Source organism: Hyperoodon ampullatus (genome assembly GCF_949752795.1).
Source record: "Hyperoodon ampullatus genome assembly, chromosome: 2".
In the NCBI taxonomy this organism is placed as follows: domain Eukaryota; kingdom Metazoa; phylum Chordata; class Mammalia; order Artiodactyla; family Ziphiidae; genus Hyperoodon; species Hyperoodon ampullatus.
In genome coordinates this window covers 27,340,771-27,484,270 of record NC_136915.1, presented here as the reverse complement: position 1 = coordinate 27,484,270, position 143,500 = coordinate 27,340,771, and the positions used below count along the sequence as shown (strand labels likewise).

Below are 143,500 nucleotides of genomic sequence, written 5' to 3'. Positions count from 1 at the left end.
TGTGTGTGAGGGGGGATGTTTCTATCACCAGTGCAGAGGAAAAACTGGCTAATGTGCCAGTGATATCAGTAGAATTTCCTTTATGAGTCTAAAGTCCTTTCATCTAAATCAAGGAAGAATGTGGTTACACATGCAAAGTACCAGGAACCAATTTGATTTTTGCAAGTGAAGTGCAAATTGCACTTTCATGTTGCTCTTGATGTCTTTTATCACACAACAACAAACTCTTGCTGTTTGCCAGGCACTCTGCTATGTCTTGGGGATGCAAAGATGAATAAGATAATTAGTCCTTGTCCTCAAAGAAGTAGTGGGAGAGACAGAAATAAAATTGCCAGTAAAAGTGATAACAGCATAATAGATGTGTACATAAAGAAGCACAGAGGAGGGAACAATTAGCTGTCTGAGAGGATCCAGGAAGGCTTTCCAGAGAAAAGTGTGTTTAAGGTCTTGAAGGATGAATAGGAGTTTGCCTTGCAGAGAATATTGGGAAGAACAGGAAGGGCAACCAAAGCAGAGGAAACTGTGAATACAGACACTTAAGGAGCATGGCATCTCTAGGCAATGGCTTTATAGTGCAGCCATGGCCTTTTTCCTTTCTCGATAAAATAACCTAGAATTTCTAATTCCCACCACATTTTCCAGTGAAAATGCGGCTGTAGCTCCAAGGTAGAGGGGTGGAAAACTGGGCATAGGTGTGGCGCTAGAGGCATCATCCCAGGAGGGCAAGTCTAAACCATACAATAAGGGAGTAATATGGGTCATACCCAGGGAACCATGCTGAATGTCAAATCTGTGAGGTCAAATTTGTGAGACCTTGGGAAATGAGTAATCAGATCAGAAGCTGGAAGGATCTGGACTGTGATATGGGTCAGGACAAGCACTCTGGGACTGAGACCATGAATCATGCAGAGATGATAGAACTTGCTGTTAGTGGTGCCAGCCCTGGAGAACGGGATTGGATCTGACAGCTTAAAGCAACTGCAGAAAAGGACAGCACCATCTCTTCAATAGAATATTTCCAGTACTTCCTTCTTTCTGTTCTCTTTCCCTCCTTACTATTATCGTCTTTTGATCCAGTTTCCACTCATGATTCACTTTTACTAGGCTTCTTTTACTGAGGTCTTAGCTACCAGAGCAAAGAAAATCCTGTTCTGCTGCCTTAGCCTCCACTTCTAGAACTATAAATAGTCCATTTTACCTCATAAGCCATCAATTTAGCCAGCCTATTTTTACTTCCTGACCATTTGGAAACAGAGCAAGGATGGGCCCAGAGGTGGTAAAGTAGACCTCATCCCCAAAACTCACCTAATGTTTGATTCATATAACAGCCTTTTAGCTTTGCTTAAACCAAAATTTATTTTTAGAATGTATCATGGTGAATTTTTGGCAAATACCCCATCTTGAACTCAATTACAGATCAAGCGTCATAAAGAACGTGACACTGGGGGGATATGCCTAATGTGGTCTGCTGAGATTGACAATTCCTAAGTGCTGGAGAATCACGGGTGCTATTTAAGCAGTCTTCTCAATCAGCGTGTTTACTGAGCACCTGCTTGTGTGTAAATACTGTGCTGTATTTGTGCTTTGGAAGAGATAGGAAAATGAGAGAGGTAGTGTAGTCTGGGGATTATTCTCAGCTAAACAAGGATTCAGATCCCAGTTCTATCAGTTACTTGCTGTGTGACTTGGACATGTTATTTGACTTTGTTTCTTCATCTGTAATAATGCCACCTACTTCATATACTTGTGAGGATTCAACATAAAGCAATTCTTCTGTAAATTTTCAAAGTGCTAAACATATGATATTATAGGAGTTGAAAAAAAAGAAAGGTCATTGTGGACTATGATTATCAAGGAAGGCTTTTTTCAGAGACATGGTGGATTTTGTTATATAGAGAAGGAAAGTGGGAGGGGTTTCTAGATGGGAAAAAAAATGTTCATAAAACACAGGACCGGAATATGGAAGAACGTTTTCAGGGGTCAGATGATAAAACTGACCAATGTGGCAAGATCAGAAGGTTTCACTAAAGAAGTTGTAAGATTGGAAGGGTTACTTGAAGCCAGATTTTAACAGGCATTAATGCTGAACTAAGGAGTTAGGACTTTATCCCGTATGATGGAAAGTCTGAAGATGTTTGGTTAGGGAAATGTGTGCTTATAAAAGTATTTTATGAAGATTCTCAACAACAATGTGGAGAATAAACTTTAGTAGGGATAGAAAGAGAACTGTACAACCAATTAGGATGTTATTTAAATAGTTTAGATATGAGGGGGATAAGGGGTTGAATTCGGGTGATGGCAGTGAAAATAGAGATAGGTTCAATGAGTATTTTAAAGAAACATGAAAGGACTCTGACTGATAGATATGGAGGACAAGAAATAAGGAAGAATCAAATATAGCCTTGAACATAGGTGACAAGATCAACAGAAATAGGACAGACAGAAAGAAAAGCCAGTTCGGGAGAGAAGAGGAAAAGCCAAGTGCTAGATCTCTTGAGGTGATACTGGAATTTATAAGCAGATGGATCCCCAAAATATTTGGAACTGGTGGGGGGGCCTAGTGTTCAAAAGAGAGAAGTCAGGGAGTCTTATACGTAGGTGATAATTGAAGCCATGAGATTAGCTTAGCTCCCACTTGGTTGTTAGCGGTATAACAGCATAGAAATAGAGGTGTAGAGGACCAAGGCTGGAAAGTGGAGATTGCCCACATGCAGGGAGGTAGGAAGAAGAAATGGGGTCAGTATGGTGGAAAATAAGGAATATCAGAGAAGCGGAAGAACCATCTAATTTATTCACCCAACGAATGCATTCTCTTCACGATCATTTATTTATATACCTGATAGATGCAAGACCTATTAGACACGCTCTTAGCCATGAGGGTATAGTATCGCAGAAGTGAAGCAAAGAGGGGGTTTCGAGCTGGAGGGATTGGTCCGCAGTATGAAATGTTACAGAAAAAACTGGGAAATGTCCATTATATCCCAACAGGGATCATTGGTGACTTTTTGAAAATAATAGCTTCAATTCCATGGGGGATGGCCATAGGGATATTAAATGCCAGATTAAAGAGGTTGGGGGCATGAGATGTGGGCAAGAAATGGAGACAGCATGTAGATCACCCTTTGTATGTTTGGCAGTAAAAGGAAAAGAGAGAAATAAGAAAGAGGTTAGAGAAGGCGGAACAGTCAAGCAAAAGATTTGCTGTTCCCTATCTGCTTCATTAATTTAGTTGCCCCAAAATATCATTCTCATTCTTTCATATCCTTGATAGCAGTTCAGCAATTCATTTCTTAAACTTACTGCTTTGAGATTTACCGGCACATTTCATTTAACAATAATAAGATAGCTACCATTTATGAAGTGCTTACTGTGTGTTAAGCACTTTGTATACATTCTTTTCATTATCCTATTTAATCCTCACAGTACCGGATTACAGCCATACAACCTCTTGGAAGCATGGAGCAGCTAAATAAACTGCCTATGATTGCATAATTTTTAAAATAAATTTATTTTATTTATTTATTTTTGGCTGCATTGGGTCTTCGTTGTTGCACACGGGCTTCCTCTAGTTGCAGCGAGCGGGGACTACTCGTCATTGTGGTGCGGGGGCTACTCTTCATTGTGGTGCGTGGGCTTCCCATTGCGGTGACTTCTCTTGTTGCAGAGCTTGGGCTCTAGGCGCGTGGGCTTCAGTAGTTGTGGCACACGGGCTTCAGTAGTTGTGGCTCGCGGGCTCTAGGGCACAGGCTCAGTAGTTGTGGCACATGGGCTTAGTTGCTCCACGTCATGTGGGATCTTCCCAGACTAGGGATCAAACCTGTGTCCCCTGCATTGACAGGCAGATTCTTAACCACTGCACCACCAGGGAAGTCCCTGCTCACATAATTAATGAGGGGCAAAGATGGAATTTGGACCCAGCTCTGACTCTCAAGCTCAATGAAAGGACCATACTATACTGTCCCTGAAGGCAGGGCCAACTTCATGGGTATGTGACCTGTGTAGTCTCCCAGGGCCCTGCATTTATAAGGGCTCCACACGCAGTTTAATGCTCTGTTGTTGCTGTCTTGAAATTCTTAATAATTTTTTAACAAGGGGACCTGCTGTTTCATTTTGCACTGGGCCCCACAAATTATGGAACCAGTTCTACCCGAAGGTATCAGTATTCCCTCCTAAAGCTGGGAAAACATTTTGTGCTGTGTAATTCCTTTTGGTTGCATAACCTAAAGTCCTTGCTGTGTCATAGTACATGATCACATTTTCCCATCTTCTCATTTTGGACTCCTGGTATAAAGGGCAAAAGGGGGATATTTGGAATTTCAAGTATAGAGCCAGGATGAAAAGAATAGAGAAAAATAGGCAAGGAATTATTTACCCAGAATGGCTTCTGGAAACTCACCCATCATATCGTGAGAGAATTACTGGATAGAGTTACTGTCCTGATTGTGTTGTTACTCCCAATTTAAATAAGAAATGGTTAATTTCTATTTCTTGGGTAGTCAGATGTTCCCAATTGGTAGGAAGCTAGGAAGACCATTTCTCAACCTACTGAAACAGAAATTGGGGTTGAACAGGTATAGTACAAATTGCCCTGATCTGATGCCTTTTTAGCCAGACTGGTGCCCATACCAAGGACTGTCCAGCAGGTTTGAACCATGTGGCCCTGTTCACCACATTTGCCTTGAATGTTCATGTCCCACTCTTCCCTTTTTTGCCCATTCTATTCCTTCATCTACCTGTATGGATCATGAAAACGAGAAGCACTTAATTCTCGATATTGTCTCTCACTTTTGCTTTATAATCACTACTTGGAACTGACAACAAACTAAGTTTTTCTGGTTTTCACGGTTATTGCTCTCTCAAAAATAGCATTTACTCATCCCCAGGCTCCTCCCACTCCGGGTCTCTCTCAGTAATCATTTGACCAGGTGCTGACCAAGTCCTGACACCACTTGATACTAGCTGAACACATGACCAAGTCCTAACCCCAGCCAACCTAGATTCCTTTGCAAAGGTTATCAGGCAAGACTGAGTTTGTGTTGCCATCACCAACGTCATTGGCATCCCAGAATAAGAGTGCTTACTCTCACTTTCTGCCCCCATCACGGATCAGGTGAGCCTAAGGATATGTGAGATTTAAAATATGAAGAGGGCTTCCCTGGTGGCGCAGTGGTTGAGCGTCCACCTGCTGATGCATGGGACACGGGTTCGTGCCCCGGTCCGGGAAGATCCCACATGCTGCGGAGCGGCTGGGCCCGTGAGCCATGGCCGCTGGGCCTGCGCGTCCGGAGCCTGTGCTCCGCAACGGGAGAGGCCACAACAGTGAGAGGCCCGTGTACCGCAAAAAATAAATAAATAAAATAAAATAAAATAAAAATATGAAGAGATTTAGAGTATGCCCTATGGTGTACATCATGAAAGCATCTAAACAGCCAGGTGTTCTCTGTGGTCTCCTATTTGTGCTGCTGGCAGAGCCTCCATAAGGCACTGTAGTAGTTATTGCTATGGAACAACTTATCAAATTTATCAGCTTAAAACAACAAACTTCTGTGTCTTTTAAGATTCAAGTATTATGGGGCTTCCCTGGTGGCCCAGGGGTTGAGAGTCCGCCTGTCAATGCAGGGGACACGGGTTTGAGCTCTGGCCTGGGAAGATCCCACATGCTGCGGAGCAGCTAAGCCCGTGCACCACAACTACTGAGCCTGTGCTCTAGAGCCTGTGAGCCACAACTACTGAGCCCAAGTGCCACAACTACTGAAGCCCACGCACCTAGAGCCTCTGCTCTGCAACAAGAGAAGCCACCACGATGAGAAGCCCGCACACCGCAACGAAGACCCAATACAGCCAAAAATAAAAAGATAAATAAATTTAAAAAGAAAAGATTCAAGTGTTACATCTCAGAAGCATTTCCCAACTTACTTTTAATGAATTAGTATCCTTCCTCTCTGATCTTCCACTACACTTTAACATCTCATTATAGCACTTACCACATTGTTGTAATTGCTAAGGACTCTGTCTTTTCCTATCCATAGCTTCAATTCCTAAAACTGTTCCTTGAACATAGCAGATACTCAATAAATGGTTGTTGAATATACTTAAGGATGGCTTGTACATTTATATACTTTTTACTCTATTCTTTAGAAAATATACATATACTGTGAAGTAGCTGGCTTTGTGCCCTACGATAAATACAGCCTTCATCTCCCTATCTAGAAGCTTATGTATCATGGTTGTTGAAGGTGTAAAGAAAACATCATAGAAGTCAAAGACTTCTTGACTTGCCAGCTTACCTTCTCCAAGGAGGACTTCTTGAGCTTGTTTCTGTCTGTAAGTCCCTGCCCCACCCATACTCTGAAACCAGTTCTGGCCCTTGTAGGAAATTATATAATGAGCCCCTAGCCCAAAGATACTTGATTCAATAACAAAGCCAACATTGGTTCACTAGCTAAATACCTTTATGTAAGCAGGATCTGGGTCTGACTTATCCACTGCTATATTCCCAGCACCAAGCACTATTAGATGCTTAATAAATACTTGGCAAATGAATTAATGACGCTCCATTCTCGATATTCATATCCCATTCCTTTACCCAGGTCCTGAGCTCTGATCACCCAGAATCTTAGGCCTGAGTTCATTATTTCACAGGGCCCAGACTTTCTGTGTTGGTCCTTGACTCATCTCTTCCTGCACCTTATCACAGCTGATCTTGCTTAACTCAGAACTAAGTAAGGTACCTCTTCCTCTCTTGATCTTCCTAACTAATAATATTGGCCAGATGCCCTTTAGCAGAATCTTCTTTTCCTTACCTATAGCCAGAAATATCCAGCATACATATTTGATGTGTTTTAAAATTTTTGAACTGAAGAGAATTACATTCAGTTTTGGCCAAAAGCCAAGTTCCAAGATTTTGTAAGTCTGTTCAACTGATTAACTTGTAAGCTTCAGCAATTCAATGCAAATTAGTTTTTATACCAACCAGCGAATCAAGGGAGGGGAGGGAATTAAGTGAATGTGTAAATATGGTTACCAGGGAAACTTTTCCTGACAGAAGAGGGAACCTCACAGGAATTTGTACAGGCCCAAGAAACCAATGCAACCTGACCTTTCTGTGTTCTCTTTCTGATGGGGGAAGAGAAGGACATAGAAACCATGGGTACAGATAAAGGTGGCTTTAGGCTTTTCTAGAGACTTGAGGAGTTAAGTTCTCCCTCTTGAAGCGGGACTGAATATTTTCTCTAGGGGAAAGATGACTATTATAAGGCAACCGTTCCTTCTGAGGAAACATTTGGAAATGCAGAGCTTCTCTGAAGCTGTCTGTGAAATAGTTTTCATTCATTCAACAAATATTTATCCAGCAGGGAATATGCTTATAAGAGTTGGAGAACAATATGAAGATATTGTACTGCACCTAGTGGATGTTCCTTACATTTTGTCTAAATTAATTTTTTGAGTGGAGGGTGGTATGGACTTAAATATTTAATGATTTTTAAAGAATAAATTTCTATAGAAAAAGCATAAACACAATTGTATCTTCTGCTGCATCTCTATTCCCAGATGATCACTCCTGAGAAAAACCTAACTCGTTGATCCATAAAGACACACCCCAAGGTGGGTGTCATCTAGTGACTGTGTCCTCTAAATTGTAGGTGTCGTACAGTGAAGGACAGATCCATCTCCACAAATCCACATCCTTGATGGCTCAGATCACAAGAGAACCTTCTGATTTTAGCTAAAAATGGTGGGTGGTTTAGGGTCTATTCTTGGCCATAAAATGCATTTGGATTGAAATGTGCAGCACTGTCCCATACCCGAGGCCTACTGTTCAGTGTCTCCTTTTATACTTGAATGTAGTGGAGTTTTGTACTGTACACAGTGCCTTTCACTGGGCTGCAGAGAAGCAGTAGAGGGTCATGGTTAACAGCACAGACAGGAGAGCCCACCCTGCCTCTACCCCTCATTAGCTGTGATCTTCACGGCCCTCTTCAAATCTTCACCCTTTGTGCTCCATCTTCTTGTGTATATGGAGATAATAATAGTACCTGCCTGGAAGGATTGTAGAATTAAACAGGTTAATACATGTGAGGTGCATAGTAAGTACCTTTTACTATTTCCTGTGACCTCCTGGATATAGGGTCGATTGCATTTCAAGGAGGAGACTGTTGAGATACAGAGAGGTATGATAACTTCCCTAAAGTGGTACACTAAGTTTGGGCTCAGGTTATTTTCATCCTTAATTTAGCACTGAAAATTCCCATTCTACTTAGTAAGAGACAGAGAAAATGAGAATTAGAGTATGAGAGAGGAACTTGGCTTTTGGAGCATTTTGAAATAGGGGTTACTTCACAGAAGATGGTGACACTAAAGTGTATGAAGATGAAATTGCTTTCTCAAAGGCACAATGAGTGTGAGAAATGGTTGGGAATAATATAAGGTAGGGAATATCATACTGGGTCAGGCCTGTAGTATATCCAGCCTCAAAATCTGTCTCTGATCATGGTAACAAGGGACAGTTAGAGGGGAGTATTGTAGCTGCCATCAAGATAAAACCTTCTAATTATAGGGATGGACCTACCCATCCCTAAGTGTCTTTTAGTATCCTGCCATGTCTTGTTCACCCAAGTATTTAAGCTTTATTTCTACTTTTGGTCTTCAAAATCTGTTCATTTTTTCCACACACATTTTTAAAGCTTCTGTACCCACATACTAATAGCTAGGGATATGAAGAAGACTCGAACCCAATCCTGGCAGCCCAGAGGTTTATGAGGGAAGACAGACATGGAAATATCGATTATGGTATTCTACTTAGTGCCATAACGGAAGTATAGACAAGCTGTTTTGAAAGCTTAGAGGGGGGATCACTTAGCTCTGCTTAAAAGTGTCACCTTCTGGAGAAAGATACATTTGAGATGAGGAGTCCCTCAGGCAGACAGCACCTCAGGAGGGGCAGCATGTGCAAAGGTGGGGCGTGTGTGTGAAAGCATAGGACACATGGGGGATTCCAGTAACCCCACATGACGGGAGCATGACGTATGACTCGGGCAGGGGCAGAAACAGGCTGAAAAGTAGGTCAGCGTCAAACACAGAAGGCTGGTTTCCAGGCTAAGGAATTTGGACTTCGTGTCAGAGGCCATGGGGAGCTGTTGAAGCATTTCAGGAGAAACGTGATCAGATTCTTTTCAGAGGCTCACATCCCCAGTATGGAGGCTGGTTTGGACAGGAGTGAGACAGGAGAGAGAACCCTGGGATGAGAAGGGAACCTCTAGCTCAGCCTCTCCTCTGCTGCCAGTATTTTTACGATTGCATATGTACATTTACATTTGTTCCTTCAACCCAGATTTATTGATGACATGCAGGGTACTGGGCTAACTGCTAGGGTGTAAGATCAACAACCATCCGTATCTTGGAATTGCTTGCAGTGTTTTCTTTGTCCTGAACCAAAGCCTTCTTGAGTTTTGAGCTTTCCTGGTCTATCTTCTACTTCATCTCAGTCCCAGTGCTGGTGTCTGGGGTGTAAAGAGGAGTTGGTCTGTGTTTATCTTGTCCGTGCTCTTCATCATTTACTGTTCCCATCATACCTCCTTCCTCTCAATCCTCTCATCTCTCCAGAGCGCAAAATTCCAATCATTTAATGAATTCCTGTAGAAAATGAATCTATTACATCCCTTTTTTAGACTTTGCTATTTAAATTCTTAACTTTCTCTTGTTTCCCCCAAACCTCAAGTGCTGTATGTTAGCACTCTTGGCCACACATTAAACTCTTTGGGCCCTACTTCCTGTCCTTTACTGGCTTATAAAATCCTTACTTTCTTCATTCTTCTTTTCTTGTTTCCTCAAAGATGTACATACCAGAATTGCAGATTGCATTATTGACTTTGCTTTTTCTTTGTGGTGTTAGGGCCATGAGATCACAGTCCCAAAAGAGAAAACTCCTCTACCCATGAAAATTAATAAATTGAAGATGAGACGATATTTCTATTTGTAATAAAATAGAAGATAGAGTTTTATGAGAAATAGTAGTATTTATTACATAATAATAAATTATGATTATAATTTACTGAGTACTTATTACATATGCTAATTTCCATGCTAGGACATTATGTAAGTTCTTATTTAATCCTCACAGCAACTGTAGGAGGCACGTACTCTTATTACTCCCATTTTACAGGTGAAGAAACTGGCTCCAAGGGGTGAAATGATTCCTCCACCGTCATATCACTAATACAGAATAGAGGCAGGTCTCGAACTCAGGCCTGTCTGATTCCAGAAGTGAAGTTCTTCACTACTGTGTAGTGCAGGGTAAACATTCAGGGTCTGAGAGGGGGTACCCACAGTCATTAAGAGTGAGCCAATTATTTCCAACCTTCCTTTAGTCATAACTGTCATCATCAAATCTAGTTTCTCCCAATTTTCTTGATTTTTAATAGTCATTTTAATAAGCTATTTTCTTTGGATCACAAAACGGCACAATAAGTTTCTAGTAACATCCCCCCCCTGCAAAAAGTCTGTAATGTTTATCATAATTTTAAAGGTTTGAGTTTGCATGTTATGTTATAGAGGTGTTATAGTTCACTGTGGATGCTATGCTGACAGTTTTGGGACCTACCTCCAGGTGGATAGATTGTGCCTTGGAATATATTTGCATATCCTAACAGGTTTGTTGTAGAGAGAACTAAATGTCCTTTCTAAAAAAATTTTTTTTAATTTTTATTGTAGTATAGTTGATTAACAATGTTGTTTAAAATGTTGTTTATGGGCTTCCCTGGTGGCGCAGTGGTTGAGAGTCCGCCTGCCGATGCAGGGGACACGGGTTTGTGCCCCAGTCTGAGAAGATCCCACATGCCGCGGAGCGGCTGGGCCCATGGGCCATGGCCGCTGAGCCTGCGCGTCCGGAGCCTGTGCTCCGCAACCGGAGAGGCCACAACAGTGAGAGGCCCGCGTACCGCCAAAAAAAAAAAATGTTCTTTATGTTGTATTTCCACACAAGATCAATCTACCCCTGGTGATGAGTATAGCAGGCTGAATGATGGCTACCCAAAGATAATTAGGTCCTAATCCCTGGAACCTATAAACAATACTTGTAAGGAAAAAGGGTCTTTGCAAGTGTGATTAAGTTAATGATCTTGACATGGATGGATTATTCTAGATATCTGAATGGTCCCTAAATGCAATCACACATGTCCTTATAAGAGAGAAGCAGAGGGAGAGTTGACACACACAGGAGATAACATAACCACAGAAGCAGAGATTAGAGTGATGCGACCGCAAGCAAAGGAAAGCTGGCAGTCACTAGAAAGTGGAAGCGTCCAGGAATGGATTCTCCCTGAGAATTTCCAGTGGTGTGGCCTTGCCAACCCCTTGATTTTATCCCAGTAAAACTGATATTGAACTTATGGCTTCCAGGACTATGAGACAATAAATTTCTGTTGTTTAAAGCCACAGAGTGGTAATTTGTTATGCCAGCCACAGGGAATTAATATAAGGGGAATAGTTACCTCTTGTACTGCTTAGTTCATTTTGAGGGCAAATATCATGACTTAATAAAGGTGACAACCAACTAATATAATGTGCATGATAATAATTTCAGGAAAAACTTGTGTAGTGCTTACTATGTGTGAGGCACTATTATAAGCATTTAAATGTATTTACTCATTCAGTCTTCATAACAACCACATGAGGGGGTTTCTGTCATTATCTCCATTTATAAATGGGAGCTTTGAAGCACAGAAAAGTTAGGTAACTTGACCAAAGTTATATAACTAGTAAGCAGTGGGTCTAGGACCTGAACTCAGGCAGTCTAGCTCCAAAAGTCCACTTTGCACTTGGGAGGCATTCAACAAAGGACACTGGGACAATGTCTAAAGCCTTTTCAAGCCTCTGGCCACTTTCTCTCCATGTTTTCTGCTGTGTTCACTGCATTTGTCTTCCTCCGTGTGTTGTGTTGTTTGTCTTCCTCCATGTCCTTTATCTTTAATTTCTTTTCTTTTTTAAAAATTATCCCTGTGTGCTTTTAGTATTAGAGTACTTGAGGTCTCCTAAAAGAGTAGGTAAGAGTTTCCTTTTTCTATTTTCTGGAAGAGTTTATATAGAATTGATATTATTTCTTTCTTGAATCTTTAGTAGAATTCACCAATAAAACCATCTGGGCCTGGAGTTTGCTTTGTGGAAAGGTTTAACCAAGGATTCAGGCTCTTTGCTAAATAAAGGGCTGTTTAGGTTATCTATTTTTTCTTGAGTGAGCTCTAATAGCTTGTGTCTTTCAAGTTATTTGTCCATTTCTCCTAAGTTGTTTACTTTATTGTCACAAAGTTGTTCATAATATTACCTTATTATCCTTTTAATGTCCGCAGAATCTCTTTCATTCCTATTATTGATAATGTGCCTTCTCTGTTTTATTTTTCTCGTCAGTCTGACTAGAGGTTTAGCCATTTTATTGATCTTTTCAAAGAACAAGCTTTTCATTTTGTTGATTTTTTTCTCTATAGTTTTTCTGCTTTCTATTTCATTGATTTCCACTCTAGTTAAGGTAGAAGCTGAAATTAATAATTTGAGATCTTTTTTCTTTTCTAATATAAATATTTAATGCTCTAAAATTTCCTCCAAGTAATGCTTCAGCTATATCTTATAAATTTTGATATGAAATGTTTTTCATTTCATTTGGTTTAAAATATTTTCTAATTTCCCTTGTGATTTCTCCTTTGACCCATGGATTACTTTGAAATGTGTTGTTTTGTTTCCAAATAATAAGATTTTCTCAATAGCTTTCTATTATTGATTTCAAATATAATTCTGTTATGCTCAGGCAATATACTTTGTGTGATTTTGATTCTTTGAGATTTATTGAGACTTATTTTATTGTCCAGAATGTGTATTCTGTTGTCATTGGGTGGAGTATTCTATCTATCTAAATTAGGCTAGTAGTGTTGTTCAAGACTTCTGTATCTTTATTAATTTTTCTGACTACTTGTTTTACCAAGTACTAGGACAGGAGAATTGAAATTTCTAAAACTGTAAATTTTTCTTTTCCTCTTTTTAGTTCTATCAGTTTTAGCAGTATGTGTTTTGAAATTCTGACGCTGAGTGTATACACATTTAGGATCGTAGGTCCTCTTGATGAAATCACTTTAAAATAATCTTCTTTTTCCCTGGTAATATTCTTTGTTCTGAAGTCTACATTGCCCAATATTGATTTGGTCACTGCAGCTTTCCTATGGTTTTTGTTTACATGATATATCTTTTCCACCCTTTTACTTTTAACCTATATATATATGTGTGTGTGTGTATGTGTGTGTGTGTGTGTGTAAATATATATATATGTCTTTTTTTTTAATTGTGGTATAGTTGTTTTACAATGTTGTGTTAGTTTCTACTGTACAGTGGAGTACCGTGTGCTATACAGCAGATTCTCATTAGTTATCTATTTCATACATATTAGTTAGTATATGTATGTCAATCCTAATCTCCCAACTCATCCAACCCCCTCCTTTCCCCGCTTGGTGCCCATGCATTTGTTCTCTATGTCTGTGTCTCTATTTCTGCCTTGCAAACGGGTTCATCTGTACCATTTTTCTAGATTCCACATTTATGCGTTAATATACGATATTTGTTTTTCTGACGTACTTCACTCTGTATGACAGTCTCTAGGTCCGTCCACATCTCTACAAATGACCCAATTTTGTTCCTTTTTATGGCTGAGTAATATTCCATTGTATATATGTACCACAGCTTCTTTATCCATTCGTCTGTCAAATGGCCATCATCAAAAAATCTACAAACAATAAATGCTGGAGAGAGTGTGGAGAAAAGAGGACCCTCTTGCACTGTTGGTGGGAATGTAAATTGATACAGCCACTATGGAGAACAGTATGGAGGTTCCTTAAAAAACTAAAAATAGAATTACCATATGACCCAGCAATCCCACTACTGGGCACATACCCAGAGAAAAACATAACTCAGAAAGACACAAGCGCCCCAGTGTTCATTGCAGCACTATTTACAATAGCCAGGTCATGGAAGCAACCTATATCTCTTTATTTTTAAAGTGGGTTTCCTTTAGAAAGCATTTAGTTGGGTCTTCCTTTCTAATCCAGTATGAAAATTTCTGCCTTTTAATTGGGATGTTTAAACAATTTACATTTATTATAATTATTGATATGTGTGGGTTTAAATTGACCATCTTGCTGTTTGTTTTCTATTTATCCCATCTCTTCTTTGTTCCTTTTTTCTCTTTTTTGTCCAAGTTTGGATTATTCACATTTCTTATTTATGACTTCATTGTATCTTTATGATTGGTTTATTGCCTATGTCTTTGTTTTATCTTTTTTTAGTAGTTGCTTTCATGTTTATGATATACATCTTTAACTGATCCTTGTTTATCCTCAAATAATATTATATCACTTTATGTATAGGGTAGAACTTTAAAACTATATACTTCCATTTCTCCCCTCCTGTCCTTTACACTATTATCATATATTTTATTTAATATGTTATTTTTGTGTTAAATAATCAGTTAACTTTTCAAAATAAGAAAACATGACTTTTTTATTTATCCACTTATTTATTGTTTGGACACCCTTCTTTTTTCCTTTGTGTTTCCATCTTTTATCAATTTCCTTTAGCCGAAAGAACTTCTTTTAGTATATTTGGTAGTGCAGGTATGCCAGAATTAATTCTTTCAGTGTTTTTCTGTTTTAGAAGTTCTATTTTACCTTCATTTTGAGAGAGATTTTTGCTGAGTAAAGAATTCTCAGTTGACGGGTTTTTTTCCTCTAGGGCTTTAAAGATGTCTATTCATTGCCCACTGGCTTGAATAATTTATGATAAGAAATATGCTGTAATTCTTATCTTTGGTCCTCTGTAATGTATCTTTTTTCTCTGGCTGCTTTTAAGATTTTCTTTTTATCATTTTGGCAATTTGATTATGATGTTCCTTGGAATTGTTTTCTTCATATTTATTCTGCTTGGATTTGAGCTCCTTGGATCTGTGGGTTTATAATTTTCATCAAATTTGGAAAAATTGTAGCCATTATTTCTTCAAATTTTTTTTCTGTCCCCTTCCTCCCCAGATCTCTTTTCTTTCAAAAACTCCAAATCCATGAATGTTATATTGCTTGATATTGTTCCACAGACCACTGATGCTTTGTTCATTTTTATTCTGCCTAATGTCTATCTCTGTTTCATTTTGGATAGTTTCTAATATGGTGTCTTTAAGTTTACTGATCTTTTCTTCTGAAGTTCCTATTCTATTGTTAATCTAATTCAGTGTATTTGTAATTTTGGATGTTATAGTTTAGTCTCCAGATGTTTTTTTTTTACATTTCCTTTCTCTTGTCCTCATGTTTGTTTTCCTCTACTTTGTGTGGAACATATTTATGAAAGGTGTTTTAATATCCCTGTCTGCTAGTTCTTCCATCCTTGTCATTTCTGGGTATGTTTTTATTTATATTGTTTTCTCCTGGTTAATGAGTTTCTTTTCCTGCCTGGTAATTTTTTATTGGATACTGGACATTGTTAATTTTATATTCTTGGTTGCTATATTTTGCTTTGGAACATAGTTAAGTTACCTGGAATCAGCTGGATCCTTTCAGGGATTGCTTTTAAGCTTTGTTATGGTGGGTCCAAAGCAGTCTTTATTCTAGGACTAATATAGCTCCCACTGCTATGACAATACCCTTCTGAAGATTCTATCTAATTCCTTAAATATTACAAGGTCTTTCTACTCTGACTGATGTGAACACAAACTATTCCCAGCCCTGTGTGAACTCTGGGAATTGTTCTCCTAACTCCTTTATAGTAGTGTTGAGTAGTTTCCTCTCATGTGTGTGAAAATCTGTACTCGGCCAAAGAGTCCAAGGAGGCCTGTCTATAAATAGAACTGTGGAGTGTGTGCCTCTCTCTCTCTTTCTCCTTCTGTCTGTTCAACACCCTTCTCTGTGGTTCTCTGTTTCACAAATTCTAGCCATTTTGACCTCCTGGATCTCTCATCTCAGTCTCTTCAGCCCAGTGAGACCACTGAGCTCTGTTTGGGTTCCCTGTTCCTGCGATGCATCCTGGAAACTCCTCCAGGCAATAAGCTGACACAATCTCAGGGCTCACTTTGTTTCTTTTTTCTTAGATCACAGGCCTGTATCGTCTGTCAACCAGTGTCTGAAAGACATTGCTTTATGTATTTTGTCCAGTTTTTTAGTTTTTTGAGGCAGGAGGGTCCCTGTTTCTCCAGTTTTTAAGTGAAAGTCTCTAACATCTTTTCTAGGGACTTTACATATTGATTGTAGGTTCCTTTCTTTAAAGAAACTCTGTCACTTCAGACATGGTTTTTGGATAGTTAAAAAGCAGATCTGTATTTAAAGTAACAAAGTCATACATCTAGATAAATCAAAATAGTGTTTAGGGGATTTAGAGACTAATTCATTATTATTAGAATGACAGGGAGTCAAAAAGGAATTTCCAAATAGGGCTGAGGCTGCCCAGATGGTGATTTACTGAGGTTCCGTGGTTGTACAGAGCTGTAACCAGCTCAGTCTTGGCTTTAATAAGCCCTTTAACTGCCCTACTATCTGTTTAAATTCCTTCTTTATCGATGGTCTTCAGTGTTTAAATGTTCAGTTTCATGCCTCATCCCAATATTCAAACAAGGAGTAAAACAGTCGGAACCATTGAGGTAAAGATCAAAACTACAGTGAGAAGGTCAGACAAAGAAAACGCTAATAGTGTTTAAACTGTGGAACCCTCCACCAACTGCTGACCCAGAATTAATATTTTTCTCGAAGTCCTTGCTGGCCACACTGAAAATAAGTGAAGCCAATTACAATAGTCTATCCTTGGGCCAGGTTATGGGCAATAAATCAAGCTCAACTATTAACCTTTCGTGTGTGTGTGTGTGTGTGTTTGTGTGTGTGTGTGTGTGTGAGAGAGAGAGAGAGAGAGAGAGAGAGCACGCTAGCAAGCATGGCGGCAGGGGTGGGGGTAATACATGTGCAAGTATACATGCTCACATATTTATTTAGCATCTTACATGTGCCAGTCATCTCATTTAATCTTCACAATAACCCTATAAATTTGGGTTTTAGGTATTACATATTAGGTATTCAGTGAAAAAGCTGAGATCCAGAGATACCAAATGACTTATTCAAGTTTTTCCACCACACCATGCTACCTCTCACAATGCCATACTGTATTCCCCTCGGTAGCACCATAATTCTGTTGTCAATAGGCCATAAACACAGCCTTGGGCCATTCATGTTGCAATCATGTACTCTGGGCCACAAGAGGCATTGTAAGACAGAGTTGGATGGATAATCAGTATCTTTCATTAGAAAAAGTATTTAAAGTTCATAATTTACGTAGAGTAGAACAAAACAACAATAAGGCAATAAGGACAGTATATTATTTCCCATTTGGCCAATTTAACCGAAAAAGCGTGATACATTCGTAATACCACACCACCTGTCACTCAGAGACAAACCTTTTAGTTTGAGGCTGTAGTCACTATTAGCAAAGCCTAACAGTGTTTGCAACTCTGTCTCTTAAACTTATGATCTTCATAAAGAGCCTTCATATTTGAGATTGCTATCATGGAGTGGTTTTTCTGTGGTTGTTTTCCAGCTACACCAAGCTCATATAATTTTATCTGCTTTGCTGGCAGTTTCCTTGATTTAGCTCATGATGAAGCTACCTCAGTCTCCTGCTGTAGTTTTCTCTGCCTATGCCCTCTCCAGTGTTGGTAGACTGGCTGTATTTCAAGACTTCAGTATTTGATAGTAGGTTCAATAAATACTTGTAATTTAGCAATGCTAGTTATCCTATTATTCATGCTATTTCTGGTACAACTTTGATTATAACTACTTAAAACTCCATATGTAAAGTCCCTGATGATAACCCAAGCTTCTTCTTTAAAGACATAAATGCTACCAGTCTTTAGTTTGTCTTGTGGATATCGGTGCCTTACTTTTGAAGTCTACACCAGTTTTTAAAATTCTGTTTTTGAATTTGTCAGTGAACATGCAGTCCTTCACATACAAGAATGATGGTCCTGATGGTCTTTCAAGTTTTGTTTTCTACTATTAGAGATAAGCTGCTCTGAACTTGAGCATGTGCAACTTATCTGGGTAGGGGCTGGGTAGGGTACATATATCTGAGCTGTATTAGCGAGGTTCTTTCCAGTGTGAAATGCACTAGCCTGTATAAGGATTAGATCTACAGCTGTGATTTTGTTAGACAATCAACATTCATGCTTTTTATAGAGAGAGTGAGGACTAGGATTCACATCTTATTTTTTTCTACCCCTTCACGAAAATTTAGGGTGAAGCTACTGGTAATCGAATAGAAGAAGAGACATGATGTTAGTGTTTGGGTATCTGTGTATAGTAACACCTTGATTATTAAGTGACCATATAAGTAATAGTTTAGAGGAACGCTCCAGGGCCAGACTACCTGGGTTTGAATTCTGGCTCCTTTATTACTATTTGAGTCACTTTGGTCAAGTTACTTTACCTCTTTCTGTCATTGTATCCTGTGACTTTGATAAATTCACTTTAATTCTAATAGGGTTTTTTTGGTAGATTCCTTAGGACTTTCTACAAATACAATCATGTTGTCTTCGAATAAATACAATATTACTTCTTCCTTTCCAACCTCTATGCCTTTTTTCCTGATTTATCTAGAACCTCCAGTATAATATTGAATAGACAATTGAATTGTCGTTCCCAGTCTTAGGGAGAACACATTTGGTCTTTCACTAAATAAATATGATGTTAGCTGTAGGTTTTTGTTACGTGTCCTTTATCAAATTGGGGAAGTTTTCTTCTATTCCTAGTTTGCTTAGAGTTGTTGCAATTGGGTATTGAATTTTGTCAAATGCTTTATCTTCATCTATAGGGCTCATCATATGATCATCTTTATTGTATTAACCTGGTGATTTCCACTGATTGATTTTTGAATGTTAAATTCTTTCTTAATGTAAAAACAAGGAAATAGAGATATTCCATACATATTTCTGTGTTTTTTGGAACTGGCAAGATCCTAAGGTACTTTAAAATCTCTAGGCTTATTCCCTAGTTGTCTCTCAATTATAAAGTTATATGTTAAAGACATAATAATCAACAGTAATACACCTTTTGAGGGTTAAACAAACGATTATATTGAGTCTTCCTGATTGATGATTTAAATATATTTTAGTGAAATCTGAATCAGTGTAAGGATAATATAATATTTATGCTGACTTCCTGATCATTAACTTCTCCCATAATCCACAGAAAAATAATCTTAACTCTTTTGAGATCTTATTTTTTAAAGAAATGAATATACTAGAAAATGAAGCTAGCTGGGTAATACATAATTATTGAGAAGTAGTTCACTGCATATTTAGAAATTATTTTGGAGTAGTAATCATAATAAACAGAAGTTTCCAAGTAAAGAAAGTCTTGGTTCTTCATCAGGTGATAAAGAAAAAGGGGACCCCCATAGTTGGTGCCTTGATTTATCATGCTTGCTTTTTAACCATGACCATAATATCATGTTCATTCTCTTTATAGGAAGGTATTTTTATTGTTTGTTACTAGGTATTTCTGGGGCTGCTTTATTATAGTGCCTGCTATTTTTGTAAAGAAGCCATTCAAATATAGTAAGAGTGATTCATCCCCTCCTACTGCCAGTTCCAGTCCCACAAATGGAAAAGCACTGAGGGGGACTTCGGCTGATTTAATCTTCCATTAAGGTTCTATTTGCATAGCCCATGGTCTCTAAAGGCTTAGTCTGCCGTTGCCTCAACCGACCTTTTGTACAAATAAAATTGAATGAAACAGATGAGTGGATAAGTGTGTCTGGAGAGCAGCCCCGGAGTCTCACTGCCCCCGCTCACGTGCAGAGCAGTGTTTCCCAGCCCTCTCTGCACACACAGGGCCCGAGGGGTGAAACCCAATGAGGTGCTCTCATCGACTCCTTTACAGGATTGGCCTTTTCAGCCTCAAGAAGCAGCATGACCCGTTCCATTCAGCTGCTGCTCTCAGCCCATTCTTCAGCTTCTCCTCTCACGTTCCCATGGAGGGAGGCTCTGGGCTCGTCCTGCACATGCTCCCTGAGCGAGTCATTCACAAAGACAGTCTGCTCTCCAAGGCAAAGCTGCAGTCAGTGAGGCTGCAGACAAGGAGCCATGCCAGCCAAAGGGGGAAAGGAAGACACATTGAAGATGGCATCAGTGCAGTCATCCCACAGGGGCTTGAACTGGGCTTGGATGTTTTTCCTGGAAATTCCAGCTTGTTCCAGGCATTTGTTTTCTCTGTAAAGGAGCGGGGGCAGGTATGATTCCCTCCAGGCAGGAGAGGCAAATAAGCCTTATTGAGCAGCACTGTACAGAATTACTAAGTATAGAACAGACCAGCCTTCCAGGAACAATACATGAAGTCATCATAACAGTAACTTTCCCCTTGGGTATTCTCACAAAATATTTTTATTTAGTTTGGGTATAAGAGATAATATAATGCCATAAGGATAGTTTAAAATGCAGATTATTTGGGGGCTTCCCTGGTGGCGCAGTGGTTGAGAGTCCGCCTGCCAATGCAGGGGACACGGGTTCATGCCCCGGTCCAGGAGGACCCCACGTGCCGCGGAGCAGCTGGGCCTGTGGGCCATGGCCACTGAGCCTGCGCGTCCAGAGCCTGTGCTCCACAACGGAAGAGGCCACAGCAGTGAGAGGCCCACGTACCGCACAAAAAAAAAAAAAAAAAAAAAAATGCAGATTATTTGGTAGAAAATAATCACATTTGAAATATGTGATATTTTGTTACTGTTATGTGGGTAAAAATCTGGCTTTTAGCAATCTGTTTTCAGTTCAACAAATATATGTATTATGAGCCACCTACCCACTGCTGATGGCTAAATGCTACTCTTTATGCTGGGTGGCGAGAAAAGCTGTGTATGGACTAAGCATGACAAAAAGATGGAATTAGGAGACTGTAGACTTCTCTGCTAATTAAATGGATTAGTCCTAGAAATGACTGGTGTGAGTTGGTGGATTAGATGTATCCATAAGGGAAAGGAACTCTATTTTATATCAATCAATTTTTTCTTATTATAAAAAGAATATATTTCCATTCTAGAAGATTGGTGCCGGGGTAGGGAGTGGTGTGGATAAGCAAAGCCAAAGGAAAAACCCCTGCTATCCCACCACCCCAAAGTGATGCCGTTAACACTTTATTTTAGATCCTTCAGCGAGTATATGAGGGAAGTCTGACTTGTAAGCTGGACATCACTGAACAGTATCAAACTCCGTATTTGTATTTACCTCCTCGTGCATCCTCGCACTCTGATTAAATCCTCAAACTTGATGTAAAGTCGTTTTCATTACACACATCCCTGTAAAGCAGACATTGTGCAACTACCAAATTCATGCAATTCAAACCGTTATTTTCTTTTTCGGTTAATGTTTTAAATATGTTATCCCTTAAGCTTAGAAACAGAGTCTGACAGAATGTGACCAAAATAAACTAGTTGATTACCTTGCTCCTCTGTTTAAAAGTACTCTATTGGCTTCTCATCCCTCTTAATCTAGGAATTTTCATTTCTGGTAGTGGTGGGCTAGGTAGTTAGAACCACTGAGGACAACTCTAAAGGTTGAGAGAAATATTCTTTTTAATTTTCTTAAATGTATTGAAGAGCTAACAAAATAGCAAGATTTGTAGACCTGAGTCAAAATCTAGGGTAAAGCAAGGACCCAGAGATGTAAACTGAGCACTCAAAGCCTCCTTTTCTCTAAAGACATTTGCTAATCTGGAAGAAATATCTGTGAAATCAAACTGGGTTGTTGGTAGCCTTACAGGGCAAGAATCAAAACCTAGGTAAGAAATCTGATAAGCCCTCCCCTTTGTAAGCTGGGACCACGAAGAGCTATACCTTCAGAGTAAGAGTAAAGTGAAAGTAAACCAGCCCTGGAGCAGTTCAGACTTGTTGACACAGGTGGTCCAGAGAACCTCGAACTTTTATTAACTTAGACCACCAGAATGAATACTAGTCATGTCCCCTGGTGCCTGGCAGAAGCAAAGGAAAATCCTTTCTGGAGGATTGTGCCATTATCCTAAGGACTCAATCTCAAAAATGATTTTTTTTCCAAGTATAATGACCAGTAGTCAAAGATAATTAGTTCCAAAAAATAACAGGCTACCCTGAGTAATAACCAATAGAGACAGCAGACAACACAAAGTCCCACAAAAACTTCAGATAGGGGTTCCCTGGTGGCGCAGTGGTTGAGAGTCCGCCTGCCGATGCAGGGGACACGGGTTCATGCCCCGGTCTGGGAAGATCCCACATGCCGCGGAGCGGCTGGGCCCATGAGCCATGGCCACTGAGCCTGTGCGTCCGGAGCCTGTGCTCCGCAACGGGAGAGGCCACAACAGTGAGAGGCCCGCATACCGCAACAAAAAAAAAAAAAAAAAAAAAAAAAAAAAAACTTCAGATATTGCAGTTATTAGACAGACTCTAAAACAACTGTGTTGACTACATTTAAAGGGTTTTTTTTTAATGAGCTTGAAAATATCTGCAGGAACAGGAATCTGTAAAAAATGTTGTAACAGATTGGAAAAAGAACTAAACAGAACTTCCAAAACTGAAAAATACAATAAACAAAATTAAGAACTCAGTGAACATATTAATCAACAGATTTTACACAGCTGAGGAGAGAACTGAACAATGGATCTAAAGGACGTAACCAGAATGCAAGAGAGGAGATAAAATGACAGAACATATACAAGATAGGATAAGAGACATAAAGGATAGAGTAAGCCCTAACATGCTTTTAATGAGAGTCCCAGTTAGTGAGGAGAAGCAGTTTGGGACAGAGGCATATTTGAAGAGATGATGGCTGAGAATTTTCTCAAACTGACATAAAACACCAATCCATAGATTCAAGAAGCCTAATGAGTCCCAAGCTAGCAAATGAAAAGAAATACACACTTAAAATACATCATTGTAAACCTGCAGATAACCAAAGGCAAATCTGTGATAAATAAATAGATTATCGTCAAAGAAGTAGCAGTTAGGCTGATGGCTAATTTCTCAGTATCAACAATGGAAGCCAGAAGACCAAGCCTTCCATAATTCTTTCTGCAGATTGTTTGCTTTACAAGGACCTCCTGCCAACAAGTTAGTGGAGGCAAAAATCTAGTCCTCATTCCAGTCGCCAGAACCTGTGCCTCACTCTGAGCTGCTTCTGCCCAGAGAAAGGGGTGCATTTTTCTAATTCTCACAAAGATATCTTCCACTTGCCAAGCCATGTGCCAGTGGGGCAGCATCTACCCACAGGAGATACCCTGTTTTAACTTGTGTAAATCACCAGATGAGCTAGCAGGGGGTCTGCAGAAGAAAGTAAAATAACTTCATGTGCCTCTTCTAATTTTGAAGCTACACATTCTTTCTGTTCTTCATTTCATTGGACCTAGGCAGAGGAAAACAGCTCTGGAAAATTAAAGGTATTTTGAGGCAAACAAAAACTGAGAGTTTACTACTATTACATTAAATGTGAATAGACTAAATGTTCCCATTAAAAGACAAACATTGTCACAATGGATTATAATTCAGTTGTCTACTATTTACAGAAGACTACCTAAAATATCAGACAGTATTTCTCAACTTAGGGTGATTTTGTCCCCAAAGGGACATTTGACAGTGTCTGGAGATTTTTTGTTGTTGTCATAACTGGCAGGAGGGGGTGTACTATTGACAAGCAGTAGCCTGGGATGCTGCTAAACTACAGTGCACAGGACTGCCCCCTTACAACAAAGAATTATCTGGCCCAGAGGGTCAGCAGTGCCAAGGTTGAGAAACTCTGATATAAATAAACAGAAAATTTGAAGAATTAAAAAATGGAAAAATGATACACCATGAAAATATACAACAAAAGAAAGCCAATAACAGCTATATAAATGATAGGCAAAACTATCTTAAGTCAGAAAACACTGCTAGAGATAAAAGGTATTACTTCAAAAGAATAAAATTTCCATTTATCAGAGAGATATAAGAATTTTAAATTTATAATTACCCAATAAAATGGCCTCAAAATCATAAAGCAAGAATTTGCAAGACAAAAACAAATTCACAATTGAGGTGTTTTATGTTTACATTTCTCTCATGGTATTTGATATAACAAGCAGTCAAAAAAACAGGATATATAAGATTTGAATAACAGCTAATTTCACTGATGGGCATTTATAGAATCCTGTACTTAACTATAGAATACATATTCTCTTCAAGAGCACACATGGAACATTTATCAAAGTTGACCATATATATACTGGACATACAGCTAGTTCAACACATTCCAAAAGATTAAAATTGCACATAATTATGTTCTCTGACATTGGTATCATTAAGAACAATAAGAAAAAGGTGACTGGAGACACATACTGTGCCCCAAGTATTTCAAAATTAAGCAGTACACTTCTATGTAACCCATGGGTCAAAGAACAAATCACAGTAGAAATTAGAAGTAACTGAATGATAATGAAAAATACCATATATAAAAAAACTCCTGGGGTGTAAATAAAGCTGAGTTAAAGGGGATTTTATAGTTTTAAACTCACCCATCTCAAGAAGTTAGGGGAAAAAAACAGCAAATTAAATCCAAAAAAAGTAGAAGGAAGGAAATAAGACAAGAATAGAAATTAGTGAAAGAGAAAACATTCATAGAAAGGATAAACAAAACCAAAAATTGGTTCTTTTTAAAGACTAATAAGATTCAAAATCCTTATAAAGAGTAGTGAAGAAAAAAAGTACAAAGATTACCAATTTCAAGAATGAGGGACTTCCCTGGTGGTCCAGTCGTTAAGTGGTTAAGACTCTGTGCTTCTACTTCAGGGGGCACGGGTTTGATCCCTGGTCAGGGAACTGAGATCCCGCCTACCACGTGGCACGGCCAAAAAAAAAAAAAAAAAAAAGAATGAAAATGAGAACATCCCTATAGAACCTACAGGCATAAAAATAGTATATTTCTAAAAGAGTGAACTCCAGCTTCTTACCCTGGGTACACAGCCCTGTGTGATCTGATCATTTAGATTAGACCCTCTCATTTTATATCACTGGCCCTTAAGTCTACTGTGCAGCCATCACTCATGCTGTCTGTTTCTATCTTAGGGACTTTGCTCTAACTCATCACTTTTTCTGGGACACAATGGTTGTCTCCTTGTAGTTTGATCTCAATTTTAACCATAACCTCCTCAGCAAAGCCTTTCCTGACCACCAGCCTAATGTAGCCACTAGTCATTCCCCATTACATGACCCAATTTTTTTTTAATTTTATTTATTTATTTATGGCTGTGTTGGGTCTTCATTTCTGTGCGAGGGCTTTCTCTAGTTGCGGCAAGTGGGGGCCACTCCTCATGGAGGTGCGCGGGCCTCTCACTATCGAATCATCTCTTGTTGCGGAGCACAGGCTCCAGACGCGCAGGCTCAGTAATTGTGGCTCACGGGGCCAGCTGCTCCGCGGCATGTGGGATCTTCCCAGACCAGGGCTCGAACCCGTGTCCCCTGCATTGGCAGGCAGATTCTCAACCACTGTGCCACCAGGGAAGCCCACGTGACCCAATTTTAATTCCCTAATTAGCACATATTATTATCTGATGTCTTAATTATTTCCTCCCTGCCCCAGATATAAAACACGTGAGAGTAGGAATCTTATCTTGCTCACCAGAGTGCACACAATAGGTGCTCAATAGATGTATGTTGATTGAAATACCATCTTCTCATTCAGTCAGGGAGAGGTAAGCTAGAGGAAATAGGAAAAAAGTAGAAACAGAAAATGAAGAAAAACATCAAACTATTTAAGAACCTATTGTATACAAAACTGTAGTGTTTTTTAAAAAGGGAAAGAAGGGACAAGAAAATGTGCACAATGGGTTGAAAGGAGGAGGGGGGAAAACACTTTAATCATATAGTAGTACTGTTGTGTTTCAGAAAAGCTCTTTAATTAGAGGGAAAGAAACTAACTTTGTTGAGCTCCCTCTGTGGAGGAAGCCTAAATTGCCAGATGATGTTTTTTGAAAGGTTTCATTTCTACTTACAGCTGTAACCAAAATAATTTTCTTTGTTTTCAACTCTTTCCTAGGAAGAAAAGAGAAAGTTCTTTCATCTTATAGGAGGAAAAACAAAAGGCTCTTTGCCTTCATGGTGTAATATTTGTCCAGGATTACTGGTTGTGCCATTCACTGAGAGAGAATACAAGAAGGCTCATTTTGGAGGGAAATCATAAGTTTCATTTTGAACAGGTTAAGATTTAGAGGCTTTTGAAACATCCAAGTAGAGAGAGATGTTGACTAGATAATGGGATACATCAGCCTGGGTCTCAGGGGAGAGGTCTGAGCTGGAGCTCTAACTCTTTGATATACACAAGGTAATTGAAGCCATGGGGGTGGATGTGAATGTCTAGAGAGAGAGAGAATAAAGTACGAAAAAAACGAGGTTCCAGGGCTGAAGCTTGAGCAACTCCAGCATGTAATGGTTAGGCGGTGGGAAACCAGCCTCTGCAGGAGATTGAGAGGAATGGCTAGGAGAATGTGGTTTCATGAAAGCCAAAGTTAGACACCTTTCCAAGGAGAGAGGAGGGTCAACAGTGCTGCTGAGACATCAAGGAGAACAAGGAATGAAAATGATTATTAGATTTAGTGACATTGAAGCCCGTGACCTCAGTGAAAGTCGTTTTAGCAGAGCGTGTAGAATCTGAGTCAGTCTTAGCTTTGCATCCCTGATGCCTTTGCACAGGGTAGACACTGGATATATTTGTTCATTTTACTGTGAAATGTTTAATAATGCAGGAATATGTATAATATGTATGTGCAGAATTTAAAGAATAATTATAAAGTGAACAACATTTACTGATCACCCAAGTTGAGAGAATCTTAGGAGACACCTGTCTGCCCCTCCCTGCTAGCAACTTCTTCTCCGCCCAGAGATACCACTCTGCCAGTACTTAAGGGATAAGTGCCCCCTTGCTTTTCTTTATAGTTTTACCACGTATGAATGGTTCCCTAAACAATACACTGGTTTTTTTTTTTACAATATACTTTTTAGTTTTGACTGTTTTGAATTCTGTGTAAATGGAATCATACTGTATCCACTTTTTTGGGTCTTGCTTCTGTTGGCCAACATTATGTTTTTCTGATCTGTCTGGGGTGATGATGAGACTGTATGTCGTTTGTTTTCACTGTTATATATAGTATTCTGTTGAATAAATATACCACCATTTACTTTGACATTCTGCTTTTGATGGACATTTGGGTCACTTCCCATTTTTGCTGTAACCAGCAACACCATCATGAATATCACCATATGTGCTGCCTTATGAACTTGTGTAAGAGTGTTTCTAGGATGGGTGTATACATAGGAATGGAAATGCTGGGTCATATGGATATGTCCATCTGTTCCCTAAAGTGGTGTGTCAATTTACATTCCTACCCTTTCTGTGTGAGAGTAACCACTGCCCTAGATCCTCCCCAGTGTTTGACATTGTCAAACTCTAAAATTGCTGCCTGCCTGATGGCTATGAAATTTTATCTCATTGTGGTTTTAATTTGCATTTTTCTCCTTATAAGGCAAACTTCTTTTAATTGAAGTATAGTTGTTTACAATGTTGTGTTAATTACTGCTGTATAGCAAAGTGACTCAGTTATACACATATACATTCTTTTTCATATTCTTTTCCATTATGGTTTATCCCAGGATATTGAATATAGCTCCTTGTACTATATAGCAGGACCTTGTTGTTTATCCATTCTATATATACCAGTTTCCATCTGCTAATCCCAAACTCCCAGTCCATCCCTCTCCCACCTCCCTCCCCCTTGGCAGCCATCAGTCTATTCTCGATGTCCCTGATTCTGTTTCTGTTTCATAGATAGCTTCATTTGTGTCATATGTTAGATTTCACATATAAGTGATATCATACGGGATTTTTCTTTCTCTTTCTGACTTACTTCACTTAGTATGATAATCTCTAGTTGCATCCATGTTGCTGCAAATGACATTATTTCATTCTTTTTTATGGCTGAGTAGTATTCCATTGTATATATGTACCACATCTTATTTATCCATTCATCTGTCAATGGACATTTGGGTTGTTTCCATGTCTTAGCTATTGTGAATAGTACTGCTATGAGCATTGGGGTGCATGTATCTTTTTGAGTTATAGTTTTGTCTGGATATATGCCCAGGAGTGGGATTGCTGGATCATATAGTAAGTCTATTTTTAGTTTTCTGAGGAACCACTATACTATTCTCCACAGTGGCTGCACCAACTTACATTCCCACCAACAGTGTAGGAGGGTTCCCTTTTCTCTACACCCTCTCCAGCATTTGTTATTTGTAATGATGTTATTTTAATGATGGCCATTCTGACCGGTGAATGTTTTTTGTATGCTTATTGGCCATGTAGTATTTCACAAAAGAGAAAATCCAATCAAGTCTATTGTCTGTTTTTCTGTTGTACCTTTTTCTCATTGGTTCATAGGTATTCTTTAATATTTTGGATGCAAATTCTTTTTTGATGATGTGTGTCGAAAATATTTTTATCAGTGTAAGGTTTGAATTTCACTTTCTTTATGATGCCTTTTAATAAATGGAAGTTTTTAATTTTAATATAGTCAAATTTATCAGTCTTTTCTTGTTTAAAAAACCCATAATGACTGAAGTCATTATGATTTTCTTCTAAAAGTCTTATATTTCTGTATTTTCCACTTAAATATTTAATATTTCCACTTAAAAATTAATTTGGTGTGAAATGGGCTATCAGTTTCATTTTTTTCCATGTAGATACCTGATTTTCCCAGCACTGTTTAAAGAAATATCCATCCCTTCTCTATTGATCTGACATACCCATCTGTCAGATAACAAGTGTTCATAAATGTGTGGATTTGTTCTGGGAATCCCTCTTTGGTTTCATTCAGTGCTGTGCTGATAAATGTTTAACAAGCAGCTCCTCTCTCTCCTCTCCCATACACTCAAAAAAGCCCTGATTTGTAGCACTTGCTGATTTCTGGTGGGGTGTAAATACTCCCACCATGACCAGTTTCAAGCTACCAACATGATGTCACAGAATGCAGAGTTCAGAAGAGATGCCAACAGTGGGCTCTCAAGAGCAGGGTTTATTCCAGTGCTACATCAAAAAAGTATCTGGCCCAATCCTCTTACTGATTTCTATGAGCCCCCAGGGCCTTGTAAATACAAATATTAACACATCAATTTTCAGAAACATAGTTACTGGGAAAATTAGGCATAATTATGAATTAGTTCCATCCACTTACTATTATCTTATAAATATTTTAAAGCTACCCTCTTCCCCACCTCCCCTCCCCCACACATATCCTGATCATTCCCACCTAAAAGTTCTTGGGGTCAGGGTTGTGACTTCTATTCCTTTATTCTCTCCTGTCCCCATTCCCCAGTAGCACCAGCTTCTTTGCCAAATTCAATGACTGGTAGAGGAGGCTTGCTACAGAAATTTCAAAAACGTGGACTAAGTCACAGCTCTAGGATGTAAACCACTCACTGGGTCATGTACGGCCTGGGAAACAGAAGGTTGTCCAGAGGCGAAGCAAACTCTTTACATATCTCCAAGGGCAATGTTCAAGTCTATTACAGCAAATAAAAAGACTGGCCTGTTTGTGTGGCGTCAGCCAGGAAACCTTGGCACCAGTGACTGAGCTTTTTGGTATCCATTCACCTATAATTGTATGACTCCATAGAACTTTTTCTAAATGGGGACCGTGGTGATCCTAACGTTCTGTAATGTGGCCCTTGTGGCCCTGGTCAGCTTATCGTCCAAAGTAATAACAACTGCAGTAGCTTCTGTGAGCGCCTACTTGTGTGAGTGCTGTTCTAGAAGTTTTACAGGGATCCTGTCTGATCCTCACAGTGTCCCTTCAAGGGTGGTTATTCCATTTTACAGATGAGGAAATAATGACTCAGTGAGGTATGGCACCTTGTCCTCAGTCACACTGGTAGTAGGTGACAGGTGTATCCCATCCCAGGCCTGGGTAACCCCAAAGTCACTACCCCATCACTCTTCACTTTGTATGTCCATGGTAGGGTTCTCCACTTTCTGCCTTGTGTTGTAGTTCCCTGTATATATTTCTATTTTCCTTACAATATTGTCAAAGTCCTTACAGGCAGAAACTGTGTCTTTTCCACCTACTGCCCAAGCAGCACTAAGTTAGGCTGACGAGGTGAACTGGATTGAGTGACCTGCCCAGGAACACTGCAGGGTCAGTGTCTGGGTCAGGAGTTGCACTCTCTGCTGGGAGACGATCCCAGGAGTCCACTACCTCCCATCTTCGTGTGCTTCCTAGCTCTGACACCCACCCAACAGTCCCTGGGTCCACTGGAATGTGTACTTAGGAAGCGAGGACTACCCCCAGCCCTGGTCAGCAGGTGTCTGCACCTACTGCACCCCCAGCTTCTGAATGGCCAGGACTTGTTCAGATGGAGAATGAACATTCTTTCCCTGACATTTTCATTTTTCACTTATGTTTTGTGCTAAGAATATTGGTGGTGTTTAAGCCCAGTTACTTTTAAAAATATAGGCAATTTGGAAAATAAATAAAGGCACAAATAAGAAGATGAGAATCAGCAGTAACCATACCACCCCAAGCAACTGCTATTAACATTTTGGTACATGTCCTCCCAGCTAGCTATACATTCAGTAACGTGGAATTCACAAAAATGAATTATATCATGCATGTTATGTTTGTAACCTGCTTCATCCCCTTCCATTTTGACTGGTTATTCCAAATCTAGAGGAAGCCCTGTTAGAGAAAAGTCCTCTCCTCCCTCTCGCTGTGATTTAATGGGTGAGATGGGGTTAGATCATACTTACACTTATTTAATGCCATTTAAAAGTTTGTAAAGCATTTCACCTCCTAATGAGGAAAAAACTTAGTCTGACTCATAGGGCAGAGGCAAGATCAGTGTTTATATCTTTATGCCAGCCTGAGAATCGTTCCACCGCTATTTATTCCATCCTTCCACAAATGCTTTAAAGTTTCAGGTTTCAGGAGGAGAGAGAGAAAAAGTACAATTGTAAGTAGGGCTAGATGATCAAATGTCAGGGCCAGATGGGATATTGTTTTTAACTGCATATCTGTCTGAGGCGTTCTTTTTAAAATTATTATTGACTAACTTCTGAATATGTTTTATATGCATAGGGAAAAAAATTTAAAAGCTATAAAGGGTATACAGTGAAAACAGCCCCCCACCCTATCTCTCATCCCCCACGTTCCTCTGCCACTCAGTCACCTTCTCCGGAGCATCCCTGTTAGCAGTTCTTGTGTGTCCTCACCTGAAGCATTCTGAGTTCAAAGGGCAGGGGCGTGCAGAGGTGATCAAGGGTGAGAAGAATGCGCTTCCGTATTTTCCTCTATCACATCTTTATCTTCCACTGAGGTCATCCAAGTCACTGGGATGCAAAGCCCCCAACAATATTCCAAACGAAACAGAATCTCCCTCTTCCAAAGTCCCCTGTGGCTGTATCTCGAGGCAGGGTCAAAACTGCCACCTTCTGTGCCACTGGAGGCACCACTGACGCCGGACCAGTCTCAGCGTCTGCAGACTGAAAGCCTCGTCTGGGCTCTGCCCTGGACTGGCTCTAGGCAAGTTACCTCACCTTTCTGAGATGCCCGTTTTAACTAGGTGATCTCCAAGCCCCTTTCTTCTCTAACCATGGAAGATTAATTAAGAGGATGTCTTAGCTTGGGCTGCTATAACAAAATACCATAAACTGGTGACTTATAAACAGCAGACATGTATTTCTCACAGCATTGGAGGCTGGAAGTCCAAAATCAGGGTGCCAGCATCATAGGCTTCTGATGAGAGCCCTCTTCTGGGTTGCAGACGGCTGACTTCTTATATCCTCACATGGCAGAGAGCAGAGCAGAGGAAGCAAGCTCTCTGGTAGCTCTTATAAGGGCACTAATCCCATTCATGAAGGCTCCACCCTCATGACCTCATCTAGTCCTAATTACCTCCCAAAGGCCTCACCTCCTAATGCCATCACACTGAGGGAGTAGGGATTCAACATACGTATTTTGGGTGGACACAAACATTCAGCCCATAACAGGGGATAACTTAAAAAACAGTACTTCTCAAGTTTTAATATGCATGTGAATCACCCAGAAATCTTGTTACAATGCAGATTCTGATTCAGCTGATCTAGGATGGGGCCTAAGAGTCTTCGTTTTAAGCCTGCTCCCAGGTGATGTCATCTGCTGGTCTGAGGCTCAGGTCTTGAGTAGCAAGAACCAAGCTGGCCTGACTAATGGCCCATGACCTGTTCTAGGGATTAAGCACCTGGGAGTTCGGAGTAACATTTCCTTTGAAGCTGAGAGCTCCCTCTGGAGAACCCTGGCACCTGGTTTCCTAAGATTCTTCTCTGCCGAAGAACGCTGACATTCTGTGAGCTCTGCTGGGTGCCGGGCTCTGTACTGAGTGCTCCAAATACATTCTCTCTCTTCATCCTCACAGCTACCCAATGAAGGCGGTGCTGTGATTGTCCCCATCTTACAGATGAGGACAGTGCAAGCCTTCGAGAGGATAAAGTGCTCACGATTACATAGCTGGTAAGGGGCAGAGCAGGCATTCCAACCCAGATTATCTGATTCCAGAGCCTTCATCTTACTGCTGAACCGAAGAGCAGAATGGCGTTCTCGGTTCCAGCCTTGGAAGTAAACACCACTGCATCATGTGTATGTGGGAGCGGACACTGTTGTCCATCAGTGCAGTGTCTCCTCCAAGGGAACATGTCTCTGCTTGCATGTCTACCCTCTGCCTCAAATTTTCTTGATACCTCTGAAGGGGCTCTGACGGCAGCAGTATCATCCAATGGGTAGGGTAGGAAGGCTGCTCCCATGAACCTCTCTCGCCCCAAGGAAAGGGTTCCTTGGCTGTGAACAGTACTTAGATCTGTCGTGGGAAGGCCATGGGCCTTAACAGGCCACATCCATTTTCATTTACCTTCTGAAAGAAGATTAAGGAGAAAATTCAATTTTGCCTAATGCTTCCCCCAAATGGCTAATTTATATGCTAATTAGCAAGATAAGAATCGATGAAACTGGTAATCAATATGATATCCAAGGCACCAGTAATGAAATTCATTTTGAGATGCACCGCCGGTGGAAATGAAGCAATTACGCAGAATAAATGGGGCAGCTCAGGGAATAGGGGCTCCGTGTTGCACTTGACTGCATTATTTCCCCCATTACTCCTCCCCTCACCCTTTCCCCACCCCGTTGAAATCAACTGTCCATGCCGATCCTTTGGAGCACCACACACCAGCTTCTCCCTCTCTAATGCCCGACCCTGCGTGATCCCTATGGGTTTGTGGTCCAACCGGGAGAAAATGGAGGAGGGAAAATTACACTCTGAGAAGCCTAGACGTACAAGCCCTGGAGGAGAATCAGGGGCTAAATAGGAGCTTTTAAGCCAAATGCTGAGTAGTGAATAGCACTTCACTCTCATACTTGCTGAGCATGGTTTAAGGGTTTCCAGTTCTAGAGCTTAAGTATAGCCACCATATTGCCTAGATTTTCCGGAGCTGTCTTCATTTCAAACATTTCGTCTCATCAGACAATATGTCAAATGATGTGTCCTACTTAAGTCCAGTGTGAAGTAGGCCATAGTGTCCTCATAAGATTTAGCCTGACTCTAGGAAGTCTTATTTCAACTTGACCATTTATTCATTTATTCCAGGGTTTCAGATTTTTTTTCTTTTCTGTGTGTGTGTGTGTGTGTGTGTGTGTGTGTGTGTGTGTTGAGGGGGTGATTGCAATCATCTCTGGAGATTAGGGACACAGCATTATTCATTTCGTACTTTTCAACTAAGACAATTAAAATGAATCTTTTATCCCAATGTCTGCTCACTGGTATCACCTGGGGAGCTTTTTCTCCCAAAATTTATTTATTTATGAAAATTCTTAGCATATGAAAATGTTGAAAGAATTATACAGCGAATATTATATATGTATATTTTTCTAGATTCTATAGTTAGCATTTTACCATGCTTGCCCTATCACATATCTATCCAACTATCCATCCCTCTATCCATTCATGAGTCTAGCTTCTTTTTTATGCAGTTTCAAAGTACGTTGCAGGCATCAGAATGCTTCACCCCCTAAACACTTCAGCATGCATATCATTAACTGGAGTTCAATATTTGTTTCTTTTTTCTTTTGAGGTAAAATTTATGTACAATGAAATGTACAGACCTGAAGTACACCATTCTGTACGTTTTGACAGATACATGTACTATGTATATGTATACATATAATATACATTAATGTAAACCAACCCCTATCACCATATAGAACATTGCCATCACCCCGGAAGTCCCCTCATGCCCGCTTCCAGTTATCCCCCATCCCCCCACTTCCAGAGGTAATCACCACTCTGATATTTCCCACCCTAGATTAACTTTTCCTATTCCTAAAACTTCACGTAAGTGGAACCATACAGTTTGCACTCTTGTGTAAGGTTTCCTTCATCCAGCATAGTATTTTTGAGATACATCCATGGTGTTGCCTGTATGGATGGATAGTTTGTTCCTTTCTATTGCTGACTAGTATTCCACCATATGGATGTACCACAGTTTTTTAGCTAATATGAATAAGGCTGCCAGGAACATGTTTGTATTAGACTTTTTAATGGACAGATGTTTTCATTTTCCTTGAATAAATTCCTAAGAATGGAATTTCTGAGTAATAGGGTAGGTATATGTTTATTTTTATAAGAAACTGCCAGGGGCTTCCCTGGTGGCGCAGTGGTTGACAGTCCGCCTGCTGATGCAGCGGACATGGGTTCGTGCCCCTGTCCGGGAGGGTCCCACATGCCGTGGAGCGGCTAGGCCCGTGAGCCATGGCCGCTGAGCTTGCGCGTCCGGAGCCTGTGCTCCGCAATGGGAGAGGCCACAGCAGTGAGAGGCCTGCGTACCGCAAAAAAAAAAAAAAAAAAAAATAGAAACTGCCAGACCATTTTCCAAAGCAGTTGTGCTTGAGGAGCTTTTAAAATACAATGCCTCGGGCTTCCCTGGTGGCGCAGTGGTTGAGAGTCCGCCTGCCAATGCAGGGGACACGGGTTCGTGCCCCGGTCCGGGAAGATCCCACATGCCGCGGAGTGGCTGGGCCCGTGAGCCATGGCTGCTGAGCCTGCGCGTCCGGAGCCTGTGCTCCGCAACGGGAGAGGCCACAACAGGGAGAGGCCTAAGTACCGCAAAAAAAAAAATAATAAAAATAAAATAATAAAATACAATGCCTCCCCCTTATCCCCAGAAATTCTTAAATAATTAATTAATTAGTTTGGATTGTGGCCCAGGTGTAATTGTTTCTGACATAATCATCTGGTGGTTCTAATGTGCAACCAGAGGTAAGAATCACTGAAGATATATTTCACTATATTAAATGCAAAACGTTTAGTGTTTTTTTGGTTTTTTACTTTGAAAAGTGGCTTTCTGTTGCTGTTCCCTTTTTTCCTTTATTTTTACTGCTGTAAAGACTTAGGTATGGTCTAGGATGATCTGGATGTCACAATGCAGACTTTGGAGTAAAAAGACCAGCTTTCTGATCCCAGTTTTCCACCTTGTATCACTTGACCAAGTTACTCATCAGTTTCCTCTTCTATAAAACGGGGCTTATTGTATGATTTCCAAGGTTATGAGGATAAATGTGCCTGGCTCAAAGAATTTTCTGAAATTCACCATAGGATTGGGGTGGGAAGAGAGTTTCCAACCCCCCAGATGAGTGGGATTCCTTAACTCTGCCTTTCTGAACAAGGGCAGATTGACAGTTCTTTTCTTTGGTTCCTTAATGGATGGCAAGGCTGTGAATGTCAGAGGTTGAAGAGCTGTCACCACCTCCCTATAATGATTGAAGTGTAGTTATCTCTTGTCTTACAAATATGTAAAAGGCACATGTGAGTAGGATAAGGATTTCGAGTTGGTTTTCCATCCAGTGGTAACTTGGGCTGCTCTAGCTATTCACCATGGAACCAGCAACACACCTTTGCAAGACTGCTGGCTAGAGGTGGTGTTAAGACAACAGGGAGGAGCTATCCAGCAGCTGATTACTGAGCATTGAGTCAACAACTACAACAAAACAAACCACTGAAATCTGATCCCTACCATCTGAAGCCTGGCCCACTCCCCCAGGGGAGACAGACCTGGACACTGTCTTCTGAGTTCACCTTTTATGACACCAGTTCAGATCTGAGTGAACTGGCCCCTAAGCCTTACAGAAAGCTGGTTTGTGTGACTCCTGACAATGTTGTATATCAAATGCTCAATCCTTGTTGGGAAAACAGCAACAACAAAAACCTCTTTAAGGGGTCTTCTGAGTGATGTGGCTTCTCTCATTGTTCGACCATTTGAGTAAGGATTTGCCAGTGGGCACCAGGAAGGATGCAGTTGTGAATAATAGGTTTTCCCACGTGAGACAGGCCAGAGTGGGCAGAGATGAGGATCTTAAATCAGGCTAGAAGTGCTACATTTTAGCTCCTTTCTGAACAGGAGGGCTGTGGAGCCTCCTCCTTCATGTCCTCCACAGACATCTACTGAGAATGCAGTGTTCTTGCCTTCCCGGGGAAGTAGGGTTTCCAGAGTATCAGAGGTTGCTCTGGGCTCCAGTTATCAGAACAGAGATCCAGGGTAAAGGATGGCTGCTAATGAGCCCCTCTTTTCAACTTTTTGGCCTCCCTGAGTGTCTGTCTGTGGGACCCGCGTTCTTTTGTCAGGGGGTGCAGGGCAGAGGGGGTGAGGAAAAGAGATCAGATGGCCTGCTATCTGAAGCATGTGCCTGGCTTCAGGAGTCCCCTTTTGGGTTGGTTTTATTTTGTAATACGTCCCCTGAGAAGACAGACTAAGCAGCCTGGATTACCCTGCAATTTCTCCAAACTATTTGCATGAAATACTGCAGGCAAAAAGCCCAGCCCCCTATTGGCTGTTGCTAGGTAACAACATAATCATCAGGAAATTAGGCTGTCTTTTTTTTTTTTTTTCCAACCCGGAGTGTGTGGTTGCAGCGTTGTGCGGGAAGAGAGAGGGAGTGGAACAAAGAGAGATGAATGGGATGGTCTTGAAGGCGGGGACACCACAGCCACAAACCTGCATCCCACGGTAGGACAATCTGCTTTGGGTTGGGCTCTTTACTCAGTCAAGCCAATATTGGTACATTTTCCTTTCTTATAAGTATGACAAAGCTAGCAGTTCCTACAGACAGCAGGAACAGGAGCTATGGAAGCAACTCTGACATTTGAAGTGATTTTTAGAAGCAGGGGGTAGTGCTTAATATATGAGAGTGACTCCAAGTGACGATGAATAAATGAATGTGTCTGGAGAGTGTGTGTAGGAAGATAAGACCCCATTCGCGTGGCTGCAGAATGCCTGCAAAGAACAGACCTGAGAACGTGCATGTGAATGAGGCGTGTGACAGAGGAAATCCAAGCATGCTTTCAAATATGGAAGGAAGCCCCATAAACTGAAGTTTGGGATTGTGTCTGTTATGACTCCACCAGTGTTTAGGCATGTGGTCCTACTGTTTTTCAGCCAGGCAGTCCTCAGCCTACCCTTCTGCCTGGTTGGACTTGGCAGGTGAATGAAGAGTAACATGAAGAAAGCATTTGTGTGTGTGTGTGAGTGAGTGTGTGTGTGTACACGTGCGCAAGTGGGCACATGTGCACACGCATGCACTTTGGAGCACTTAGATCATTTTCAAGACTGTATACTCGAATAGCAGCATGGCAAGCCCTGACAAGTGTACAGTTGCACCTGGACACTTCCACGGGGTAATGAATATCCATAGAAACCATGAGTACTTTCCTTTCCCTTCCCGCTAGTCCCAGATGGCTTTCCCACCTCTAACCTCCCTTATCTTGTCCTCCTTTTGAGTTCCCTAGCAATGACCCTGCCCTTACACTAGACCCTCCATTGCTGTGCTGCATACTTCATTGGCTGGCTACGACCCCAGGCAAGCTAATTGCCTTGTACCATTCAATGCCTGCCAGATTAATGACTCCTCCTGTGTCTGGTTGCCCACAGCCTCCTCTGAGATTCCTCTGTGTCCTCTCTCTGGCTTGTCTTTCCCTTCTACCCGCCTCCTCAGCTCAGTCTCTCTGAGCTTGACACCTGAGTTTTTAGAAGTCATTTAATTTAAATGCAAAAATAGAAGCACTGTCTTTTTTTTTTTTTTTTGGCATGATCAGTGGAGGTAGTCCCCTGCCCAATGGGAGGGGACCATTTTGTAACAGTGATACAAACATACAAATGTATCAGGAGCAAGGCAGAATGTGTCCCGTAAGCAAGCGCAGAAGGGAACAGGCTCCCAAGCAGACAGCCCTCCACAGTGACTAACTACCTCCACTGGGTGAGCCTAAGCCTCTGCCCCAGAGGAAAAAGTCATCCTGAATTTACAGTGGCTCAAAGCCCCTTTCTGAGTACGTGCACTAAATGGCACGAACCTGGTGCAGGGCAACGTCAACACCCTATGTACAGATGTGACAGATGCTCTCCAAGACAGTGGTCCCTGGACCAGCAGTATCACAGATCTGCAGGTGGGGCCTGTAGTCTGTTTTGACAAACTCTCCAGGTGGATTCTCAGGTATGCTAAAGTTTGGGAACCACTCTGGGCCTGAAATCTTCCATTTTTAATAAGTTCCCAGATGATACTGACCACTCTTTGAAAACCCCTGCTGTAAGAATAGAAAATGGAGGACAGCGTGTAATGGGAAGGATCTCCTTCCACCTAGAATGCCCCCTCCCCACTTCCAAAGTCCCAATCAAACCCATCTTTGCAGGCCCACCCCAAATGAAACTTCTAGCTAATTCAAAGTGTAATAAGGTTATCACTTTACACCTTATTACATTTCAGGGATCAGCAAACTAGGAATGGTTGGGGGATGGGGATCAAATAAGAGTATGCAACAGAGACCATATGTGGTCCTCAAAGCCTGAACTATTTACTAACTGGCCCATTACAGAAAAAGTTTGCCAATTCCTGTTATATTTATTTATGCACTTTTCTTATTCCTCCTCATAAACTTTAACTCCAGAGTCAATATCTGAATCATTTTTGTATTTCATTCAGTACCAAGCACATAATAATTGTTCAACAAACATGGGAAGGATGGATGTTGGTTGGGTGAGCTAGTTTTGTGTTTAACCAGTGTTCTGAAAGTCCAACAAAAGAAATGATCAGCTTCTCTACTTAGCCACTTTGTGGCTGCCCCATCCATGAAATAAGAACAATAGTTTCTCATTTGAGTAGATGATGAGAATCAGGAAGTTCACACTAATGGAGTTTATTCTTTTTGTTGGTAACTAGAATGATGAAAACCAGTGAGGAGCTGACCTGCCTCTTGAAAAACAAGACTAGCATTTAGAACGTTCATAAATGGAAATACTATAAAAATAAACAAAAACTTACATTTTCACTTGGATTTCTGGTGTCCAGTAAAATATTTTCATGGTTATACACTACCAGAGTTAAAAGAGACCCTAGAGGCAAACACTGCACGAACCACACCTGCCATGACTCACCCTCTGCTTGATTGCCTCTGCCGACTGGAAACTCACTTCTTCAAGTGAGTTGCTAAACTCACTTTTAGCAACTCCAACTGTTAGTAAGCACTTTTTTCTGTTGAGTTGAAATCTATCTCCTTACAATTTCCACTCTGAAGTCCTATTCTAGCTATCAGAATTAGCTACCTAAGTTTTATAAATATGAGGAATAAAGTAGGGTAAACGTACACTTGACTGGAAAGAGTAGAAGATTGAGGGGGATCCACCCCATTTAGATAGTTTTCTTCTACAAACAGTAGTGAGATGGTTTAGAAATACAAGAAGCTAAAAGCCAGCAGGTATGCCAAGAGAAGAAAAGCAAACGCATGGGTATAAAATGGGATAGAACATAACATTCCAAGTACAATAGCAAACAAAAGACTGGTGGTGACAGTAGATCACAGGCTGACCACAGACATGCCTTATGTGTGTGCTAGAGAGGAATGTTAATAGCAATTAGAGGCTATTATTTGGGACAAAGGAGGGAAAGGAGGCCCCCGAGCTGGGCCGGGGGTGGGGGTGGGGGTGTCTAGTCGGGGGGGTTACTCTGCAATTGCTTTGTGATCCCAAAGCTATGAAACAGCTGCCAGGACAAGTCGCTGGGGCAGAAGCACAGCAAGAGAAAGCCTCTCAGGAATGGCCGAGTCCTTTAACTGGTGGGCTGGGCTGAAGCAGTGAGGGCCTAAGGAGGGGACTGTCCCAAAGAAGACGGGAAGAGAGGGGTGGAGGAAGGAGGCTAACATCTCAAGTTGTACACCTGTTTACAATGTAATGTAGGCTTAGTACTAGTCCAGACACCTTGCAAACTGACAAACCAATCACTGCATGAAAAGTAGCTCCAAGAACAGTGTTTATTGATCACTTACCCTCTGGATTTCTGAAGCACTCTTACCGCACAGAGCTTGGAGCTGTGTGAGGCACTTAATCTAGAAACAGCAGACGCTAATAAGCTTCTAGTCTCTCGCTTTCCCCCTTCCTTCCCAGCACACATGTGCATGAGTGCACATGCGTGAACACGCCCCTCTCATACACACACCACACACACCATGGTTAAGTCTACCTGGTTATCACTTCTTCCAGTTTCACCTGTAGGTGGGGCGGGGGTGTTTTTCCTTCCCCCACCCCGCCTTTTTCTTAGGAAGGAAATTCCTAAAGTTTGAGAATGGGGCTTTTTGGACTCTGGGGAAGAACTTATAATCAAGCCTGGAATAAGAATATGTTCAATAATTGTAAAGGATTAAAAGCCCAAATTTTCGAGCGTTTTCCCTTCTCCACGTTCAAGGCACTTCCCATATTTACAGTTCAGACTTGAGTTCTGTTCTCAGACTGTTCTGGTTTATGCCAATTAATAGCTTTGTGATCTTGGGCAAGTCACTTGACCACCCAGCACCTGCTTCCTCAGAAGTAATTACTACTACAAACCAACGCCAGAAAGAGTAAGCAGGCAGAGGGAGGCTTATAATTATTAAATGCCTCTTCTGTGCCACTCACTGTGCTAGGTGTTTTGCTTGCATTTTATTATTCACTTCTCCCAATAACTCTTGAAAATCTGTATCATTAGCACTGTTTACAGATGAGGAAACTGAGGCTTGCGGATGTTAAGTAACCTGTCTAAGGTTTCCTAGCTAGAGCAGAGGCAGGAATCAAAGCAGCTTTCTCTGAATATGGAACTCCTCCTTTTTTCTTCTAAATCGAGCTGCCTCCCTGAGCCTGTGCCTGGCACATAGTGGGCTTTTGGGAAAGGTAGGTTTCCTTCATCCCTACTCCCCAAAGGACGGTGGGGCAGTTGTTTTTGTTTTGTATTACTTTTCAATTAGACTGTGCAAATGATTTTGTAAACACCGCCAACAGGGCCAGGCTTATATTTAAGTAAGATAATATATCTGAAAATAGGAACAGGAAAGACCTACAAATGTTAAACACGCCCCAGTTATCACTCCAGGTGTGATTTCTGGAGTACGAGGCAAGCCCTGGAAGAGTTACAGTTGACAGGCCCGTGGTGGACTGACCCCCTGCTTGAGATAACACCTGTGAGACAGTCTATCAGGAAGGCAATAGGAACCAAGTTAAATTGATGAGAACTCACTGGCCCAGAGAGGCCTAGACTGGAGTGAGCACAAGTCATTCTGCCTCTTGTGTGTGGACTTGCAACCCCGGTTTCAGATCCTGCGCCTGCCATTTGCAAGCTCCATGGCCTCACATAAGTTATGGGACCTCTCTAAACCACAGTTTTCTTGTGAGAAAAATGAAGACATAATCCCTGTGTCATAGGTTTGTTGTGAGGAATAAATGAAATCATGCATATCAAGCTCCTGTCCCTGAGCAAGTACCCCCAAAATGGCAAGAATTATCGGTTACCAGCACCAGGCCTAAAGCCACTGGCCTCCTAGTGGGTAAAAGATCATTCACATACAGACCAAGAGTCTTCGTAACAGGAGGTACCACTTCTATCCCAGGGAACCTATCTCTCTATAATCTATCAAAGCCCCATTTCCTAATCTCCTCATAGGGGATGTAAAAGGAAACTCTAAAGGAGGAAGGCTACACTCTTGGAATAAGCTCTGGGGGGGAGCATGCTCAGGTGGCAGCACCCCAGTGTAGCCCCTGCTTCTCCAAGGTACTCTTAACCCTGGTGTTCACAGAGTGAACTAACTTCTTAACCTCAAGTGCTACAAAGAGTCAAGAGATACCTGTAGAACCACTGGGTAGGTCTGAGGTATATCCAGTTTGGAGGGTAGGACAAGAAGAAGAGGGGAAAAAAAGGCTGGTGAAGACTTTATAGATAAATTTCCATGCCCTTGAACAATTACTTTGAAAGCCTGGCTGTTTCCCATGATCCCTGTCCTGGCTTAGTTATGCTTGTCAAGAAGTAGCAGTGGCAGAAAGACTAGCCTACCATGGTTTAACCCAGCATCGGACCAGTTCAAGGCTGAGATGGAGTAGCAGAAAATGGCATGCTCTGGAAATGGGGGAGGGAGGTGTGCATGTGTGCTCTGTGGAGAAACTTAGTATGGAGAGGCTTTTTATAGAGGTCTTTTTATAGCCTTGACTCCTGAGATTTCTCTCTATAAGTCCCAGGAATGCAGAGCTCTACTAAAACTAAACAAGGAAGAATTGACTAAAACCATAGCATGAAGAATTTACTTTGTCACCAGACATACAAAAGAAGATTTTTCTAAGTTTGAGGTTATTGATGGAAATTAAAGTATCTTTCTCTCAAGAAATAGTCTTCTTTTACCCTACCCCAACCTACTCTCTTTCTGTGCCATAATCTAGGTGGCTTCAAACAACAGAAATGCACTGCCCCATAGTTCTGGAGGTTAGAAGTCCAATATCAAGGTCTTAATCCAGGTCAGTAGGGCCATGCTCCCTCTGACATACTTCCTTGTCTCTTCCCAGCTTCTGGTGGCCCTGGGTATCCCTTGGCTTGTGAAAACATAACTCCAGTCTCTGCCTCCATCTTCACATGGCTGTTTTCTCCTTGTGTATGTCTGCCTCTTCACATTGCATTCTTTTATAAGGACACCAGTCAGATTGGATTAGGGGCCTACCCTGTGCCAGTATGACCTCATCTTAAGTAATTACATCTACAATGACCCTGTTTCCAAATGAGGCCACATTCTGACATACTGGGGGTTAGGAACTGAACATCTTTTTGAGGGCACACAGTTCAGCCCATAACAGGCAATATTTGAAGTGAGAGAAGAAAGGACATGGATACAGTCTATGATGGCTAGCTGGGAAATTAAAGAGATGGATGTCCTAACATTAGGCACCAACTTAACATAATGACTGGATCCAAGTTTGTCTTCTGGGAAACCAGTAGAATAGCATCCCTCTTTAAACCCTGGAGTAAAGACTGAAGAACCTTTAATAATGTCAATAATAATAATAATTAATAGTATCATGACAACAGCAGCTAACATTTTTTAAGTGTTTACTCAGTGCCAGTTACATTTCTAACTGCTGTATATATGTTAACCTATCTAATGCTCCAAATAACCCTACCAGGTGGTATTGTTGTCCCAGTTTTACAGGTAAGGAGACTGAAGCCTAGAGCGGCTTTCTAATTTGCTCAGAGTCAAACTGGGAAGCTGAAGGTTGAGCCCAGGCAGGCCAGCTCTAGTGCACGCATTCTTGCTCAATATAGAGATGGGCTGCCTTTAAATCTTATGTTCCTAAAGAGCCTTCTGGAAAAGTGCCCTTTAAAAAAGAGACAAACATTTAAGCAGGTAAAACAGACCATGGATGGGGTTCCCTAGTGGCGCAGTGGTTGAGAGTCCGCCTGCCGATGCAGGGGATGCGGGTTCGTGCCCCGGTCTGGGAAGATCCCACATGCCGTGGAGCGGCTGGGCCCATGAGCCACGGCCGCTGACCCTGCGCATCCGGAGCCTGTGCTCCGCAACGGGAGAGGCCACAACAGTGAGAGGGCCGCGCTCCAGAAAAAAAAAAAAAAAAACAGACCATGGTTTTTTATAAAGAGACTTTTGAGCGTGACTGTGACCAATGATAAAAATAACTTATGGGATCCTCACTATGTAACATGCTTAAAGTGATCATTTTCCAAATCCCAGATCAGGCTCGCAGCCTTGCCATTCATCACATGCTTACTCTTTGCTAAGTATGGTCCTCAGTGCTTTACAGACATCGCATTTAACCAGCCCATGAGGGAAATGGGGTCTCATTTCACTGCTGAAGAAATTGAGGTCCAAAAGATGACTTAACGTGCTCAAGGACACACGGCTAATGCGTGGCCTGGTTAGAATTTGAACCCAGGTCTTTCTAACACCAAAGCCCATGCTGTTAGCCAACCTGCTGCAGGTACACGGTCAGCCATGTGGGTGTGCACAGATCAGGGGCCCTGGAAACTACAGCCCGCAGGCCAAACCCGGCCCACCTCCCTTTTTGTAACTAATATTGTATTGGAACACAGCCCCACTCCACTTAGGACTTGTCTGTGGCTGCTTTTGCCCAGCAGAGTTGCGTGGTCACAGCAGAGCCTAAAATATTTGCTCTCAGGCCCGTTACACAAGTGCCAGTCCCTGCCATAGGCGATGCAGGCTGTACAGCTGCCCCGTCTTAGAGCAGTGAGACTTAAGTGCCTCCACCGCAAACACTTAGTGTTTACGTAACGTGGCGTGAACTGTATGTTCCGTCCACAAGAGATCAAATCCTTCTTGTTCCTCTTTACATTCTTCAGCCAACCAGCACGAGCTTGTTATGGAAACACTTGCTAAATTACAAAGAAAACAATGAGCTTTCAGAAAAAGCTTTTTCATTTAAATTTATGAGGTTCTGACCTTAACCAGGTAACTGGTTAACATCACCAATGTTAGACCTATCGATAACATGTATCCCTTGAGATGAGGCGCTGGGAAGGACATGACATCACTTCTGTGGTATTTTTCCCCAAAAAAGGCTAACCTCGTTCTAATCATGAGAAAAAAAATAAATACACCAAACAAACTCAAATTGAGGGGCAGTCTAGAGAATAATTGACCAGTACTCGTCAAAAATGTCAATGGCATGAAAGACAGGACAAGACTAAACTGTCACAGATTGGAGGAGACTAAGGAGGCATGACAACCAAATGCTATGTGATATCCTGGACCAGAAAAGGAACCAAATAAGGTCTGTAATTTGTTTAATAATAGTGTATCTATGTGACATTCCTGGTTTTAATCATTATACTGTGGTTCATAAGAGTATATAGGAACTCTTGGCTATTTTCCCAACTTTTCTGTAAGTCTAAAATTATTTCAAAGTACAAAGTAAAATAAATAAATGCATCCCAGGGCTTTCTTAAAAATTTTTTAAATTTATTTGTTGGGTTCTGTTTCACAATGAAATTGTTCGATTTTGATGGCTAGGACTGTGTGGTCAGTTTTAACTTCTCATCCTTCATTTCTGCTTTGTGAGCCCTCATTTATTTGCTTGGGTTTCTAGAGACACTCAAGGGGACAACATGCAGAGGATTGGGGAGAGAGAGGGAACTTTCTGTGGTGGTTTGAGCTGAATCCATTTGGACTGCTTCCAATGTATCAGTAACCTCAGACAGCTGCCAGAGGCATAATCAGATCAGTGCAAATCAGGACACTTAGGTTGATGCAGTAACTTAGGGAGGCATAAGGAGGCCTCCCCTCGGGCCCCTGAGTCTAGAGAGCCTGAACGCTTTGCTAATACTGACTTATTCCTGGACAGAGAGGCAGCCAGAGGAGAGGCAGAGCCATAGCAAAGAACAGCGTCGCCTGCCTCTTCAAACTCTCTGTCCCCCGAGCCACTACAGGGGTGATAACAGCAGCAGCCTCTGTGGGGGGGGCTAGACCTCTCATCGCCCGTCAGTCTCTGCTTCCATAGGAGAAGCCCACCCCACTCTGCCCCAGGGCTTTAAGCTCCATTTGGAGGGCTCCGTTTTCAGTTTCTTTCCCCTCTACTTCCCTGGAACCTCTGTCACAGCTGTAATCCGCAGCAAATGGATTTCCCTGACCCTCGGGACAAAGGCCTAGTGTTCTCCAGACTTGGTGGCTCCTGGGAGGGCAGAAGCATCAGCATTTCTCCAGCTGCCGGTCTCAGGCCCTCTGGGCAGCAGAGACCTGTAATCAGATCGCTGTCTGGAGCTGGTTACAGTCAGCACATCACTCAAAGTGGTCCCTCGCGGTTGGGAGGGGAAAACTGACTCAAGTACGTATGAATCACAGCCTTCCGAGCTCCGGCTCACACAAAACCACACAGTGAGTTGGAACCCAGAGAAAAAGAGACTCTCAGTTCTAGACATTATAGCCATTAATCAGATTTGGCTTGGGTTCATAGTGGGAGTCCACAGGGATGGGTGGCCTTGTGGGGAGAAGTAAGGAACTAGTTAGAAGGAGGAATAAGGGTAGGAATTAAAAGGAAATTGAATAGGGGTGTGTAAAATGCTTAAAGCCTAGCGAGTTTAAGTGTTCAGATTTTCTAACGTGGGGCCCCAGGTCGGAGTGTTAGGAGACTCCACATGTGCCTCGGTGGCCCTCACTGAGCCTTCAGAGCCTTGAGCCCACAGAGCAGAGCTTTGAGGCAGAAGGCCTTGAAAGCTTGGGTTCAAAGAGGGGAACTATAGTAGAAAAAGTTTGAAAGCTGCTGTATTGTTCCACGCTTCCTAATTAATTCTGTTTCTTTCCAACACAAGTTCCCTTCCACCAGGAGACCAGTGAGAAAGTGACATATGGCAGGACCCTAGCTTCAAATTTCCCCTTAGGGCAAACTCCAGCCCTCTGGTTGAGCAGATCCCCACCATGAGTCCAGCCGGTTTTCTGGGGGTGCCTCCGTGTTCATGCTGCTGCAGGACAGTCAGCGGAGCCCTGTCTCCTTGAGTGACTCACTTCCCCAAAAACTAGGGTTCCGTTTTTGCATAGGAAAAACAAGGGAGATTGTGGTAATCTTCAATTTCTTAGATTGTGGTAATGTTCGGTTTCCTAAATTGACTGGTGGGTACACTTGTGTATTATCCTTTGTATATTATATATAGAGAGAGGTTATTTTGTAATATACAACATTTAATAGACATTAATTAATAATTAGGGATTAAATTCAGCAATCGCAATTCCTTAACACCTCTGAAAATCTAGTATGCTCCAATATAGACTTTGGCCAATGTCATTGAAATAATTGCTCAAGGTGAGATCATGGGTGAGGTCTCAGAGGGTGTAGGGTGGGAAGAGCTCTGGCTTTGGCGTCAGACTTAGTTTTGCATCCTAGTTCTGTGATGACCTTAGATAAGTTACTTTGGTAAGTTCTTCATTGACAAAATTGGCATAATACCTACCCCATAAGGGAAGTCATGTGTATATATAAAGCACTCACTATAGTGCTTGACACATAATAGGTGCTCAATAAATAATTAACATTATTAGTGTAGATACCGTTGATGGAAGGTACTGAAATTAAATCACCAGTGCTATATGTTTTAAAGTAGTTGGCAAGAATTCTGAAGATGAGGTAGAAATTAAGCAGAGCTTTCCAGTGAGAAGTAGGATGGAGTAAGGTGTATTTCAAGCAATTTTGTCCAACAAACATTTATGGAATGAAACGCTAGGTATATACGGGTAAACAGGATATGATCCCTACTCTCCAGGAGTTCAGAGTCTAGTGGGGAAGACAGACACATAAGTAAATCACTTTCCTGTGATGACAAGTGCTAGGAGAGAGGTAAGCACAAAGTGTCTTGGGGTAAGTCAACCAACTGGATGGCTTTAAGAAAGAAATTAGGACCCAGTGTGAAGGAAGAGAAGTGTTAGAGGATGCTGCATTCAGTGAAGGTTTCACAGAAGAGACACAAGTTGTTCTGATGATCTAGGGAGCTGGTTAAGTGAAAAATGGAAGGCAGGCATTTCAGGGGAAGGGAACAACATGAGTAAAACCACAGAGGTAGGGAATAGCCAGTTTGGTGGTTCCTCAAAAAGCTAAACATTAAACTCCCATATGGTCCAGCACTTCCACTCTTAAGTATATACCCAAAAGAACTGAAAGCAAGGACTCAAACAGATACTTGTATACCAATGCTCATGGTAGTGTTATTCACAATGGCCAGAATATGGAAACAACCCAAGTGTGCATCAGCGGATGAATGGATAAACAAAGTGTGATATATACATACAATGGAACATTATTCAGCCATAAAGAGGAATCAAATTCTGATACATGCTACAATATGGATGAACCTTGAAAACATGATGCTAAGTGAAATAAGCCAGACACAAAAGGACAAATATTACGATTCCACTTATATGAGATTTCTAGAGTAGACATTCATGGAGACAGAAAGTAGATGAGATTTTACCAGGGGCTGGGTGGGGGGTGGGGGGGTGTGAAGAGAGGAATGGGGAGTTATTGCTGAATGATGACAGAGTTTCTCTTTGGGGTGGTGAAAATTTTGGAAATAGATAGTGGTAATGGTTTCACAACATTATGAATGGGCAAGTTTTATGTTATATATATTTTACAAGGATAAAAAAGTTAAGAAATAATGAAGGTGTACCTCTACCTCACACCATATACAATAATTAATTCAAAATGGATCAAAGACCTACATGTAAAAATTAAAACTATAAAACTCTTTGAGAAGAACCTAGGTGTAAACCTTCAAAACATTGGATTAGGCAACGGCCTCTTAGATATGACAGCAACCATAAAGAAAAAGTTAAATTGGACTCCATCAAAATTAAAGAGAGGAGGAGGTAATCATGAGCACGTGGGTATGTGGTCTTTGGGAGAAAAAAAGCAGATCTACCAAACCAGAGCAGTGGACTCACATTGTAGAATATAAGGTTAGAAAAGTGGGATGAAGCTAAGAGATTAATCCTAACCCATATATACCACCCCCCAAATAGGTATTCTTATTACCCAGTTTTGCAGATTAGGAAACTAAAACTAAGAGAGGTAAACTGCATTGCCCAAGGCCATACAACTAGTCACAGTAGAGCTAGCATTCCCAGAGCTAGGACTGCCTGACTCCTCAGTCCATGCTCTGTCTCCTTCAGCACTTTGTCTCTCTTGGGAAGATTGAGAGACCAGAGAATGGGCAGAGGGAAGGGCAGGCTGGCCATCTGTTCCCCTACAGCAGTAACTACCCAGCAGCAGTGTCAATCTCGGCACTCACAAAGCCTACAGTAACCTCCTCCACTTTCCCTCTGTCACACGGCACACGCTCCTCAACACACCACGCTTCTGAACGCCAGCAGGTGTGGTCTCATCGCTCATCTGACAGACGGTCAGCAGTATTATTTGTATCTTTAAATTTGTACGTCGTGCCCAGTCCCTCCCAACTAAGAGACAGAGTCCAGAGGTAAGGAACAGGCTTCAAAGGATTCATGAACCTCTACAATTGTCAGTACATTTTTTTATACATCTGTGCATTTTCTCCTGGGCAAGAGGCCTTAGGTTTTACCGTTTCTAATATGCCTTCAAAAATTATGAACCCGGGGCTTCCCTGGTGGCGCAGTGGTTGAGAGTCCGCCTGCCGATATAGGGGACGCGGGTTCGTGCCCCGGTCCGGGAGGATCCCACATGCCGCGGAGCGGCTAGGCCCGTGAGCCATGGCCGCTGAGCCTGTGCGTCTGGAGCCTGTGCTCCGCAACGGGAGAGGCCACAACAGTGAAAGGCCCGCGTACCCCCCCCCAAAAAAAAAAAGTGTGAACCCAAAAAGGAGGATCCATGTCATCTACCTCTTTTCAATTCCCAGTACTTAGCAAACATACCCCACATGCGGTAGATGTTCAGATTGCGAAAAACTAGGAGCGTGTTTATTCGGGAACGTTCTAGAGGTGGTTGACAAGGAGTGGAAAGTGGGACAGGGCAGCTTTATGCTGTGAAAGCAGAGAAAGCGTGGGTTCAGGTAGCTCAAATGTTACTTCTCCTTTGAAGTGGTCCCTAGTCTCTTAGGTAGAGTCTGTCCTTCCCTCCTGTGTGCTTTGCAGGAGAGACTGAGAGGGAGCCAGAGAGAGAGAGTGCATGTGCACTGGAGAGACAGCTGTAGCCATCAAAAGTGGGAGCCGGAACCGAGAGAACCGGCCAGCCAGTGAGAAGGGGAGGAGAGGGAGCATGCGCTGTCCGGAGAGTAAGGGCATGTGCATGGGAATGAAAGAGAGGACGTGCCTCATCAGGCCTGGGGAAGTGAGATGGCCAGGCAGGGGGACCACGAGCGAGGGGAGGGAGCTGGAGCCAGGGAATGGGGCCCAGAGTGAGCCGGCTGCAGCTGGGAGAGGGTCTGGGAGAGAGAAAAGAGGGCAGGAGTGGGGAGAGAGCTCATCTGAGTAACCAGAGCAGCCCACCAGGGTCAGTGGAATGAGGGCTAGAGGGCGGGGGGATATGCATGTGTCCAAGAGAATCAGACAGAGAGGTGAGTGTGAGCACACAGGAGGGTGGGGAAAGGGAGGGTGGGCGTGAGCACAGGAGTGGGAGAGGATAGGGCTGACGAGGCAGCAGCAAGAATGGGAAAACCAGGGGCTGGGGGCAGAAATTAACAAGACAGAAGAGGGGGAAAGCGGAAGAGGGTGTGCAGAAGCCAAGAATGAGGTGATGAAGAGAGGAGGGAAAGGCATGCTTGTTAGCAGAAGGAAGGGGGCAGGCGGGCAAGAGACCTCAGGAAACATATTGTGTCCCCACGTTACTAAGGTCAGTCTGTCTCTCTCTCTCTCTCTCTCTCTCTCTCTCTCTCTCTCTGAGCAGTTGCTGTCTTGCCTGTGCAGTTTTTCCATAAACAAATGCCATACTTTCTTTAGAATGTTGTCTTGTTTTATTTCTCATCAAGGATTGAGTATACACTGTGCCCAAGATCTGCCCTAGCTGCTGCAAAAGAAAAAAAAAAAATAGAGCTGAGGCTTGATCATCCAGGATGTAGACCGCTCTCTCCTTAATTTGCTGTGGCTGCTGCCTTGTTTTATTTTATTTGTTTATGGTTATAAGGACATATACTTCCATTGAGATTTCCTAGGGTGGGATGCAAAGCAAGAACTGAAACCCAATTCTGATCAACAGTTTGGGAAAGGGAGGTGGGGCATTGAACTAAGAAGAGACTTTGGGATTCTGTGGGATATTCCAAGCTTGAATATAACTCCCATTTACTTATTTGTTGCTTGGTGAGCCTCAAAATCCCAAGGGAGCCTCATCTCGACAAACTAGGTTGTCACTTTCTGCAAGATCAGAATTATGCCTTCTACTGCTTTCTATCCAGCCAATGCTTCCTTCCATGGAGCATAAGATAAGGTAGATTCCAACTGAGCAGGGCACAGGAAATACTTGTAGACTTTGCTGTTTCATCAACCTGCACCACCATCATCATCATAAGCATCCTTAACAAGTGAGTAGCCAAAATGAGGCCCAGAGCTGAGTGCAGTTCAGGACAAAGAGAATTCATGGAGGATGGCCTTGCCCTGTGGCAGTCAAAGCAGACATATAAAAATTAGGGGGAATCACTGCTTAAGGACCCAGGTCATGAGTGCTGTTTGCTTTGCCTCGGAAGCCATAGGCCTCTGAACTTCAACTTGCTGCCTGCCCACTGGGAGTAACCTGGACTTCCTCACCCCCAACATTCCTGTCTTTGAACCTTCATCTACACTTTTTGCAGCCCATGGTAAAAACCCACCCAGGCTGAGGAAGGCATCCTGAGGAATGCTGACAACCTCCAAATGGAGCGCATTGGGAAGAAGATGGCAGGACGTTAATGACTATTTTAGTTCTTTGCACTAATGTTCTCAATACTGTGAAAAAATCGTATTATTTTCTTCATTTATTAAGTTGGTATAATCTTCTGCAAGCAGAGAACTGAATGTCTATGATGGGATGACAAAGAAGTGTTGTTTTTAGGTGTGAGAAGGAATGAGTAGAAGGAAAAGCATATATATATATAAATAAGGATTTTAGGAATAGCATGAAAGAAGAAAAAGAGAGGAACTTGACCTAGGACATGGGCATGACCTTCCCACCACTCCTTCCTTCTCTCCCAGCCCTTCTCCACTCCTTGCCTCAAGGGGATGCGCAGCTTCCAGTTCTGAATCCCAATCATAGGCTGGTCCCTGAAGGAATTTCTGGCACTTCTACCCTTAGTGACTGGGATAGAAGCTCCAGGAGCCTCTGCCAGTTCCACCTTGGAAGAGGATTGTTCTACTGGAACCGGACAGTGGGAAACAGGCTGGGGACAGTTTTAATAACCACAACAACAGCCAATGCATAAGGAACACTCAATATATGCTCGACACCCCACTAAGCGCTTTGTATTGTTAATTTACTTTATCCTCCCAACAATCCATACGCTCTTGTGTCTGCCAGATTAAGACAGAAGGTTAGAGAAGTGTGACTTGCCAAGGTTTCCCAGCTGGTAAGTGGCAGAGCCAGGACTCAAACCTAAGTCTTTCTAACTCCAAAACCTGTGATTTTCACCAAATTGCTCAATGTGGTGCCCTGTTCAGCATTAGATCAGAGAGCACTCAGTGAGTACTTCAGGAAGGAAACAGACTCCAAACATACTCGAAGCTCTTCTGGTTGGAAAACGAAACAAAATAAACACTGCAGTTTATTTTATTGCCTCTTTCTCTCATTCTGTTCTCTCTAGATTTTGGATCCCATTTCTTTCAAGAACTGTCTATATAAATATGGACTAATAATAATTTCTTGGATGTCCAGTTTCTCTACCCCAGTGATGAAAAGTTTGACGGTGGGCTTCCCTGGTGGCGCAGTGGTTGAGAGTCTGCCTGCCGATGCAAGGGACACGGGTTCGTGCCCCGGTCTGGGAAGATCCCACATGCCGCGGAGCGGCTGGGCCCGTGAGCCATGGCCGCTGAGCCTGTGCGTCCGGAGCCTGTGCTCCGCAACGGGAGAGGCCACAACAGTGAGAGGCCCACGTACCGCAAAAAAAAAAAAAAAAAAAAAAGTTTGATGGTGTGAGGAATAGTCCCTAAGACCACTGCTAGGAAGCCCATCCCCCAAGGGTATCCTCCTTGGCTGTTTTTCATCTCCTCTAGCAGAATAACAGTCGTAAAATTTACATTCAGTCTGACCTGATTTCACACCTCCCCTAGTGAGCCAAGCCTAGCCCTGTCCTGATGGCAGGGGTGGCTCAAGACCTCAGTTCAGAAGTAGTCCCACACAGGCTGGTAGAGAGCGGATGCCTACGTGTGTATTCTCTAGAATGCGTTTGTTAAGCATTTCCCTTCTGCTTCTTCCCTCCCAGCACCTGCCTGCTCATCTGCCACCTGAGCACCCTGACTGTGCCATCCTGTAGGCCATGGAGAACGAGCTGCCAGTCCCCCATACGTCTAGCAGCGCGAGTGTTGCCAGCAGTACCAGCGGCGTCAGTAGCAGCAGTGGCGGCAACAATAGCAGCAGCGGTGGCAGTGGCCGCCCCACGGGGCCCCAGATTTCTGTGTACAGTGGCATTCCTGACCGGCAGACTGTGCAGGTAAGACGCCACCTGATTAATCATCTCAGGGCTAGCCAGGGGGACGTGTTGGCATGGTCTGTTAGGACAACCGGGGTGCTAAATCTAGAATGGGCCTAAGGGTGTATGTCAGTGGGTAAATATTTGTGCATCATTAGAGGAGTAGTGATACTAGATGGATTCAATCAGGGAAGGTTGGGGAGAGTGGGAATACTTAGCAGATCCGAAAATTCCTTTCTTATCTGGTGACTGAGATCCTACAGTGCCGTTTGGGGATGATAAACATGTGAAATCATAAAGGACACACAAGTGGAAATAGCAAAGAGAAAAAATGACTAGAATCTGCTCAGCCACAACCTAGATCCCCTACCTAAGTGACCACTGCCTTGTACCAAATCTAAGTTTCTTACATATGGAGGACCAGAATAGAACCCCAAACAATCCTTTGTCTTTACAGCTTTTTGCCTTCTTCCCCAAAGCAGCAGTTTGCAAAGTGTCATCTATGAGGCCTTCCGGGTGGCTACACACTCTTCCAAAATGCAGTCGTGACCATGTTTTGCCGTCTGCCATGTGCCCCGCACTGTCTGAAGCATTTTGCTTATTTATCTTCTTCTCCATATGTGAGGGTGGTTGTTATTAGGCACAATTCTGTAATTGAGAAAACTGAGGCTCAGAGAAGGTAGTGACTTATCCAGGGTCACCAGGTAAAGATTAAAAAGCTAGACCTGATTCCCCCCAGACCTGTGTTCTTATTCACTACGATGTCTGATTGAGGCTCCTGGATAAACTAGGCAGAAAAGAGAAGCCGAGAAGCGTTTATTCCAATAGCTTTGCTATTGCAGTTTGGATATACTAGATGAATGAGCTCATCCTGCTCTGGCCCTAGGCCCGGATTAAGGGATGGAGGAGAAGCCACAGCAGATGGTGAGAGAGCCTGAAAAGTCGAGTGAAAGGAGATCCCGTCAGTTACTCTGGAGTCTTCCCTCGCCCGGCTCTCTCTGCCTCACTTAATAAATAAATAAAACGTATAAATAAATAAATAAATAAATAAATAAAACAATAAAACCACGCTTCCATCCTTGCCACCTCCCCCAGCCTCCTCCTCTGGCCCCTCTGCACATGAGTATTTTAGCACCAATTTCTAGCAGCTGACGTTAGGATGTGCCCTCCTGCCCCGCACCACAGTTCTAGGCAAAAGGGATTTGAGGTTTCTGCTCTGGCAAATGGAGTGACCCAAAGTTGTGTTCCGTACCCAAGCAGAACCATTGGGGTGCCTTCTATTTCTGTTCCTTGACATCGTCCAGTGAGAAAAAGTCCATCTCTACTACTGCTGTCTGGATGCTTGGGGGTGCTTTCAGGGGTCTAAGGAAAATAAAGAGGCCTAGATAAAGGGAATAAGAAGAAAGAATTCCGGGGAGAACAAGGAATAAAAAGAACTGAGCTCATGTAAACCAGGACCCTCAGAGGGGAAAGTACACTGAAGGAAGTGGGTGGAGGAGTTGGGATGGGGTGGGGGTATCTGGGGAGACCCCAGAGCCCATGGAGAATCTGTGATATCAGCCTGTTTTTACAGAACCCCAAATCTGAGCCCAGAGGTTGTTTTGTCCAAGAACCGCTAGCCCCTAGAAGTCACATTAAGCTGGAGAGAGCTAGACTAGAGGCTCACTTGCCTGGGGCAGAACCCAGGGCAGGAGCAGCCCTGGCACCAGGGCAGCACAGCGAAGGGTGGAAAGTGGGCCAGAGCCTAGCGAGGGCCCATGTAGGGCACCCCATGGGAAGACAGCAGGAGGGTGACCAGGTGAGAAGGGAGGAGAAATGTACGGGGCTAAGGAGAAGAAGGTAGAGGGTCTCAGGGCTGGAGGAAAGGCATTTGCTTTTCCTTGTTCCTGGGGGTGGAGAAGAGGCTTTGAGGGATGGAAGAGTGGGAAGGGATCAAAGAGAAGCCTTTTGTCGTTTCCCAGAGACTGTGGCTCAGCCAGTCCCATCAGGAAAGAGGGAATAGCAGTAAGGCCAGGGAATGGGAGATGGTGGCTCAAAAGAGAGTGATAGAGAGAAGGAGGGAAAGAGAAAAAGAGGAAGGCAGCATCCTTGTAGCTGCAGCATCCCTGTAGCTGCAGCATCCCTGCCGTGCAAGGCCAGGGGGACCGTCTTCTGAGGGACGGATAGGACGTCCCAAGCAGCTGGGGGCAGCCCCTGCCGGAAGGGTGTTGCCCTTGAGCAGGTTTGAGTTTGGCTGGCTGTGTATTCAAAGCTCCAATAGGCCGCGCTTCGGACTCGTCTCTTTCTTCCCACCCCTTTCCTCCTCTCAGCCTTGAACTTTGGTTCCCTCTGTCACCATCATCCCCGCAGTCCAGTTAGACTCATCTGAGGCTGCAGAACGGCGGGGAAGGGGGTACCTAGCAAGCCTGGCGTGGGACCCAGTGTCACCGGAGGCTTAAAGGACTCCTGTCTCCTGAGCTCCCACTGCCCCAAGAGTTGGTGGTAGCGGCGTGTGTAGCCCATATCGGGGAGGAACAGGGAGCATGTGTGCTGAGAAGAGCTGCTAGATAGGCAAGGCAGGAACGTGTGGAGCTTTGCACACAGTCATCTCCCCGGCTCCCTGGCGAGTGGGGATCGCAGGCCTGGTCCTTATCTGAGCAGCTGGGGAGAGACGGTGTTGAGCAGGCTTGGCCGCAGCGCGGGCTCTTCCCCCCCACCCCCACTCCGCCCTCTGCAGGTGATCCAGCAAGCCTTGCACCGGCAGCCCAGCACGGCGGCCCAGTACCTGCAGCAGATGTACGCAGCCCAGCAGCAGCACCTCATGCTGCAGACGGCGGCCCTGCAGCAGCAGCACCTCAGCAGCGCCCAGCTCCAGAGCCTCGCGGCCGTGCAGCAGGTAAGACGACGTCACAGGAGCACCGCAGATGCCCCCGAAGGGAGGGGCGGGAAAAGCAAGCACCGCACGCGTGTGCCCGTGCGTTCTCTTACCGCGTCCTCACAGAACCACTGCAAAGTGGGTGTGATCGTCATCCCAAGTCCTCTGACAGATGAGGAAAGAGGTTCCGAGAGGCTAAGCGCCTCGCCCGAGGCCACACAGCTCTCAAGCGGGGCGGCTGGACCTCTCCGCCTGCCTCGCCCAAGGAGGGACTGGTGGGGGCCTGCCTCCCCGCCTCACCACACTGCAGGGAGGGGGCCGAGGGTGCGAGGAGGTGTCCACAGGAGAAGGCCATTGCCCATTCAGCTTGCCTGTCTGCCCTCAGTGGCCGAGAAGAGCCCAGTCATGCATTTGACAGAATCTTTATGCACCTGCTGCCTGCCAGAGTTCATGTCGGGCACCGAGCACACCGTGGACCCTGTCCTCTTGCAGCTTGTGTGGGGAGACAGCAAGTAGTCAGAAACACAAATAGACGAGGAGACAAAGTAGCTAGCTACCAGGGTGCTGATAAGCTCTGCAGAAGAGCAGAGCAGCCTGCTGTGGCTGAGTAACAAGGAGGCCCACCTTACGGTGGGTACAGCTGGTGGGGAGGGGGGAGCCTGTCTGCTGGAGGAGCAGTGAAGCTGACACTGCGGGATGAGAAGAAGCCGGCCACGGGGAGGACGCAGGCTGGACGTTCCAGACAGTTCGTGCCCGGTGCTCCATGTGGGGGCCGGTGAGCCGGGTATGATAGAGTGGGTGCGGTGGGGTGGGAGCTGAAGAGAGCTGGAAACATTGGTAACAGTCACAGCTGACGGTTTGAGCGCTTGTATGTAAATGCTCCGCCTCGTGTAATCCTTTCAGCAATCCTACAAGGTAGACACTGTGGTTATCCCCACCTTATACAAGAGGAAACTGAGGCACTCGCTTGAGGTCACGTGGATGAGCCAGAATAAGGGTTTAACTCCTTACCACTGCCCTATAGTGCACCCTGCGGCAGGTGAGAGCCGGGGCGGGATGACTGGAGGAGGTCTGGGCCTCCAGTGATGAGAATTCTCCTTTCCTAGGCAAGCCTGGTGGCCAGCAGACAAGGGAGCACTTCAGGCAGCAGTGTGTCTGCACAGCCCCCCGCCCAGTCATCCTCGGTGAGTAGGATGGGGAACAGCAGGCAGAGCCCACAGCTCCAGGACCAGCTCCTTCCTCTTTGCCCAAAATTCTCTTGGGCTTCCAGACCCAATTGTGGTGAATCCTTAGCCGTGTGCAACCACGGCTGGAACCTGTTACTCTTGCCAGAGAGAAAAATTGCGTGCCGCTTTCTAACTTCTTTTAATAACTCCCCGTCATCTTTCTAATGTCAAGGCTCTCTGTTCATAGCTCAGTCCTCTCCCCATCGGATCCTCCCTGCAGCTCTGCACCTAAGCCAGAGATGCAGCAGCGCTGGGGGAAGATCCAGGGCCCACAGATCAGAGCTGGTCCTAAAGAAGGCTGAATCCACCAAGGGACAGAAGAGGCAGAGAGAAAGAAATGGATGAAGGGGGGCAGAGTTAACCCACAGAACCTCCTGTTTCCTACTTGGCATGTCTCCCTCCTCAGATCAATCTGGCAGCCTCCCCGGCAGCAGCCCAGCTCATCAACCGGGCTCAGAGCGTCAACTCAGCAGCAGCCTCAGGCATCGCCCAGCAGGCTGTACTCTTGGGCAACACGTCTTCTCCAGCCCTGACTGCAAGCCAAGCACAGATGTATCTGCGGGCACAGATGGTGAGTCCCCAGCCTGGGCCGCAGCTCAGGTGGGCCAGGAGGACGGAGGCAGAGAAGTTGGGAGCTGGGCAGTTAGAGAAGCATGGGGATTAGAGAAGGGTGGGGAAGAAGCACTAGGGGGACAGTTGGCAGGGAAGAAGGTGTGGCATAAAGAAGGCGGCCTGGAAGGCTGAGCGGGAGCTTTGGTACAAGCTCCATGACTCAAGGAAAGGCGGGGTTCCAGGCCGAAACAAAGTTACCCATGATGCCTCCTTTCGCTCCCCTCCTAGAGTGAAACAGAACTATCCTCTTCTTATCAGAAACCACTCCCTAAAATTAATTAGGGTAGAGAATGTAGGGATCTGTGCCCAGCTGGTCTGTACACTCAAACACATAAGATAAGCAAGCGCACAAACATCCAAGTACCCTACAGAAGTGGGGTCTTACCCCACTGGGACAGTCCTTGCAGGGACTGGCCACCAGTAGTTCAGGGTCAAAAGTGTGTTCCAGCCCAGGTGGTGAGGGTGGCAGCCAGCTCCGGGACATGCGACTGCTCCACTGACTTCCCAGCTGGGCCCCCATTCCCATCAGGGTCACCCTGTCAGCCATTCATCAGGCGGGCTTGCTTGGGCCGAATGGACTCAGGACGGCATCAGCCCTGCACACGCATACCTAGAGTCCCACCTTGACACCTGTCCCTAAGGTGCAAAGGTCCATAGGAAGCTGAGAGGTTCCTAAGATTTAGCAGGATTTCCCGTGAAAGCAGCAGCATTCGCCCTAGGAGGCAGGCACATCTAGCTCTACGCGGGACTCAGATCACTGTGAGTCCAGCCTCCCCGCCCCCATTCTGAAGAGTTCTCCCTCCAGCTCCTCGACACACTATCCTAAAGACTGTACAGTCCTATCCCTCCCTCGGCTCCTACAGCCGGAACTTGACACTGGGAGCTTTTCTGGGTCCTGCTCCAGCACTTGCATCCTTGACTCTGAGCTCATTGAGGTGCAGGTCCACTCCCGGGGGACAGCCCATTAGACACACGTGTGGACTAGACTTCCACTTCTCCAGGGGGCCGGGCAGCCCATGTGACACCGCCCAAACCTGCTCTGTCTTCAGTTTACCCTGACCCTTGTCCTACTTAACTGCCCCCACTGGAGCCCTGCAGCCTGGCCATGTCCCTGCCCAAAGTGGGGTACTTGCGCTCAGAGGAGCAGACACGCTGTCAGACACCGCATGTCCCCTCGGCCACCGAGCTAGACTCACAGGGGTGGGGGTGTCATGCAGAGACCCTCAGTCCCTGCGCTCCACGGAAGGAGATGCAGACACGAGTACGGCCCTGGGGGCTCTGGATCCTCTACCACTGTTGTCTCTGCGCACGCATTTACACACACACACATACACACACAAACACATAAATACACACACAAATACACATACAATCACATAAATACACACACAAACACGTAAATACACACACACAAACACGTAAATACACACACACAAACACATAAATACACACACATACACACACAAACACATACACACACACAAGCACATAAATACACACACACACACACACACACACACACACAGCCTAATCTGAATTTGACTAAAAAATGGCCAAAAGAATACATCTAGTTTGATCTCTTCTGGTGGAGAGTCCTGTTCTGACCCAGACCCGGAGTCCAGAGCAGGTTAGATTTAGAACATGGTCCCAGGGCATCGGTCTCAGCACAGGGGCCCTGCTCCCCGGGATGCTGCAGAGAGGGACTTGAGGGTGTCCTGCGATTGTTGGTCCCTCTGGGGTGAGCTCTTCGCAGATCCTTCTGAAGTAAACTTGACTTGGGTGCAGCCCCAGAATGGCCCCCCACCCGTGGCCCTTCACTGCCCGGCCTGGGTCAGACCACGCCGAGCCTCTTGAGATTTTCGGGAGATCCCCCTGGGCTCTTTCCCTTTCGTGCCTCCCCGCTTCCCCAGTCCACTCCCTGGCTAAACTGTTGTGTCCTGTGGCTGAGCCCACATTGGGCAGGTAAAAGGCGGCTCGTTTCCTGTGATTCCAGGCCCAGCCAGGTAACCTGGTGCAGGTAGCTAGGAGCCTAGGCGGCACTGTTCCTTTGTCCCCTCAGCTCATCTTCACGCCCACGGCCACCGTCGCTACTGTGCAGCCTGAGCTCGGCACTGGCTCCCCCGCCCGGCCCCCCACCCCCGCCCAGGTGAGGATTCCATGCTTGTGGGAGGGCAGGGGGGTGGGCACCCCCGTAGAGGGGCACTGATTATGGGTATGGGCCCGAGCCCTCGAGGAGCTTTGAATGTCTGGAAAGTTTGGGATGTTCTGGGAAAACAGGTGGGAGACAGGGCGTCCCAATGCTCCTAGACTTGCTCCTTAATTCACTGCTGAGAAGGCTTCGGCCACTCTTGACTCTGCTTCGAGCCCCGAATACAGAGCAGGAGTCAGCAGCATGTCGTGATTGCCAACAACAGTGGTCATCTCTACCTTTTTACCTTACGCCCTCCCCAGGATAACCTCTGTTGTTGTTGCCTTTTAAGAGGAAAATTCCACTCTGGTTACACATGCTAGCACCTCTAGGAATCAGCAAAAATTGCATGGAAGAGGGAGCAAAGATGAGTACTGGGTCCCTTCCTTCTGCTGGGAGCACCCAGACACTGCGGTGGCTGTAAAGATTCTGTGGGCTGCAGGGGAGAGGAACCATCCCCAGCTACAGAATGGGAGGACCCACCTGGTAGCAAGATTATCAGATTTGTCAGATGTGAGTCTGGTACAGCCTCCGTGTGTCCAGCAGAGGGCACCAGGGACCAGGTTGAGTAAGCATGCTCATCCTGGCGTAAACCTGATCCTGAGGACAGGATAATCCTTGGCCTGGGGGACCTTGCTGGTCGATTAACTTTCACTTTTGCCCTGGCCTTTTCCAGTGTGGGAAGCCCCGTGCCCCCCCTGTATCTGGGAATTCTTTCTAAGTGGTATGCAGCCCATCCTGATAGTTTTGGGGGGGAGGGGAGGTAATAGAAGGGAGAGACAGCCCGGCCTCCCTGCCTGGGCCTGCCCCAGGAGGGGCAGACATCCCTGCTCAGAATTTAGCTCTTCTGCTGATGAATTCAATCGCTAGCACTCTTTCTGTCCCCTTTAGAAACTCTGCTCCTGGTTCCTCTTTCAGCCCCTGTCTCATTCTCTCTCTCTCTTTCTTTCTGATTTTAACAACCCACTCTCCTGTTCAGCCATTCATGGATCCATCCCTAACTCCTTCCCTGTATGAATTGTGTGTCAGCATTGCTCCTACCCACATTCTCTGGACTCCTACAGACCCCTCTTTTCCAGGTACAGAACTTGACCCTCCGAACACAGCAGACACCAACTGCAGCAGCCTCGGGCCCTACCCCCACTCAGCCTGTCCTGCCCAGCTTGGCCCTGAAGCCCACGCCGGGTGGTAGCCAGCCTCTGCCTACCCCATCCCAAGGCAGAAACACTGCTCAGGGTTCCCCTGCAGGTGCCAAGCCTGGCATAACTGACAGTGTGACGGAGCCACTGAAGAAAGGAGATGGCAACAGCAGTGTGCCAGGGAGCTTGGAGGGTCGGGCTGGGCTCAGCCGAATGGTACCTGCTGTGGCAACCCACCCCCTCATTGCACCAGGTAAGGGCTCCAGGAAGAAGGATCCTATCCCCGAAAACTCAGAAGGACTATGGGTCAGGGGGAAACTTTCAAACTTTCCTTTTTCCCATGGACATGCTAAGATGTCAGCCATGTGTCTCTCATTCTCCTCTGTTCATCAGCTCCAGATTCTGTTTTAGGCTTCTAGCCTAGCTTTAAAGGAAGCCACATCAGTGGGAATAAATGAGACTGTCTTCACAATGGGCATCATGGTGATTCTCAGAGTACACAATCATAGCTCTTCACTCTGAGAGTGGAGGTTTGGCAGTTAGACTATTTTGAAATTCTCTAAGGGTCAGCAAAAAGGACAAGGGCTAGCCAGAGGCATGTAAGGATCCCACAGGGAGATGAAGAAGTGGGAATCTTATTTTCTCATCATTCAACAGACATTTGTTGACTAATATTCGCCAGTTATGTTGCCAGTTCTGGGTGTACAGAGATAAATAAGACGTGGGCCCTGCCCTCCCAGGAGGGCACAGTCTGGAGAGACAGACAAGTACAATGCAATATAGGGTGATAAGTACTATAATAGATGTGATCACAGAGGCACTACATAGCCTGGCGGACAGGAGCCAAGAAAGCCTTGCTGGTGACGGTGACACTTGAGAATAAATCTTGCAGATTAAAAAAGTAATAATCCAGCAGATTACTTGTGAGGCAGATTCTGTGAAGGGGATGAGTCAGTATTCCCTGGGGCTAGACTCTTTCCCTGCCTGCTAACATTCTCCCAGTGCTGCCTATTGTAGGCAATCTTTAATGAGAAAATCTGCCAAGAGCCCCAGAAGCCAGACTTATCAGTCTCGGGAACAAGACCAAGCTGTTACAGCACAGAAATGTAGTGGTGGACCACGTGGCTTTGCATTAAAGAGAGACTCACCCTGGTCACATCCCTGAAATAACCACTAACCCTCTGTCCTCATGCAGACTATTTTACCATCCAATCTAACCTGCATTTTTTTTTCTTGAGAGCCTACTTTATGCTTGTTACTAGACTAACCAAGATGGTCAAAATGTGATTTCTTACCTAAAGGAGTGTGCAGTCAAAAGGAGGGAGCCAGATATATAAGCAAATCCATTCGATTTCATAAATACCATTGTAGGAGTAAGTATGAGGTAAGTGTGGGCCCAGGTGGGCACCTCAGTGCCAGACAGGAGGGGTCAGAGATGCTGTCCCTCCAAGGAAATGGCACTGAGTATTGAAGCAGGAGTCATTTCCCCAGCAGACAGAGGAGGGGAAGGTATTCTAGACAGACAGTGGGAGGCGTGCTGGGGAGAATCTGAATTCAAGTCCTTTATTCACCCTTTTGAGGCTTCAAGGACAGATGTGGTCTTAGCCTCCAGTGGTCACTCTGAGCTGAAGCAGGCACCTCCCTGCAGAGGCCTGACTGCCCTGTGGCTCCAGGCGATTCTCACTGTCCGGCATTGCTTTCTCCAGAGACTAGTCTAGCCTCTTCCTTTTATGAAGAAAGAAACTGAGGCTCAGAGGGTAAAGTCTGGAGGGTCTTACCCTGAGCTGATAGCAGCTGAGACTAGAGCAAGGAACCCAAATTAACATTTCTTCTACCTTCCCATGCAACCTACAAACCCTAGAGCATCATCTGGGCTTCAGGACTTCCTGAGAACCCCATTTCTGCCCAGGCCAAAATGTAACCTCTCCCTAGATCTAAACCAGCCCCCCAGATTCTAAGGACCCTTCAAAGGAAGGACCAGTCCTTAGGGTTCTTCCTAAGGCTCCTAGGCAACCCTGGGGCCTCAAGAAAGCTGGATAGAAAGGGGACAAGCCCTGATAAAAACCTCTGATGTAGACTAGATAATATGCTGGGCTTTTTTATGTACCTCACCTCTTTTGACCTTCAAAAGAACCCTGTAAGGTAGATGCTTTTATCCATTTAACAGATGAGAAAACTGAAGCTCAAAGCGGTTACCCAAGAACTTACTATAAGTGTCACTCAAAGTCACATCAGTATTGCACAGCAGAACTGGAAACCAATTCCTCGTCTGGCTGAGTCAGATCCTATGTTCTTAATCATCAAGCCATATTTGCCTCTCTCAGTTCTTACAGTGGGGCTTCCTAAGCCTTTCTTATTCCTGACCCAAAGCTCGAAGAGCCTTGACAGTTCTAAGATTGTTCTGGGTTTTACAGAGTCTAGTGGAGGCCTCTCTTCTCTTGAGCCTGGTAAAGGAGAAGGCCCGTGAGTTACAGACTGAGGTCCAGGGCCCCAGCTGTGGCCTGAGACTTAACAGCATGTGGCTATAGGCAGTACAGAGACCAGTGGTTCCCCAGAACTTGCTATGGAGCCGCTGTGAGCTGCAGACCACAAAGACCGTCTCCCCAGTGAGACGAATCAGTAGGCTTTGCATTGTTCCTGTCTCCCACCATCCCCTCCTATTCTTCCCTTCCTCTCCCACCCCTTCCTCTCCATGAGTCCACTCCTCATCCCCACCGCCCAAAAGGAAGGCAGCAGGGACATTTAAGATGCTGCAGACCCTCTCAGGGCCTCTAGAACAAAAAAAAGACTGAAATAATCCTCCTGACCTGATGCGGGGCGGCCTGGAGCAGCACCTGCCTTGGGTGCCACAGTTCCCCAGCGAGGAGGTAACTTCTGGCCTCCTGCCCAGCCAACAGACTGCGAATGAACGGAGGGATCAGAGTGCGTGCGCATGCGTGTGTGCGTGTGTGTGTGTGTGTGTGTGTGTGTGTGTGTGTGTGTGACAGAGAGAGAGAGGGATGGGGAGCAGAGTGGCAGGTTTTTGCTATTGGAGCATTGTTTTAGCTGGCTGGCTGGTTGCCCCCAGGGAAAGTAACCAGTGGAGACTTGTGGCGGAGGCAGTGCGGAGAGGAGAGCAGGGAGGAATGCGTTCTCCCGGGGGCTGTTTCCTCCCGGAGCAGGCAAACGCTCTAGTCCCAGCTGGGACTGCTCCCACTGACAGCTGTTTGGGGGCAAAGCCCCTCCCCCATGGCAAGCTCCCTGCTGTTCCTGCTCCTGTCACCTTGGCAACGGGCTTCTTTAGGCTCCACAAATAGAAAAGGTCCCTTATGCCCTGAAAAGGCGTGGGTTGGTGGGTGGGGGAGGGGCGTAGGAGGCGGAGAGCAGAGCAGAGAGGTTGGGTTTCTCGGTGATCTGAGGACCCAACCAGGAGGGCAGAAGAGGCGCAGGCTGCAAGGTCCCATGGGCCTGGCTTCCAGAGGCGCCAAGACCTGGGGGAGCTGGGCCACAGCTCCTGATAGGAGGCTTGGTTCCTGGAGTCCTCATTCTAGGGGCTAAACTCAAGGCCTTGGATGCACATGCAGGCTCAAAGGTGAGGAGAAAGTGGCTGCCAGGAGGGAGATGCTGTGATAAAAGAGAACTGTCCTGTCATTGAAAAGCCTGGGCCCTTTTCACACAATTGTGCTCCAGATGCCAGGTCTTTGTTGTGTCTCTTCATCCCTCCTCAGGTCTCTGGAAGGAGAGAGAATTCATTGTTGGGAAGGCCTGCCACACAGCGGCTTTGTTTTATCACAGAGAGGGTTTTGTGTCAGGGAGTGGTGATTCTGTCTGTGATAGGCGGGACAGTGTGATGTGTGCGGATTCCAGGACTCTTGGGTACCATATTTCCCTCCCAAAGCAGCTGCCAGACTGTAGGGTAGGTGCACTTTTACTTAGAGAATCCAGCAGAAACCAAAACACGCATGTGGGCCTGTTATCTAGCTGGAATCAGATCCCCTACAATTTTGATGTTAAAATCATGCAGCCAGCCATGAAAGTCATTTCATTTATCCACTGTAGGATCAGATTTAGATTACTAACCATCTCCTCCTTATACTAGGGGGGGAAAGCCAGCAGATGTCAGAGGAGGAGTTTTATATTTTGCTGAACATTTCTCACCATGGGTGTGTGTGGGTGGGTGGGTGTATGGGTGGGTGAGAGAGAGAGAGAAGAAGCAGACTGTGTTCCTTGGAACTGTTGAACATTCCTTCTTTCCTGAAATCCTTCACCCTAAGCTCCTATTATGTTACTTCCATGGTTGCTGCCAGTAATAATAATTATTACCAGTTAATGAACAACCATGTTCCAGGCACTGTACTAAATGCCTAACCTACATACCTCATTTAATCTTAGCAATAATTATTCATCTCACAAATGAAGAAGATATGGCTCAGAAAAAAATAATTAACTACCATTTCCATATAGCTTTTCTCTCTTTAATTGTTCAATTCAGCTCAACAGATATTCATTTAGCACCTATTAGGTGCCAAACGTGATGCCAACCATATGGGCGTTAGAGTTGAACAAGTGTATAGTCTAAGGGTGGTTGTGGAAATTTGAGTCGTGCCTTGAAAAACGAGTACGTTTCCAGAACAGAACTGAAGGGGGATTATCTCAGCTGGCACTGGGAGGCACTATGCCCAGAGCGGCCACGTGTGCCTGTGACCATCTGTGTGTGTAGGTGGCCCTGCTGCCCCTTGCTTTTCCCTGGCCCCACTGCCATTAGCTGTGAGACTCCCAAAACACTCTCTCCATCCCCCTTGTGTTTGACTTCAACACCTACGTTTTCAGACACCTGCTCCCTGTCCACAGATGACTCCTCAATGCATGTCCATCCCTGTCCTCCTCCCCTCTCCCCAGAGATTTCCAGCTGTCTATAGGATATGCCCACATGGATATCGCCCCACCAGCAAACACATTTTTAAAATTTGGAGATTCATAAATAAAACAAAAACCAAAACCTGGAAGTCCTCCTCTTCAGAAAGGTCCCCCTTTCCCAGTTCCTGGCTGCTGTCCACAGTCATCAGGTATTCCTAGGCTCAGGCTTACAATCTCAGGGTTGTTTTGACTTCATTTTCCTTCATCGGAGAGGCAGGGTGTTATAATGGGAAAAGCATAGACTTCGGAGTTAGATGTGGTTTCAGACCCCAGCTTCATCACTTACTAGTTTTATGACTGTCATCAAGTTACTTAATCTCTGGGCTTCCCTGGTGGCGCAGTGGTTGAGAGTCCGCCTGCCAATGCAGGGAACACGGGTTCGTGCCCCGGTCTGGGAAGATCCCACATGCCGCGGAGCAGCTGGGCCCGTGAGCCATGGCCACTGAGCCTGCGCGTCCGGAGCCTGTGCTCCGCAACGGGAGAGGCCACAACAGTGAGAGGCCCGCGTACCACACACACACAAAAAAAGTTACTTAATCTCTGTAAATCTCGATTTCTTCATCTGTAAAACAAAGATGGTTATATTTACAACAGACTGTAAAAATGGATGCGATGGCTGCAGAAGTGATCAGATATCTACCGAGTAGGCTCACAGTAGATGTCCGTTCCCTTTCCCTCCTTATTCCCACCCTCCATCACTGCCCAGTTTATCATCAGGTTCTGACCATATTTCCTACGTGTCGGCTCCCGGCTTTGCTTAAGGCCTGCTGACCATACGAGGCTTAACTGACCACGAGAACATCCTGCTCATAGCTGCCAGAATCACCTTCCTCAGAGACTCCTTTCTTGTTTAGAAACCTTCGCTGGGTCTTTATTTCCTACTCTGTCGGTCACAGGAGGGATTCAATAATCAGCACATTAACGACTTCTGACCGACTGACTCTGACTCTGGGGTGGGAGACTTCAAGACCCCCCAACTGCCCCTTGAACCACTCTCATCGCTCCCAGCTCCCTCGCATAGATCCTCTGCCTCGCCTTCCCCACTACCCCCCGCCCACCTTTGTAACTTACTTGACCCGCACAGACCTTCTACCTCCCCACCTTCTGGCATAACACTCCCCCTTCGTTGTCCGCTCCTCCAAGATTACCTCCAAAGTTCTCAACAGCCCCCAACTAACACTTGAAGGCCTGCCGTTTCAACTTGAGCTCGCTGACTGCGCCATTCGCTCACCCGTCAGCATTTTTTTGAGCATTTGTGAGATACAGGGCACCATGCCTCATCTGTCAGGGGAAGCCAACTTCCCCGGAACTTGCTGCACTGTGGAAGTCTCCCGGAAACAACTCTCTCTCCTTGCTTATAAAGTGGGAATACCGCCCATTTGCCTCAGAGGCTGATTGTAAGGAATAAATGAGACTCAAATTAGGAGAATGATTTGAGAAGTTCAAAACAATATACAAATAGCAGGTAGTATTTTAAGAATAGCCACCATTTATTGTGCATCTTCTCAGTATGAACAAAGGCAGGGAACCTCTCCTCTTTGTGGTTGAAGCATAATATTCCATTTGATACTAACGACTGCTCTATGAAGTATATATCACCATTTGCAGAACAGGAAGTCAAGATTCAGAGAGGTTAAACAATTTGTCTTAAGTTGCACAGCCTGTAGGTGGCAGAACCAAGATTCAAACCAGATCTGTCTGACTCTAAAACCGACACCTTTAGCCACTTATGCTGTATTCTCATCCCTCTACCAAGGGTGGGTAGTTTCTCTTTTTTTGTTTGTTTTTTGGTTTTTTGCGGTACGCGGGCCTCTCGCTGTTGTGGCCTCTCCCGTTGTGGAGCACAGGCTCCGGACGCGCAGGCTCAGCGGCCATGGCTCGCGGGCCCAGCCGCTCCGTGGCATGTGGGATCTTCCCGGACTGGGGCACGAACCTGTGTCCCCTGCATTGGCAGGCGGACTCTCAACCACTGTGCCACCAGGGAAGCCTGGGTAGTTTCTTTTCTAATGCTTCAAGCTGTCTTATAAGGAATCCTGCTCACAGAGGATATTTGGTGGTTTTGCCAGGTAGTTGCACAGCAGGTCTGAAGACATTAAGGCATAGACAGCCCACCATAGAGTGCCTCTGAGGTCAGCAGACCTGTTTTTGTAAACTTGTTTCCTCTTATGGGGAAATTCCCTTAGCTCTATTTCCCCTCTCCTATTCCTCCTACCCCTCAGCCTGGAAGGACTGCATCTGGGAAAATTCACGTGCTATTGCTTTCAGTCTTCCTAAAAGGAGCTTTCTTGTCTAGTTATGTGTATGTGGGACTCTGACCTCTAGAGTCAGCCTCAATCTCAGTCACTCCCCGAGGCCTGATCACATGAGACATCTTTGGAGATGAGCAGCCTCTGGAGAGTGCTGGCATCATTTAGACCCACCCATCATTTTGCCTGTTCTCTGGCTGCTCCTGCATAGTTGTCCCGGGTTCAGCTGTACAGGATGCCCTGTGGGTCCTTGAAAGCACCGGGGTATACAATGCCTCCAAGTCTTCCCACGTGCTCTTCCTTTCAGCATCTTCTGAACTCTGAGTCATGCTAAACACTTACTTCCTCTGGGAAGCCTTCTCTGCTTTCCTTCCCAAGCTGAATCCCCTTTTCTGTGTTCTCAGTAGTCTGTGCTTATCTCCTGTCATAACATTTACCAAGTTATATTGAGAGTGTCTGTTTTCCAGCTATCTCTTTGACCAAACTGTAACCTATTCTAGGGACCATGTTTTAGCCAGCACCAAACATGGTAGTTGGTCTATAGTAGGTGCTTAGTAATGTTTGTTGAGTGAATGAATGGTTGAAAGTATCTCTTCACTTAACTCTCTAAACCTTGAAGAGTAGTGGGTTGTAAAAAGTTGTGCCATTCCTCTCTCACAGGCACCCTCCTCTCACCCATGGTCCAGGTAACTCCAAACTCTAGTCAAGTATTGCAGATCAGAGAAAAATAAGTGTTTGAGCAAACCTCCAGCCTACAACTGGGAATGCTTGCAGCTCCCACGTACTTTGAGACAAGAGTCCCAGCATTTCTGGACAGTGAGCTGTTTCCTGCATCTCTGAAGACTTGGGATCAATCAAGATCCATTACTGATCACAAGTTCTGGCAGTGGATGCAGCGAAGGGGGCGTGCCAGTAAGCCATCACAGCCAGCCCTCCTGCATTGGGGCCTTAATCCTCTTGTTGCTAACCAACTGTTAGGGGAACAGTGAATTGGTCTCTTCAGATTCTAAGGAGGCCGTCAAGGTTAGAGCACCAGATGGGAAGGTGAGCATTGCCTGGAGTCTCTCCTTTTAACTGGGCCCTAATTTGTTGAGGCCCTAGGCCGGCGCCTCCTCTGCTCCCTGACAGAAAGGGCTGATGAGGCCTTCCAAAGCCGTGGCTGAGGTCCCATGGAACCAACCCTTTGTTCCTTAGAAGCAGTGAGCTTTCCAGCTGCAGGGGATGGGGCAGCCAAAATAGGTGCAAGCGAGAAATGAAGCTACTGGACTGTAGGAAAAAATAAAGGTCCAGAGTGATTTCTGTGTATTCATATTTCATAAGCCGATATGCCCCATCCTAGCTGTAGTGAAGAGGGATGTGGCCTCCTCTGGTATTGTGGCTTCAGTGGGAATTGCCCACCTTCACCACCCCACGCTGAGCCGGGAGGACGTGGGAGAGGGAGGAGAGTCCATCGATCTCACCAGGATCGGCAGCAGACAGTTGCCAGGCATCCACAGAGGTAGATTATTATGTTGGACAATGTGGAAGGGAAAAGAAACATTAAAAACCTAGTTCAATTAAAGCACATCTTTTAAGTTTAAAAAAAAAAAACGTAGAACAAGTCTTTAACTCAAAAAGCATCTAGTCTGGTCGGATAGATAGGAAATAAACACATAAAAGCATAAAAGTATTCCAGTTTAAGACACCACTGATCATAAGACCCACCATTATTTTTTTAACTCTAAGAAAGGAAAGCACTACCAATTAAACCAACATCATCAACTGTAATATGCATCCCAATTCAAAAGATGTTAAAGTGGAGGTGGGGGGTAAGAATCGATTTTTAAGAATCAATGAAATACACATACAAGATAGTACATGTTAAATCACAAATGAATCAAAGAAACAAACAAAGTGTTCAGGACTTCTGAGGGAAAACCCATAACTGAGGGTTAAGACAAAGAGAGAAAACACGAGCTGAGCCTGGGCCAAAGAAGCTTCTGCTTTACTGAGATCACTGAAGTGGAAGGAGGGCATTCCAGAAAATGGAAGCACTGAAATCACAGCCAAAAAGGCACGGGGGAGGTGATGTTGTACAGACAATGAGCAGAGAAGCTAGGGTGGGTGAAGGTGAGGGCAGGAAGGTGGTGAGCAGAGGCTGGACAGGAGGAGAGGCTTCAATAAACCAGAGTGCTGATAAAACCAAAATGGCCGGGCTTCCCTGGTGGCGCAGTGGTTGGGGGTCCACCTGCCGGTGCAGGGGACGCAGGTTCGTGCCCCGGTCCGGGAAGATCCCACATGCCGCGGAGCGGCTGGGCCTGTGACCCGTGGCCGCTGAGCATGCGCGTCCGGAGCCTGTGCTCCGCAGCGGGAGGGGCCACAGCGGTGAGAGGCCCGCGTACCGCAAAAAAAAAAAAAAGAACCAAAATGGCCTGTGGGGTTACCCCCATTTCATCCATATTCTGACTCTGAAGAGGAAAAGTTCTGCAGGACAAACAAGCTAGAGTCCCACCATGTTGTCATTCATTCATTCATTCGTTCAGCAGTACTGATTGAGCATCTACTAAATTCCAGGTACTTTGGAGGAAACAAATCCTAAATTCTGCCTATCAAGGGGAGATAAGTCATTTACGGAGATAACTATGAGGTATAGGTATCCTCATTACTCCCACTTTAAAGATGATGGCACAGAGGTCCAGGGAGGCCCAGTGACTTGCCCAGCCTCCCACAGGAGGACAGGGGTGATGAGAATTTGATTTATGGCACTCTAGACAGTATGAGACAAGGCACAAACTTCTGTACAGGGGACAGTGGACAGAAAAGATTGCTTGGATCAAAGAAATAATAAAAATTGAAAGGTTAGTTTATGTTGTAGGAAGATCTTGAATGTCAGGATCTTTGGGTAACCTCAGACAAAGGAGAGTCCCTGATGGCTTTTAATCAGGGATCAGATCTGTGCACTCAGAAGATTAATTTGTGATCTATCTACAAGGCGGATTATAGAGAGAAGAAACTGGAATCAGACCAATTAGAAAGCTGTTACAACACTTTAAATGAAAGGAATTTGACCCAGGATAATGCTTGAGTTAAATCATGGTCTTGGCTTTTTATTAACCTTGAAAGGTTAAGGATGTACACTCCCCTCAAAATACCTTGGGGTCTTTGATCTATGAACTTATCGAAGCCATCATGAACTTTGTTTCCAGCCTTGGCATATACTAGCATCATTTGTTCTAAAACAATGGCCTTAGGGTTTCCACATGCAGCATGGGGTCGGGGAGAGAGTGGGACAGAGAGGAGGCCCCGGGATCAAGGGCCGCAAAGCCAACAGTTGCCTCTCCCAATCTTGGTAAACAAAGGTGTACTGCGCCTAACTACACTCTTTATGCTCTATAGATCTAGACCCTTCTTCTCAAACCTTCCCTTTTCCACCTTATAAATCCTGAATTTTAAACTCTTTTCCTATGATAGCCACCCCCATCAGATTGTATGATCGCTAGTCCAAACCTCTTCTCTCACAGTTAAAACCCCGAAGTCCTGGGAAGGAAAAGGACCTGTCTCAGGCCACACAGCCAGTGGGTAGCGGGACAAGCCTCTGACTCTCCTAGCCTCTCTGAGCTGCACCATCTCCAGCTCTCAGCTCAGACCGGCAGCCCCTAGAGGGACTCTGTTCCCCCGGCAGGAATTCATGGTTTTGTAATAAGGGAGAACAAGGTTTACTTGTGTCTTCAGTGACGCTGCCCATTCTGCAGAACTTTTTAGCCTCTAGAGACTAGCCAGGCACTTCATGGCATCTGCGGTATCTCTCCAGTGTCTTAACAACGGTCATCTTAAAAATCCCTAATTATTAAGTTTGCCTGACTAACAGTCTTGGCCTGATTGCTAAGTTTGAGCTATTCAAGGTGAAATTAGGAGACAAGGCTCAGGGTGAGGTCAGGGGCAATTCGTAATCACCAAATGCCTGTTGGCAATTTCCATTTGGACATTCTGCCATCACCTCAAGCCCCACACATTTCTCTCAAAACCTCATGGCCGTCCGTGTTTCCCCCTCCCATCTTTCCCTGTCATCCAGGTTACAGCCCGCGGGCCAACCATACTCCCTCCTCTGCCTACAGCAGTCGGTCACCAAGGAGCATTTTGTGTCTCCTTTACCACCTCGTTTCTGTCCTTTCCATTCTTATTGGCATTCTGCTTGGAACTCTGTGTTGGGTTGTGATGAGATAGGTGGAAACTTGCTTGTAAATGGACAGAATTCAAGAAAAAAGGTACCTCCCCTAACTCTGTTTGAAATCTGCTTACTTTGCACCTGTGTCACAGGATCCTTTTTAAATGTTAGCTCAGGACCCAGAATTTGCATTCCCCTCATGGGCTGGGAGCCTTTGGTTGTAAAAATCCATTTGTGAGCTTCCAGCTGTGGCCCTCTGTGCTTTTGCATGGCACAACGCCTCTCTGCTGGCCCTCCAGCTGTGGGAGTCCCTGCAGAGGACAGCTTTTAGGCAGGACAGATTCAGCTGAGCAGCCCTCATGCTAAGCTGGCCTGGATGCCACTAGACAGAGAGTGAGCGGCTTGAGGACAATCAGTCTCTGAGCTGAATTTCCTGAACCCCTTCTGTCTATAAGGCATGAGCTGGACACAGGAGGGATAACTAAAAAGTAGAAGGATCCTCACCTCAAAGAGCTAGCCTGGTTAAAATGGAAGAAGAAAGGACAAGCAGCAAATGGCAACACATGAATTCCAGTTCAGGACAATACGTTTGTTTATTTAGCCCCCATCTAATATTAGGCATCATGCAAAGTTCTGGATAAAGAGATATGTGATAGTTTCTGATCACGAGGGGTTCATGATCTGGAAGGGAAGACAGCTAAGAAACAATTATAATCCATTGCGAGACACATCATTATGGTAGAGGTGAGCCCAGGATACTCAGAACCTAAGCCAAGACTGAAATAATAATTTTAATTATCTGACTGAATATATGAATTAAATGATTGACGATGACCATGTGCCAGGCACTGTGCTGTGCACATTATGTCATTTTTCTCTCGTTTTATTCGCACAGCCTTTTTCTTCTTTCATCCTTACAACTTTCTGGGCAAGAGCTGTTTTTGTTTCTGGTTCTCAGACAAGGCAGCTGAGGCCTAGAGAGGTTAAGCAGCTAGCCCAAGGTCCCCCACTGGGTAACAGAAGGAACCAGTGGTCCATCCCAGGCTGCCTCCCCACAGAGCCTGAGGACCATGTGTGCAACTGGTACTCCCTGGAGGGGGCCCAGCCTGAGCAGAGCCAGTGGGGTGAATAAGATCCAGCCTTACTGGGCTGAGCTGGGCGATGGGAACCTGCACCTGTCGCAGGCCCAGAGAAAAGCGAGTGAAGGACATGGAGGAGAGAGAACATAGCACACTGCAGAATCCAGTGTTTCTCTCAGCCGTTGGAATGATCAAAGAAGGCTTCACAGAGGAGGTGAGCTTTGCATTGGCCTTTGAGGGACAGCCAAGGGCCCAATGTTTCGGCATAGGAAGAAAGCAAGAAAACAGAGAGAGAAGGCCAGGCCATGGCAATGGTCAGGCCAGGCTCTAGGTGAAAGAGGAAAGAGATGAAAGCAAGAACACCAAGTTTGGAAAGCCTTCTTTATGTGGATGTGGGAGGGGGCACAGCAGAAGGTGACACCGAGCCATGCCACCTAACCTGGCCTCCCCCTCTTCAGCCTATGCTCAGCTGCAGCCACACCAGCTCCTCTCCCAGCCGTCCTCAAAGCACCTGCAGCCCCAGTTTGGGATCCAGCAGCAGCAACAGCAAGCATCACAACAGCCGCCACCGCCCCAGCCATCACGGCCAGCGCTCCAAGCCCCATCCCACCCCCAGCTGGCCTCGGTCCCTCCAAGCCTGGCCCTGCAGCCTGGCCCCGAAGCCCATGCCATGCCGCTAGGCCCAGTCCCATCCACCCTGCCTCTTCAGTGTCCCGCTGCCAACCTACACAAGCCTGGCAGCGCTCAGCAGTGTCACCCCCCCACGCCAGATGTCGGGCCTCACAATGGATACCCTGAGGGCCTGTCTCACACCCCTCAACACAGGTTCCAGCATGCCTCGGCTGTCATCTTACAGCTGCAACCTGCTTCGCCAGTGGTGAGTAAGCCAATCCCAAGGTCCAGGGAACAAAGTGGGAGGACACAGCTCAGGCAATCCCGTGGCCCCCATTTGGATGTGTGTCTGGGTGGGCTGAGTGTTGAAGTCCTCTCTGAGTATTCCAGGAAAGAAAAGGGGCCTCTCCCTAATTTGGGGCTGGCTAAATCTTAATGTCCTTGCCTTCTACCCAAGCTCCATGGAAACGGGGGACGTGTCCAGGAATGTAGAGGCAATTCACGCGAAGATCATCTCTGTCCTGTCCTTTAACAGCCCCAGCAGTGCACCCCCGATGACTGGAAGGAAGTGGTACCTAGAGAGAAGAGTGGGCCTGAGACTCGGTCTGGCGCATCACCGCATCAGCAAGCCATCGTCACTGCCATGCCAGGTGGCCTGCCTGTACCCAAGAGCCCGAACATCCAGCAGTCCCCAGCTCATGGTATGAAGTGTAGCGGGACCCTCGGGGGAGGGGAGAGCATTGCCTTGCTTGCCACCCCCGGCACATCTCACTTGGGCATCTAGAATGGGAGGGAAACTACTCCAACCCCCAAGAAGCAAGAAAGAAGCTGGGTAGGTGGAAACAGAGAGAGGATTGAGAAGATGAAGCAAGGACAAAGAAAGGGGACCCAGAAGGCATAAAGGAGAAAGAAAAGGAGAATTGAAAGTTCTAGATGAAGCTTGCCTGTCATTGCTGTCAGGTGTATCTGCATATCCGTATGCCTGGTTGAGGGTTCACCCAGGGATCCAGTTGTCTCAATCCTCTGCTCTGCTTGGTATGAGAGTGCGTTCTTGAAGTTGGCAATATGACAAGGTGGCTGTGTAGTGCAGAGATGAGGGAAATGCTTAGGGGGAGCTAGGAGGGGATTCAGAGTGGGTTCAGCTCATGGAAAGCATCTTTGAAGGAACGGTGCTCAGCTCTGGGATCCCCACCTTCTGTCTGTGAGTGTTCAGTGACAGGAGGGCTTCTCCTAGACCTGGGTTTTAGGAGACTCTGCTGATCCCTCTACCCTGACGAGAGGATCACAGCAGTACCTCTGCCTTCACAGTGATCCCTTCGCTTTCCTTTCCTTCTCTGCCAGTGTGCACAGCAATCTTGGCCCAGATCTCAGAGACATTCTGGGCCATGGGCTGCCTACAACTCAGGGAGGCAGTTCCATCATTGGACTAAATGTGTGCTGGGAGTGGGGTGGGGAGAGCCAAGAGAAAAGGGGTTTGGAAAACGGAAGAAGGAGGAATGAGAAGAAAAGTACTTTGGGACAAAGTAGTTATAAATGTCCTATAAGGAATGGAGGGTGGACTCAAGGAAAAGGAAAGCAAAGGAATATGAAGAAAAAAACATTAGAAAAATTAAAAGACAGCAAGGAGGTCAGCATTCTCTTGGCAAACTTGCAATGATAAGGAGCTCACCATTTTGAAAAGCAGCCCATTCTATTGTAGGATTGCTCTAATTATCAGAAAGTTGCTCTTCAAATTAAGCCAAAATCTGCTGTCCTGGAACTCCCACCACTGGCTGTGATTCTGTCTTGTGGATTGTCCATCTCCTACAGTGTGTATAGACAGTTATCATGTCTCTTTCCTCTCCCCCATTAAAAAAAGAGAAAATCTCCAGGCTAAATATCTGAGATTTATTTCATTTTCTACCCATCACACATCCAGACCTCCCATTCCCACCATGCTGATCATTCTTGTCTAGCTACATTCCACCTCTCCACTAATTCCCTTAAAGTGTGATCCCCAAAATGAAGCACATTAATTCCAAATACAAAAAGCCGCTAGTCACCCTAGGTTGGCACCTAGACTTAGCTTTATAAGCCCTTCAAGGGACAGAGGTCTGCATGGTATAGTAGAGAGGAACTAAAATTCGTTGAACACCTATGTGCCAAGTTCTGCTCTAAGTTTTCCTTTACTCACTCATGATAACCCTGAGAGATAAATATTATTGTCCCCATTATTTAGAGGAGGAAACAAAAGCTTGAAGAGGCTCCAGTTCACACAGCTATGAAAGGGCAGCACCATGATTCTGGCTCCAGGGGTAATTCCCTCACCTGCCTTCAGCAGGACATCGCACCTATGGCCCCACGTTAACTCCCCTGACCCAGGGGAATGATACCCTTAGTTCACCTAGCACTGTGTCACCTGAATTCCAGAGTGGTTGGGTTTGGTTTTTGTTTCTGTCTTTGTTTTTGTGGTTTCTTTTTACATGGATTGCTATCATTTCAGGTCTCCTCCATCTCAAACTTGTACAATTTATATTGTGAGCCAAAACATGATTAATTTTATCTGTTAACCGTTATCTTGTGAATTTAGCCCACAGTTCCAGGCTAGCCAGAAAATGGTAATAGTTAACAGGTAACATTTAATGAGTCCTCTCTGCCAGCTTTACATGCAATTCCTCATTTAATCCTGACAGTAACCCTCTGAAGCAGGAACTTTTATCATGCCCATTTTAAAGATAAGAAAACTGAGGCACAGCAAGAATAAGTGGTGGGGCAGGAATGTTTTATATCTGAATTTTGTCACTCATTATACTAACTCCTCTGCTTAACTTTGCCATCCGTAAATTATACAGCGTGTTTTCTTTGTCTTTAACCAATTTGCTGATAGAAATATTGAATAGGACCTGACTGAAGACACATCCCCTGTCTGCAGGTTGGTGATAATCAACAGCCTTTGTTCAAGTATTTGTTATCCAACAACCTCTGAATGAACTGACATTTGCCTCCCTTTCTTCATCTTGTCTAGAAAGCTCTCAAAAATCTCTTTCTGAAATCTAATCTAGATGATACACACATAACAAAGCATCTTGCTCCTGAGGTTCTATCTCATGAGAAAAGTAAGTTTTGCACAGTGGAAACAATTGTCAACCACCCAAGATTTAAATATTCATTCTGTATATGTTTGAATGCCTGCTCTGTGCAAAGCACTGTGGGGTGGGAGGTAATAAATACATAGAGAAATAAGGTCTGTACCCCTACCTTCAAGGAGCTTAAAGTCCTCTGGGAAAGATGAGAAATGCACAGGAAAAAAATACAGTAAAAACTAAGATATGATAAATGGCATAGAACGATTGTGGGTAAAATGCTTTAAAAGGTAAGAGAGAAAAGTTACTGCCAAGTAGAGATTATCAGGATAGATTGCAGGGAGGAATGGCATTGTTCTAGAGCGAGGGTTGGCAAACTACATCCCGAGGGCCAAATTCATCACATCACCAGTTTCTGTACAGCCCACAAGCTAATAATGGTTTTTACATTAAAAAAATTTTGTAAGACTCAAAAAAGAAGAATATTTTGTGATACATGAAAATTATATGAAATCCGAATTTCTGTGTCCATAAATAAAGTTTTATTGGCACACAGCCACATTCATTCATGTAGTGTTGTCTGTGGCTGCTTTCCTGCTGCAACAGCAGAGTTGAGTAGTTGCAACAGAGACTACATGGCCTGCCAAGTCTAAAATATTTACTATCTGGTCTCTTACAGAAAAAGTTTGCCAGCCACTGTTCTTGAGTCTAGACCTTGAAGGATAGGTAGGACCTGGACATGTGGCATTGGGGAGAAGGGACTAGTGAAGTAAAGGAAGGGAGGCAGGAGTGTGGGCATGTTTGGGGGACAGAGAGGCCGAGCATTCATAGAACAAAATGTAAGTGTAGGGAATGCAAAGGCAGAAAGGAGGAGGAAATGTGAATATTAATGAAAGAAGGCTTTGAAAATTTGAAAAATGGGAGTGGGGAACAAGGGAAAGAGAAAGGGAGCAAACTAAACGATCAGGGAATATAAAATAAATGTAAAATGTGGAAACAAAGGAAAAGGGATGAGGCCTGAGGGGAAAGGGTTGGGGATATGAATGCTAAGAAAGGTAAGAATGAGAAAATGTTGGAAATAGAAGTCAAGCATGGAGAGAGAAATTCGGGGCAAGTATTCAGTATAAAGCCTGGGGGATGGGGGTGCAGTGAGACTTGTGAGTCTCACAAGCTCTAGTATATCTACTGAATGAAGGTGCTTTCCCGACAATTCACTTTAATCCAGCGTGGTTTAGGAAGAGAAGTAACATTTATTGGGCTCCAACTGTGTGCCAAGCACTGCAGGCAATTTGTATAAATGCCCTGTTAGCCTGCACAGTAAGCCTAAAGAGGAGGCATTAGCCCCGTTTATGGAGGTGTAACTGGGTCACTTTGGTCATTACTTAACCTCTCTGATCCTCAGTTCCCAGTGGGGAGGATAACGACTACTTGTGGGGTTATTGTGAACACTGAGAGGAAGTGCGTGCATGTACGGCTTGACACATATTCAGCACTCAGTTACTGCTAGTCGTTATTCTTCCTGCCTCCGACTTGGCGAGGCGGAAGTCCACCACCGCACGGGGGACTTTTGACGGGGCGAGAGCGGACATTGGCGTGGCGCGGCGTCCGCCTCCCTAAACAGAACCCTGACGTCCCTAACTGGCCGCCAGACCCCCTGCGCCTTCCGGAGGGCGCGGGGCGGGGCCGACGCGGCCGTACAAAGGAAGCGCGCGGCCCGGCTTCCGCGCCGGCGCCCCGCCTCCCTGAGGCCCCGCCCCTCGTGCCCATGCCCCGCCCCCGCCTCGCCCCGCCCCCGGCGGAGGCGGCCGCGGGAGCCCTGCCGGGACGCGCCGCATTGTCTCCGCGGCGGCTGCAGCCCTCGAGCGCCCGCCGCGCGCGCGCAATCCGCCGCCGCCCGCACCCCCGCCCCGGCCTCGCGCCCCCGCCGCCCTTTGTGGACGCCGGCCCGGCCGGTACGGTCGGATGCGCCGCGGCAGCCCCGGGCCCCGGCTCGGAGGCTCCCGGCGGAGAGGAGGCGGCCCGCCCGGGCCCGGGACCCCGCGCGAGGCGGCGCCCGGCCGAGGGGTTGCGTAGGCCCCGCCCGGCCAGGCCCAGCCGGGCCCTGGACAGGTCAGTGCCCGTGGCGGGGGAGGGGTTCTCGCCAGGAGGGGTACCGCGGCCCCCTCTCGTCGCACTGGACACCAGGCACCGCCCTCCGGTGCCACTCCCGGCCCGGGCCTACTCGGCTGCCAGGCCGTGCCAGCCCGCGATTCTCGCCCTCCCGGCGCCGGGGAGGTGTCCTGCGCCTCCCCCCCTCGTCGGGGACCCTGCCTGCCCCGCACTTCCCCGGCAGCCGCTGTGTCACCTTCGGCGTGCCAGACGCTTCCGTGTGTCCCCGCACACCCCCACCCCGGCCTCGGTCCTCCGGGGCGGCGCTTTACCGGGGATGGACGGTCCGATTAGGGACAGGGCTGCTGGCATCCGCTGTACTCTCTGGGTAGGGGACTGCCTATCTTGGAGGCCTGCGGCTTCGCTGGAGAGTTTTGTTTTTAATCTAGTTCAGTCTCACGAAGCTTTTAATTGGATGGAAAGGGACAAGCTGTTCTGTGTCTGTCCTCTCTTCCATTTTTAGAAGAGCGTTTTCTCTCCTTCCCGTGCCAAATGAAGGCATATTGTATTGTTGATTCTTTACATTAAAATCGGGACTTGTGAGATTCTTTATTTAAATTGAAGTCCACAGAGAGGGAAATAATTTGCCCAAGATCAAGTTGCAAACTAATGGTGAACCTACAGTGTGAACTCCTAGTCCCCGGCTCCTGTATTGTTGGATACCAGTTTGTGCCAGTGATACCCCCGCCATCCCAACCCTCACCATCCCTCCCCCAAGGCTGCCTTTTAGACCTGAACAGATTTCACTGACATACTTTCAGTTCTGATCAACTTTCCTTTCCTTCCTGCTCCATACCTAGAATGCTGACTTTCTTCCCACGCTCTTTTATTCTTTTTCCTGCTAAACAACTTAGTGACAGCTCTCCCCTTAGATATCTCCCATCCTAGATCTTTAATCCCCTTCCGTTAGCATATTGGACCCAGAGGATCCCTTGTTGTGAAATAAGCTACCGACCTAAATCCACCATATGTCCCCAATTTTTCTAGGACAACCCCAATTTAAAATATTCTGTCACATTGTCTATCAACCAAGTGTCTCAATTTTTGGTTTAGAAAATAATGTCATTTTAACCATATCAGGCCCTGCTGTCCTGGCCTTTTCCAGCCATTTGGCTCTGGGGCATAACTGGGTAATCCAGTTATCATTCACCTGGGAATTTTCATTCCCCCCCCTCCCCGGAGTCAACCCAAATGTTGGAACTGCTAGGATTTCTAGATGAGTCTGAAAATTGCTGGCTAATGAGACAAGGAAATTCCTTCTTGCTCCTATATGTCTGCCCCCGCTGCCCTCCCCATTTTTTATTCCGGTAGAGGGCCTCAGACCTGTGGCAGCGTCTATTGATTAGGGCTTAAGTTGAGGTCACATGGGATGCAGGGCTTCATATCATGTTGACTCCAGAACAGAAAGAAAGAAACTTACTGTGTTGGTTACAGGACAGGAGATTCTGTCTTGGATCTTAAGGTACCTGCACAGCTAAGTAGTTTTGGTTCCACTCAGATTTCACACACCTTCATTAGGCTCCTGCCTCATGTAAAGCATTATCCTAGACACTGTGGAGAATATAAAAGTGATTTTCTCACTTAACCCCCAACATCTGGATCTATATCTGGAAATGGCCACATTTTTGAATCAGCTGATACAGTGTTACCCACTGTTTCTTTACCTAAGTTCCAGTCCCTGCAAGGCGGGAACCAGCGCTTCTGGCTTGGCTCCTTCACAAGGGCTGGCTTCTTTCAGAGGGCCCAGCAGATGGGTAGTGGTGCTCGTGTGGCACCTGCCCTTTCCAGGCACTCTTATCACGTGAGCGCTGCCTCTCAGCCCACCCAAGATCTGTTTCCAGGCTTGTCCATACACATCGGGAATCAATAGATGCCTTTTTTCTCCAGCGTTAATCTTGCCACTTTTCTGTTGTTCTTGAGTTGCTTTCTCAGTTGTCCAACTGCATTTTTGTGAGAGGTAGCTTCTGTTTTCATTGCCTTCTCCTCCCCCCCCACCCCTTTTAAGCTGTTGTTTTATTAATAGGTAGCACATAGGTACGTAATGAATGTTGGTATTTTATCATGCACTCACCTCCCAGCCCTGTCCACTTCTCTTCCAGGTCCTGGCTTAATTTCTAATTTACCTTTGTCAGATGCACTCAACATATATTATTTCCACTTCCTCAAAGTAAGGAGGAAAGTCCAGCTCTTCTTCCTTCTGTCCCAGTAATGATGCTCCTGGCTGTAGGTCTCTTCAGCCATTGTTCCTCTGCATTTCAATGGAGGATAACCTTTTAGGAAGGTGTTGTTATGCTTGCTTCTCCAGACATACCTCCTCTGTCACTGACTTTCTAGTCTAAGCTGATTGACCCTGAGACTTCTCTTCCTGCTACCAAGGCCCCTTCCCCCATCTGTGACCCTGTGCCTGTGACTTGCTCTGGCTCAGCCCCAGAATCCACTCTTTTTCAGACCACATCCTTTTTCCTGCCTTACTCATTTCCTGTCTCAGATACTTTGGATCCCTTGGATCTTTCAGTGGGAAAGAGAAAAAGAGGAATAGATAGACGATTTTATAAAATTGAACTGTTCTTGCCTCTGGTCTTGCATGCTCTAACTTAGGCCATCCCCTCCCGAGGTTTTCTTGTTTTAGGGGGGGAAAAAATGACTGCTATCTCAGGATTAAGAACCTTTACCTGAGGTTTTGAGTGTCTTTTTATCTGTTTTTTCTTGTGAATGTGTGAAGAGGATGACTCGACTGCCTTAGACGCTTCCTCTAAGTCTCTGCCCTCCTTTGGGCTTTAGGCCTCACACTAGGCATTCGGTAACTATTTGCTGAATTAAGTTCACCCCCTTCCTATCAAAGTCCTTCACTTTGAGCTAGCATGGATCAGTAAACCAACACAAAATTTAAGTCGAAAAAACTAGGGAGTAGGATGGTGGCTCCAGTTCTGGTAACGCTGCTCCGTGTTAGTGTGACATTCACCAAGGGTTTTTTCTTCCTCTTGGTCAGTCCAAGTTTATATTAAAGTTCTCCCAGCTGTGCAGTGCCGTTTACTCTCCAGACAAATTTGGTCCCATCCTGAAAAAGATTCTCTCCTGAAAAGATACATTTACTAGAGTTGAGAGTAGGGAAATGAGACACCTTCATAGAAGCATAGTTTCTCTTTTATTCCCTTTCTTTTGTGCCATTTTGCAACTGGAAGATGAAGATGATGATTTTCTGTGGTCAGAAGGAATCTCACAAAAGTGGTTGTAGAGATTCTTTTGTGTTTTCCACCCCCGTGGAAAAGCAGGGTGAGGACTGGCTGCCTTATGCAATCTACTCTCATGAGGCCTTTGTACCAGTAACAGAAATGACTCTCTGCAGTGACTTAGCACCTTGTTTGGTGGAAATCAAAGCTGGGACTACCCCTCAAGGTAGAGGTATGAACATATACAGATTTATGTTTTCAGTGTTTTTATGGCATGCTTTAAACTACAGTGTGAGTCACCAGTTAAAAAGACTCTGTTTGAGTATGTCTTCTGTTAAAAATGTTTAAAGTAGGCCTGTTCAAGATAACTTGAATTACTTATTCACAATTCAAATAGATGCAGGTTTCATTTTAAGCACTGACTTATTTTAAAATTTCAGTTTGAATTTAGCTACATCAGAACACTGATTTGATGCTTGCAAAGAAACTCTGAAACAAACCATCTTTAATTCAACTTTATGACATTTTGGAATTGTTAGGAAAATAATCAACCATTTATTTATCCAAGACAACAGTCTTACAGATTCAGGGCTTTTCTCCCCCATCAATAACAAAAGTAGAATATAATTGCCATGGTCAAGAAATGGTTGTGGTTTTTTTCGGCCCCACCCCACGACATGCGGGATCTTAGTTCCCCAACCAGGAATCCAACGTGCGCCCCCTGCATTGGAAGCTCGGCGTCTTGACCACTGGGCCGCCAGGGAAGTCCCGAGATGGGCTCTTTTATAGTTAATCGAGTTATACAGTTAAGAATGATTAGTTTTTGAAGGTATAAAATATAGTAAGAAACATAGCATATAATTTAAATAATAAATTGTTGCTATGTGATTCATTGTAAGACCATCTAGGCCAGCATAATAAACTTAATGGTTTGTTGTTCTTTTTCCTTCCCCTTCCAAATTTATTTATAGTTAGTGAAAAGGGATGTGCTTTCCTATACTTGAAATTTCCAAATGATTTTTTTAGTTAAGTCCAAAAGAGAACATTCTTTCTACATCTGCCAAAGAAATGATTGCTATTAAATAGGGATTTCCAGTGTTCTAAGATGAATCCAGATGTTGAAGAGAGTCCCAGTTTGCTGTTAGACTCTCTTGAAAGCAAAAACCTGTTTCTTGGATGATCTTCTTAGCAGTGAAATTTGTCATAGCTTCTCTTAAGAAAAGATGACTGTTAGCTGCTGTGTCATAACCAACTCTTCTCCAGTAGATTAGGAGAAGCAGGCCTGATGCTGAATATTGAGACCGTTGGCAAGAAAATGAGAGTTCATGACTGCTGGGAGTTATTTTTAAAGCTCTAGTTGCATGGCTATTATGTCTCAAATACTGTGTAATTATCCCTAGTTACTGATATCTTTAGCCTATTTGAAACCATCCATATGTGGCCTAAATCCACACAGCTATATTAAGACATTTTTAAACAATCAAAGCAAATGACACTTTAAATTAAAACAAAATTAATGTGAATCAACTACCGTTTTTAAAAAAAATTGGTTAAGTCCACATTTCCAGGCCTCCAGTAATCAGTATTAATCTCTTCTGTCAGCTGATTGGTAGCAAAGTAGCATGATTGAAAACTTAGAAAATGGTTATTAAAGGAAGGGGGCAGTGTTTTCTAAGAGCAGAAATGATCAAGAAGTTTGATTTGCAAGAAAAGTATTATCTATCCCATTATATAGACAAGGACAACTGAGGTTTGGCTTTCTCTAGCACGTGCGTGTGCGCTTGCGCTCGCTCGCTCGCTCTCTCTCCCCCCTCCCCCTCCCTCCCTCCCTCCCTCTCCCATTTCTCTAAGAATATTAGTGCTTCTGCAGTTGGTAAATAAATAAGGCATTATATCAGGCAACATGGTGGCCTTTCCTTGCTATCAACCTGAAAATAATCAGAGAATTTTCTAAACATTTCTAGTTGGTTTTTTAACTGTTATAAATCCATCTTCCATGATTTTTTCTTCAGCCTTTTAAAGTAATTTCTTTTCACAGGCTAAACCGCCTCCTGGCATTATAAGAACCGCTAGGAAAAGTGGTTCTTTATTTGTTCCTGAGTTCTTTCTTTTCTGGTTCCTGGGGTTCTTTTGTGTAATACCCTGGGACTCTTTATGAAAGAAATGCATAGGAAGGGAGGGAATCTGGCAGTTGTCATGTCCTTTGGATTAACGACTGTTGAAGGTGAATTGGGATGTGTGGTCTGCCCCAAAGGGCAGGTAGGTGCATTTCCCTTGTGTTGCAGTCATTGTCAAAGTGGAAGTAAGATTTCTTCCCGAAGCCTTACTTCAGGAGTGCAAGGACAGCACACTGAGTAAGCCAGAGCACCTGAGGAACATGAATGATGCCTGAGTTTGGACCAGTGAAAGAACAGCTCTCCTCTGGGGCTGCAAGAGGCCAGGCTCAGTGCTAGTGAGACTGGGGCAGTTTCCTAATCTCTTGAGTCTCAGTGATTGGAGCCCTCCAATGGCCATGTCAGGACTCTTCCACTGTGTCGTAACTGCAGTGTCTTATTTAATCCTTACCACAGCCATATGGGACAGAGATAAGTACCCCATTTTACAGATGAGGAAACTGAGGCCTAGAGTAACTTGCCTGGGATTACAGACTAGGATTTAAGCTTAGGGTCTTTCTGATCCCAATCTTAACTGCTGGGTAGCACAGCTTCTAAATGTAATCAGTGCCAGGCATTTTACATATATAAACGCTAACATTCCCTGTAACCCTGCAAGGTAAGCAGCATGATTGTCATTTTTTTTTTTTTTTTTTTTTTTTTTTTTTTTTTTTTTTTTTTTTGTGGTATGCGGGCCTCTCACTGTTGTGGCCTCTCCCGTTGCGGAGCACAGGCTCCGGATGCGCAGGCTCAGCAGCCATGGCTCACGGGCCCAGCCGCTCCGCGGCATATGGGATCCTCCCAGACCGGGGCACGAACCCGTATCCCCTGCATCGGCAGGCGGACTCTCAACCACTGCGCCACCAGGGAGGCCCTGATTGTCATTTTTATAGATGGAGAAACTAAGGTGCAGAGCAGGTACCAAGTGCTTGAAGCTAGCTACACAGGTAATCAAAGATGGAACCAGAGTATGAACCCAGGTCTGCCCCAGTGCTGGTGGCCTTTCCACTCTGCCACTTTTCCTCTTGTCTCCTGTGATCCTGATGTCTCTAGCGGAGAGCCTCTCCTGTGGGTTCCAGACCTTTTGTGAAATCACAAAAGGTGATTCACAAGACGCTTTCTCAAGACGCTTGTGAAATCACAGCGTCTGCTAGAGAACTGTGATGTTAGGATATCTGGGAGCCCTCGACCGCAGCCCTGGAGACCGTAGGGCTGAAGAGCTTTTTTTGAACGCTGTCCCTGGCTCCCTGCAGCTAATGAGCCATCACACGTTGACCAGCCGCAGGTGCTGCTGCTGAGTGGGACCTGGTCTTCAGCCTGGGCCGGGCAGCAGTGCTGCAGCTGTTTGGAAATCCCCCCTGGCTCCGGTCCGAGCCACGCGGGGGCGGCTGGCTGTCGCTCCATTGATTTTTTCCTCCAGAGCTGGGGGTGGCCGCTTGGAAAACGTTCAGCTGTTTACAATTCAGCTTATGTACACTTTAGCTGGGGAGTGTGGGTGAGTCAGAAGGTCCGCTCCCTCTGCCTGTGTCCTAAGAGACAGCCTCAGAGTCAGCTGTATGGTAATGGCCGCCAGGGAGCCCCCCCTGCCAGGCCCAGATGCTTAAGATCCAGGAAGCCTGTCTGCTCTCCAGTCCTCTTAACCCAGACTCAACAAGGTCGCTCCGCAGTGACACCGAGGCACGTCTGAGGCAACCTGGCCCAGCTTCCCTTTCATTGGGCCGCCACCTCCCTGGCAGGCACCAGGTATGGAGCCGGGGCCTTGCCCTCCTGTGACTCGGCAAAGCGCCCCAAAGGGATCCTCCTGTCACAGCCCTTTCTACCCTCTCGGGAGAGGCCCCTAAGAGCAGAAGTGCTCCGAGGGGCAGGGTGATGAGGGCACCTGTGTGAGACAGCCACGGCCTGCTGTGCGTCCGGGAGTCAGGGGCTTTTCGTGGGTCTGACGGTAACTCGGTCCTTGGCAGAATGGCAAAAGCTACAAGCATCTGGCATTGGTACCTCCAGCCTTCTGGTTCTTAGGAGGGACCCTGGGTGGGAAGGGGCCTACAATTTTCCCACCTCTCTGAGGGCTCCTTTTGTGCTTGTTTTAGAAGGTACTCTCTTCCAAATTAGGTGGTACCCACTCTTGCCTTGATTCTGAAATGCACATTTTTAACTATGCACCCTTTTCCTCCTCTGGGAAATTAAGATGTTAGACCCAGGGCCCTTCTAACTCCAGTCCTCTGTGATCTAGTGCCCCTGATCCAAAGTGTCCACGCTTCATGCCCCAGTCCTCCCAACCAACCTTATCCCTAAGTTGGGAGGAAAGCTATCTGCTTCTCTAAGTGATTCACAGCCAGGTGTGAATGGCCACAGGTGTATATTTGCATTTTAAAGCAGGTTGTTAACCAAATGAATCTCTTTAATGGAATACTCTGTCAGGGTCCCAGGATAGAGCCACCATTCCCCCTCCCCTCCCCCCCCCCTTTCTTTCCCTCTGTCTCTCTCTCTCAACAAATTGGTGCTTAATGAGATATCTTACCTCCCTCACTTTCAGAGCAGCACTGATTTCTTTAGGGGCCCAAATATAACTAATGAGATTGTAAAGGGAGGCCACAGCCTTTCCAGAGGGCTCAACCTTCAGCTTGCCATGCTGGGTTAGCACCAGGTGCATCTGGTCTGTGTCAGCTGCTCCCTGTCTGGGATGTGGCTTCCCTGGGCGTCACTTTGCAGGTGCTCCCCTCAGGGTCTCTCTAGAGCAAGCAGTTGTTTAGGAATCCTGCTGTCACCCCTCCTGGCCACGTGACTGGCCTGCTAAGCTCAGGCACAGTGAGCCGGACTTCAGAGCCAGGGGCCTGGAGAGAACGCTCTGTGTTGTATAAGCGACCTTGTTTTGCCATTTGTCGAGCAGAATTTGTTGCAGGCAAATGATCCATGTTATCACCTATTCTGCTTCCTTGAATCCTTTATTAACTTCATTAGCTTTGTCTTTCTCCTGCTGCTGCCAAGCAAGGGTAGTTAGAAGTCTTGTAAATTAAAATACCCCTTTCTCCTCATGTCTGGAGAAAGTGGAAATAGCCACTGGCCACGTTGAAGGGTAGAGGGAGAGGCTCTGCTTGCCCTTCATTTCCTCTGAAGTCAGGTCTTCAAGGCGACTTATTTTAGGGGCAAATAGAATGAGTGGCCAGGTCATCTGAAATACCCACAATAAATGTTAGTACTGAACGATATTTCAGCATAACTGATGATTTTTGCCTTACCTGTGCGTATAAAGAGCACCATAACTGGTTCCGAAGTGCCCCAGACGGGGCGCAGCTGGGGCCAGCCTGACCTCTGTCCTCAGTGGGCAGGAAAGCTCGGCCTCTCTGGGCACCTACCTCCTGGCCTCGGGGGTGGGGCCGTTTTTATAGGCGCCTCCGGCCTCTGCCTCTAGAGGTCATCACACCTTTCCAAATGCCTGGAGCCAGCATCAGTGTTTCAAAGGGACCAGGGAACCCAGAGCTGCAGCCTTTGGGGCCAATTTAATGCTGTATCTCCCTTCTGCTGAGGAAATCCTCACTCAAACAGGAAACCCTGGGCTAAGGAATAGCTCTCATTCTTCTTTATAGCCAGGTACCCAGAAATGCCACCCCCGTAGGCAGGCACCAGCCCAGCTGCGCCCTCTTGTCATTATCACCTCAGAAAGTGCTGGGCCAGTCTCAGCTGGTGACCGGTTGCTGTCGGAAGAGTAAGGAGATCTGTACGCTGGTCAAGAGTGAAGACGGAGCACACGGGTTCCCCATGCTCCAGCTCAGCAGCCGCTAAATGGCTATCATATATTGGACACTGGGTTAGCCCTGAAGATACAGATGAGACCCAGACAGCCCCCACCTAACGGCACCTGCTTTGCCTAGCAGAGGAGACCGGCCCTGTAGCAGATAATTTCATAAACTGGGCCACTGGGGGGGATCCTTCCTATTTTAATCCAGTCCCTATAAGGGCTGTTTCTGCCAGTGCCTGTGAGACCAGATTGAGAAGCAGCCTACAAGGTTGAGGCCTATGTTATGTAACAACTCCCCCAGAACACATTGTTTTGTTCATTCTGATCCAAATACTTAGCCCTTTGTGGTCAGTTTCAATTGAAGGCTAGATTCTACTTCCCCCTTCACCACCACTGAAGCTTGGCTTTATTTCCCTCCTGCAGCCTCTCCTACTCAGGGTGTCCTGGCCTCCACCTTTCAGATCCAGGTAGCTAACTCTGTATGAAGCCATTTGAGACCTGTGGGAATCCCGGCAGCACTTACAGCCTAGGGACTGGTCAAGGGAATTGAGTAAGGAAGAATTCCAAAGATAGAGAATTTCTTTGTCTCTGTCTTCCATCTGGCTGCAGGGCCAACAGGGCAGGTTTCTGCAAGTTTAAGCTGCTTTCCCCTAAGCAGGCTGCAAAGCAGTCTGGGAGAACAGGAAGCAGATTAAATTAATCTCAGTGTGCTGAGCTTGGCAGGGGGTGAGATTGTGTATGGTCATTCCAGAAATAGCCCAAACTGCTTTGTGACTAAAGCACATGATAACGTATTGCCTACAAGATGACTGCAAAGCAAAATAGCTGCAAACCTTTGTACAGTCGTAAAACGCTCTCCCTTCCGTCCCTTGGATTCTGTGTCTCCTGTAGCCTGCCCCAGAGGTATAATGGAGAGTGATAGTTTATAATGTTGTGGTGAAGGGGTTTATTAGTTTGTTCTCTTGCTTAATAAGATCCTTTTTTAAAAACTTAAATTCCCAAAAAGTCTTTTTCCTCCCAGAGTTAAGTATTGGCTCTGTAGCCTCTGAGCTGGTGAATGTCTCTGTTGGCTCCTGTATTTGGCACGAGGGAGGGCTCTGACCTCAGGAGCCCCCACCCCTTGTCTTGCAGTGTACGTTAGTAGGCACAGATCTGAGAGACAGGAGGGAAGGCGGTAGAGGGGGCAAGGAGAAGAGTCGAACAAGGTTGGAGAGATCACATAAAAGGAGACAGGGTATCAGCAGCTGCTTGGTGATAAATATCAGTGAAAAGAGGGAGGTGGGCATGATCCCAGAATTCAGAGGAGAATGGATTAATTCCATAGAAGTATTATAAACTAAAACAAGGGAGTCACTCATTGCCCTCCATCTGTGCTCTCAGCGAGGAACGAGATTGTTTTTGAAAGAAACAAAACAAAACTCTTACCAACAGGATCTCTTGGATCAATACACTTGATATATTATGTTAGTATTGACTGAGTACCTGACTTTAAAAGATGCTGGCAAAGAAGACCTAGGGTGATGATGAATTTGCAACCTTTTATATAAGAAGTAGTCAAAGGAGCAGAGGGAGTGTGGCCTGGAGGAGAGAACATAAACTGGGCTCATAAGTGACATCCTTCATGACACCAAGAGCATTTCTTGAGTGTTTCCCAGTGTGCTAGCACTGCACTGCTATTCATTTTCTCGCTTAGTCCTCGTAGCAACACTAAAGGGTAGGTCTTATTATTGTCTGTATTTTATAGCTGGAGAAACCAAGGCTCAGAGACAGAAGAGGACTTGTCCCTAATCCACTTGAGTGATAGAGACCAGTCTCTAAGCCAGGTCTAAGCCTATGTTTTTGCCCATTGTACAAATAAGATTAGCCTTGTTCTGTGTGGTCCTAAGGAATAGAACCGGGGTAAGTGGACAGAAATTAACAGAAGATAGATTTTTGGCTCGTTATAAGGAAGAACTTATTAATTGAACTGCCCAAGTTGGGAACAAACTACTTCTGAGGTAGTGAGTTCCTCTGTCATTAGAGGTATTCAAACAAATGCCAGAAAATCACTGGGTGGGGCTATTATAGGGAAGGGTCAAGCATTGGTAAGGGGTTGAACCAGACTTTCTAATCTTGTGATTCTATAATCTGTACAGTAGCTCATTAGCGAAGCCAGGGAATATTTTACTAGGCTCTAATTAGAAGGGAATAGCCATCATCTAAAAATAGGATTTTAACTTACATAGTAAGCTTTCTATTTTACCAACATTTATTCATTATTTTAAATAAAATACAGATTTGTTTCTTTGCATATTTAAAATACTTTAACATATAAAAGCAAAAATGTAATTATGTAAATACAGACTTAAATATTTAAAATTTAAAAGCAGAGAAACTTAATTTGATTGATTGTATAATTAACTCAGTCCTCCTAGTTATTCATGGTTAAGGAAAGATCTTTTTTTCTAGTTCCCAAACACCTTTACAATTTTAGAAAGACTGATTCTAAAGGAGAAATTTTCCGTCCCTATAGAAGGGTCAAAAATGTCAAAAAAAATTTTTCAAAGGACTATAAACACGTAAAGGAATTTTTCTAACTTGCTGGTATGACTGTGTCTCCAAAAAATTAATTTTTAAAAAATCTCATTAATCACATCTCTTAGGTAACTCCCACTCAGCTCTGAAATTTATTATAGTTGAATTATAGAGGTCTGAGTACTGAAGGCATGTGTCATGGCCAACTCTTTTTCTTAACAAAAAAAAAAGATTTATCCCAGTTTATTGCACATTAGGACTACTAGTAAGAAAATGAGCCGGTTATAAACCTTTTCTAAAATGAGTTTATTTTGATTTCTCCATGCCACATAATTAGGCATCGTGAATTCCTGTTCTGTGGTGGGATCTGGTGGGATTTTTAGATCTTTAACATGAATTAAGAGCATCTTCATATAAATTTTGTGCAAAAATTACTTAGCTAATAAACTGAAATTGTTTTTAAAGTGTGTAATACATACATTCACACGGGGTTATGCTTACTGTCAATAGGCTTGTTGCAATAAAGAAATGGCTTTTTCTTTCTTTTTTTCTTTCTTTCTTTTTTAGGAAGTTCCAGGTTAAAGGCAACCTCAGCTTCACACAGTTGGCGGTGGTAGAGAATGGCCCTGGGAAGGGGGGGTGGGGGAAGAGTTAAAAAAGGGAAGAGAGAAAAGTTGCTTCTCAAACAGTGAAGGAACTCAGGAGAGCTACTGTTTGGAGTGGAGGCAAGGGGGTCCCTTGTGGTGTGGTTCTGTAAAGGCACCTCCTCATACTTACTGGAGCTCTGTCAGGCTCTTCAGAGAAAGGCTGGCAGGCCCGTGGAGAGGACATCTTAAGCAAGGCTCTCCTTGGAGGGAAGGAGTCTGTGGTTGGCTGAGAATCAGATTGGATGTGGAGCTGAGAACTGGACAAGAGGCTTAATTGGAGCAGGACACCTGCAGGAACAGCATAGAAAACCTCAGCTCTGCCTAGGGGCTTCCTCGGTGGAGAAACAGAAGACACGCATATCTTAATGCAGTGATCCCAAATAACCAGTCTCCGATTAGGCAGATCTGTGTTAAAATGTTTACGTGGGGTTCAGTACTTTGACATTTCACAGCACGCTTAAAATCTAACCCTTTCCTGAGGAACCTCGTAGAAGTTTCATTTATCCTCTCTCCCCGAAACCCCGTCATGCCCCAAGCCCTATACCTAGTTCAGCTTTTCATCTTGGTTTTAGATGTCACCTTGAATACGTTTTCTCCCTTGAGCAGAATGTTAACTTGTTTGTCCAGATCAATATTGACCAAGGTCTTAACTCCTCAAAGGCAGAATTCTTGCCTGTGTAACCTGGTTGGACTATTCTTAGCACAGTTGGGAAATTAAGAAACACTGCTGGCGGATGAGCTGCACTGTTGCAGAACAGACTGTAGTCTCACTTGGTAGTGGGTCCACTGAGACTGTACCACTTTTGAATGGGTCACTGAAGGAGGGGACTGCTTGGTTTGCATCGTCGGGCAGTGTTGAGTCCCTGCTCTGCTACTGGCCTAGACCTGGTTCTGACCCCCCCTGCTTGTGTTTTCCTGCTTTCCCTTGTACAGAGACAGGGCAGGGCATTGTTCATGCACTGACCGACCTCAGCAGCCCCGGCATGACCTCAGGGAACGGAAACTCTGCCTCCAGCATCACCGGCACTGCCCCCCAGAATGGTGAGAATAAACCACCACAGGCCATTGTGAAACCCCAAATCCTGACGCATGTTATCGAAGGGTTTGTGATCCAGGAGGGGGCGGAGCCTTTCCCGGTACGGACTACTTCTTTTCCCCTCTTTTTTTTTTTTTTTTTTTAATAAGTATACTTTGGATGTGTATTAGAATAGCTTTACATTTCCATGTAAAATTTCTGAAAATGTGAAAAATTTGCTCTTTCCTTGCTAATTTTCCCCCAAAGGAATATCAGAGCCATTTTCTTTCTAGGATTGAGTGTCTTCCTAAGGTCCAGAAGGGGTCAGTGATTAAGAATAATTGGCAAGACCCCTTGGTTAGAAGTTTCCATACAGACTCAGCTGTGTCCCTGCCTGGTGAAGTGCAAACCCCTTGGTTAGAAGGGAGTTCACATTGGGGTATTTGGTGCAGGATGATGGACTTTGGCATTCAGGTTTGAATGCCAAAACCCCCAAATGGCAACACTTTGGCTGGTTAGAGAGCAAAAGGAAGCTGTGTAGAAGAGAATTCTCAAGATCTATCTGAATGGAAGACAAGCGAACAGAGTTACAGCCTGAAGCTTCTTTTCTGGGGACAGAGCCTTGAAAGGGGAGTGAATGAGGGGCACTTCAGAAAGGGGCACTTCATCAAGTGTCTCCAGTTAAAGCGTAAGACCAAGGGGAAACACAGAGGAATCAAGAAAATGGCTCATTAGAACAGCACCCAGAGCCAGTAGTGCGCAGTGTGAATTGGTGAGACAGGTGGCCTGCTCTCTAGGTGGGAGGAGCCCAGAGCCAGGTGCACTCCAGCCTCTCTCGTGATAAACTTAACTGGCTGTTAGAGACACAACATCTTCATGGGAGGCCATCTGTTTTTTGCACATTCTTTGGATCCATGTGTGGTTTGAATAGTCAGCCGAAGCCTCTGAGCTTGATTAACTGAGATGGGTGGACTGCCCTTCTAAAATGCCAAAAAACAAAAATGCCAAGACAGGTTCTTGTCCTCTTTCCCTCTGGAGGTCGGTCAAGGCCTGGGGCACCTTAGCTATAAGTAGCTCTAGCCTTGTCACATCCCTTCCCTCATTAGACTAGGTCCTCCCTTTGGCCCCCTGGAGAAGCTCCAGAACCCAGCTGATCTCACAGGGTCGATGCTGATTGGACAGCAGCCCCAGCATCACCCTAGAGATCTGGCAACCAGGCTGCCTGCACAAAAGGCAACAAAGGGAGTGCACCAAAGAGTGAATCAGCTAGTCTGGGATCCTGGCACCACCGAGGGCCTTTGCTTTCCGGCATGACCCAGCGTCCGCGTTTTCCTCTTCTCCTCCGTGGCTGCCTGTCCCTCTGGCTCGGGTAGGGCAGTGGTAAGGGAGAGAACAGTAAGGCATCCAGGAATGGCGGCTGGGTCTGTGTGTCACACATACAGTCACACACAGCCTCAGCTGTGTTCCTGCCCCGTGACGCGTGAGTGCTGGGGCCTGGCCCTTGTCCTGGTGCTGCGGGAAACCTGATCCCTGCCTCCATCTCTGCCCCCTAGACGCTTGGAAGAGTAGATATTCTCCTGACCTCCTAAGCCATCCATTGGTCCTGGGTTGAAGCCATTTCCATCCCCGTGCTTTGGTGGTCATCGGCATCTTGCCTCTTGAGCTAAACAGCAAAACAGGCCTTGAGCAGGGTGTACCTGGATGGTGATACAGGGGCGGGCATCTGTGCCTGGGTGCTTTATACATGTAATTTTGATGAGGCTGGATAGCAAGGAAGCATGCCCACCTGACCCTCATGGCCTCCATGTTGCCTTGTCCCCTAGGTGGGACGCTCATCCCTGCTGGTGGGGAATCTCAAGAAGAAGTATGCACAGGGGTTCTTGCCTGAGAAACTTCCGCAGCAGGACCATACCACAACCACTGACTCAGAGATGGAGGAGCCCTATCTGCAAGGTAGCGTCTCAGACCCTAGATGCTGGGGCTTCTGACGGGGCTGAACAGGACTCAGCAAGGCTGGAAGGTCCTTTCCTGGTATCCACAGAGGGGTTCTGAGCCGGGGAGCGTGTGAACATGTCAGCTGACCAGACGTTTCCCCCAGTGCCCGCTCAGCCCTGTCCCTAGAAAACGGACGGCAGTTCCTGCCCCTGGGGAACTGAGTGTGCCCTGCCTGTCTCCAGCCCCACTCCTGCCAGCCCCAGGATTCCAAGAGCGGCTTTGCCCGCGTGAGTCACTCGCCAGTTGTAGGCCTGCAGGAGCAGCCCCAGGTGGCTTGTGCCCTTCCTCTACCGCCTCAAAAGCCTGCACTCAGGACGGGGGCCAGCGAGGGCTGCACTTGCGACACGAGCCACCGACTAAGTGGAGGCGGGACGGGACGCCCACGTAGGCTGCAGAACTCCTGGGCTCTGTTACTCGGCCGGCAGCCAACTGGACACCTCAAGGGAAGGGCGGGGTAATTCTAGATCAGTGGTGACAGCATTGAAGCTTTCCCTCTGAGCCGCCTGCTCTCTTCCAGGGTCATAAAGAGGGGCGCTGGTTCTTCCCCACCCGTGCTTTGTCTCATAGTCCTTAGAAGAAGAAACTGCTGGGTGTCCAGGGGCCATCTCTGGACACCTTCGGATACTTCCCAGGGGTGAAACCACAGCCCTTCCAAAAATAGCGACAAAAGCAGTTTGGCACTCTCCAAGCCGCTGCTGCAGGCAGCACAGAGCAGAGAGGCCCCGGGGTGGGGCTGTGGGCAGTCCTGTGGGGACGACTCCTTGTCTGCGCTTACTGATTTTCATGCTTTTCAGAATCCAAAGAGGAGGGTACTCCCCTTAAACTCAAGTGTGAGCTCTGTGGCCGGGTGGACTTTGCCTACAAGTTCAAGCGTTCCAAGCGCTTCTGCTCCATGGCTTGTGCAAAGAGGTAAGAGCCTCAGCCCCTTCCCTTTTCTTGGGATTGCGCCTTGGTACCCAGCTCCTTATTTCTGTGACCTGCCTGGAAGCAGCATCCTGTCACTCGTTCACCAAAGAACTCCCATGAGCAGAGCAGGGCAAGCGGCAAGGGTCCAAGGGAAGGAAGCAGCATTTAGCTTGTCTGGCCCTTCTGGGTCCCACTGACACCCGCCCTTGGCAGCTCCCATTTCCTTAGGGTTTACCGAAGCCTCCACCGGAAGCTTTGCCCAGAGCCACTGCGCTGGCTACAGATGTTTCCTTCGTGAGCGTTCACCCAGCTTAGAAGACAGGTGATCACAGTAAACACCAACGTTGTTTACTGTGGGCCGGCTGTGTGTGAGTCTCTGTGCTGGGTGTTAATATGCATTATGTCATCTAATCTTCAAAGTAATACTGTGGGGCAGGTATTGCTGTCGTGCCCTTTATACTTGTTAGGAAACTGAGGCACCAAGGAGAAGTAATTGCGCCTGAAGCCTTCGAGCTGGGGATCCAGACTTGTCTGACTCTAAGCCCGGAGTGCTCCTTGTGCCAAGAGGGAAGAGGCCTGAGCCCCCAGAAGAGAGGAGCTCTCGAGGCCCCAGGCAGAGATGCCCTGCACACCAGCTGGAGTAGGGCCGTCTGCAGCCCTCCCTCCCTGCAAGCTGCGCTGGAGGGCCTCCCGCACCTTTGTGACGCTCTGCCAAGCTCTGCCAAGCTGTCCGCCGTCAGGACGGAGGACACTAGTTTCCCAGCCCCGGTGATACGTGGAGTGGAATGTGGCAGCCCTGAGTCCTTACCGTGATCCAAGTTGTTGTGCCAGGCACTTTGCACACATTAGCTTATGTTATTGCCGGACCGGTTACAGAAAGTGAGTGGTCTCCTCCCCAGCTCTAGATAAGGAAACTGAGGGGCTAAGTGGCTTGCCCAGACCCACACAGCTAGTGCTAAGTGATGGGCTTAGGACTGCAACGAGGAGGCAGACGCAAATTTTGCCAAGTATCCCGACTGCTCTTACTCCTCCTGGGCCATCCGCCCTGCGACTGCCCTGACCGCCCTTGTTGCCCTGGCTCTGGCAGGTACAATGTGGGATGCACCAAACGAGTGGGCCTTTTCCACTCGGACCGGAGCAAGCTGCAGAAGGCGGGAGCCACAACCCACAACCGCCGTCGGGCCAGCAAAGCCAGTCTGCCAACACTTACCAAGGATACCAAGAAGCAGGTGAGAGGCGGGCGGAGCCGGAAGCTCGTGCTCTCGGGTCCCCACCAACTTCCCTTCCTAACACGACCCGGGACGCCCGCCGTCCTTTTCCGCTGCTGGCGTCAGTGCTCCATCATGCATGCTCCCATCTCTCATGATCTGTCAGGTCAAGCCGTCTCCCCGTGTCCCTTCATAGGTCCCTTCATTTAGACCCTTGGGTGCTTCAACTTTCCCTCCTCCGTGACCTTGCCCCGACTTCACCCCTTTCTTCCAGTTTGCCTCCGTCCTTGACTTCCGGGGCTCCCCTGCCTGAAGAGACAGGCTGTCCCAGGTAGCACCTGCCTTCCGAGGAGGGCTGGGTGAGAGGCAGCCGACACCCTTTACTTCCCCTCCTTGTTGCCTCTCTGAACGTCAGAGCACTGAGTCCTTGAAGGTCTCTACCAGGAACGTGGGTATTTGTTCATTAAATATGTTTTAGCACTGGCTGTACATCAGGAGCTGTTAGGCACTAAATCTCTTTAAGTTGTGCTACAGGAACTCACAGCCTAGTATGATGCTTCAGACCTTAAGTGTATTTTGCTGTTTATTGTTATTGTTTTGGCCATAAACCTCTTTAAGAATCTGATGAAAGCTACAGTCCAACATGGACATACACAAGAAAATTTACATGCTATTTCAGGTGGTTTACAGACCATCCCCCTAAACCCACAGAGCCCTGGTTAAAAACCCCACGTCTAGAAGAAAGAATAGACGTAGAATCAGATCACTGCAGTGTAGTGTGGTACGTGCTCCAGTACTGGCACTGACTCTGCTTAGGATCAGAGAGGGGACATGGCAAAAGATGCTTTTTGATCTCGAATTCAAAGATACATAGTAGCAGACCACGCAGAAAAGGGAGAATATACCTGCCTTTGCCCAGCACTCTGTTAGAGGTGGTTTATGCCCCCATCCTGAAGAAAACCGTGTCTCTGTGCTCCCAGCCAGCAGGCACTGTACCCCTCTCAGTTGCTGCCGCACTGCAGCTAACACACAGCCAGGAAGACTCCAGCCGTTGCTCCGACAACTCAAGCTACGAGGAGCCCCTGTCACCCATCTCAGCCAGCTCATCCACCTCCCGCCGGCGACAAGGCCAGCGGGACCTGGAGCTCCCTGACGTGCACATGCGGGACCTGGTGGGCATGGGGCACCACTTCCTGCCAAGCGAGCCCACCAAATGGAATGTGGAAGATGTCTACGAATTCATCCGCTCTCTGCCAGGTAAGGTCCTTGGAAGTTCCACGCCTGCCTGGAGTAGCAAGGAAAGCGAGGGTGTGAGAGACCTCACCTGCCGTCACCAGGAGAGGCCAGGCAGTTCAGGAACAGGGGGGCAGAGACGAGGACGAGGAGGTGCCTGCCGGTAAGAGCTTACATTCTAGCATGGAGCGCCGACTGTAATGTTCCGTGGCTATAATCTGCCGTATCTGTGGGCTCGGTGAGGGGCCTGTGTGAAGGTGATGACGTGACCAACCCTGTGTGTCTCCGGGGCGAGTCGGGAGGGGCGTCAAGCGGGAGTGGAGGAAATCGGTCAAGGAGAACGTTAGAACGAAGAACGTTTACACTGAGTGACAGTGGACAAGCAGGCCTGAGCCGGATGGAGAGACGGCATCAGGGAGCAGCCTAAGCAGAGGCACAAAGACACGCAAGCATGTAAAGGAGCTGGCGGCTGCACGTGACCCTGGGTGCGCAGTGCCAGTGGTCTCGAGGGTAGGATCTAGAAATGAACCTTGAAAGACCTCCCATCTGCACGGCTGCGCTCGTCGGGACCAGAGCTTCTCCACTGTTTCTTCTGCCAGCCTCACCCAGCCACTGACCAGGTCAGGCAGCGGTGACCATAAGCCCGCTCACTCAGAGACCAAAGGGGGATATAGTGGTTAAGAGCAGGCTTTGGAGTTAAACAGAACTGGGCTCAAATCCTGGCTCTGCCACTTAACCCAGTGTATTAGTTATCTATTGCTGCATCCCCCAAATTTGTTATCGCACAGGTAATGTGGATAAGGAATTCAGGAGCGGTTTAGGTGGGCGGTTCTGCCACAGGGATTCTTAGGAGGTTGCGATGAGGATGTCGGCCAAGGCCAGCCGAGGCCACGTGAATGGTCACCTGGGGCTGTCAGATCCTCTGCCAGGGTGCCTCACTCACACGCTTCCCAGGGAGCGTGTGGCTGCTGGCAGGAGGCCTCCGTCACTCTCCCACGGGTCTCTTGAGAATGCTCATGCTTGAGTGTTCTCGTGACGTGGCAGCCAGTTGTCCCCCCAGGGGGTGATCCAAGAGAGCAAGGTGGAAGCCACCCACCATGCCCTTGACGATCTAGCCTCAGAAATCACATTCTGTCACTTCAACAATATCTTTCTGACCACACAGGTCACCCCATTCATTGTCAGGGACTCATGAAGGCATGAAAGGGAAGCAAGGATTATTGGGAGCTACCTGGAGCCGGCTACTACCATAGTTCACCCCAGTGATTCATGTTCCTCCCTCGAGTAAATTAGCCTCACCCCTACCCAAGGCCCCACAAGTCTCATCCCATTACAGCGGAGGTTCTAGGTCCAGGATGTCAGCATCTAACTCAGGTCCAGGCACAGATGAGGCTCACTGGGTCCCACTCCTCAAGGATGATTCCTCTCAGTCTGCAAGCCTGAGAACGAGGAACAGGTTATCCACTTCCCTCCACAGACCTAGGATATGGTGGGATGGGCATCGGGTAACCACAGTAGATGTGCCCATTCAGGATGCCCCGTTCGAGAAGGGAGAACACAGGAGGCTACAGGAGTCACCAGTCCATACCAGGGCATGTGCTGGCATTTCCTTGGTTAGGACTCAAAGCCCGGAGTGATTCTCTTTCGCTCTTGGTTCCACCCTGAGTCATCCTTCCTTCCCATGAAAGGTAGCCTGTGGAGTTGTTTTCTCAGCCTACTTCCTGCTGCTTTTATTTCACATTACCTCTGACCCTTTCCATCCATGTGAGCAGTGTTTCTGCCAGACGATTCTCTCTTACGCTTTGTGGGCTTTTTATGAATGTTATCCAACAATGTCTTCAAGACAAGCCTTACTCCACATTAGGTTTCTTCTGAAGCTGAGGGACAGTGCCCTTAACAGTCTGAGGAGCTGGGCCATTGAATGGAGAGGCTCTGTGAGGCACGCCCATAAAATCCTGAGAGAGCGTTTGATCCAACAGTTCTCTGAGGCGGCACCTTAGAGCTTTCTGCGGTCTTAACAAAAGATTTAAGTCACCCCTGCAGCTTCGTCTTTAGAGTGTGTCTTTTTGACTGTGCCCTGGATTTGGTCTTTGCCTAGAAACCGTTTCTTAATTTTAGCATCATTTGCCATCTGGAGAGGCTGAGGAGTTTCAAAATCAGCAAATCCAGGCTCCTTCCTGTTCTCGTTTTCCTCGACCTCGTCCCTCCTCACATTTCCCGCGGCCACGGTGGGAAGCCAGGTGGCACCTGCAGCGGTCTGCCTGAGGTCTCCTGAGCCCAAGCAACATTCAGTAGGCGTCTCACACCCACCGGGTTACCACCAGCAACAGTGTTGCTACATTTTCTACTATTTCATAACAAGGATCCCTTTTCTTCCAATTTCCAGTAAGTTTCCTCCCGTTCCTTTAAGCCTCCCCAGCAGTTTCCTCCAAGGCCATCAGGCTTCTTACTCCCGTCTCTCAGGGAACCTTAGACCTTCACTGCCGCTCTCCTCAAAGTCCCTCCAGCTCCCACCCGCTGCCAAGTCCAAGGCCAGGCCCACATGGTGAAGGTGTGGTGATGGCAGCATCCATCTTCCAAATACCCAGATCTGCATTCGTTACCTACTGCTGTCAAACAGATTACTCCAAGCCTAGTGGCTTAAAACAGTAATCACTCCTTATCTCAAGAGTTCTGTGGAGTGACTTAGCTGGGCACTTCTGGCACGGAGTATCTTTCAAGGGCTCAGTCACGATAGCACCCAGAGCTGCAGTTTCTGAGGGCTTGGAGCTGGAGGACCCCCTTCCAAGGTGCTGCGCTCACATGGCAACGGGGGGCTGGCTCTGGGCAAGAGGCCCCAGTTCTCTCCAGGTGGGCTTCTCCAGAGGGCTGCCTGAGTGTCCTCACAACACAGTGGTTGGCATATTCCAAAATAAATTATCCAGAAGACCAAGGTGAAGCTGCTGCGCCCCTTATGATCCAGCCTTGGAAATCCCGTGCTGTCACTTCCACAACACTGTACTGATCTCCGGGATCAGCCCAGTTCACTGGGCAGGGTGGGGGGTGAACAAGGAGGTGTTGGGTCACAGGACCACCGTAGAATCTGGCTACCTTGGGTAAGTCACTCAGCCTCTCTCAAGCTGTAAAATAAGAACAGCAACACCTTCCTCGAGGTGTGTTCGTGAGAATCAAGTGAGATGATGCATCTGAAGGGCAGTGACTGCCAAGCGTGACCGCTGGTAGCTCTCATTGATACTGTCTTTGGTCATGTCCCCTCAGGCTGCCAGGAGATAGCAGAGGAATTCCGTGCCCAGGAAATCGACGGGCAAGCTCTGCTGCTGCTCAAGGAGGACCACCTGATGAGTGCCATGAACATCAAGCTGGGACCCGCCCTCAAGATCTACGCGCGCATCAGCATGCTCAAGGACTCCTAGGGCTGGCCGGGCACCGGGGTTCCGGCCCCGGGCTCCTCCTCCCGACTGAGCAGAGCCAGCGGACACTCCTGGGGGCCCAGAAATGGGGCCAGTTGAGGGAAGGGGCCTTCCCTGTGGGGCATGGCTGGGGAGGAGGTCTCGGCACCTCCTCAATGGCTCTCAGGGGCCTTTCTTTCTGTGGGAGGGGCAGAGAGGTAGGTGGCGCAGAAGATGGGGCTTTATGCTTGTACATATTGATAGCACTGGCTTCCTCCAAAGTCCCACTACTCTAGCCCCGCTCTCTTCCCCTCCCTCTGTCCCCCATTTTCCAGGGGGTATACGGTCAGGGCTCCCAACCTGAGTTGGGTCACTTCCAAGGGCAGCCATCAGGCCTGCCTAGAGGCCTCGGAAGCCCTTACCTGCCTTCCTCCACTCCTTTCTCCGGGCCCAGCTAACCCTTCCCGCTGCCAGCTTCTCTCACTGCAGCCTGTTTCTGAAGCAGCCAGAAGGGTTCTCCCCCTTCACCCTCTACAGGTGGAGGGAGAGAAGCTGGGCCCAGTTTGGCCACGCCTGCTGGCACAGACGCCTTAACGCTGTGTGTGTGACTGTGTGACTGTGTGGGAGCCTGGACTGACAGGCCGAGAGCCACCCTCTGGCATCTCCAGGTGTTTTGTAGCAAACAGCCACTTAGTGCTTTGTCCTGGACTCCACTCAGCCTCAGGATGGGGAATAGGAAAGAGGGCCGCCTCAGTGCAGAGAGGCACCGTCAGAAAGCGATGAAGATTAGTAGGAGATTTTCCTTCCCAGGTGGCCGAGGTGTCTCCGCAGCCTCTTCCCGCACTGTGGCGTCCCCCTGACTGCCCTGCTGTGTCACAGGCGGCACTGAGGAAGCTGCTGGTGGGCTAGGCCAGGCCGCGCCTCCCCACCCGCCCCGCCCTGGGAGCCCAGTGGTGGGGCCCTGGGAACGTCCAAGGGCAGAAGAGCTGGAGTGACCACCACTGAGGTGAAGAAGGCAGCCTTCGGCCTCGGGTCCCACACTTCTCTGCCTCTGGAACTTGCTGGCGGCCGTCTGAGCTGCCCGTGGAGGCGGCGGGGCAGGAAGGGCGGGGGCCTGCCTCTGACTTGCCGGGGCCTCTGCAGACTCCTGGTGGGAGTGGGACTCTCCCTGGGGGGAGGGTGTGTGCGCCCTTCTGAGCTTGTTCTATTCCCCACTCACACCCCCAGGCAGGGTTGGAAATGAAGGACTTTTTTAACCTTTTTGTTTTTTAAAAATAAATCCGTAAAATCTGTTCCTTCTGTGCCTTTCTCCCCTGGGGATGCCTTTCTGTGGTCCTGAATGGCTACTTTTCATCTGTCAGGAGAGGGGTGGGTCCCTGGGTTGGGGGAGGGACGACCACCTTAACTGGATAGCATACCCTCCACGCTTCACTGGGGCTGGGTCCTCTGAGGGTGCCCTTGGCCCCAGTCCACATGAGAAAAGCAGATCCCACCTCTGTCCTTCACACGGGTGTCCCCTGGAGTGTGAGGTCCAGGGCCCCTTCAACTCGGAGCCCCCCTACCCAGCACTGCCACCAGGGAGACACGATGCTGTCGAGCCAGGGATATCCGGCACACCTGAGGCAGAGACCAGACCCTTCCCTCCGCCGCAGACACCTGTGGTGGCTGGAGCTCCGCGTCCAGAACTGCCCTTGGGGTGGCTTTGGCTCACTCGACCCCTGAGCGCTTTCTGGATGCTGCAATAGCAAACTAGTAGGAGAGTCTCTGCCTCAAGGAGGTGACGCCTAAGCCTCGAATAAAGGAGAACGGCCTTCCAGGCGCACACCGCTCGCCATTCATTCAGTCTGTAACATGCTGTAACCGCGGGGCCCAGGGAGATAAGCAGGGACCTTTTAAGAGCCAGTAACCATATGTGAACGAGAACTCTCTGGAAGGCCTTTTAAAATGTAGCCACTACCCGGAGGAAGAGGAGAAACAAAACTGGTTAGTGGACGACCCAGAGGGTGGAGCCCGGACTGGAAAGTCTGGTGGTCCCGGAGGTCGGGAATGGCGACAGGACGGAGGCCAGTGCAGGACCCTGGGCCGAGGGGGAGTGGCAGGGGGCAAGGACCTCAGAACCTCGGGGAAGGTGCCTGGTGGAGAGGGCGCCTCGGGAGCCCCCTGCGCTGCCCTCCCCTCTCCAGGCCAGGCGGGCCAGCCCACCGTGGCCCGTGCAGCTCGGCGAGTCCACGCTGGACCTCCACTTCCCCTTTCTGGAGGACAACGCCGGCCCAAACTGAGTTTGTCCTTATATGTGTGGTGGAGAAGGGAACTGAAACTCCTGAAAGAGGATATGGTGGATTTGCAGGGCTGCCTGACACAGGTGAGTATCAGTGCTGTTTCTTCACTCTGGGTGAAAGGCCCCAGTTTGAAGAGTGCCTCCTTCAACACGCGTTCGCTACTGATGTTTACACCTTACACAGAATTTTGAAAAACTTTTGATCATGACCGACAGTTTAAAAAAGTTTCCCACCCTCGTATGTGTACTTGAATATATGTAACTGAAACAAAACAATCACAAAACAATACCTACCCTGATGTACAATACATTCTGATATTTTCAACTCCCTTCCTGTTCATACTTTTAAAATCTCAGTCATGATCCGCAAGATTGATTTCATGGCCCTCTGCTGGATCATAACCCGCACCTTAAAAAAACCCTGCCTAGTGCAAACTTCCCAGAACTTTTCCATGTAACTACCTTGTGTGGCTCTTACCCTGTCCTGGGTGTGACTGGTGCACATACCTGTTTTACTGAAGAGATCAAGGGCTCCTCAAGGTGAACTGTCCAAGGTCACACTCAGGTGACCGGTACCCTTGAGATCTGGCTGAAGCTCTGCGCAGAACAAGGTTCTCCCTGGGTGGCAAACACCACAGTCTGGCCCGAGGACCACGACACTGAAGAGGGGCACGAGGAGCCCTGGGGAGGAAGAGTCAGTACAAAATGTCTCAGCGCCTCTGGCCAACCAGAGCTGGCCTTCCATCCACCCTCTTCCAGGTGATTGGCCCCAGGGGGCTCCTCTCCAGGTAGTTCATCCCTGCTTGCTCCTGTGGGTGTGGTTTCTGGCAGATGGCCTGAAACTGCTTGGTCCCAGTCACCAAGAATGGGTCATTTCTTCCCCGGCTCTGAGCTGAGGAGGTTCTTGGCAGGTTGTCCCACCAGCTTCCTGTCATGGCTCTCAGGTAAGGACTCAGGTGAGGCGGGGACGCTGCCAGTGTCAGGGGGAAGATGAGGCGGGACAGCTGTCCTGAGAGGAGTCCAGCCTGGTGGCCAGAACAGTCAAGGAGGAGGCACCAAGGCTGGCCTGCTGAGAACCAGCTGAGCCATACAGGTCCTGGGAGAAGGTGACTGGAGGACATCGCCCAAGGGGTAGAGACGGTCCAAGGAATGGGGGGTGGGGTGGGGGGAGGCTGCATCCTGGGAGACCTCGTAGCCCGTGAAGAGCTCGGCGACTCTTCCTGCTGCCCTAAACTCTGAGCCCCCTTGGTGAGCAGAGAACAAGACTTTGGGACACACCTTCCACTGCAACTGTGAGCCCTCTATTCCAACCGGGAGTGACTGTCCAGGATTGCAAACTTGTTCCCACTTAGGAACTAATGACTGATCTTCAACCTCCTCCTGAAAGCAAGGAGAGTACAGGAGCAGGGCATGAGGCCACCTTGCGGGACCACCTTCTGCAGGTGGAAGCGGGGTGGAGGGGAGGGGATCCTTTTGAAAATATCGGAGCAAGGAACTGGGAGGAATGGGTCAGGCAGGCGCCTCTGTGGACTAGGGGCTCCCAGGCTGGGCCATGGGAGGGGGCGGCAGGAGCCTGTTGCAGGCCTGGGTGTCAGCGCCCTCCCAGGACTGACAGCTGGAGCCCACCTGGACCACTTGGGGACAACTCTGCCTGGCTGCCCTAGTTGGGAGGGGCCGGCTAAGAGGGTCAGACAGCAGGGAGGGCAGAGAGAGCTCCGCTGCAGCCTTCTCCGGCCCCTGGCACCTCCCATGCCGTCCCTCCAGGGGGCAGTCTCGCTTCCAGGAGCGACTGTAAAATATCTCAATAATTTTTATATCGATTACATATTGAAATGATACATTAGGTTAAATTAAAATACTAAAATTAATTTCGGTTGTTTCTTTTCACTTTTTTAACATGGCTACTACTAGAAAATTTTAATTTACGTTCCTGGCTCACATTATATTTCTATTGCGCAATGCTGTTCCAGATGTTTTCCTACGTTTTTATAAAACGACATAGAAACACGTCCGTAAATGCACAGGTACACAGGTATAGGGGCTTCCCCCCTCACAGAAGTGCAGCCAGCCTCTATGTACAGTTGTTACTTCCTCTTCCACTTGATTCTTTAGGCCCTCTTTTCCCGAGAGCACATACAAATCTACCTCATCCTTTTCAGTGGCCACGTTGCTTTCCATTGTATAGAAATGCATAATTCATTCATCCAACTCCCTAAGGATGAACAGTGGGGTTGTTTATCTCCATTTGCTTTTTCCAGCAATGCTAGGAGAGCATCCTTGGCCTGCCCACTGTGAAGTCTCCGTTTCTAGAGGTGGGAAAGTTGGGTCTGGTGTGAGTGCTTGAAATGATTTTGCAGGCTCCTCAGGCAGGGCTAACAGAGGTGGACTTCACCTTGCAGTCACTAGAAAGGCTTAAAAACACTTGTTTTTTCTAAATGGCTAACTCTGTATTTTTCCTTCATTAAAAAAGCAATAAAAGCACATTACGGACAACTGGGAGTAAAAATAAAGGGAAAAAACCCTCCCATAGCTTATTACACAGTCACTTAGGTTTTTCCTTTCAGTCTTATTTGCTGAGGCATGTTTTCATTGCTAGATTGTAACCACAGTGCCCATCAATTTTAGATCCTGCTTTCTTCATTCACGGTTCTTGTGCAAGTTTTTTCCATGTGACTGCAGACTCTTCATAAAAAGTTTATTTAGCCAGTCCCTTCGGCTGGACGCTGGGGCCTTTTTCAGTTGTATCTGAGAGGGCTGCACAATGCCTTCTCCACTGGTGCCCTCCAGCCCACGTTCAACCAAGCTCAAGTCTCCCTGCGTGAAAGAAACTCACGTACCTCCATCAATCCCAAGCCCTCAGCCCCTCCAGTTACCATCCTCTCCCTTTCCTTTTACAGCCAAACTTCCAGAAAGAGCCGCTTCCACCACCACCACCCCAGCCTCCACTGCCTCCTCTGCTCACTCAGTCCCCTGCCCGTCCCCAACCGTGTCCTCGGTGCCTGGGCGCTGGCTCTCCTTCCTCTGCTCTCTCCCTCTCCCACAGCGTCCCTGCCCTCCTGGTGAATCCCAGAACTCTCTCCCAAGCCTGCCTGCCTGCCTGCCTGCCTGCCTTCTGGGCTCCAGCTTCTTACCCCCAACCAGACTATCAGCCACCATCTCCTTTCCTGGTCCCCCAGCCCTGTGCCTCTCATCAGTGACCAAGTCCTGCCCATCAACCTCCTTGACAGCCATTCATCACCTACTCCTCCCCAACCCACTGCCAACACTCACCTGTCTTCCTGCCTCCACCTGGTCCCTGCCCCACGTCCAGGCTCAACAGTTCCGCTGGAGTATCTTCCAAGTAAAAATGTGACAGCATCACTCCCTGAAGGAAAGAGCTTTCAGGGCCTCCATGGCCTTCAAGATGAAGCCCAAACCCCTTATCCTGGAATGTGGGCCCTGGGTAACCTGGCTCAGGCTTATCTCCAGCCTCAACTCTTATCACTTCCTATCCACACTCTATACCCCACCCCTGCGGCAGGCCTGCAGTTCCTCTACTTTCCAAGCACTCTCACCTTGTCACTTTTACACAGTGCTGTTTCTTTTTCATGGACCTCCCTTTCCCCTCCACTGCCTTCTTTTTTTGCATCGGCAGGCGGATTCTCAACCACTGTGCCACCAGGGAAGCCCCACTGCCTTCTTTGTGTGGATAACTTTTAGTTCTTCAGGACCTAGCTTAAGGGTCACCTCCTCCAGGAAGCCTCCCTGACTTCTCCCCAATGGTATCTTGCCATTTGCAAGATAATGGTATCTTGTATTTACACTAATCACAGCCTTTGCTGTGCTGTGTTCCATTCATCTGTTTGCAGTCTGTCATGTGACCCCATTCCCCTCCCTTCCTGGCCACCCACATCTTCCTGACCCCAGCTCCCTTAAAGACAAGGTCTGTGTCTCGCTCACCTCTGAATACTTGACCTAGCACAGTGCTTGATTCTGAGCTTGTGACCAATAAGTATAGGCTGAACGCATGAGTGAGCAGAAGCTAGTGAACATCTTGATGCATAAACTTTTCCCATGCTGAAGATGATCTCCTTTGAACAGATTCCCAGAAGTTGCAGTGATTGGATTAAAGGGGATGACTATTGAAAGGTTCAATTCCCACAGCTAAGTAGCTTTCCAAAAAAGCGGTAGCAATTTACATCCCACCAGCAGATGTAAGAGTGCCTGTCTCGCTGTATTCTCCCAGTGTGGCTATTTTCATTTCTTTCTTTTTAAAAAGTGCTCATTTTATAGGCAAAACATCCCACCTAGTTCTAATCTATAAGTCTTTGATTACTAGTGAGGGTGAACATTTTTCCACGTTTGCCTACTAAATGCATTTCCCCTTCGAGGATTTCCCTGTTCATGTGATATGGACAGTTAAAGCAGGTGGCATTTTATGAGCTGACTCTGGGGGCTGTGTCAGGAGTGACTGGGAGCAGGGAGGTCGCTGCTGCAATGGTCCAGGTGGGGGATGAGCAGGCAGGATCACTGTGGGGGCCGGAGAATTAGGAGGGGCAGAGGGGGACGGAGATCAAGGAGGCCAAGCCAACCACCCATCCCTGGGGACTGACAGTGGGCGAGGCAGTGGGAGGGGTCAGTGCACCCAGGTTTCACCAGCTGAACAGAAGGGGTGTCTGCCCTGACATGCACAGGCAGATACGTACACACACAACTGCAAGGTGCCTCTCTGAGCTATTTACTGGATACACCTGCTGAGGAACGGTGAGGTGGGGTAGCAGAAAAGGCCGGGGCGGGAGGCTCTGATCAGGCAGGCTTCCTGACAGAGACCAGAGGAGGCAGATTTTGGAAGGACTCATGGGGCAGGGAGGGGAGCTGGGAGGCTGTGCAGAGAATCCTGAGGGCTTGTTTAGGAATAATACTACTAATGATAATCAACAATAGCTAAAGCTTACTGACCTTTTACTGTGTGCAAGGCCTTGTTCTAATCACGTAGTAGGTATTAACTCAATATCCACCGCAGCCCTCTAAGGTATGTATTCTTATTATCTGCATTTCTAGACAAGGAGACTAAAGTGCAGAGGCCCAGAACCTTGCCCAAGGTCAGACAGCTAAGAAGTGGTGGCTTGGGATTCGAACCTGGGGGTCTGGCCCCAGTAGCCAGGCTTCTCACCATATGGGTCCTGTCTGTCTAGAGACACCAGCACCCAGAAGGGCTGAGGAGAGTTGGAGGAGACCCCCCGCCAGGGGAGCTTATTAAAATTCTCAACTTTTAGGGCCCTTCTGGAAAACAAGCAACCATGGACAAATCCCAAAGTCCACCTCCTCTGTGCCAGCAGTGGGGTCGCTGAGCTCTGCTGGAGGGACCCGGCCCTGTGACTGGAGCCGCCATAGACACGTGGTCCCTGACTGCAGCCGGCCCTCCAGGCAGCCCAGCAACTCATCCCTAAGCCCCAGACGCTCTCAAATCCCAGCCACCAAGCCACAAACCTCCCTGCATCCCCTCCCAGACTCTCCCCTGTCCGAGGTCAATCCTACCCAAGCTAAGTGCCCCAACCCCTAACTTACTGTCTCCCAAGTTTGCTGCCAGGAAAAGCAAAAAATTATACATCTAAATGCTCATCACAAGGGACCTGGTCAAGTAAATGATGCCACCTCCAGTCAGTGGCATATTAGGCAGCTGGAAAAAAGGGTGAGGAAGCGCTTCAAGTACTGAGGTGGAATAACCTCAAGGACATAATGGTCAGTGGAGAACAGCATATCACTGTGCTACCATTTGTGGGCGAAAATTAGAGGAAGGGACAGGGAAGGGAGGGAGCATTTGCCACCATATTTGTATTTGCCTGTATGTGCGTAAACGATCCCCTTGCAGGGGAACCGGGTGGCCGTGGCTGAGAACAGGAAGGACTGCACTGTCTATACTCTTTTGTACCTTTGAATGTCTGTGCCAAGTGAACAGAATAATACATTCACATTAAAGCGAACAAATAAATGAAACACTGAATTACCTCAGTTTTCATATATATGTGTGTGTGTATAAAAATATATGCAGAAATGAGTTGCCGACCCTCCTCCCCACCCCCGAGGGCCTGGAAGAGAATCTTCTGATCCTATCTGCACTTGGCCTCTTAGGGCTGCTCCTGCACGGGCTCCCTGTAGTCAGGTACAACCCCCTTCTCCGAGCACTCACGATGGGACCAGCGGGGCAGGCTTAAAGTAGCTCTTTCCAAGTGCCTCCTTGAGGGATGGAGAGTGGCACCTGTCAAGGCCCACACAAGCATCCTTGCGGGCTCTCCCTCCTTGTAAGGAGCAAAGCGACAGGGCTCCTGGGCAGGCCAGCATGCCCGCTGCTCCCACCCCACAGGCACCTGGGAGTCCTCCCCTCCATGGGTGTCTGCCCTTTGGCCAGAATGCCCCCGCCGAGAGACAACTTCACAGGTCCCCTGCATCCCTGGTAAGGAGCTGCCATCTCTCCCGTTCCGCGGACACCCACACACCCTACAGAGCTCTGCCCCGGCGTTCCTGCCCTCCTCACATGCCCCACCCTGGCAGGGCTAGGCACTCTACCCAGGGGCCCCATCAGGTAACACACCTCCCCCTACTCTGCTGGATCTGGGAAGAGATTTCTAGGGGCAGGGCCTGGGTGTGGCCCATCTGTGGGTCCCTAGGGCCCAGGACTGGGGAGGTGGCGGTGACCATGCATCAAGCAGGTAGATGAATGGACCTGTCTCTCCATCCCTGCCCTGGCCAGGGCCCGGCCTGAAGTCCTGACCTGTACCTGCTGGGGGGCCCCCATTATTTGGGATGGCACCTTTGACCCAGATGTGGCCCAGCAAGAGGCTGTACAGAACCTCACCATTGGTCTGACCGTCTTTGCTGTAGGCAGGTAAGGCCCGGGGAGGGGAGCGGTGCTATCCAAGCAGGAAGTGGGAGGGGGTGTGCACGTGATGTAAGGGTGGAGCAGCCCATTCTCCTGGGCTGTAGGATCCCAAGATAAAGCGAGAAGCAAAGACAGCACCCCTTCTCCCAGACTCCCAGCATAAGGGCAGGACCATCCTTTCCCTTTCCCTCCTCCCTAGAGTCCACCCAGTCCAGGCAGCCAAGGGCTCAGCATCACAACCTAGAAGGAACCTGCCCAGGGCCTGGGGCTGATCATCTGGAGGCCTTGGGTTTGCGGTGAGAAAATGATGGAGTCTTTCAGGTGAGAGGAGGTGAGAACTGGGTAAACAGAGGGGATGGCCCGGCTGCAGAAGCGTCTGTGGAGGTCAGCGGCTCAGGTGCAGGCACACAGAAAGAGCGGGGCGGGGGGAGGTTCGCCAAGAAAGTCTGAAGGCGGAAGAGGGGCTGGGGAGCTGAGGGCTTTTGCAAGGGAGCGAATCTGGGCTGGATATAGAGGGATGTGAAGAAAGGAGGATGCGGAGAGTGGTAGGGTGAGCAGACGAGAGAAGTCAGTGAGGAAGGACTGTTGGGGGTGATATCACAGGAAGTGGGCTGGAAGGATGGGGGCTCAGGCAGTGGGACGGATGGGGGGCAGACTGATAATGACCAAGTCGAGGGAGAGGCCATGGGGGCAAGTGACTGAGGAGCGGGGAAGACAGAATCACGACAGGAGAGGAGGCCAATCGAGGAACTAAGGGGGCCCCAGGTATGAAGAAGGAACCCGGAGTGGGAGGTGGAGAAGAAACCTCAGGGGGCTGACCTGCCCATCTCCCCATTATGGATGTCAGGGTGTCCAAACTGGTATTCACTTTCCAGTAGTGATGCAAATGGGACTCCTGACTTAGAGTGGCAATCAGATCCTACAGTCCTAAGGTACAGCGAGGCAGAGTTCAAGGCAACTTACGGAGGAGTTTCTAATAATGGAACAGGCTGCTTTGGGAAGGCACTGAGAGCTCTGCATCCAGGAAAAGATATCCAAAAGCCTGGGGAAGGAATTCTGTCTTCAGAGACCCCAGACCAGCGGTCCTCAACCTTTTTGGCACCAGGAACCAGCTTCAAGAAGACAATTTTTCCACGGACCAGGGGGTGGGGGAGGGGGGAGGAGGATGGTTCAGGTGGTAATGCAAGCGATGGGGGCAGATGAAGCTTCGCTCACTCACCTGACACTCACCTCCTGCTGTGCGGCCTGGCCCAGGGGGGTGGGGACCTGTGCCCCAGACAACTGCTCAGGGCTCCTCCAACTCCGTCCCTCACACTCTAGAAGGGAGAGAAAGCCAGGAGGGCGCCTGAGAGGCTGGGGGCAAACAGGACTGCTGGCCTCTCCAGGACCTTGGTGCTCCCACTTCTGTTCTGGATGCTGAGTAGGGTGTTCCTGCACCAGCCCTAGGGGTCAGAGTCTCTGAGTCCAGAAATTCCAGGGTCCTGAGGTCCTGAGTTCCAAAGATCTATGAGTCCAACACCCTGGGATGCTGAGGCTTCCAAGGTCTCTGATTCCAGTTTCTCACAGTTCCACCCGGAATAGAGCAAATGCAGGTAAAGGTACAGGCTCCAGTGCCAAGCTGGGTTGAAATCCTGGCTTTCACTTACCAACTATGTGTATGCTTGCTTGCACAAGTTACTGAAGCTCTTTGAGATTCAGTTTCCTCACATGAGAGATGGAGATAATAATGGTGAGGATTAAATGAGATAATGCACATTATTTTGAACACTATCTGCCACATGACAAATGTTCCAAAATATCAGGCATTAGTACGATTATTTTAGAACCCTGGCATCCCAAAGCCCGTTCATACAAAGCTTCCAGTATTCTGAACGTCCCGGTTACCTACGTAAGGAATCACCACAAACCCAGTGGCTGAAAACAGTTCATTATTACCATAGCTCATGATTTTGTGGCTCAGGAATTCTGACAGGGCTCAGCAGCAGGGGGGGCCCTCCCTCCTCCCAAAAGTCCTGCGGATGACTGGCGGGCACCTCTCTCCGTGGCTAGCCTGGTCTCCCTCACTTCGTGGCAGCATCTGAGTTCTGACACTTTTTTTTAAATTTACTTATTTTTATTTATTTTTGGCTGCGTTGGGTGTTCGTTGCTGCCCACAGGCTTTCTCTAGTTGCCGCGATGCGTTGCAGTGCGCGGGCTCCTCATTGCGGTGGCTTCTCTTGTTGCAGAGCACGAGCTCTAGGCGCATGGGGTTCAGTAGTTGCGGCGCTAGGGCTCAGTAGTTGTGGCTCGCGGGCTCTAGAGCGCAGGCTCAGTAGTTGTGGGGCACGGCCTTAGTCGCTCCAGGGCATGTGGTATCTTCCCAGACCAAGGCTCGAACCTGTGTGCCCTGCATTGGCAGGCGGACTCCTAACCACTGCGCCACCAGGGAAGCCCTGAGCTCTGGGACTTCTCAAGCGAAGGGTCAGAGCTCTAAAGAGACAAAGGCTAACGAGCCGGTCCTCCCAAGGGCCAGCACAGCATCCCTTCCTCGGGACTCTATTGATCGAAGCGGTCAGGGAGAGCCACGTTCAAGCGGAGAACACAGGGCCTCTCGGGGCAGGGGTGGCAAACAATGGGTAATTATTTTTAGTCCACCTCGGACGATTCCAGGGCTGGACAGTTCTGGAGTTCCAGGGACTGGGGTTTCAGGGGCACAAGTACGGGCGAGGAGAGGCCTGAGAAGCCCGACGTCTCCGCGGATGGCGGAGTGCGCTGAGGCCCGGCTGACTCAAGACGGCCGCGCCCCGCCCCGCCCGACAGATACCTGGAGAAGTACCTGGCGCGCTTCCTGGAGACGGCCGAGCAGCACTTCACGGTGGGCCAGCGCGTGGTCTACTACGTGTTCACCGAGGGCCCGGCCGCCGTGCCCCGCGTTACGCTGGGCCCGGGCCGCCGGCTGCGCGTGGAGCGCGTGGCGCGCGAGCGAGGCTGGCAGGACGTGTCGATGGCGCGCATGCGCGCGCTGCACGCAGCGCTGGGCGGGCGGCTGGGCCGGGAGGCACGTTTCGTGCTCTGCGTGGACGTGGACCAGCACTTAAGCGGGCCTTTCGGGTCCGAGGCGCTGGCCGAGTTGGTGACGCAGCTGCTCGCCTGGCACTACCGTTGGCGGAGGCGGCTGCTGCCCTTCGAGCGGGACGCGCGCTCGACCGCCGCGCTGGGCCCGGGCGAGGGCGACTTCTACTACCACGCGGCCGTGTTCGGGGGCAGCGTGGCGGCTCTGCGGCAGCTGACCGTCTACTGCGCGCGGGGCCTGGAGGCGCGCTGGCACGACGAGAGCCACCTCAACAAGTCCTTCTGGCTGCACAAGCCCGCCAAGCTGCTGTCGCCCGAGTTCTGCTGGAGCCCCGACGTCGGCCGCCGGGCCGAGATCCGCCGCCCCAAACTGCTCTGGGCGCCCAAGGAGTACGCCCTGCTGCGCGGCTAGCGACGCCCTCGGCCCGGAGGCCCGAACGCCGGCGGGGCCCTTCTGGAAGCAGCGTGGCACTGGGGGTTGGGGTGGGGGGGGGGCGGGGAGACTGCGTAAATACCACACACCCCCCCCGCCCGGGGTGGCAGGAGGAGGCCCGGCCTTTGGGGAGCGCCTCCCCGAGGCGGGCGATCCATCCCTTCCCTGACTTTCCACGGCGACGCAGATACCGCCACCTGCCTTTAAACTTGTCACCTCTGACCTTACTGAGTTCAGTGGAGGCCCCCCGAAGAGACGTTTTAGCCCCTTCCCCATATCCCCCCACTTTTTTAAATGGGACTGAGGCACAAAAAGGGAACATAACTACGTAAGGACCCAGAGAATCTGTGAGTCAGTCTGTGAGGTCAGCAGCTGGAAAGCCAGGACTGGCCCTCAGGTCAAATAGAGCTGCCACTGGGCAGGAGCCCCAGATAGAGAAACACAGTGGCATCCGGTTCACCTCCGCCGCCCTCGGCAAAGTTTGTACATATTTAAGTAATATGATAATAAAATACATTTTTCCGAAGTGTTCTATGGCCCTTTCTCCTAGAGAATCCAAGTCCATAAAAAAATGACATTTCCTTGTCATGGGACCCATATGGCTGTTTGGCCACAGTGTCTGGGAGATAAATTTCCTCATCCGTGGCTGCTGTCCAGACTCTTCATCCTCAATAGGGAAAGACACATGGCCCGAACAGAAGCGTGAAGTCATCAGGCTGTCCAGGAAAGGTGGTTCCCTCCGGGAAATAGCTGCGGGGACGGGCAAGTTATCTGCTGGAAGTCCCTGAGATATTGTCTGACAGTTGAAAAACGGAGGCCCGGAGAGGGTGGGACTTACCTCCAGGTCTTCTGACCCGTTTGTGTAGAGTTCTCATAGACCTTGCATTTTTCACAGGCTCCACTATTTTCAGGTAGGACAGCAATTCTGGCTATAAGCCAACTGTGATGGTTTTCGCATAGTAACAGTTTTTACAAACACTTCCAGTTGTTGATGATGTAAGTAAGAGATATCGCCCCTCTCCCAAGCAGTTCCAAGGTCCCAGTGTCTGCTGCCTAAACTAGATTAGCAGAACCCAGAAGACCTTTTGGACTCTGGGTTAGAGCTAAGAACAGGCTAGGTGTGCCTAAGAACAGGTTATTGCTTGATGGCTATAGGCTGACATCCCTTCCTCTGGTGGGAGACTGTCCTCCACCTTACACTGCCTGCATCATTCACCAAGGGCCACACACACTGAGCCCTGGGCCAGCAGAGACCTGAGCTCAGGCCAGTAAGATCTGGATGGAAATCTGCTCCTCTTCTGACTCTGTGTGTGGCTGTGGACTAGTTCCTTACCCTTGCTGAATCTTAGTTTTCTCATGTGTAAAGTGGGGATGCCAATTACCCTCCTTGCAGGGGTTGTGATGCTGCAGAAAATAACTTGTCTTCTCCCTCTCCTTGCCTGCCCCTTCTCCAGCAAGTCCGTGAAGAGCAAAGGAGTCGCCAAAGGACAGCCATTTCCTGTTTTAAAGAGGAAGTGATGGCACGAGTCAGGGGTTTCCAGGTGCTGGGCTGGGGGAGCCTCATTGCTGTGGGTCGAGACCTTCCTGGGGAGGGGGAGGGGTAAACAGCGGAACAGAGTGGAGGACCTCCTTTGTCTTCCCCAGAGGCCCACGGTGGGGGTGGGGCAGGCTCAGGTGTAGAGAGACTCAGGGCAGCAGCGGGAATAACAGGGGATAAGCTCCTTCTGCCGCTGCTTCCATCAGTGTCCCTGTTAATCAACAGTATCCTCAGCACCCACGCTGGGACCCTTCAGGGACCGGGTAAGCTCCTGAGCGCTTCCAGGTGAGCCGGTGAAAAATCAGACTCCCAGTCCCCCGAGTGTCACTGCTACATGCAAAATCTTCACCTGTCCAGCCATCCCACCTGCCATGCCAGCTCGGATGTCACCCCCCAAAATTCCCAAACATCACCAGCTGTCTAGTCAGGGTTCCTTGATCATGAAGGACATAGATCCATCAGGGCTACATCAAATAATAACAATTACATTAATTGGGTACTTACTACGTACCAGGCACAGTTCTAAGCCTTAGATATCTATTGGTTCAGTTAATCCTCATATCCACCCTATAAATTGGTTACTATTATTTCCCTCATTTTACCTATGAGAACATCTGACACAGAGAGGTTAATTAACTTACCTGATGTCACACCGTAACTTATAAATAAATTCACTGATGTGAGAACAAGCAGGAAATTAGAGCGGGCCAGAAGATGGAGACAGTCAGGAGCTAAGGTTGCCACTGGCTGGCCCTCAGTCTCCTCTGTCTCCGCTTCTCTCTGCCTCCTTTGTCCTTCTGCTTGTGTCTGGCCCAACACAGCACCCCATGCACCGCCCCCCACTCCCCCCCCACACACACGCACAGGATTTTCCTGTTCAGGTACCCACCGTCGCCTAACTTGTTCTTAACTCACTGAATGAAGAATCTGATTGGAGAGTCAGCCAGTGGTGGTGTAGTAAAGGTTTAGCAACTGACTCTTTGAGGAAAACGAAAGATCAACCCTAACAAGGATTTACTGGCTTACGTAACAGGACGGTGCTGGGGTCGGGACAGCTTCAGGGCTCGATGATGTGTCTCCGGCTCTCCACCTGGCTTTGTTCAGACTCAGCTTCATCCTCGGGCTCCTGCAGCAGCAGCAGCTCCAGCCTCACAACCTCCAGCTAGTCCAGTGATCGAGGGGACCAAGAAGTCCCCTGCACATACATCTTCCCCAAGGGGGTCACTGTTTTGATTGCCTAGGAGGGAGATGCAGGAACTCCCCCAGAGTTTATCAAGGCTGGCCCTGTGCTAGCAGCCTCGTGGGAGAGAAAGTGACTCAGCCATGAGCACCATCGGGAACTCACTCCTCTGAGCCCTCATGGTCCTTGGCTGCGAGTGATGGACGCAGGAAGGGCCATTTCCCTTCTTCCCTGAGTCTTGGGGGGGGGGCGGGGGAGGGGAGAGGAGCAGTGGAAAGGTGCCCCCCAGCCCCACCCTCGCACAGAGCACGCCACACACCGCCGCCACCCGGCTGCAGGTACAGTTTATTCTTCACAACAGAGAAATACAAAGAGCAGAGGGTTTGGAATTCCTTTGTTTCTTGCCCCCTTTAGTGTCTTCCCCCACGTTTGACTTTTTTTGCTCCCCACCCCTTTCCTTCAATATGACGCACACTTCGTTCCTGAAGCCTTGAGGGGCACCTGCCCTCACCTCCCTGCCATCACGATGCAGACTGAGAAGCCAACAGACTGTTTTCTCTTTTTTAATAAGGTAACTAGTTCTAAATATGGTGGCCTGGAGGTCCCATAGAAAAAAGCAAAGGGGTGTTAACAGTATGTATAACAGCGTATTTACAGGGTAGTAACATGCGGACAAAAAGCTACAATACTGAGTATCAGACAACGCCAGTCAAACAAAGGGGTGGGGGCGGGGCAGAGAACCCCGTGGGAAAAGAAACCCCAGGAGACGTTAAACTGGTAAATCAATGGCGAGTTAAGGCTTAAAAAGTGTATAAAAATAACACAGTTAATATTCAAAACGGAACTCCAGATACAGAATATATAGATGAGTTTCTGTCTAGTTTTCTTTTTTTTTTTCCCCAGGGGATGTAGGGGGGCTTCTCCGGGCTCTGTACATGGTTCCTATATACACGGACACGCATGGCTTTCAGATTGGGGTGTGTCTGTGGGAGCTAAGGGCAGGGTCTGCTCCCGGGACCCTCCTCCCCGAGGATCCCTTCCCTGCCCAGGGGCTTAGGGCCTGGGCTGGGGATTCCCCTCCATGGCAGGGAAGACAAGTAAGCCCTCCTTGGGCACTGCCCCATCTGGAGGAAATTCTGGAGAGAGGGGTCCTTGCCCCAGGCCCACTCCCTCCCCCTGCCCACAGTCTGGGATGGTGGGAGAGGTAGCCAATAGGTTTCTTGGCCAGCACCGAGGTAGACTGGGGTGGTCTTCAGGGCAGCAGGGGTGCCAGGTCTTACCCAGCCCACCCCACCCCGTTTCCCTGGGCCTGCACCCAGCCCAGCCAACACTACACCCTTTGGTCCTGTGGACCTCCCGGCCCCTCTCATTTCGTCTCCTGAAGACTGGGTAGCCCTGGTAGCTGCCACATCCCTCTGCTCAGTGATGCCCAGGGCGCAGCTCTGGAGGCTCGAGCTGGCACCCAGGGGCAAGCGGCTCACTCCAGCTGCCTCCTGCCCCTCCCACCTGGGGGCCCCCTTTGCAGTCCAGAAACCCAGGCTTGAGCCTTCCCCTCAAGACCTGAGGCCGTGGCAAGATAAGGTCCCACGCTGCCCTCTGGTTCTCTGTGTCCATCTGTCCGGTTCTTTTAATTTCTCGGTCTTAGCAGCACCAACTTCCTGGCCAATAAATATCTTTTTTGTTATTTCCAAAACAAACTTAAAAAAAAAAAAAAAAAAGAACAGTGAAGCAAGTGAAGGGTGGGGAACAAAAGGAAAACCCAGCAGAGAGGTTCAAAGTGCTCTGAGATCGTCTTTGGATGCCACCAAAACAGTCCAGAATCTTGCAGTTGGCCTGGCCGCCCCCGGAGCTGGACTGGGCAGGGCTTCTGCGGCCCAGGCTTTCTGGAAGGTCAGGAAGGTCGTGAGAGAGCTCGGCTGTTCCTGGAGGGCCCCTGGAGGGAGTCGGGGGCCTGGTGCTGCCTGGGTCTGTGTCTGCCAGTGGGCAGGGCGGGGCGGCGCCTCGCATCGGCTCAGATGAGGGAGATTCGCACCGGGATGCCGGGGGACTCCGTCCTCTGGGGCGAGTGATGGCTCACCAGGTGCTCCACCACCGTGTGTTTGGACATGTGCTTCATCAGGTAGGTCTCCTGTGGGCGGGGTGAGATTCCGAACTTACAACCCACTGCTGGCAAGGGGTGCAGGGGGAGCTGCAGTTCCCACAAGCGGCCACTGGAGGGCTCCTTGGTAGGTGGGCCGGCTAGTGCTGGACAGCCACAGCTTTGGGAGGTCAGATGGGCATCAGCATTGGTTCTAGGGATGCTGCATCTCTGCCAGCACTGGGGGCTGGCTTATTTACCAGAGTCCGAGCCCACAGTGTGCTGACTAGAGAGCTGGAAGGCACCAGGCTCACCCCGCAGCAGTGCCCACCTAAAACTCCCTAGGGCCAGGCCAGCTGCTGTCTACCAACTGGCTGCAGTGGAGTCCCGTCCAATTGAGCATAGCTGCCCCCATCTGGCTGGTTCTCCCAGTGGGGGCGAAGCGGTAGGCCTCAGTTGACCCTGGCTCTGCCATTTCTCAGCAGTGGAATGTTGGACAAGTCATCTTATCCCTCCAAGCCTCAGTTTCCTCCTCTGCAGCCAGGGATGGGGAAGGAACAACCTCAAAGGGTTGCTGTGGTGATGTAGGTAAAGCTCTTAGCATGCAGTAGGGTTGAGGGGACCACTGCTTCCCTTGTCTCTACATTTCGTTCTAGGTGGTGATGGGAGCCCCGGCCTCTACACCCCCATGCTCCATCCTCCTTTGGGAAGAAGTGGGGCCTGATCTGATTGGTGACTTTGGGAAGCTTAAACTGGGCATGCTCACCTCACCCCCTGAGCACTGCCACAGACTCTGCTAAGTCTGACCTGAGGCACCCAAGACTGGGTGGGCGAGGTGACCCAAGGCCCACCTGCAGGCCCACAGGCTTTCACACTAAGGTGGTGCTCTGGTTCCCACCTGCCACTCCTTGGCCTCATACCTCAGCTTGCTCAGAATCCGGCAGAGGAAGCCCTCAAATGTGGTGGCAAAGCACTATCAAACAACACCGAAGGGCAGCAATCAGCGAAATCCAAACTAGGAAACTATTCTTCAATGAGTAAATTGCAAAGAAAATAAAGGCAGTGGTGTTGAGGTGGGGTGGAGGACCAATAGTTTAAAGATATATTGACCCAGTGCAATGTGAGAATTTTATTTGGATCTTGATTAAAAAATAAAATTTATAATAAAATTATAAATTATGGCATCCATGAGACAAATGAAAATGTGAATACCACCTGGGTATTTGACGATATTAAGGACTAGGGTGAATCATTTTAAGGTATTATAAAGGTATTGTGGATAAGTTCAAAAAAGCGTCTTTATGTTTAAAGACACAAAGTGAAAATTTTCAGATGGAACAATGTGATGTCAGTTTTACTTCAAAAAACAGGGATATGGATGAGGCAGGATAGACTGATGCCAGGCTCTGGGGGCTGATGGGAACACGAGGGTTCACTATTCTAAAATGTTTCTTTTATGTATTAAAGTAGTTTAAAAGTCAATCCATTAATATGTCTTTTTTTAAAAAAAGGTAATTATTCTTGTTCTGTGGAGCCCAGTCAGGCCCAGTTCAGGGTGGGGCCTCAAGCCAGGTGAGATGTGACAGCCCCTTCCCCCCAGAGTTCAGATCCCCTCTAAGAACCATGGCTGTGACCGCTGGCGGCCCCTCCTCTAAGAGGGGATGCATATAGGAAGGTGCAATCCATGCGCCCCTCTCCAGCCAAAGTGAACTTTCAAAACTACCCTCCTGGACAGTCCCCTCCCCATGGGTCCCCACTCCACCCAGAAAAACATCCAGACTCCCTAACAGAGACCGACAGCCTCGTGTGACCTAATTTTCCTTCAGTTCCTGGAACATACCGCGACTGTTCCACGTCGGGGGTGTTTGCATTCCCTGTTCCCCTGCATGGGAAGTCCTTCCCGCTCCACTCCTGCTCACCTGGCCAATCACCTTCAAGGCTTCCTCTAAATGTTACTTCCTCATACACCTATCCCAGCCCACCTCCCTTCCCCAACTCCATTTTGTCCTCCCTGCAGCTGCCTTTCAAAACATATGTTTCCCTTTTTTCCTTTACAGCAGCGGTTCTCAATCAGAGGCAAATTCCCCCCGCTCCCGGGACATTTGGCAAAGTCTGGAGGCATTTTCAGGGAGGGGTTGCTAGTGGGTAGAGGCCAAGGATGTTGCTAAACATCCTATAACGCACAGGACAGCACCCCTCGGCAAAGATGTCAACATGGGCCGAGGTTGAGAAAGCCTGCTTAGAGCAGTTACCACGACTTGTCATTACATATCCACTTATGTGGTTACTTGTTTAATGTCTGTCTCCAGCAGTGGACTCTAACCTGCCTGGGGGCAAAGAATATGTCTGTTTGATTCATCCTGATTCCCAAGTGCCTGGCACAAGTGTTCAGCAAACACTGGGTGAATAAATCATTGTGTTAGCTAAGGTCTGTCAGGCGCTGACTCTGCCAGCCAACAGCCCTAGAAGTTAAGAACTATTACCTCTTCCATTTTACAGATGAGGAAACTGAGGCTTGGTGATCAGTCTGGGTACACGTGGGGGTCTGTTAACCAGAATATTTGGATACACATAGCCAGAAGGACACACAAAAATGACTCACTTGGACTCCCTCTCCTGGGTGTGAAAGGCCCTTGTTTAGGAAAACTCCCATCCAGGGATGGAGGACTGGCACCTTTCTGGCCCCGTTTGGGCCTTTGTTGGGAGATGAAGGTGGCTCTGGGCCAGGTCACTGTGCCACCTTGTGGGCATGACGGGGGTTGCAGCTTCCCCAGTAAGGAAAGGTCCTTCTCCCTCCCTGGCTCTGGGGAGCAGGTTGCCAGCGCCTCCCCGCCCACCACCCCACACAGCCTGGAAGAAACCACGTCTCCAGAACCCAGGCGAAAGGCTGCCTGGGGAGAGCTTGGCCTGAGGCAGCCGAAAACATTACTGGAAAGCAGAAGCCCTGGCTCTGCCACTCACTGTGATCTTGGGAAGTCACTGCCCTTCTCTCGGCCTCAGTTTCCTCGTCTGGAAAATGGGAGCGTCAGTACAGGTCTGAGCAGGCCGGGAAGAGGGAGAGGCTCCCGGGGGCCCCGCACTCACCGAGGTGTAGGCCCGCCCGCACATGCTGCAGCAGTAGGCCTTGGCATGCTTGATGGCATGGGCCGAGAGGTGGATCTGCAGGGAGGCGGAGTCCGAGTAGGCCCGGTAGCAGTTGGGACACTTGTAGGGCTTGTCCTTGTTGTGCTGGCGCTGGTGAGACTGCAGGGAGCATAGCAGGGGTCGGGAGCTGGCTGGACTCCCCCAGCCCCACCCCCTCCTTAGGCTCCCCTGGGGAGGAGGGGCTGTGCACCTGGCGGAGGCAGGCCGGCACTCACCTGGAGGTTGGAGAGCTGAGTGAAAGCCTTTTCGCAGCCAGGATGTGGGCACTTGTAGGGTCTGTCACCTGTGTGGATTCTGCAACAGGCAGCCCAGTGAGGTGGCGTCCCTGACAGGTCCCCCAGGCCAGCTCCAGCCCCAAGCCCTCGGCTAGCCTGCACACCCCTCTGGCCCCCAAGCCTCCCAGGCTCCCTGCTCCACACACTCTCCCGAGTGAGCCCCAGGCAAGAGCTGGGACTTCAAAGGCTACCCCTGTCCTTTCTTCTCTGGCCTCCCACAGCCATTCTGTGACCAGAGCCTCCACGCTCCCCACAGGGCCCCGCTGAACCCGGCCCTCCGCCAGCACCCACTCAGAGAGCCCGCCCAGGCCCCCGGCTAATCATGGCAGTCTTGCTTTGACAGCATTCTGCCCCTCTTCTAAAAAAGCCAACTGCAGACCACCCACTGAAAAGGGCAGATTCACAGCTTTGCCAGGACCTTCCCTGCCCACCCTGCCTCTTTCTCTCAGGAGACATCACCCTCTTAATTGGCCCCCCATTTCTATTTCCTGCCTCTTCCCCACATGGCTACGTGATCTCCCCAGCTACTGAGAGAATGCAGGACAGGGTGGCCCTGAAAGTCAGCCTCTGTGTCCTTCCTGTGAGCCCCTTTTTGTCCTCACACTGGCTCTACCATTTACTAGCTGGGTGACCTTGGTCAAATCACTGAGCCTCGGTTTCCTCATCTGCAAAATGGGTATAAAAATACAGTCCTTACTTCACTGGGCTTTGTGAAGATTCCATTAGATAATATGTGGAAGGGGCTTAGCCAAGTACTGGCACAGAGTCAGGACTCCATCACCACTTGCCAGTATTACTACTATTCATTCATTTAACAATTATTATATCAGGCACCCGTGTGCCAGGCACCACCCTGGGTGCTTGGAACATATCCGTGAACAAAACACAAAAAACCCCACTGCCCTGTGGAAACAATGAGCATGAAATAAGTTAAGTAAAGTGCGTGTAGAAGGTAAAAAGTGCTGTGAGAAGAAGCAGAGCAGGTGAGGGGGGTCGTGAGTGCATGGGGTGGGTGCAATGTTAAACAGGGCGGTCGGGGTCCTCACTGAGAAGGAGACTTGGGAGCAGTGGCTTACAGGCTGATGGCCGGGTTTTCTGTTGGCTGTTGCGGTTTGTGCTCATCTAGCAGCCAGGTGAGGATGGAGGAGGACCGGGATGGGGTGTGGAAATGGGGCTTGGGAGCGAGGCGCACACACCGGGGCGGGAGGCCCTCCCTGCTCTCCTAGGCTTGTCTTCAGTCACCTGCTCTGGCAAACCCTGTGCCAAGCAGGTAGGTAATGAAATGCAGACTGGACCTGAACTTCTTTTGCGTAAGCTGCCGATCAGCATTAGGTGGAGGGAGAATCCAGCTCTGACCACCCGGTCTGGCTCCTTCCCTAAAGCCACAGCCCGCCCTGGGTTTGCTCCGCCCATCAACAGACTTGTCAGACAAACTAAGGTCCCCCAGGCCAGGCCCCGTGCTGGCCAGGCTGGAATAAAGAACACTCCCTGCCCTCAGTAAGCCCACGAACTTGACTGCCCACTATGAGCAGTGACAGTCCGAATTCCCTAGTGTGCCATTCGAAGCCCTTCACATGTGGTTCGGCCTCACCTCCCTGCTCCTGCACCCTGCGTCCTGGTCAGAGGACCATTTCTCATCTGGCAGCCACAGCTGATTGATGCTTCTGCCCGCCACCCCTGTGCCCTGGCTGCATCCTCAGCAGCGAGGCTGCCCCTCCTCTGTCTCCTCTACTAGACAGGGAACCCCAAGGGCAGGGATGGCTCATCTCAGGCTGCATGGAGACAGGCCAGGTGGAAATGGGCTGGCCCAGTTCTGAGGACCCCTATTCTACCTGCACATTTGGGGGTGTCACATGTTTGGGGACATCATCCCAGGCTACTGCACCCCATCTCTACAACAGAAGGACCTTAAGGGTCATCTGGACCGGCTCCGCCTGCTGCCAGAACCCCTCCATTTCATTCCATCCTCATTCCCCTCCAGGGCTGTGGAACTCGGTGGCGGAGGGGACCGAGGGACCCCGGGACATGTGCTGATTTTGTTTTAAGTTCCGCAACGCCCACCCCAGAATCCTCGCCTCCCACTGCTGCCCAAGTCATGCCTCTTCCCTGCCCCAAGGCTTCAGGCCCACCACCTCCCTCCACACCCCCCGCCCCAGCATTCCAAGTCCCTTCCTACCTTCCGTCTGGTATCCAGGCCGATCCTCTTCCAGGCACATTTTCCCCCCAGCTAATGCCTGGCTAAAACCCAGACTCCTGTTCTCAGTATAAAAGCCCCTTGATCGTGGCAGCCTTTCCTGACCCCCCAGACTAGGCCTGGCCCCTGCAGCCCACCCCTGAGCAGAAGTCTGTGCGTGGGCACGTATTTTGTCAATGTCTAGTCACTGTTTTCTAAGCTGCCTCCCTCCTTGAGAGCAAGAATGCCCTTGCTCTCGTTCACCACCATCATCCCAGGGCCTGGCACAGGCTCAGCAGAAAGGACTCGGTACATAGGAAGGTGAGTTCTTTCCTCCTGAAGTCAATTACTGACAATAGTAATAGGTTCCACATAATCAACAACGCCCATTCCTCAAGGGTATTTCACAAGTGTTTGTTGACTGACCCATGGATGGTTCTCGAGGGACATCAGGCCCTACCTCAGGACCTTGCTCCTCTGGCCTCCTCCCCAAGTGCCACAGCACCCGGCCTCAGCCTCTCCCCTCCACCACAGCAGCAGCGCAGGGACCTGACCTTGTCATGGTCTCCCCCACTGTCTCTCCCTTTTCCAGGACAGAATCCAAATCCACACCCCCCAGCAAGTCTCTGAGCCTTTGATCGTGCCGTTCCTCCTGCTGGGAACACCATTCCCATCTTTCATGAGAGAGGGCTATGGACCCTTCAACACTCAACTCTGATGATCCTCTCCAACCTCCGTTACATACTTCCCCCTTTCATGGAAGTTTTCACATCCACCAGCCTCCCGGTGCATGGTGGGAGTTCCTCTGGCCCAGAGCCAGCCTCTGACCACTGACCTGTCATTATGCATGGCAGCCAGCACTGGGCCTCAGAAGGTCTTCAGGGAGCAAAGTTTCCCCCCTGATAACTGGCCCCTGAGCTCTTCACCCCTGAATTTCAAGTCAAGGCCAAGCCCTCAATCCCAACATCAGAGTCCTCTCTTTGCAGGGCATCACCCCACTAGGGGGGCACCCAGGCCTGACTCCCACATCTGTAGTGATGGGGAGCTCACCACTAACTCCAGGCGCAGGGAAGCTGAGCTGAAATCGGGGCCCCTGGGCTGCTCCTTCACCCCCACTGTCCCAGCCCTACCCCGGGGCCCCGAAGACTAGCCCTGCTCTCCTGCCTGGACCTCGCTTCCACCTGAGTTTCTTCTGCAGCCAACATCCCCAGCCCCTTCCCTCCTCCAAGGCGGGGCTGCTCGTCGGTGCTCCGGCTCACATCTCTCGCTTCTGCCTCCTCTTAGTGGTGTGGCCTTGGCCAAGCGATTGTGCCTCCCGAGCCCCAGTTTCCTCACCTCTAAAACGGGGATAATAATAAGGACTGTAACTTACTGAAAGGGCGCTCCTAAGACAGTTTCACACTGTTGGTTTTGTTTTGGTTTGGGTTTTTTTGGCCGCACCGCACGGCTCGCGGGATCTTAATTTCCCGACCAGGGATTGAACCCGCACCCTCAGTAGTGAAAGCGTGAAGTCCTAACCACTGGACCGCCAGGGAAGTCCCCCCAGTGTTAGTTTTTAATACACTCATGTCTCTTTAAGACAAACAATTTATGAAAAACACAAAGGGGGAATTTATTCAATGTTTAAATAAAATTATCGAGGATTCATTAGTTATCATTTATCCTTTATTTTCCAGGTAATAAGCAGCACGTTATATTGAATGGCTTCAGTCCCACTGTGCTTTGTAACTAAAATGATGGTAGATACAGTGACAGTGGACCTTCCTCGAGATGGCTGCCTCTCCGTGGCACTTTTCAGATTTGTTATTTCAGATTTGTAAGGACTTTATGGACACCTCATATGTAAACACCTTATTTACAGGGCTGGGCACTTAGGAGCTCTCTGACAAGGAACAGTTAGTTGTTGCTAGGATGTTTTCACCATCATCACACTTGAGAAAACCTACCCCTGCCACAATTATCACCACACATGTACACAACATCGTACAGCCAGAAGGAAAACACAGGCAAAAACCACTCCACAGCCTGAATAAACAAACAAATCCAGGATCACTTTGTCTAACATACGTTCCCCAAACAGGTAAAACGTTGAGCCCTTTCTTATACCTTACTAACTCCTTCATAAAACAGGGTTATCCCCTGACTTTGGCCTCGTGATATCTACAGATGTGTGATCTTATCCAGATGCTAACTGCACGAGACTACTGCTGTATCTCTACCGTGAACAGACTCACTACAAATTCCTGTTAATTTTCCCCTTAAATACACGTATTTATAATTTACAGGGCCGATCCTTCTGAAGTCTGGATTTCTGCAAGCACTTTGCAAGTCACCTGCTTTTCTTGTCTTGCTGCCTTCCGTTCATAGACAGAGGTCCCACCAAGATGCTCCAGAACTGCCAGCGCCGTTCAATTACATGAACCGCCACATGCTCCCAGGCACATCTATCTCGACTCCTAGGGGGATCCTGCTCAACCTGCTTCTAGCTCTATTTTTATTACTTGACCGGGGCTGGTTCTGTTTTGACATGACCTTCTTTTACCCCCTTTATTACTGGCATAACGTTGAGAAAATGGATTTGATTATATGCCCTGTCTGGTTCTCTATCAAGGGGCAAAGAACAGGAGTCTCTGTGGAATGGGAGAAAAGCAACCTGGAATCTGGTTGCTTCTTTATGTTTGGTTTTTTTTGGTTTGTTTGTCTTAAGGACTCTGGGACTTGCGGGCACTAGGGACACCAGCCTCTTTGTCACTGGGTTAGGACACATCGGTTTAATTATATACGCCACTGCCTAATGACTAATAATTTGTCTCTAAATGTTGATAGGACCCTCTTATGTTGCTTGTTTGGTTTCCAACTGCTATGAACTCAACTCACGCAAAAGAAAAAAATAGAGGGAGAAAAAATTTGTGCCCTCAGGAACAGAGAGCAATCCCTGAACAAGGAACATTCTGATAAAACACTCTCCCCTTGGGCTTCCCTGGTGGCACAGTGGTTAGGAATCCGCCTGCCAATGCAGTGGACACGGGTTCAAGACCTAGTCCGGAAAGGTCCCACATGCCTCGCAGCAACTAAGCCTGTGCACCACAACTACTGAGCACGTGTGCCACAACTACTGAAGCCTGCATGCCTAGACCCCGTGCTCTGCAACAAGAGAAGCCCCACTTGCTGCAACTAGAGAAAGCCCACGCACAGCAACGAAGATCCAACACAGCCAAAAATAATACATAAATTAAATAAATAAATGTAAAAACACTCTCCCCTCAAGGGCCTGTTAATTTTTTGTTGCTTGTTTGGTCATGGTCTTAAATAATATTTTCAAACAAATGTCTACTTCTGAAAACACTGGGATTCTTACTAATTATTACTTGCTACTGTGTTTGTTTATTTCCTACCAGACTGATGCTCCTGTTCTGCCTATTCTACCAACTCTGTGCTATAGCCTTTCTCAAACCCAGGCCCCACCTTCAGAATAATAAAATATCAAGGTAACTTTTACACCCAGATGTGTTTGGAGTTTCCAGCTGGCCACTGGGCAACACCAAAGATTTGCTCCCCCGCTTTACAAAAGCTCCCAGTGAGGGCATGTTTTGTATTCTCCACATCCGAATTAGCGAAACACTAGAATGAGAGCTGGCCTATGAAGTGTCTAGCATAAGAAAGTTGGCAGATCAAAAGAAAAGAAGCTCAATCTCCCTGAGTTAATTTTATGTGTGTGTATATATGTAATTACATATAATTCACATAAATATAATATATAGTAATATCGTATATAATATATAATTGCATATAATATATATGTGTACTTCTTAAGAGGGAAAAAACCTAACAACTTGTTTTCATGTACAGAGACTAGTACCATTAGTATCCACAGAGAAATGTCTTTAAAAAGATTTTTTTTCTAGATTTAACTATGCTTTTTAGTGCCAATCATAACACATGCTTTATGAGATCAATTAAAAGACCATGACAATGTGTCAACACCCCTGCTGCCTATAATATGCTCTGAATCTGAACAACTGATCATACATTATACCTTAATAGAGGCCTCTATTCTCCTCCATTCTGATATTGTTGGTTATATAATAAATGACCAGAGTCATTTAGTCTTATCAACAGGTCTGGTTCCCTCCCTCACACTTGCCTCAAGGCCTGTGCTTCAGGTCAGAGATTGAGTCTTCTGAAAGAAACATCAAGAGCTGACGGCCTCAGTAGAGGACTGTACCAGTACACTTGGCTCTTTACACTTTGGGAAGAGACATGGGGCACAGGCTTCCAAGACGACCCATCACCATGACCAGACACTGCGCAAGGCCAAAGCAGGAACCAAGTCTTTAGTCCAGAAGCAGGCAACTTTGCAGAGCAGACTAACTTCCCCAAGACTGGGGAACAGGAATTATGACCTAGAACTGGATGAAAGTGATTTAATTGTGGTTAATGTTCTATTTTCTAACGGGCATGTGAGAAAACCCCTTTTTATTTTCTTTGATCTATCCCTAATCTTCAATTTAGGAGGCTATATTTGAACAAACTGGAATAGGATATTCCTTAAATGGTGCCTTGCTCCAGCTAAACCTTCAGAATTTGGGGGGGCAGGGCACGGCAGGAGGACTATACAAATTTAACATAGATATAAACTAATGAATTACCAAGGAAAAATTTAAATAATGGTCCTATTGAAAAAACACTATTGGCCTTGTCTACAAAACTACTCAGAACAATTGCTAAAAAATATTCAAAGTGCCTTTACTGAGACCTTTTCCTTTTTCTGACCATTAGTTTCTGTAAGTAGGTTCACTAAGAATCTGTCCTCCTTCCTAACAGGATATAATTGGGTAAATCAAATTTGTAACCATGACTATGCCAGAAATGTCACATTTAAAGACAAATCTGATTTAATTAGGCATGACAAGCCTGATAGTAAGAAACAAGGCCTGTACTTTGTAAGTGGGAATGCAGCCTCCCCCGGCTTCCAGGAAACTGAACTGAATCTACTCCATGGCTTGTGGAATCCTTGCCTTTCAGGTTATGGGGAAAGTCATTCCTGCTAGCCCAGAAACACTGACAAACTTGGGATTCTCCAAAAAGACGGTACTCTTCCCGTTACAGGTGGTATAGGCACAACCTGACAAGAGGTGAATTGGATGGATCTTAGATAGGAACTTAGATAGATCTTAGATTAGATAATATGATAAGAAAAATTTTTTCACACATACAGATTAAAATTATGACCTGGGGGCTTTACAAAATCTCCTGACAGAAGTTAACTCTCAAACCCTGGGGTCGCCTGCTCTAATTTTAGTAACCATACAACCAGGAGGACTCTGTTTTTTTGTTTGTTTGTTTGTTTGTTTTTGCAGTATGCGGGCCTCTCACTGTTGTGGCCTCTCCCGTTGTGGAGCACAGGCTCTGGACGTGCAGGCCCAGCGGCCATGGCTCACAGGCCCAGCCGCTCCGCGGCATGTGGGATCTTCCCGGACCGGGGCACAAACCCGTGTCCCCTGCATCGGCAGGCGGACTCTCAACCACTGCACCACCAGGGAAGCCCTATACAACCAGGAGGATTCTGTTTATTGATCAGCACCTCATTACACACACCTATGTCCATAAAACTAGCCAAACTTCAAAAAATAAATTCATGACAAAATCAGAAAGTTTCTGAAACAAATCTACGTGGTCAAATCCATGCCTCAGGAGGCATGGAGAAAATCAGACTGATGCCACCCTGCCCGCTATCCTGTCATTTGTTCCTTACTATCAAACCTACTGATCATGCCCCAAAGTCAGAGAAACAGACAAAACATCTTGCCCCCTGGGGTAAAGCAAACAAAGACAATGGAGAGAAATGAGTAAATAACAACAACACCAAACAAAACCTAAGGTCCCTGTGTCTAGCCTTAGTGCCCAAAATAAAGAAAGCCTTGAGCTCTTTCTGTGAGTTACAGACTCCACAGCAAAAACAATTTTATCCCTGCCAATGCTGATATTGGCAGACACACAGCCGTGCTTATAGATATGAGAACCATCATGTGAGAAAACTGCTGTGTTTCTTCCCCTCTGAAGAGATGAACTGTAATTCGGTAATCTTTAGTTTATTTATTTAAATACCTATGGTATTTTTATTTGGCGAGCCAGTCTTTCTGATGTCTGTACTCCCCTGCAAAAACCTCTTTCCTTAAAGCATGTCTATCTCTGCATCCCCCTTTCATGCTTTCGACTAGACGGTACACCCTAAGAGGGCAGGAATCTGTGTCTGTTTTGTTCAATGCTATATCCCTAGCACCTAGGGGCGTGTCTGGCATACATATTTACAATTCATCTCTTGTACATATTTGTTAAATGGATGAATCATATGCCCTGTAAAAGCCAGTTCTGTTTATTCCACAAATATTAAACATATGCCTCAATGTTTATTATGTGCCACCCACTGGGGATGTAGAAACGGAGGAGACCAAGACCTCGCCTTCAAGAACCCTCAATATATTGGGGGTGGTGGGCAAATAACCCGGCAAGTAGGAGACAGTCTACCCCTGCTGGGATGGGGAAGCCCAGGGCCTGTGGAACCAGCTCAGGGGGGCCAGGGAGGACTTCCTGGAGGAAGCTTTACTGAGAGATAGATAGGAGAGGGCCAGAAAAACAGGATAAAGGAGGGGGAGGGTGTTTCAGGTAAAGGACACAGCACGTGCAAAGATCTTACAGGTGAGCAACAAAGGGAAGTGATGTCCACAAAGGCCATATCATAAAAGGCCTCGAATGACAAGCAAAGCAGTTTGGTCTTGACCCTGAGGGCAACGGGCACCTAGAGAAGGTCCTTGTCCCTCCTTGCACCAGGTCCATGCACCAGGTGCAGGTGCTGAGCTGAAACTGGCTGCATCGAGGCAGCACGAGGCCGGCCACTCACCTGGTATGCTGTTGGAGGTGGGAGAGCTGTCGGAAGGACTTATCACAGTAGGAGCAGTGGTAGGGCTTGACGCCCAGGTGGATGCGCAGGTGCTGGGCCAGGTAGGAGGCGTTGGCAAAGGATTTGGAGCAGTGCGGGCACTTGTGGGGCTTGGCCTCTGTGTGCGACTTGGAGTGGATCTGCATCTCAGACTTGGTGAAAAAGGTCAGCGGGCATACCTTACACCTGTGGGCAAGAGGCAGGTTCATACCGGGAAGATTCCCGCCCCCGCCCCCGGCCCCGTGCCTGGACATCTCAGGGGAGACCCTCTACGTCAGAGAGACCTTGCACCAGGGACAGAGCTCTCCTGGGAGGGTCCAGGGGGCACGGGCAGGCCCCCAGCCTGGACACCCTCCAATCTGGAGGCCAAAGCTCTTCCTCCTGGAGACAGATTTACAGCAGGCTGGGGAGCAGGCTTACACCTCACAGGGAAGAGCGGCTGGTGACTCATGGTTCTGGGGGAGGGGCTCCAGCACTCCTGATGAGAGGTTCTCCACCCTGGCTGTACTTTAGAATCCTCTGCGGAGCTTTCAAGAAAGCCTGACCTGGGGGCCTCCGCATGTCTACCCCCAGCAGGTTAAATCGGAACTTCTGGGGGTGCACTGGCATTTTTGGAAAGCTCTCCAGATGATTCTAACGTTGAGCGTTCAGAACACTGCTTGAAGAGTGTAGGAAACAGACTCTCGACATCCCAGGCTGTGGTGAGGGCGGCCCCAGACAGAGACCACCTCTGAAGGGTTGTGGGCGGGGCGAGCCAGGAGACCCCGCCCCTCTGGACCGTAGCCCTCACCCTCTGCCTGTGGGGCCCCTCTTTGCAGTGCCCCACTGCTGGGCCCCTGCTGCAGCCTGAGGCACTGGCCTCTAACCCAAGCCCACCTGGACGCCCTCCCACCGAGACCCCCACCTGTATGTCTTGCCCTCCTTGGCAGTCTCGCCCGAGGCCAGGATGGGGTAGGGGACTACGAGGACAGGCGGCCCCCCTGGATTCTCCGCCTTGATCTTTTTTCGGCCGCGCTCGGACTTGGGGGGGCCAAGCAGGCCGTGGCCCTGGATTGTCTTGATGGAGTCCAGGAGGGGGGGGCTGGTGATCCCTGAGATGAGGGTGGGGGACGAGGCGATGAGGCGGCTCTGGCTGGTGGTGGTGGGTGTGGATGGGGTGCTGGTACCCGTGCCCGCACTCGACTCAGACGTGCTCACAGCCGGGGTCCGGGAGGAGAGCCCCAGACCTGCGAAGACACGGGGGTGGGGCAGGGGTGAGGGGCAGCTGCAGAGGCCGGCTCAGTCCCCATCACCCAGCTATGTGACTCTGGCAGGTCACCAGCCTTCCTGAGCCTCCCCTTCCCTTTGTAAATTATTACTCAGGGGTACAAATGAGAACTGTGTATGTGTAAGATTCCTTAGATACCTAAGGACTAAGCTGAGTCCTATTATCTGTAACGGGGGCAATTTGGAAATCATTCCAACAAAAAACAAACAAAAAAAACCCTGAGGCACAAAGATGTCCACTACTGTGTTATTTATGATAGCGAAAATTAGAGACAACTGAAGTATGCAATATTAGGGAAAGGCTCAATAAATTGTGATCAATCTCCTCTACTGAACATTAACTGCCCATTAAAAAGGAGATTATGTTTGTAAAAGAAAGGAAAATTTTAAGGCGCAGAAAAAGTTAAGTAGGAGATGGAGATGCACCAAAATGTGATATGGATGGTAGAATTAGGAGTAATTTTAAAACAATTTTTTTGGCTTAACTGTACTTTCTGATTCTTTGACAATGAACTTTTTCCTTTTTTAAAAATTTCTGTAATAAAAGTTATTCTTTTAAAAATGAGGGGACTAGAAACATTTACAACATCAGGTAAAGTACACAAAAAGATGAAAATGATATCTATCACATGGTTAAAACTATGCTTTTTTAAAAAAAGAAGCCCAAAATTTGTGCATTGAAAAAGATAATATCCAGAGTTGGCATCAGTATTTTGTGTGTGTGTCATACATGCTGGGAGTGTACATTTATCAACCTTAATGGAGGGTGGTTTGGCAACAGTTTATTAAAATTTCAAATGTACAAAACTTTTGACGAAGCAATTCTAATTCTAGAAATCACCCATAGATATTTACTTGCACATGAGCACAAAGATCTGCGTACTTGGACCTTCCATACAAAACTGTGATCAGACAAAACTGGACACAACCTGCTATTCTCAGCAGGGACTATGTAAAGAGATGTGGTCCATCCTCAATACGGAGAACAGGGAAGCCATGAAAACAAGATAGATGTGCAGTGACGTAGAGAGAATGCCAAAACATGCTGCCAGGTGAAAAAGTAATAAACCACACACACAGTATGAACCCACCTCTTTAAAAAAAACACGCATCCAAACTACATATTTATATACAGATAATGTAGGTGTGTGTGAAAGCACAGGAATAGATCAGAGAAGAGACACGCCAAAGTAAACTGTGTATAAATTGTGGTTCTCTGTGGGGAGGGAGAAGAATTTGTTGGTAAAAGGAGATATTCATACTTTATCTGCTTCCATATTATTTGAATTTTTTACCTGGTGAATTCATCCATTTTTTACATCTGTGATTAAAGGATAAAATAAAATAAATTATAGAGAAAACATATGAAAATGCTAACAACAGTAGGACGAGGGTTAAGTTTTTTTCTCCTTTTAGCTTGTCTGCAATTTCTAAATTTTCTATAATGACTATGAGTTACCTTTATAATAAAAAATGCACTAAATATGTTTACGATAGAATGGTGAGTAGGAAAAGAAAGTTCAAGTCATGGGTACAGCCCTACCACGAGCTCATCAGAACACGCCCGCATATTAAAAAACAAAACAAAAAAGATGGAAAAGGAAGGAAATGGACTAAAAGGCTCTCTAAGCTGCTGGGTTATGAGCTGGGGATTATGAGTGATTTTCTTTTTTCTTAGTTTCTCTTCTTTCCAAATTTCCCTTAATATGCTTATATTACTTTTTAAATATTACTTTTATAATGAAACAATAAATTTAATAAGGTCATAATAAGGAGGGATGTGCAGAGGGTGGCTGCGGCCTGGGGGGGAGGCTCACGGGGCCCCATGGCTCTTGGGCATCTCCGAGAGGCAGGAGGGAGAGGCGGAGAGAGGCACAGGCATCTGGCTGGCGGCGGGGCCAGCCAGAGGAGGAACCACAGCCCAGATACAGTGGCCACTGGAGAAAGCCTGTCCACCAGGCTCTGAGGTGGGCACCAGGCAGCCCAGCCTCGTGACGCTGCCTAGGATGTCCCCCTAGCCCCCAGCCTCAATCTATCCAAGACTGGGCTCACATCTTTCCCCCACCCCGCTCCCCCTCCTACGACTCCATCTCACTGGCAGTGCCTGGGAGTCTCCCTTGCCCCCTCCCACTCCTCACCCCCTACACCCAGCCCAGTACCAAGCCCTGTCCGCTCTCCCCCCTCAACAAACCTCACATCTGTCCCCTTCTCTCCATCCCTCTGCGGCTGCCTTGTCCAGGCCACCACCCTCTCCTGCAGCTCTCCCTGCCACCGAGCCAGTCTCCACCTTATAGCCAGCCCCAGCTTTCTCACCCAAATCTGAGCATTTCCCTCGCCTACTTAAACACCTTCCACGCTCCCACTGCCCGAGGGTGAAATCCAAGCTGCACAGGTGGCCCCCAGGGCCCTTCACAGTCTGGCGCCTGCTTCCTTTCCAGCCTCAGCAGAACCGGTAGAGCAAAAGGGTTCACACATGGGCTCTGGAACCACACTGCCTGCCTCTGTCTCTTAATGGCTGTGAAACTGGGCCTCAGTTTGCTCATCTGTTCAATGGAAACGTTAGGGTGAACCACACCCGACTGTTTCTTTAAGTCAACCTAACAGTAGCCACCTCACAGAACGGTTGGGAGTAATAACTGGATACTGGTGAACATAAACAGGTGCTCACCTGGAGTTAACTACCATATTATGACGGTTATCATCATCTTTTGATCTTCCCGACCCGGACACTGTCCTACTCTTGCTTTCTACTCGCTCTGCACATGTTATTTCCTCCTGCTGCTCCGTTTCCCTAGTCAACCACCAACCCTTCCTTGCATAGGGACTCCTCCAAGGAAGTCTTCCCTTACCCCCCACCCCCCAAGTCTGGTTAGGGCTCTCCTCTGGATTCCTGAAATAGCTACGTGGATTTGGCTTCCTTGGCGAACCCCCGACGGGCAGTGACCCAACCTCATTCCATCCAGGTGGCTTAGCGGGACGCTACGTCAGGGTACAGGATGGAAGGAAGTCTGGAAGCTCCACCCCCGCCCCAGGCCCTGCCTGCCCGCCCCGCCCCGCCGCAGGGTATACTGGCCACGCCCCTCCCAGGTAGTCTCCGCCCAGCCCTCACCAGCACCCCCGACCCGGCCCCGCGGTACCTGTGACCGTGCTGGTGGCCGGCCGCGCGTGCAGCGCCACGTCAGGCTGCGGCACGGCCTGCGGGTGCAGCCCCGGCACCTGCTGCAGCTTGGGCAGCGACATGACGGCCTGGCTGCTATCGGCCGGCGCCGGCGGCACGAGGAGCGGCTGCTGCGACGAGGCCGACGTGGGCGGCAGGTGAGGCGGCCGGATCTTCTCCGCCATCAGCTGCTCCTTGATCTTGTTAATCAGGACCAGGTTGTCCAGCTGCGGGCGGGAGAGGAGAGGTACTGAGGGCGCTCGGGCCGCCGGGCCACCCGCGAACCCCTCGCCCCGCAGGCCGCAGCCAAAGCCCGGGGCAAAGCAAAGCAGCTCCGAGAGAGAGGGAGGGTGGCGGGAGGGGCGACGCTCCGTCTTACCTGGCTGGGCATGGTTGGAGGAGGGGGCCAGAAGTAGGGGTTGTTAAATCGAGGCTCGGCCATCCTGCGGGGAGAGAGCGACTGTCACAGGGAAGAGGGCCCTCCCCACCGGCCAGGGGCGAGCCCCCATCAGCTACACCCACTCAAGTCTGGGCCAGTGTCTGGGATCCCTGCCCCCGTGGGACCCTCACCCCGCAGCGGAGCAGGCCTCCTACCAGGCCCAGAGAACCACATCTCCAGGCTGAAAAGTCTGGAATTCAGGTGTCCCACGGTGGGCCCCAGAGAGCAAAAGTCATGTCCAAAGCAGAGTACTCCCAGCTCCCCGCACCGCCCGCTCCCATCACCGTGATGCCCGCAGACCAATCCCTATTCCCCCGCCCCCCAAGGGCCCTGGGCTGCAGAGCCAACCCTATGGATTCCACACAGAAGCCTGCTGTCCAGAGACAAACTGAGAGGTCCTGGGGCAACTTTGTAAATAGCCACAGAGCAGAGGCAACTGCCCCTCCCTGATCCCTGCCCTCTGGCCCCATTAAAACACAGGGGGCAACTTGGGTCATCAGATACAGCCTTTCTGAAGGGCAATTTGGCAGGATGATTTACGGGGACCCAAATGATTACAGTATTGACTTTTGACCAAAGAAACCGTACCTCTGGAAAGTTGTCCTCAAGAAACAAGCATGGCCAGAAACATTTTCCCTACAAGGATGTGTCGGAACACTGTGCTTAAGGAGGGGGTTGAGGAGGCCTGAGGCTAGGGCAGTTTGGGGCTCTTCAATAGAAGTATGTGAAAATCTGTCTGGTGGCCCTCACCTCTGGCAGGTTCCTGTGCAGGTAAAAGGGCTTTTCAACCAGGGCAGTATGAAGGGTGGGCCTTCAAAGCTATCTTTGTCTTCCATAGGGTTCAAGTCTTCCTGTGACCCTAGAGCAAGTCAAGAAGTGACTTATAGGGACCATGCTGGACAGAGGCATTCCATTAAGTCTTGCTCCCTATCAAATTTCTCTTATTTATCTCTCTCTTACAGAAATTACTAACTAAATACCTGCTAGTATTGGTTGCTTAAATGGAACTGTTTCTTATGATAGGCAAGGCTGAAATGAAGTGCCTTTAAGCTTTTTTCCTAGCCCTACAAGTGGGAGAAGCCCCTACTGGAATCGCAGGCAGAGGGTTTCAGGAAAAAGCCTTCAATAAGGATACAACCTAATCAGAACACTTTAAGAAAGATCTTTTATATAAGTTATCTCTTGTGATCTTTACTTGAGAAGTAGGCACAGGAGGTATTATCCCATTTTATAGGTGAAGAAACTGAGGCCTGGAGAGAAGGAAAGAGACCTGTCCAAAACCGTAGGGCTAGGGTGCCAGAGTCAAGACTAGAAATCAGATTTGCTCAAGACAGTTCCTCCGGGGAACTTGCTTTGCAAACCCCAGTCCTTGGTGGAACAAATATCCACATGCAGACGACTCAATAACTGTATGCAAAAGTCCTTGCCTCTCACTCCCAGCCTGGGGGCCTGCTTGGGGTCCAAGCCTGGCCAGGCTGGGACTCAAGAGTATCCTCCTCTGGGTGGCTGGGGCAGCTCTAAAAGCCCTCCTGCTCCCGCCACCCACAGAGACCAAGCTGCACTTCTCTCCACCCATCCAACCCTGCCCATCCTTCACAACCCAATACCAGAAGCACTTCCTGCCTGGAGTTCTCCCTGACTGCTCCAGATCCCTGGAACTTCTCCTTTCAAAGAAAGACCTCAACACAATAAAAATCGTGAGAAGGCTACCATTTACTAAGTACCCACCTTGTGCCAGGCATACTGACACCAAGAGGCAGGTTCTCTTATCATCCCCATTTTACTACTAAGGAAACTGAAGTTCAGAGAGGTGGAGTGACTTGGTCAAGGTCACACAGCAAGTAAGCAGAGAGCTGAGATTCTCACTCTTATCTGCCTGACTCCAAAGTCCAGCTCACCAGTCCCTTAGCTGTTCAGGGGAAAGGACAAAGCATACTGACTGTAGGATTGTGAATATGTCCTGTCTTAGATGGCATAGCACCCACTGCCCATCCACCCAGCAGCCTCAGACCTTTCCCTCCCTTGCTGTTGTCCACTGGGGAAAACGTGAAGGGGTCTGAGCTGTAAAGCCAGGGTGAGGAGGCTCCAGGGCTGAGGGGAAGAGGAGCCGGGGAGCTGCCTCAGAGAGGCCTGGGAATTGGATACATCTGTCTCGTCCAGCTTGGCATCCCCGGCACCCAGGCCCAGAAGGTGATCAACATGAGTTGTGTGACAGAATGAATAAATGAAGAAATAAATAATCAGAATTATTTTAAAGACAGTCCCACACAGTTATCTAGCACTGCGGAGAGTGTACAAAGCCCTCAGTATCCAGCAGCATTCTCACCACGGCCCCAGGAAGCAGGGAAAATCTTCACCCCCATTTCACAGAGGAAGAAGGTAGGGCACCAGGAGGGAAGCACTTGCTCCTGGCCACACAGATGGGGAAACAGGAGGGAGTGCTGTGCTGCAGTGTTGGGCATCGGCTCTCTGAGCCTCGGTTTTCCTCATCTGTAAAATGGGATTGAAACAGGCCACTCTGCTTCATTCCTGCCCTGGCCTAGGATTCTGCCCACTGTACCCGACTGTTCCTCAGACAGTTCTGGGGGAGCTGTCCTCTCCTCCTCTTCAGTTCAATGCCAAGTCAAGGCTTCCCCAAACTCCACCCTGGTCAGGGAGGTACGGGGTCCCAGAGCTGGGATAGAGCATCCTCTCTGCCACTTATCAGGCCCCTGGTCAGCCAGGGACCACCCCTAACCCTGGTTGGGGAAGCAGGCACACAGAGGGGAAGGGTCTGCCCTGGGTCACGTAATCTAATCTGCACAGCCTCTGCTTCATTTCTCTGTGTCCTTCTCTGGCTGGGCTTAAGTTCCTTAATGATTTGGTCAGTGACCCAGGTACTGGTGTACATCTACCGTGTGTCAGCGCAGGGAAGGCAGGTGGGGGCAGGGGGGAGCGTCTGCTGAGCCCTTACTGAGTGTCAGGCACATTGCCAGGTGTGCATCAAGAGCATCTCACGTGAGCCCCCCAACGAGCCTTCTAGGTGGGTGTGCACCTGTGCAGCCCTGGGACCCGCGTGACAGGGTGGCCGGGGCCGGGCTAAGCCACACAGACCTCGTGTTGAGGGAGAGATTTTAAGCAGCAGAGAGACTGGTCAGTGTCTGTTTAGGACAGATGGACAGGGCAGAAGGGCATGCAGGCAGAGGCAATAGTTTGAGCGGACATGGAGGTATGAAAGTATAAGGCAGGTTTGGGACAGTGGGCAGCCACCCACTGACACCAAAGAGAGCTGGAGAGTGGTGAGAGACTGAGGCCAGCCAGCAGGGCCCTGAATGCTGCTGGTGAGGAGGCATCAGGCCGTGTGCAAGCCGGGGAGCCTGAAGCTTGGAGGCCCGAGGTTAGAGGGAGGAGTCTGAGGACAGCACCTAGGGCGGAGGAGCCAGGCCGGCTGGGCTGAGTGTGCACATCGGACAGGCAGAGGAGACATGCAGGAGGCTGGGGAGGCCACGCAGACTGGGCTTCATGCCCCAGACAGAAGCCAAGACTGTGCTTTGAGCCTCGAGACTCACAGCCCTGATCCTTGCAGTAGGGCGAGCAAGCTGTCATTCTGTCTTTCTTGCTCTAAAAGGTGAAAAAAGTTGGATGGGTCAATGAATGAAACACCTCCTAGAGCCTCCCACCCACCCATCTGCCCATCCATTCGTTCTGGATACATCCTCTGGGCCAAACTGGGAACCGGTGCTGGGGAACCGAAGGCAAAGAGAAGAGCCCTGCCCTCTGGGAGCCCTGAGCTAAGGAAGGAAGCAGACACGTGACCCGCAAGCTTCTGCAAAAAACTTTTGCCTGTGAGGCCTGCCACATGCCACCAGGGACCTCCATGCGGTCAAAGCCGAAGGGCTACCTTCCAGTCCTGTCCTTCAGGGCCTCCCGGCCACCTGGGCCCTTTGAGAAGATCTGTGTGTCGTGAGCCTTGGGTCCCTCATCTTCTCAGGCTCTTTCCCAGCTCCCACCCCACACAGCCTGGGCTCCTCAGGGTGGGCGGGAGCTCCTCTCTTCCACTAGCCTCAGTCCCTGGATGGCCCATCCACTCTAGGACTTTAAATACCAGCCAACCCCCAGGTCTCCACCCCCAGACCAGGCTGCCCCCTGGAGCTCTAGGCCCACCTTCCAGTTACCTCCCTGACCACTCATGGGCTGCTCAGACTCAGCAGGCCTGAGCTGGGCTTGCTCTTCCCCTAGAATATGTACTTCTCTAGCGATCCCCTCTGAGCGGGGCATCGCCATCTGCCCAGATGCTCCTGCCACGGACACTCATCCACAGCACGTCCCCTCCCTCCCCTCCCAGCTCAGATACACCAGCAGCCACGTCTTCGGGATTCCACTTCCAAACTCTCTCTCAAATCCACTCCATCATCTTCACAAGTCCTAGCTACTATCCCCTCACCTGGACCACAGAACAACCTGCTTTATTTGGAGCCCAGTGCACCCAGGTTCAAATCTTGGCTCCAAAACACCAGCTGTGTGATCTTGGGCAAGTCACTTGCTCCTGCCCGCCAAGTCAGGGATGAGCAGCCCAGAGCACAGGATGGAAAGAAAGGATCAGGGAGGACTTCCCAGCGGAGGTGATACGTGCTTTAGGTCTTAAAGGATGAGTGGGAGTTAGCCGGGCAAAGAAGGAGTGGGGAGCATTCCTGGCAAAAGCAGCAGCCTGCGCAAAGGCCCAGGGGGTGAGAAGCAACACAGTGTGTGAGGCGAGCTAAAGTGATCAGTGTAGACCAGGAGACAGGACATGAGGCTCGAGCCAACGGCCAGGGTCAGACCTAGAAATGCGGTTCCAGAATCTGAGGCCAGGAGTCTGGACTTGAAGCAGTAGGTGACAGGACAGAATCTGTGGTTTAGCAAGGCCCCTCTGACTGCTGAGTGTAGGCGGGCCTGGAGAAGACAGGAGAGGAGGCAGTGAGAGGGAACTGGTCGAAGGCCCCCAGGGATGGAACGGAGATGAGAGGCGGGGGCTACCCTGGGCCAGGGAAAGGGGTGACCAAGGAGGCCTGGCTATTTGGTTAGAGCTGGAGGCCAAGGAAGCATGCAGGTTGCCCTCCAAGGTGTGGCCCAGGAGGTCCTCTGGACACCGATGCAGACAGACAGAGTCACAGGAACATGCAGACAGACAGCACCAAACTCCAACAGGCCAGATCTGTGGTCCCAAACATGGACAGATGGGGACATGGCAACTCCCATGGGCAGGACCCCACAGCCACCGGGACAGAGTCACAGGTGGATGCTATTACAGGAGGGTGAGCGCACACAGCCCCTGGGCAGACCCGGAAGGAGGCAGTGAGGGGCACTCGGGGAAGTTGGGATGAACACAGTTGCCTTATTCCCCCAAAGAACAAACCCCTCATTGACAGATTTCAACCTGGAATCACAGGCTCCTTACCTAGAGTGTCCTTTCCCACTTGGTGAACTTCTACTCATCCTTCAAGACCCAGCTCAAGTGTTCCCTCTTCTACGGAGCTTTCCCTGAACCCCCAGTCAGTCACTTCCTCTGTGTTCCCAACAGCACCTTGTATATGGGAATAACAATAACAATAATAATAATAAATGGCAGCTACCATTGGTTTCAGCACCTACTACTTGCCAGGCACTGTTCTGAGTATGTTACATGCATCATGTCACTGAATTTTCCCAATGGCCCTGTGAGATGTACATTTAACAGAAGAGGAAACTGCAGCTCAGAGAGGTTGACCAACTTGCCCAAAGTCACACAGCTAGCAAGTGATGGAGTTAGGACGCCACCCAGATCTGGTGAAGCACTACAGGGCTGATCACACCCTGGTGCAGTCATGTTTCCCTGGGTGACTTCCCCACCAGACTGTGAGGTCTTCACAGGTAGAAGTGGTGCTCATTCACCTCTGCTATTCCAGCATCTAGTCCAAGGGGGTCTCAGAAACTCTTTGTAGAATGAAAAAGCACAATAATACCGACTACCTTTTCCCGAACACCTAAAATAGGCCAGGAATGGTAGCAGGGCATTTTACAGCCATTATTTTATTGTTGCAATAGACCCACTATACATAGGAGGAAACTGAGGTCCAGAGAGGTTAAGTAACTTGCCTGAGGTCACAGAACTGAGTCTGGATTGGAAACCAGGTCTATCCATCACCCTTTCCCAGGACGGTGGCCTCTGAGGCCAGCCTAGCAAGCTCCACAAAGGGGCAGAAGGGGCAGGGGCACTGAGGAAGGGGCACACCAGGTGCCAGGCCCTGCCACCTGGGGAGGTTCAGGCCTAGACAAACAGACACAAAAGAAAATGAACAGCCCAAAGGGGAATGTGATTAGCCTTGCCCGCTGCAGGACAGCAACTTTTGTCCCACCTACCGCATCCCCAGACCAGCCCAGAGACATTAAAAAATGAGATCTGCCCAGACCCCATGGCCACAGGGGAACTAGCTCCCGACAAAGCAAATGGGAGAGAGCAGGACCCAAAACTGTCCGGATACTATGATTACAAGGAGGCAAAAATAAAAACCTGCGTCAGAAAAAGCTGCAGGGAACCACGCCCAGAGGGAGGCTGGGAGCGCTAGGGGAGGCGGCTGGAGCTGATTTGGGTTTTTGTCTTCGTTTCTCTAATTTTCAGATACTCTGCAATGTTGTTGTTGCTTTTATAATGAAAACAATAAATTTATTCTTAAAAAAAGAGAAAGAAAGTGGTTGGTAGCCAAGGGGACGGGGGGTAACAGATGGAGGGTCTGGAGGCAGGGAGGAGGAGGGAGGATCAGGGTCAGGGATGGTGGGCACTCAACTGACCGTCGCATGCCAGGCCCTGCGCAGGCCCCATCCTCCAGGCACACATGACCTGGTGGGTCATGGCAGATGTCGGCAAGGGCTGTCTGGCTGAGATGAAATTCAAATGGCACTTTGAAGCTGGTCAGGGTTCCACAGGGATTATCTCCACACCTTCCCTGCCCTGGTCCGGGCCCCTTTCTGCTCTGGCCTCAGCTATTCCAAGAGCCTCCTCCCAGGGTCCCTCACCTCTACCCACACGACCCATTCCATTCTCCTACTGCAG

At 47.9% G+C, this 143,500-nt stretch overlaps 3 protein-coding genes across 8 annotated transcripts; 2 read left to right on the top strand and 1 right to left on the bottom strand.

Moving 5' to 3' along the window:
• Window positions 1–53,318: 53,318 nt before the first annotated feature.
• Window positions 53,319–102,935, top strand: PHC2 (polyhomeotic homolog 2; the record flags this gene model as incomplete). 6 transcript variants are annotated; one of them, XM_079698331.1, is made up of 14 exons in its annotated part: window positions 53,319–53,492; window positions 56,188–56,346; window positions 57,432–57,509; window positions 57,958–58,122; window positions 60,223–60,309; window positions 61,437–61,743; window positions 74,314–74,732; window positions 75,003–75,168; window positions 92,831–93,033; window positions 94,736–94,865; window positions 95,702–95,816; window positions 96,901–97,042; window positions 98,002–98,278; window positions 101,513–102,935. In XM_079698331.1, 14 exons carry the CDS (start codon window positions 53,319–53,321, stop codon window positions 101,665–101,667), a joined length of 2,577 nt encoding a protein of 858 aa, XP_079554457.1. In that variant the 3' UTR covers window positions 101,668–102,935. The 6 variants fall into 6 exon arrangements, with proteins under 6 accessions (XP_079554457.1, XP_079554456.1, XP_079554455.1 ...); XM_079698330.1 differs by having other exon boundaries at window positions 61,431–61,743; window positions 74,314–74,729; XM_079698329.1 differs by having other exon boundaries at window positions 61,431–61,743.
• A 7,019-nt stretch (window positions 102,936–109,954) lies between these two features.
• On the top strand, window positions 109,955–114,243 carry A3GALT2 (alpha 1,3-galactosyltransferase 2; the record flags this gene model as incomplete). Its single annotated transcript, XM_079720452.1, is given in 5 exon segments — window positions 109,955–110,003; window positions 110,006–110,063; window positions 110,265–110,354; window positions 110,652–110,786; window positions 113,580–114,243. Coding segments are annotated over 5 exon segments (996 nt in total).
• Window positions 114,244–118,992: 4,749 nt separating this feature from the next.
• ZNF362 (zinc finger protein 362) lies at window positions 118,993–141,906 on the bottom strand (the record flags this gene model as incomplete). The annotated part of the gene is made up of 8 exons (XM_079696301.1): window positions 118,993–119,109; window positions 122,143–122,301; window positions 122,418–122,496; window positions 131,552–131,776; window positions 132,495–132,816; window positions 135,994–136,240; window positions 136,393–136,456; window positions 141,869–141,906. The coding sequence occupies 8 exons, from the start codon at window positions 141,904–141,906 to the stop codon at window positions 118,993–118,995; spliced, it is 1,251 nt and encodes a 416-aa protein (XP_079552427.1).
• Between the last annotated feature and the right edge of the window lie 1,594 nt (window positions 141,907–143,500).